Here is a 144,179-nt window from a genome sequence, read left to right on the forward strand (position 1 = left end):
ACCTCCATCTCCCTAGTTCAAGCCATTCTCCTGCCTCAGTCTCCTGAGTAACTGAGATTACAGGCATGTGCCACCATACCCAGCCAATTTTTGTATTTTTAGTAGAGATGAGGTTTCACCATGTTGGCCAGGATGGTCTCGATCTCCTGACCTTGTGATCTGCCTGCCTTGGCCTCCCAAAGTACTGTGATTACACACATCAGCCACTGCGCCTGGCCCTTATCACTCTTGTTTCTAGCCATCACAATAAAGCAAAAGAGGAAACAAAAGAAAACAGATTGTGAAGGGAGAAGTAAAATTGTCCCTATTTACATGTGAAATAATGATGTACGTAGGAAATATCAAGAGATATACAAAAAACTTATTAGAACTAATATGGGAACTCATCAAGGTCACAGGACACAACAACACACAAAAATCATTTGCATTTTTATATAGTAATAATGACCATGTGGAAATCAAAATTTAAAACACAATATAATGTACAATCACTCAAAGAAAATATTTAGTTATACATACAAGAAAACATGTATAGTTCTGTAGGCTAAAAATTACCAATGCTAATGAGAGAAAACAATGAAGATCTGAATAAATAGAAAGCCATTTGTATTAGTCCACACTCGCATTGCTATAAAGAACTACCTGAGACTGGATAATTTATTTTAAAAAAGAGGTTTAATTGGCTCATGATTCCACAGACTGTACAGGAAGCATATCTGAGGAGGCCTCAGGAAATTGACAATCATGGCAAAAGGTGAAGAGGAAGGAAGCACATCTTACAAGGCCAAAGAAGGATGAAGAAAGGGTGAAGGGGGAGGTGCTACACACTTTTAAACAACTAGATCTTGTGAGAACTCACTCACTATGACAAGAACAGCAAGGGGGAAGTTTTCCCCCAGGATCCAATCACCCCCTACAAGGCCCCTTATCTAACATTAGGGATTACAATTTGACATGAGATTTGGGTGGGGACATAAATTCAAACTGTATCATTCTGCCCTGGATCCTCTCAAATCTCATATACTTCTCACATTGTAAAATACAATAATCCCTTCTCAACAGTCCCCCAAGTCTTAACTCATTTCAAGATTAACTCAAAAGTCCATAGTGCAAAGTCTCATTTGAGACAAGGCAAATCCCTTTCACCTACGTGAAAGTCTGTAAAATCAAAAACAAGTTAGTTATTTCCAAGATACAGTCAGGTACAGGCATTGGGTAAATACAATTATTCTAAAAGGGAGAAATCAGGCAAAACAAAGAGACTACAGGCCCCATGCAAGTCCACAACCCAGCAGGGCAGTCATTAAATCTTAAAACTCCAAAATAACCTCTTTTGACTCCATGTCTCAAATCCAGGCCACACTGATGCAAGGGTTGGGCTCCCAAGGCTCAGAGCACACATTCCCCTGTGGCTCTGCAGGGTACAGCTCCCTCAGCTGCTTTCATGGGCTGGCATTGAGTCCCTGTAGCTTTTTAAGGTGCATGGTGGAAGCTGTCAGTGGATCTACCATTCTGGGGTCTGGAGGATGGTGGCTGTCTTCTCACAGCTCCACTATGCAGTGCCCCAGTGGAGACTTTGTGTAGGGGATCCACCCCACATTTCCCCTCCTCACTGCCCTACTAGAGGTTCTCCATGAGGTCTCTGCTCCTGCAGCAGACTTCTGAATGGACATCTAGGTGTTTCCATACATCCTCCAAAATCTAGGTGGAGACTCCCAAGCCTCAACTCTGTCCTTATGTGCACCTGGAGGCCTAACACCATGTTGAAACTGTCAAGACTTACAGCTTGCACTCTGTGGAGCAGTGGTCTGAGACATGTCTCGGGCCACTTTTAGTCATAACTGGAGCTGGAGTGACTAAGATGCAGGGTGCAGTGTCCCAAGGTTGAGCAGGGCAGCGGGCTCTGAGCCTGGCCATGAAACTATTCTTCCCTTCTAGGCCAGGCCTGTGATGAGAGGGGTTGCCACAATGGTCTCTGAAATGCCTTCAAGGCATTTTCCCCATTGTCTTAGCTATTAACATTCAGCTCCTCTTAATTTATGCAAATTTCTGCAGCTGGCTTGAATTTCTCCCAAGAAAATCAAATTTTTTTTCTACCACATGGTCAGGCTGAACATTTTCTAAACTTTTATGTTCTGCTTCCCTTTCAAATATAAGTTCCAGTTTCAGATCATCTCTTTGCTCATGCATATGACCATACGGTGTTAGAAGCAGTCTGGCGACATTCTGAACACTTTGCTGCTTAGAAATTTCTTCCATCAGATACCCTAAATCATCACTGTCAAGTTCAAAGTTCCACAGATCCCTAGAGCAGGGGCACAATATTGTCAGTCTCTTTGCTAAAGCATAGCAAGAATGACCTTTTTTCTAGTCCTCAATAAGTTCCTCATCTCCATCTGAAACATCCTGAGCCTGGGCTTTATTGTCTATATCACTATCAGTATTTTGGTCACAACCATTCAACAAATCTCTAAGAAGTTCCAAACTTTCCCTCAACTTGCTGTCTTCTATTGAGCTCTACAAACTGTTCCAACCTCTGCCCATTGCCCAGTTCTAAAGTTACTTACAGATTTTCAGGTATCTTTATAGCAATGCCCCACTCCTAGGTACCAATTTTCTGTATTAGTCTATTCTCTCATTGTTATAAAGAAATACCTGAGACTGGGTAATTTGCAAAGAAAGGAAGTTTAATTGGCTCATGGTTCTTCAGACTGTACAGGAAGCATGGCTGGGGAGGCCTCAGGAAATTTACAATGATGGTGGAAGGCAAAGAAAAAGGAAGCATGTTTTACAAGGCTAGAGCAGGAGGAAAAGAGGGTGAAGTGGGAGATGTTACATACTTTTAAACAACCAGATCTCATGAAAACTCACTCACTATCATGATAACAGCAAGGGGGAAATGCACTCCTATGATCCACTCACCTCTCACCAGGCCCCTCCTCGAACACTGGGGATTACAATTCAACATGAGATTTGGGCGAGGACACAAATCCAAACCATATCAGCATTCTACGTCCATAGATTGGAAGACTAAACATTCTTAATATGGCAATACTATTCAAATTGAGCTAGAAATTCAACACAATTCCTAACAGAACCCCAGCTAAGTTATTTGTAGAAATTGACAAGCTGATCCTAAAATTCATATGTAAATTCAAAGAAACCAAAATAACCAAAACAATTTTTAAAAAGAAGAGCAATAATGGAATACTAGTACTTCTTAATTTCGAATTTTACTACACAGCTACTGTAGTCAATGCAGTGTGCTACCTGCATAAGGACAGACATATAAAATTTTTAGTTCTGAAATAAACCTTCATATTTACAGTCAATGATTTTCAACAAAAATGCCAAGACAGTTCAATTGGGAAAGAATAATCTTTAAAAAACAGTGCTAGGACAATTGGATAAACACACATAAAAAATAAAGTTGAACCCCCTACTTCGCACTATATATAATGATTAACTCAAAATTGGTAAAATGTAAGAGCTGAAACTATAGCACTCTTAGAATAAAATATTAGGAGTAAATCTTTGTAACCTTCTATGAAGCAATGATTTCTTAGATATGACACTATAGGCAAAAGGAACAAAAGAAAAAATAGGTAAACCGGACATCATCAAAGTTAAAACCTTTGTGCTTCAAAGGATGCTATCAAGAAAGTAGAAAGGCAACACATAGAATGTAAAAATACATTTGTAAAACATACATCTAATAGGGGACTTAAATCTAAAATATATAAAGAAAATTTTAACATCAACAATAAAAAACAACATAAGTAGGTAAAGGATCTATATAGACATTTCTCCAAAGAAAATATTTAAATAGCCAATAAACATATGGAAAGTTTCCCAACATTATTTTTTATTAGGGTAGCGAAAATTAAAACCACAGTGAGATAACACTTTACACCCACTGGAATAGTATCTTAGTTAATTTTGTGTTGCTATGAAAGAATACCTGAGACTGGGTAATTTATGAAGAAAAGAGATTTATTTTGCTCACAGTTCTACAGGCTGAGAAGTTCAAGGGCACAGCCCTGGTTTCTGATGAGGGCTTTTTTGCTGCATCACAACATGGCAAAGAGGGTCAAAGGGGAAGCAGGCACTTGTGAAGACAGGAAAATCTGAGGGACATCCTGACTTTATAATAATCTACTCTCACGGTAACTAATCCATTCCTACAAGAACTAATCCAGTCTTGCAAGAGTAAGAACCCACTGCTACGAGAATATCACCAAGCCATCCATGAGGAATCAGTTTCAATTACCCAAATACTACTTACCAGGCCCCACCTCCCAACATCACCACACTGGGAATCAAATTTCAGCATGAACTTTCCTAGGGACAAACAAACTATATCCAAACAATAGCAGATGGCTACAATTTTAAAATGATAAAAATAAATGTTAGCAAGAATGTATACAAATTGAAATTCTAAAACATTGCATCCAAGATTGTAAAATGGTGCAGCTGCTTTTGAAGACTGACAGTTTCTCAAAACATTAAACAGAGTTATCATACAGATCATATAGATATAGATAGTTCTATTTCTAAGTATTTACTCAAGGTAATTTTGAATGTATGTTTACACAAAAACTTCTTCATGAAAAATACAGTAGCATTGCTCATACAGCCAAAAAGAGAAACAGATATTTACCAATTGATGAATAGGTAAATAAAATGTAGTATATCCATACAATGGAATATTATTCAGCTTTAAAAACAACAAAATACTGACACGTGTTACAATATGGATGAAACTTGAAAATACTATGCTAAGTGAAAGAAGCCAGACAAAAATCATTAAATATTGCATGATTCCATTTATATGAAATGTCTAGAAAAGGCAAATTTATAGAGGAAGAGAGTAGATTAGTGGTTTTCTTGGGGTGAAGTGATATGGAGGAGTAGGATTGGCAGTGGTTTCTCACACAAATGATTCATAGTTTGTTTTGGGAATAATAAAAATATTCTAAAATTGATTTTGGTTATGGATGCATAATAGGTACCAAAAGCTATTAAATTGTACATGTCAGGCCGGGCGCTGTGATTCATGCCTGTAATCCTAGCTCTTTGGGAGGCCAAGGTGGGTGGATCACCTGAGGTCAAGAGTTCTCGACTAGCCTGGCCAACATGGCAAAACTTCATCTCTACTAAAAGTACAAAAATTAGCCAGGCATGGTGGCATGCTCCTGTAATCCCAGCTATTCAGGAGACTGAGGCAGGAGAATCGCTTGAACCCAGGAGGCAGAGGTTGCAGTGAGCTGGGATCATGCCACTGCACTCCATCCTGGGCGATAAGAGCAAAACTGTGTCTCAAAAAAAAAAAAAAAATTGTACATGTCAAATGGGTGATTGTGTAAAACAAATTATATTTCAATAAAATTGTTTTAAAGAAACTAAACATGGTACTACCATAGACACAGCAATTGCACTCTTGGGCATTTATTTAGAGAAATGAAACATGTTCACACACACAAAAAAATGAACACATTAATTAGACACAAATGTGAATAGCAGCTTTCTTTGTAATATCCAAGAATCGGACTCAACCCAGGTCCTTCAATGGGTGAATGGTTAAACAAACTGTGGTACATCCATACCATGTAATACTACTCAGCAATAAAAATGAACAAATGACTGATACATGAATTGCCTATCCTGGACATTTTATTTAACTAGAAACATGCAATATGCAATCCTTTTTGTCTGGCTTCTTTCACTTAGCATATTTTCAAGGCTCATCCGTATTGTAACATATATCAGCACTTTGTTCTGTTTATGGCTAAATAATATTCCATTGTATATATATATAACACATTTTGCTTATCCATTCATTAATTTATTTACACTTGTTTTTACTTTTGGCTGTATGAATAATGCTTCTGTACTATTTGTTAATAACATATCTCCAGGTAATTATACTGAATTTAAAAATTAAAACCAAAATGTTACATATTGTATAATTCCATTTATTTAATATTTTTAAAACAAATATTTAGAATGAGAACAGATTAATAGTTGCCAGTTGTTTGGGACAGAGACCAGAGGGAGGTGGGTGTGGTTATTAAAGAGTAACGTGAGTAATTCTTCTTATAGAACTGTTCTGTATCTTGACTGTGGGGGTGCACACACAAACTTACATATGTGGTAAAATTTTATAACACTAAGTACACACATACAAATAAGGCTAAATAAAATGGTGAAGTCTGAATAAGATCTGCGGATTGTATCAATGTCAATATTTTGGTATCAGCAATGGGTCTGATTTCTTGAGAGATAGCACTGTCATGTCTAGTCCTGGCCCTCTGATTGAATCTCCTTAATTTATGGGACTTTATGCTTCCTTAAAGGGCCAGTGTGGAGGGGGTGAGGGCAGGTCAAAAGAGTGTCTCTGGTCAGCATCAAATAGCTTTCCTGTGCTTTGTTATTTGTTTGTTTGCTATGGAAGATGCATTGTTTTGAACATTGTACCTGTCTGGCATCAATGGGCTCTGCTGACTGACCCTTTTGGCTTTGAATCCTTGGGTGAAAGTAAACACAGCCTTTAGCTCTGGGATGAAGCTGGAGGCTTTGAGGGATGAGTTGCCTTATGTTTGTAATTACTCAACCAGACAGCTTTTCCTGCCCTCTTCTACAAGTAATCAGTAGGGAGCATAATTTTCCAAATCTTTTTCATGGCTCTGCATACACTACCTGGTACGTGCTCCTCTACTGCCGCCTGTGTTCTTGGAAGGAATTCCATTTAGAGAAGAGTTAGCCAAAGTGGATCCACAATGCCCTACCTTCAGGTACATCGAGTTGTGTCAGCCACCTCACTTTACCCTTCTGAGTCCCCAAGGGGAATTTACTTATCCAAGTCTACTTCTTCTCTTCCTCCTCTTCCTCTTCAGTGATAGTCAGAATGGTTCTTGGATCGCAACAAGGCCATGTGTGTTGACACAGGCCAAGGCAGACCACATGAATGCCAACAACCTCAAAAACATTTAGATGGCTGGATACATTTTGTATCTCAATACTCAACCCTCAACTACCTCAATAGGAATGGAAAGAAAGTATATACAATAAGTCACATTCAGGGTAAGGTCATCTGAAAAACATGTCCTTTGACTAATTCCACTGCATTCTTCAAATCTGTCAAAAGACTGATTTAATTTTAATGAAACATGTGCTGGGCCCCTGCTATTTGCAAAGTCCTGCCATAGACACCGTGGAGGATAAGAAAAAAAACTAGTTTGTATTCTTAAGGCACAAGCAGTTGCAAAAGCTAAAATTAAACTCAAATTAAGGAAGAAATCAAATATATGACTAAAAGAAAATATTCTGAATGCTTAAACCCATGCATCTGTGTGCATACACATACACCATAAACAAAGTTGACAAATGGGAGGAAGGGTATATTTAAATTATCTTTAACAAAGGATATATTTCATGAATTATATAAATAATTATTTTAAATCATAAAGAAAAATCAATTCCTCAATTTAAAAAAAGGCAAAGAACATGGAAAGGCAATTCAAATGAGAACAAACACGAGTAATCAGTACCCATGAGAAAAAGTCATTTATATTTAAAAAAATTTTTTTAATTTAAATATTTAACCTGTTAATTCAGCACCTAATAACATAAAAGAAGATTGTTAGAATTAACCACATGGAAATACAAATTAATACAACTTTTTGATGTATAAATTAACACAACAGTTTGGCCATACACATTAAAACTTTAGGTAGGTTGCAAGCAAGATGGCCAAATAGGAACATCTCCAGTCTGCAGCTCCCAGCAAGGTCAATGCAGAAGGTGGGTGACATCTGCATTTCCAACTAAGGTACTCAGCTCATCCATAGGGAATGGTTAGACAATGGTTGCAGACATGGAGGGTGAGCTGAAGCAGAGTGGGGCATTACCTCACCCGAGAAGCACAAGGGGTTAGTGAACTCCTTCCCTAGACAAGGAAAGCCTTGAAAGACTGTGACTTGAGGAACGATGCTCTCTGACCCAGATACTACGTTTTTCCCATGGTCATCGCAACTGGCAGACCAGGAGATTCCCCCTGGTGCCTATGCACCAGGGTACTGATTTTCAAGCACAAAACTGGGTGGCCATTTGGGCAGACATTGAGCTAGCTGCAGGAGTTTTTTTTCATACCCCAGTGGTGTCTGGAATGCCAGTGAGACAGAACCATTCACTCCCCTGGAAAGGAGGCTGAGGCCAGGAAGCCAAGTGATCCAGCTTAGTGGATCCTACCCCCATGGAGCCCAGCAAGCTAAGATCCACTGGCTTGTAATTCTTGCTGCCAGCACAGCAGTCTGAAGTCAACCTGGGAGGCTCAAGCTTGGTGGGAGGAGGGGAATCTGCTGTTACTGAGGCTTGTGTCAGTGGTTTTCCCCTCACAGTGTAAACAAAGCCACAGAGAAGTTCCAACTGGCACAGCCCTCCACAGCTCAGAAAACCCTCTGAAGCCAGATTGCCTCTCTAGATTCCTCTTCTCTGGGCAGGGCATCTCTGAAAAATAAGACAACAGCCCCAGTCAGGACTTATAGATAAAACACCCAACTCCCTAGGACAGAGCACCTGGGGGAAGGGGCAGCTGTGGGCGCAGCTTCAGCACACTTAAACATTTCTGTATGCCAGCACTGAAGAGAGCAGCGGATCTCCCAGCACAGTGCTCCAGCTCTGCTAAGGGACAGACTGGCTCCTCAAGTGGATCCCTGACCTCTGTGCCTCCTGACTGGGAGACACCTCCAAGCAGGTGTTGACAGACACCACATACAGGAGAGCTCCAGCTGGTATCTGGCAGGTGCCCCTCTGGGGCGAAGCTTCCAGAAGAAGGAACAGGCAGCAATCTTTGCTGTTCTGCAGCCTCCACTTGTGATACCCAGGCAAACAGGGTCTGGAGTGGACCGCCAGCAAACTCCAGCAGACCTGCAGCAGAGGAGCCTAACTATTACAAAGAAAACTAACAAACAGAAAGGAATAGCATCAACATCAACAAAAAGGACATCCACACAGAAACCCCATCCAAAAGTCACCAACATCAAAGACCAAAGGTAGATAAATCCACGAAGATGGGGAGGAATCCACGCAAAAAGGCTGAAAATTCCAAAAATGCCTTTTCTCCTCCAAAGGATTACAACTTCTCACCAGCAAGGAGACAAAACTGGATGGAGAATGAGTTTGATGAATTGACAGAAGTAGACTTCAGAAGGTGGGTAACAACAAACTCTTCAAAGCTAAAGGAGCATGGCCTAACCCAGTGCAAGGAAGCTAAGATCGTTGAAAAAATGTTAGATGAATTGCTAACTGGAATAACCAATTTAAAGAAGAACATAAATAACCAGATGGACCTGAAAAACACAGCACAAGAACTTTGTGAGCATACACAAGTATCAATAGCTGAATTGATCCAGCAGAAAAAAAAGATATCAGATATTGAAATCAGCTTAATGAAATAAAGCGTGAAGACAAGATTAGAGAAAAAAAATAATGAAAAGGCATGAACAAAGCATCCAAGAAATATGGGACTATGTGAAAAGACCAAACCTACGTTTGATTGGTGTACATGAAAATGATGAGGAGAATGGAAACAAGTTGGAAAACGCTCTTCAGGATATTATCCAGAAGAACTTCTGCATGCTATCAAGACAGGCCAACATTCAAATTCGGGAAATACAGAGAGCACCACAGTGATACTCATCGAGAGAGCAACCCCAAGACACATAATCATCAGATTCACCAAGGTTGAAATGAAGTAAAAAATGTTAAGGGCAGCCAGAGAGAAAGGTTGGGTTACCCACAAAGGGAAGCTCATCAGACTAACAGTGGATCTCTCTGCAGAAACTCTACAAGCCAGAAGAGAGTGGGGGTCAATATTCAACATTCTTAAAGAAAATAATTTTCAACCCAGAGTTTCATATCCAGCTTCATAAGCTGGAGAAATAAAACCCTTGACAGACAAGCAAATGCTGAGATATTTTGTCACCACCAGGCCTGCCTTACAAGAACTCCTGAAGGTAGCACTAAACATGGAAAGGAAAAGCCCTTACCAGCCACCACAAAAACATGCCAAATTGTAAAGACCATCGACACTATGAAGAAACTGCATAACTAATAGCCAAAATAACCAGCCAGCATCATAATGACAGGATCAACTTCACACATAACAATATTAACCTTAAATGTAAATAGGCAAAATGTCCCAGTTGAAAGACACAGACTGGCAAATTGGATAAAGAGATGAGACCCATCGATGTGTTGTATTCAGGAGACTCATCTCACTTGCAAAGACACATATAGGCTGAAAATAAAGAGATGGAGGAATATTTCCAAAGCAAATGGAAAGCAAAAGATAGCAGGGGTTGCAATCCTGGTCTCTGATAAAAACAGACTTGAAACCAACAAAGATAAAAAGAGACAAAGAAGGGCATTAACATTAGGTAAAGGGATCAATGCAAGAAGAGCTAACTATCCTAAGTATATATGTACCCAATACAGGAGCATGCAGATTCATACAGCAAGTTCTTGGAGACCTACAAAGAGACTTAGACTTCCACATAATGATAGTGGGAGACTGTAATACACCGTTGTCAATATTAGACAGATCAACAAGACAGAAAATTAACAAGGATATCCAGGACTTGAACTCAGCTTTGAACCAAGCAGAACTAATACACATTTACAGAACTCTCTATCCCCAATCAACAGAATATACATCCTTCACAGCCCCACATCACACTTATTCTAAAATTGACCATATAATTGGCAATAAAGCACTCCTTAGCAAATGAAAAAACACGGAAATCATAATGGTCTCTCAGATCACAGTGCAATCAAATTAGAACTCAGGATTAAGAAACTCACTCAAAACCACACAACAACTACATGGAAACTGAACAACCTGCTCCTGAATGACTACAGGGGAAATAACGAAATTAAGGCAGTTATAAATAAGTTCTTTGAAATACATGAGAACAAAGACACAGTGTACCAGAATCTCTGGGACACAATTAAAGCAGTGTCTAGAGGGAAATTTATAGCACTAAATGCCCACAAGAGAAAGCAGGAAATATCTAAAATTGACACCCTAACATCACAATTAAAAGAACTAGAGAAGCAAGAGTAAACAAATTCAAAAGCTAGCAGAAGGCAAGAAATAACTAAAATCAGAGCAGAACTGAAGGAGATAGAGACACGAAAAACCCTTCAAAAAAAAATCAATGAATCCAGGAGCTGGATTTTTTAAAAGATCAACAAAATAGACCACTATCCAGACTAATAAATAAGAAAGGAGAGAAGAATCATAGATGCAATAAAAAATGATAAAAGGAATATGACCACTGATCCCACAGAAATACAAACTACTATCAGAGTTTGTATTCAACTCTGCGTATAAACACCCTTACGCAGATGAACTAGAAAATCTAGAAGAAATGGATAAATTCCTGGACACATACACTCTCCCAAAACTAAACCAGGAAGAAGTCAAATCCTTGAATAGACCCATAACACCTTCTGAAATTGAGGCAGTAATTAATAGCCTATCAACCAGAAAAAGTCCAGGACCAGACAGATTGACAGCCAAATTCTACCAGAGGTACAAAGAGGAGCTGGTATCATTCCTTCTGAAACTATTCCAAACAATAGAAAAAGAGGGACTGCTCCCTAACTTATTTTATGAGACCAGCATTGTCCTGATACCAAAACTTAGCAGACACACACACACACACACACACACAAAGAAAATTTCAGGCCAAGATCCCAGAGGAACATCGATGCGAAAATCCTCAGTAAAATACTGGAAAAGTGAATCCAGCAGCACATTAAAAAGCTTATCCACCATGATCAAGTTGGTTTCATCCCTGGGATGCAAGGCTGGCTCAACATATGCAAATCAATAAACGTAATCCATCACATAAACAAACCAATGACAAACTCCACATGATTATCTCAATAGATACAGAAAAGGCTTTTGATAAAATTCAACACACATTCATGCTAAAAACTCTCAATAAACTAGCTATTGATGGAATGCATCTCAAAATAGTAAGAGCTATTTCTGACAAACCCACAGCCAATATCATACTGAATGAGCAAAACTAAAAGCATTCCCTTTGAAAACCAGCACGAGACAAAGATGCCCTCTCTCACCACTCTTATTCAAAATAGTATTGGAAATTCTCTCCAAGGCAATCAGGCAAGAAAAAGAAATAAAGGGTATTCATTTAGGAAATGAGGAAGTCAAATTGTCCCTGTTTGCAGATGACATGATTGTATTTTTAGAAAACCTTGTTGTCTCAGCCCAAAATCTCCTTAAGCTGATAAGCAACTTCAGCAAAATCTCAGGATAGAAAATCAATGTGCAAAAATCACAAGCATTCCTATACACCAATAATAGACAGAGAGCAAAATCATGAGTGAACTCCCATTCACAATTGCTACAAAGAGAATAAAATACCTAGGAATCTAACTTACAAGGAATGTGAAGGACCTCTTCAAGGAGAACTACAAACCACTGCTCAAGGAAATAAGAGGGGACACAAACAGGTGGAAAGACTGGCTCATGAATAGGAAGAGTCGATATTGTGAAAATGGCCATACTGTCCAAAGTAATTCATAGATTCAATGCTGTACCCATCAAGCCACCACTGACTTTCTTCACAGAATTAGAAATACTACCTTAAATTTCATATGGACCAAAAAAGTGCCCACAGAGCCAAGACAATCCTCAGCAAAAAGGACAAAGCTGGAGGCTCATGCTACCTGACTTCAAACAATATTACAAGCCTACAGTAACCAAAACAGCATGATACTGGTACCAATACAAATATATAGACCAATGGAACAGAACAGAGGCTTTAGAAATAATGCCACACATCTACAACCATCTGATCTTTGACAAACCTGACAAAAACAAGCAATGGGGAAAGAATTTTCTATTTAATAAATCATGTTGGGAAAACTGGCTAGCCATATACAGAAAACTAAAACTGGACCCCTTCCTTACACCTTATACAAAAATTAATTCATGATAAATTAAAGATGTAAACGTAAGACCTAAACCATAAAAACCCTAGAGAAAAACCTAGGCAAAACCATTCAGGACATAGGCATGGGCAAGGACTTCATGACTGAAACACAAAAAGCAATGGCAACAAAAGCCAAAATTGACAAATGAGATCTAATTGAACTAAAGAGTTTCTGCACAGCAAACTATCATCAGATTGAAAAAAAAAAAAAAAAAAACCTCTCATCAGAGTGAACCAGCAACCTACAGAATGGAAGAAAGTTTTTGCAATCTATCCATCTGGCAAAGGGCTAATATCCAGAATCTACAAAGAACTTAAATTTACAAGAAAAAAATCAAACAACCTCATCAAAAAGTGGGCAAAGGATATGAACAGACACTTCTCAAAAGAAGACATTTGTGCAGCCAAGAAACATATGAAAAAAAGCTCATCATCATTGGTCTTTAGTGAAATGCAAACCAAAACTACAATGAGATACCATTTCACAGCAGTTAGAATGGCGATTATTAAAAAGTCAGGAAACAACAGATGCTGGAGAGGATGTGGAGAAATAGGAATGCTTTTACATTGTTGGTGGGAGTGTAAATTAGCTCAATCATTGTGGAAGACAGTGTGGCGATTCCTCAGAGATCCAGAACCAGAAATACCATTTGACCCAGCAATCCTATTACTGGGTATATATCCAAAGGATTATAAATCATTCTACTACAAAGACACATGTACACGTATGTTTATTGCAGCACTATTCACAAGAGCAAAGACTTGGAACCAACCCAAATGCCCATCAATGATAGACTGGATAAAGAAAATGTGGCACATATACACCATGAAATACTATGCAGCCATAAAAAAGGATGAGTTCGTGTCCTTTGCAGGGACATGGATGAAGCTGGAAACCATCATTCTCAGTAAACTAACACGGGAACAGCAAAGCAAACACCACATGTTCTCACTTATAAGTGGGAGTGGAACAATAAGAACATATGGACACAGGGATGGGAATATCACACACTGGGGCCTGTCAAGAGATGGGGGGCTAGGGGAGGGATAGCATTAGGAGAAAAACCTAATGTAGATGACGGGTTGATGGGTGCAGCAAACCACCATGGCAAGTGCATACCTATGTAACAAATCTGCACCTTCTGCACATATATCCCAGAACTTAAAGTATAATTTAAAAAAAAGAGTCCATAGTAGTCCCATTCTACCCAGAGAAATCATTCTTCCAGCCAATCTGCTTAACAAAAGTAATAAAAGAAATGCACGAGCCCCAAATCGTCCAGCTTGTCAGTGGCTTGCTTCATAATAATAATAATGATAATTTTATTTAGTATGTATCTTCCTGCTCCCATGCTGTCAGATGTCCCTTCTCTCCTTTGGTGGTTCAGTGCCACTAAATACATTTTGAACACTTATTTGTTTAGACCTGCTGGGGATCATGTTTTGTTTTGTTGAGCAGATCTTTCCCTGTGCTGCTTTTCCTGAGTTGAGAACCAGCCAACAAATTTGAAACCCCCTCACCATCTGTTCCAATTTTTACATCTGTGTTGTTGGGCATAAATGAAAAGGCGAAAGTGCTACTGTGTCCCCAGGGACCGGAAAACAGTGGAATCACCTGGATGCTGCCAGATCTTATACCAGACAACAGAAAGCACTTAGGCCATGTAGTTTTCACCCCAAATAAGAGCTTCAATTCAGAAGCATTGAACATGGAAGGGTTCTGACGTTGTCTGTAGAGAATAAAGTAGTATTAGAGATTGTTGGGGTTGGGGACTGACTGGATAACTGGAGACTTTGGAGATTCTAGGCCTTTGGGTCTGTTTCATGTATGTCTGGTGTCAGCTTCTGCTACCTTTCTTTTTGAGTCACCGATGCCCATCCACCTTCCCAACCTGCTGTCTCATTCTTTCAAAATTATCCTAACCACTGAACCACCATGGACAATTCTTTTTTTAACAAAGCATGTTTTTTATTGTGGTAAATTATACATAGCATAAAATTTACCATTTTAAATGTACAATTCAGTGACAGTAACTGCATTCACAATGTTGTGGAACCATCACCACTCTATTTCCAGAACTTTTTCATCATCTCAAACAGAAATTCTAATCATTAAGCAAAAACTCTCCATCCACATTCCCCATCCTCTGATAACATTTTTTCCACTTTTTATCTCTATTAATTAACCTATTCTAGTTATTTCATATAAGTGGACTCATACAATGTTTTCATTTGTGTCTTGTATACTGTATTTTTAAGGCTCATCCATGTTATAGCATGTATCAGAACTTCATTCATTCTTAAGGTTGAATAATATTCCATTATACGTATGTACCACATTTTGTTTATCTATTCAATTGTTGATGGACTCATGGGTTGTTTTCACCTTTTAGTGATTGTAAGTAATGCTGCCATGAACATTGGTGTACATGTCCCATTCTTGAACAAATCCCAACCTTGCCTTAAGGTAGGTCAGTGACGTCATACAGTAGGACTGTGACTTAGTTTAGACATGTTATTGGGGTGAGTTCTGAGCAACTTAGAAGCATGTGAGTAACAACTACCTACTCTCCTTCGGCATATACTAAACTTCTGCCTCAGTGTCCTTGCTTAGTATGTCTTCAGGGGGGATTTTTTTTTTTTTTTTTTTTTGAAACGGAGTCTCATTCTGTCACCCAAGCTGGAGTACAGTGGTGTGATATCTGCTCACTGCAACTTCCGCCTCTTGGGTTCAAGCAATCCTCACACCTCAGCCTCTGGAGTAGCTAGGATTAAAGGCATGTGTCACCAAGCCTGGCTAATTTTTTTGTATTTTTAGTAGAGACAGGGTTTCACCATGTTGACCAGGCTGGTCTCGAACTCCTGACCTCAAGAGATCTGCCTGCCTCAGCCTCCCAAAGTGCTGGGATTACAAACGTGAGCCACCTTGCCCAGCCTTCAGGAGGGATTTTATAAATAACCAGCAATAGTAAAGGCACAGGGCACCAACCTATCTTAAAGCAAGCTGGCCATAGAGCTGGAGCAGAGTCTCAGAAACCCTCAGTTAAGGCAGATGCTTGATTGTAGGAAAATCTAGGGAGTCCTAGAAAGGGGTCTATAGTGGACAGGGCAATGTTGAGAAGGAAGACTAACGACCATGGAATCAAAGTGCTTTAATATTTAAAAAAACAGCTGGTTTGGACATACTAGTGTGTTGTGCCTGATACCAGTCCTGGGCATGTCCATCCTGGAGCCCCAGCTTCCCAACTTGCCCAATCTTCCTTATGATTTCTGGATAGCCACTAACTGGCCTCTGCACCTCAGGAAGGCCATTCTTGTGAACTGACAGATTATCTGACAGCTGGCTTGGCTAATTACTCACTCCCCCATCTGGAACTGCTTTCAATGGTGGTTTCATACTTCCTGGTCCATTCCTACAGAGAGATCTGTCATCAGTTTCAGTTTCCTGGAATTTAACAAATTCTGGGCCTGACTTGTGCCTTTTGCCTCCACCCTCAGGTAGTTCTGCTCTTTGGATATTTTGTGCAACTCCATAGGAGCTCAAACTCTGAAGCCCAATTCTCTTCCCGTGCCCCATCTCAGGTTGTCTCTGCCCTGCCAAATATGAATACTTAGTACCTTGGCCTCAGCTGTCCACACAACTGAATCTTACCCTTTGTGAGCTCTCTTGTCTGGTCTTGTCAGGACACATAGTTTAATAGGCAATTTTTCTCCAAAGTGTATTTTTCTAATGTTACCAGCTTTCAATACTTTTTACACAGCAATTAAGACAGTGTGATATTAGTGCAAAGATAGACAAATGGACAATGGAACAAAACACAGAGTCTTGAATTAGACTCCTACATATACAGTCACTTGATTTATGACATTGCACTTGAAGGTTCATGGGTGTGGAAGGATAGTTTTTTCAATAAATCTTGCTGAAGTAAATTGATATCTATAGGAAAAAAAGAGCCTTGACACCTACCACCATACATGAAAATTTATTCAAGATGATGCAACATAAAAGCTAAAACAAAAAATCTGCTAGATAAAAATGCACTTTGTGAACTTGGGGTAGACAAAGATTTAAAAACGGAGCATAATAAAAAGCATAGACTATAAAAATTAATAGGCCGGGCATGGTGGCTCACGCCTGTAATCCCAGCACTTTGGGAGGCCGAGGCGGGCAGATCACGTGGTCAGGAGAGCAAGACCATCTTGGCTAATACGGTGAAACCCTGTTTCTACTAAAAATACAAAAAATGAGCCGGGCATGGTGGTGTGCGCCTGTAGTCCCAGCTACTCGGGAGGCTGAGGTAGGAGAATTGTTTGAACCCAGGAGGTGGAGATTGCAGTGAGTTGAGATCATGTCACTGCACTCCAGCCTGGGCAACAGAGCAACATTCCGTCTCAAAAACAAACAAACAAACAACAACAACAACAACAAATTGGTCTTCATTAAAATTACTTCATCCAAAAACATCATAAAGAAAGTGAATAGACCAGCCACAGCTGGGAGCAAATATTTATTATATATATGACAAAATAGTCATTCCAGAATATATTTAATAAACGTCTACAAATTAGTAAGAAAAAGACAACACAATTAAAAATAGAACTTCACAATGTAGCATTTCACAAAAGGTGATATCCAAATATCAACAAATATACTAAGATGTGTTCAACGTCAGTAGTCATCAGGGAAATGCATATTAAAACCACAATAAGATACCACTTATGGTATCCTATTGGCTAAAAATGACTAGAATTGACTAGAATGGCTAAAATTAAAACACCAACATAAATTGGCGAAGATGTAGAGCAACTGAAAATTTCACATATTGCTGATAGGAATGTAGATTGGCTTAACCATTTTGAAAACTGTTTGGCACTACTGGTTAAAACTAAAATAATTACCTTACAATTCAGAATTCCACTCTTAGAAATATACCCAAAAAAATAAGTGTACAGGACCATTAAAAGACTTCTATCAGAATATTCATAGTAGCTTTATCCATAATAGGCAAAAACTGGAGCCATCCCAAACATCCATCAAAAGGAGACTATTCCAGGTCACTGGAATACAACTTGGCATACTGTAATATGGATGAATCTCACACATTATGTTGAGGAAAAGAAGCCAAACACAAAAGATGACATACTGCATATAAAGTTTATACAAAGTTTATATACAAACATACTATATATAAACTTTATACAACCTCTTTATAGTTTAACATATTATATATAAACATTATATAAACTTTTTATATAAAGTTTATATACAAATGTACTGTATGTAAACTTTATATAACCTTTATATGAAGTTCAAAAAAGGCAAAACAAATCTGTGATGACAGAGGTCATCAATCGCTACCTCTTGGGGGAAGGCATTGATGGGAGAATCATGGAGAAGTTAGGCAGTTTTTTACAAAACTAAACATACTCTTACCATATAATTCAGGAATCATACTTCTTGGTATTTATCCAAATGAGTAAAAACTTATGTCCGTGCAAGAAAAGGTACACAGATGTTTATAGCAGCTTTATTCATAATTGCCAAAACTTAGAAGCAACCAAGATATCCCTTCAGCAGGTAAATGAATAAATAAACTGTGGTACAGCCACATAATAGAATACTATTCAGTGGCAAAAAGAAATGAACTATCAAGCAATGAAAAGAAATGGAGGGACCTTAAATGCATATTACTAAGTGAAAGAAATCAGCCTATAGAAAAAACAAAACTACAGAAACAGTAAAAAGATCAGTGGGTGTTGGGGGTTAGGGAGAGGGAAGGATGAATAGGTAAAGTACAAATGATTTTAGGGCAGTGAAAATACTCTGTGTAATTCTATGATGGTGGATACATGTTATACATTTTTCAAAGCCCACAGAATGCACAACACCAAGAGTGAACCCTAATGTAAACTATGGACTTTTAGTGATAATGAGATGTCAAGGTAGGTTCATCAGTTGTAACAGATATACCACTCTGTTGTGAGATGTTGATAAAGTAGGAGGTTAGGCATGTGTGGGGGCAGAGTATATAGAAACTCTATATTTTCACTCAATGTTGCTGTGAACATAAAATTGCGCACAAATAAAGTACATTAAAAAATAATGTGCAAAGAACTAAAGGAAATCATTCTTAAAGAAAAAAAGGAAGGAGTAAAAATGAAGGAGTAAGAACATCTATATATTCTATCCTCCATAAATACACTAAGACAACTGGTTTTAAAACTGTCAGAATCAAACCTGCTAGACATTAACTAAAGTCTCACACGTCCGGGGATCCATTCATTTAATATATATATATATATATATATATATATATATATATATATATATATATATATATATATATATATATGGCTGAATCTTACTAAGAACAGCAAGCCACAAGTCTTACGGCATTTTTATCTTTAGTGTTCCCACCTCCTCTTTCCCAGTTCCATGGTAGTTTTGAAAACCAACAGCCCACTATCATGATGAAAATTAGCAACATGGTAACAACTACATAGGGCAAAACAGGGTTGAGAGCTTCAAAGCCTCATTCAGAGAGAATTTGCTATTATATGACCTCTTTGGTTGTTCCCTTGAAGACCTGACTGAGTACAAAAAGACCTCTCCCAGGGGGTTTATCAGAAACAGAGGCAACTGTTTTACCAATACACTACCTGAGGTGTGGATAAGAGTTGGTGCAAACACTAAACCAAAAAGTTTAAAATAAAATTTTTTAAAAACCTGAAAAATGGGACACTCATAGGGGCTTTGATAATCTCCTACATATTCCTGGGAATGTAGAGGGCCATTCACATGTTTAGGGTTGTATCCATGGTCAGGGCTGGGCACATGCTCATAAAAGACTTGAGAAAACCATAAGCTCTCACCTCTGGCTGTCATTAAGGCGCTGCACAAGCAGGAAGTAAAGGTTAAAGTGAAGTTGTAAACTGCCTGGCTGAGGGTTGAAATCGTGTTTCAACATGTACACAAAGCCCTTCAGTGAAGACTGTTAGACTTATTGGCTCTAGGCATTCAAGTTAATATTTGTCGAATTTTTAGCTGGCCACTAAGATAAGCAAGCAGAGGTTTCAATAGCTACACATGAGAAAAAAAAAAAAAAAAGGCTTTGCAGAATTAGTAGTGAAAATTCATGAAATAAACAAATAGAGACAAGAACAAACCCTGGGGAGGAGGAATACCTCATTCCAGCATACTATATATCTATATCTATTTATCTACATTTTAAAAGAAAAACAAAGAAATTAAAAGGATTAAAACCACACAAAATATGTTCTCTGAAAACAATGGAATAAAATTAGAAATCAATAAAAATAAAATTCTGAAAATATATACAAATATGTTAAACAACACATTCCTTAACAACAGGAGATCAAAGAAGAAATTACAAGAAAAATTAGAAAATAATTTGAGATGAGTGAAAACAAAAACCTAACTTAGACAAACTTATGGGAAGCAGCTAAAGCACTGCTTAGAGGGAAGTTTATAGCTGTAAATGCCTACATTAAAAAGAAGAATGATCTTAAATTAATAACCTAGTGTTCCACCTTAAGAAACTAGAAAAAAAGAAAAACACAAGGCAAACAGAAAGAATGAAAGGGTAATTATTAAAGCAGAAATAAATTTTAAAAACTCTACAAACAATAAAGAAAATCAACAAAACCAAAGTTGGATCTTTGAAAAGATCAACAAAATTGACAAAGCTTTAGCTAATCTGACCAAGAATAAAAGGGAAAATTCTGATGACTAAAATCAGCATTGAAAGGGAATATGTTAACCTGAAGCTTACAGAAATAAGGATTATAAGAGGATATGATGAAAATTTGTATGCCAACAAATTAAATAACCTAGATGAAGTGGACAAATTCCTAGAAAAATACATATTACTGAAAGTGACTCGAAAAGAAATAGAAATTTGAATGGACTTATAAGTAAAGAGATTGGATTTGTCTTCAGAAAGCTGCTCACAAAGAAATCAGAACAAGATGGTTTTACTGGTGAATTGTACCAAACACTTAAACAATTGAAACCAATTGTTCACAAACCTTTCCAAAAAATTGAAGAAGATACATTCTCCAACTCAAACAAATGGTAGTTTGACTTTTAGTTTTCTGAGGAAACTTCATACTGTTTTCCACAATGGTTATACTAGTTTACATTCCCACCAGCAGTGTAAAAGTAGTCCCTTTTCACATCCATGCCAACATCTATTTTTTTTTTTTTTTAACTTTTAATTATGGCCATTCTTGCAGGAGTAGGATGGTATTGCATTGTGATTTTAATTTGCATTTCCCTGACAGTGATATTGAACTTTTTTTATATATTCGTTGGCCATTTGTATATCTTCTTTTGAGAATTGTCTATTCATATACTTTGCCCACTTTTTGATGGGATTGTTTGTTTCTTTCTCACTGATTTGTTTGAGTTTCTTATGGATTCTGGATATTACTGCTTTGTCGGATGCATAGTTTGTGAAGATTTTCTCCTACTTGGTGAGTTGTGTGTTTACTCTGCTGATTATTTTGGTGAGCAGATGCTTTTTAGTTTAATTAAATTCCATCAATTTATCTCTGTTTTTGTTGCATTTGCTTTTGGGTTCTTGGTCATGAAGTCTTTGCCTAAGTCAATGTCTAAAAGAGTTTTTCCAATGTTATCTTCTAGTATTTTGATGGTTTCAAGTCTTAGATTTAAGTCTTTGATCCATCTTGAGTTTATTTTTGTATAAGGTAAAAGACGAGGATCCAGTTTCATTCTTCTACATGTGGCTTGCCAATTATCCCAACACCATTTGTCGAATAGTGTGCCATTTCCCCACTTTATGGTTTTGTGTGCGTTTTCAAAGATCACTTGACTATAAGTATATGGCTTTATTTCTGGGTTCTCTATTTTATTCCATTGGTCTATGTACCCATTTTTATACAAGCGTCATGCTGTTTTGGTAACTATAGCCTTGTAGTATAGTTTGAAATCAGGTAATGTGATGCCTCCAGATTTGTTCTTTTTGCTTAATCTTGATTTGGCTATGCAGGCTCTTTTTAAATTCCATATGAATTTTAGGATTTTTTTTCTAGTTCTGTGAAGAATGATGATGGTATTTTGATGAGAATTGCATTGAATATATAGATTGCAGCTGGGCACAGTGATTCATGCCTGTAATCCCAGCACTCTGGGAGGTTGAGGCAGGCAGATGACTTGAGGTCAGAAGTTCGAAACCAGCCTGGCCAACATGGTGAAACCTCGTCTCTGCTAAAAATACAAAAATTAGCTGGGCATGGTGGCACACCCTTGTAATCCCAGCTACTCAGGAGGCTGAGGCAGGAGAATTGCTTGAACTCAAGAGGCAGAGGTTGCAGTGAGCCAAGATTGTGCCACTGCATTCCAGCTTGGGTGACAGAAAGAGACTCTGTCTCAAAAAAAAAGAAAGAAAGAAAGAAAAAGAATATGTAGATTGCTTTTGGGAGTGACATACTTGTTGGACTATCTAACTTGTACTGGACATCCTCTTTTCTTAAGCAACCAGTTATTTTACTTTAGGACAAGAATTTCCCATACAAGATTCTTTCTTTGTAACATTTCTTACCAAAAATACCTCTTCACCTTTATAATCTTTTAACTAGACAAGGTACTTTTATTCTGTTAGGAAGTTATGGTTTGTATTACATGCTGTTGTGTGAGTCCTGAGAAGAGAGAGCAGATAAGGAGGTTATCTACATGATGTAGAAGTTATCCCCCATCAAGTGATTGCTCAGTTAGATTTCTTGCTTGTTTGAATAAGTGTGGGCTATTTTTAAAACCCCTGAGGTAGGAATATTTAGTTTGAAGTTATTGGTTATAGATCTGGGTAGCTTTTCTGGGAGAAACAGGGCTAATTATTAGAGGGAAAGAGGAATTTAGAGGTTGGGTAAATATGAAGCAGACACCCATCATAGAAAGTATATTTTTGTCCCAAAGAGGGGTGGGGTATTTAGATATTACCAGAAACTCTTGGGAGAATAGTAATTTATCCTTTAAGTAGAATAAAGTGGTGTGAATTTTTCTACTGAAGGAAGGGGTGCCATTTGGCCCTATTACCCAACAGGATTTGGAGGAGAGTTGCTTAGAGAAGATTAGTACAGAGTAGGCAGTTCTTGAACTTAAAAAAGAAATTTATTTTATTTGCCACTTCCAGAGTTGCCCTTGACTTTGTCTTGTTGATGGTGACTCTGATTTGGAAGCCAGTCAGAGAAGAGAGTACCTGTAGCTCAAAGCCATCAGGGGTTGGGATTCTGTTCCGGGGAACATTTTGACCCTTAGGGCAGTTCCATTTTCGGTAGCCAAGCTTGTGGCAGAGGGGGTAAGCCATGCAGGGCCTTTTCACATTTATCCTGTTAGGGCAGTTTGCCTTTCAGTGGCCTGGTCTTTTGCACGATGGCAGTTACCTGTAGGAGTGTCCTTAGGGCTACCTGGAGGGGGCTGGGGGCTTGTAAAATAGCCAACAGTTGAGACTGCCTAATGTTCCTGTGTTTTTCTTTTTTATTAGCTTTGTTCACCTGAGGCCGCTTGAGATCATCTGATTTGGCAACATCCAGAGCAGGTTTGACTGTCTTTACAGGAAAATTTAGAATGAGAAAGAGGGGGTCTGAGTTCCCCAAAACATGTGTAGCTTAGCTATAGTCAAGCTTTAGCTGCCAATCGTGCTACGTGTAGGGATTGGGGACTTTGGAGAGAGAGTTTTCCTCTCTTCCAAGCAAGGTAGACAAACCTATTCAGCCCCTAACCTTCAAGGCCACACCAGAGAGTGGCCCTGGTCAGTGAACATCAATTGCCAGAAGGATACTGGAATTTTTTCACAGGAAGACTGGAAAGAAAAGCAAAACTCTAAACTTCCATCCAACTGGGCAGTGGTCAGACGTGTTATCAGGATCTTCTGGTTTTCTGGGGACCATCTTCTGGCCTCGACTGGGACCATCAATTGTCTCCAGGCTTGGACACTGTCCACCAAGAGGTTGAAGTTGGGGAAGAGAAAAGGGAGAAACAAGGAGAGACATTCTTAAGCAGTTCCTGAGCACTCCCTGAGCAGTTCCCAAGCATTCTTCGAGCAGTCTCGGAGTCTCCCTGATCAGTCCCACACACTCCCCATATGGGCCACCAAAATGTTGTGGGTGTGACTAGCTGGGGCCGATGTTGTGGGCAGTAAAGGAATTTACCAAGACAGTTGTGGGTAAAAGAAAAGGAATTTATTAGAGAAGATACAAAGACATGTTGCAAGAAAGCAATGGGCAGCACAGCAGAGAAGAGGCTGCCTGCAAAGAAGCAGGGGATGGACAAAAGTTTTATAAGATCATGCTGGTGGGAGCTATGTGCAAGTGAATTTGTGCTGTATGCTAAGAATATGTTGGGGTAATTTTTAACTGCCAGGTCTTTCCTATGCAGGTGCCCAGGGGAAACACTATGCTACTTTTAGCTGTCTTGCAACGCACATGCTTTCCGTTTCTGGTGTTGCAAGATACTGACTGTGGTTTTTCACACAAAGAGGTAAGCCCTGCAAACCGAGTTAGGTCCCTGTTCTGCCAGCCTGGCTCCTCCCTGGTTCCTGTTAACTTATTGATTTATTAGGGCCACAAAGTTACCAGGGGCTTGTGGTAAGGAGAGGAGGGTAGTAGAAAGTGACTGATAATGAATATGAAGTTTCTTTTAGGGATGATAAAAATGCCCTGAAAATAGATACTGGTGGTATTTGTATAACTTTGTTTTTTTTTCTGTTGCTGTTGTTGTTGTTGTTGTTGTTATTGTTTGACATAGTTTCACTCTTGTCACCCAGGCTGGAGTGCAATGGTGCAATCTTGGCTCACTGCTACCTCTGCCTCCCAGGTTCAAGCAATCTTGTCTCAGCCTCCCGAGTAGCTAGGATTACAGGTGCCTGCCACCATGTCCAGCTAATTTTTGCATTTTTAGTACAGATGAGGTTTCACTATGTTGGCCAGGCTGGTCTCGAACTCCTGACCTCAGGTGATCCGCCCATCTTGACCTCCCAAAGTGTTGGGATTACAGGTGTGAGCCACCAGGCCCGGCCTATAACTTTGTGAATAGACTAAAATTCACTGAATTATACACTTTGAAAGTGTGGAATTTGTAAATGTGAATTTCATCTTAATGTTAAAAAATTACAATTAAAAAAGAAAGTAAAAGATGACATGAGATTTATCAAATAGAGAATATTAATAAAGAGATGTAAATTGTTTTTTTAAAATAACCAAATGGAAATTCTAGGATTAAGAAAAGTTCTTCATGCTGAAAGAAAGTGATTCTAGACAGCAATTCGAATCCACATATAGAAACAAAGAGCAGTAGTAAAGTTATTTACGGAATAAAAGACAGTATAAATTCATGTTTTTCTCTGTTCTCCTTAACTGATTTAAAAGACAATTGTATAAAGCAATATGTATACTGTTGGGTCTATACCATATAGAAATGTCATATATTTGACAGTGATAGCTCAAAGGAGGTAGATGAGAGCAAATTTATATTAAAGAAACAAAATATAATGAAATCCACGAATATATACTTGCTTTCTTCTTTTTCTTCATTTCTTTAATAGACTTGAAATTGTATAAAGTAATAATTATAACAATATATTACTGCATTTGTGACATATATGTTTTATATATATGTGTGTGTGTATATATCTCCCAGTGTGTGTGTGTATATATATATATATATATATATATATATATATATATATATATGTGTGTGTATATACATACACACACACACACATAACAATAATAGTGCAAAAAGGGGAGATAATAGAGCCATGTGTTTCTTTATCTCACCAGAATTAAGTTTGTATAAGTTGAAGGTGATTTTCACAAGTTAAGATGTATATGGTAAGCCCTAGAGCAACCATAAACAAAATAACAACAATAACAACAACAAAAAAGCAGAAAACACTAAATAAATTAAAGTGTTGCATTAGGAAATACTTACTGCAAAAGAAAGCAATAAAGGAGGAACAGAGGAACAAAACATGGGCTCCAAGATCAGAAGAAATAATTCAGAAGAAGAAATAATTCTGAATTTTCAATTTTCAAGAGTGGATTTTAGCAAAGACCCTTTGGGCCTGCATTGATTGCAAAAAAACACACACACACACACACACACTCACACACAGCTCAGCAAATTCCTAACAGACAATACTTGGGCAGGGTTTTACTTTGCAAAGATATTGCATTTGTAAGGAGCAGTTTATGGAGCTGTCTTTATTTTGGATATTTTGCCACAAGCCCATTTCTATTTGGGTGAGACTAAATTTTGCCACTGGTAATAAGACCCTTACCTTACCTTCTCAGAAATGTAGACCATTGAACAGTTTTTCACTTATCCAGAAAAGTGGCATCTGAACTACCCTGCTGCCAAGTTGTTCTATTTACGTAGACCCAAAACTCACTAAAAATACCCCTAACCAGGATGAGGAAGAAAGTTGTACTGACAGAGAAAGACAAGACAAGGGACTCAAGCTAAACTAGAAGTTTTTCTGGAGAGGTCAATGGATATGTAAAAACAGTGGGTGGAACTGACACTTCCTAAACCCCTCTGACAAGATCCAAACCAAGGGCTGTGAGAAAAATTAAGTTATTCTGGGATTGGAAGACTTTCAGCTATGGGTGGGCAAGCTGGCTGGGACACAGAAAACAAGAGGTTAAAATAACAATGTCTTTTGACAGCAAATTCTACCACAGGACAGGTCTGCAATTTCACATGGTTATAAATGATCTGAAGAGCCAGGTAATGCATTTAGTGAAATTGAGTTTCCAATTCATACAGCAAGTATTCATGTGGAACCTATGTACTAAGCTTGGTCTGGCAGTGGAAGATTTTGTGATGAAAAAGACATTGTCCCTCTTCGGAGGGATTATATAATCAGGTTGAGATGACATAATGTAGATTCACACATGAAGAGTGCCACTCAGTGTCATTTCATTCATGAGCTGAAGCCAAGGGAGGAGCAGACAATATGGTACATTAGTGAGAAGGGGAGGCTGGACAGGAGGTTTCTGAGGGAAAGCAAGACTAAAGCTGGTCCTAAAAGATTAGATGTTGGGACTTTGGGGACTCAGGGGGAAAGAATGGGAAGGGGGTGAGGGATAAAGGACCACAAATTGGGTTCAGTATATACTGTGCTCGGGAGATGAGTGCACCAAAATCTCACAAATCACCACTAAGGAACTTACTCATGTAACCAAACACCACCTGTTCCCCAAAAACCTATGGAAATAAGAATTTAAAAACATTTACAAAATAAATTTTAAAAAAGATTATATGTTGGAATTCAGAAAGAAAGAGGAAGATCATCCCAACTAGAGAAAGCCGCGCATTCCTAGGGAGGAGCCATTAACTCATTCAACAAACATTGAGTACTTACTGTGTCCAGGTAATGTTGGAGAATACAGCTATGCGCAAGAAAGTCCCTGCCTTTGTGAAGGTTATATTCTAGATGGACAGATGGGTAATAAACAATAAGAAATAGATAAATTAGATCATTTCAGTTAGTGAGAAATATTATGAAAAAATAAAACAGGATAATGGAATAGAGAATGAATTCAAATCATGGTTTGCCCTTTTATTAGCTGTGTAACTTTAGGAATGCTGTTTAACTTTTTTGTGTCTTAGTGTCCTTCCTCATCTATAATATGGTGCAATAACAGTATTTATCTTGTAGGAGCATAGCAAGGGTGATTTAATTTATGCAAAAGGGCTTAGAACAGTATCTGGCACATTGTAAGCCATATACGTTAGCTATTATAGGTGTGTATGTGAGTTGGGAAGTGGGGACTAATTTAGATAGGGTGACAAAGGACTACCTCTGTGAGCTGGGACCTGAATGATGAGGAGCCGGTAATGGGAAATTCTCTGGCAAGAACATTCCAGACAATGGGGCAGTTAAAGGCCTGATACTTGGATGAGCTTAAGATCTTACTGGAAAAGAAATAAGGACAATGTGGCTGAAGCATAGTAAGACAGAGAAGGGTGCTAAGAGGTGAAACGAAATCAGAGGTGAGCAAGGGCCAGATTACCTAGAGCCTGGAAGGTAATAGCACAGATTCGAATTTCATTCTGAGTGTGATTAAAGAAAAAAACCCACGGGAGGTTTAAAGTAAGGGAGTGATGTAACCTAATTTACACTTGTAAAAGGTCTCTCTGGCTACTGTGTGAAGAATGGACTGTAGGAGAGCAAAAGTGGAGGCAGAGAGACCTGTTGGGAAGTCATTTCAATTGTCCTGACCAGAGGTAATAATGGCTCAGATTAGGTGATTTATTGGAGGAAGTAAAAAGTAGTTGTGTTTGGAGTCACATATGAAAGTAGACTGGATAGACTGGGCTCAGTGGCTCACACCTGTAATCCCAGCACTTTGGGAGGACAAGGTGGGCGCATCACTTGATGTCAGGAGTTGAAAACCAGGCTGGTCAATATGTCAAAACCCCGTCTCTACTAAAAATACAAAAATTAACCAGGAGTGATGGTGCATGCCTGTAGTCCCGGCTACTTGGGAGGCTGAGGCGGAAAAATCACTTGAGGACAGGAGGTGGAGTTTGCAGTGAGCCGAGATCATGCTGCTGCACACCAGCCTGGGCAACAGAGTGAAAGTCCGTATGGAAAAAATTAAAAATAAAATAAAGAAAGAAAGTAGATTGGACAGGTCTTACTACCGATGGACTGGTTCTAGGAGTGAGAAAAGAGGAATGATGGTGCCTGATTTGGGGGCCTGAGCAACTGGGTAAATGGTGGTATCATTTACTGAGGTGAGGAAGATTGAGGGAGGAAAGGATTTGGGAAGAAAATCAAGAGTTCTGCTTCGACTGAGTAAACTTTAAGAATTGTATTAGATATGCAGGTGGTGGTTTCAAGAGAGCAGTTAGTTGTCCAAATTGAACTTGGAGAGAGTTAGGGACTAGAGAGATAAACATGGGAGTCATGAGTACATAGGCCATAATTTGTCACTGAACTGGTGAAATCACTTGTGCCTTGCAGAGAATGTGAGACCAACTCACGTAGGAATGGAGAAGCTGAGCAAAGAAGGTGAGAGAAGAGTAGAAGTTTCTTACAAGTTACTGGCAGCAGAGGATAGAAAGTTGACTGGAGATCTAGTGAGGAGGCCACTCACTGGAGGCAACGGTCCCAGCAGCAGAAGAGAAGTAGATGTGGCATTAAAAAGCTATTTGCAGGATGAAAGGCAGGAGATTGGGCACAGGGACTGAGCTAGGGAAAGAAAATTGTCAAGAAAAAATATCCAAGTTCTTATTCTGGAAAAAGGTGTGGATAGTGGCGCCACCAAGTGAGAGAGAGACATAAGAAGATGAGCCGAGTGGAATAAGAATAAAAATAATATATTTGTTATTCTGAATTTGAAGCTCCAGGAAACATTTAAATCTTGCCTCTGTCACTCCAAGCTATGTGACTTTGGGCAAGTACTTATCGTTTCTGTGCCTTAGTTTCCTTATCTGTAAAAATCGCCCTTGCCTCAGAGATACTGTGAAGATATGTGGTAATAACTGTAAAGCATGCTGAACAGTGTCTAGCATAGAGTAAGTATTTAATAAATGCTAATTACAATTATTATTATAAGGAACGTCGTTATGAGAAAGTCTGGAATTTTGAGGGATGCCAGGTCTAGTATGCCTGGAATGCAAAGTGCTGTGGGGAGATAGATGATGACGGATAGTGGAAGATAAGACAAGTCAAATAGTGAAGAGCCTAGGCTAAGGAATTTTGGCTTCTTCTTCAAGGAGGATCCAGAGTGAGGGTTTTTGTTGTTGTTGTTGTTGTTGTTGTTGTTGTTTTCTTTAAAGACAGAGTCTTGCACTGTCACTCACGCTGGAGTGCAGTGGAGCCATCTCCACTCACTGCAAACTTTACTTCCTGTGTTCAAGTGATTCTCGTGCCTCAGCCATTCGAACGAACAGTAGCTGGGACTACAGGCATGCGCCACCACACCTTTTGCCATTACTTTTAATGGCAAAAACAGCAATAACTTTTGCACCAACTTAATAGATTTTTATGGAGACTTCATTATGTAGACATCATTGATTAAACTATTGGTCATTGGCTATCAACTTGACCTTAAGCCCCTCTTCCCTCCCTGGAGGTTAAAGTCCCAACCTTCTTTTCATGCTTTGTCTTTCTGGTGACCAGCCCCACATTGAAGTTATTAGTCAATCATTAGCATACAAAAAGACAGCAGTTTGGAGATCCCAAGGACTTTAGGAGTGGTATGCCAGGAAATGGGAGGAAGACCAAATATATATATTTCACAATATCACAGTAGTCCATTTATTTTTATTGCTGAGCAATACCCCATTTATGAATATACAATTGTTTTGTTCATTCTCCTGTTGATGAAAGTCTGGCTAGTTTCCAGATTGGGCACTATTGCAAATATTATTGCTATGTCTTTTGGTGGACATAAGCACTCATTGCTCTTGGATATACACCCAGCACCTTTACCCCTTAGTTTTTAAATTAATTTTTTTGAAGTCTTTGTAGATTCACATACAGTTGTAAGAAATAATACAGAGAGATCCCATGTACAATTTACTCATGTTCTCCCAGTGGTATCATCTTGTAAATTAGCCTTCAATATCACAACCAAAATTTTAACATTGATATAGTCAAGACACTCGGTATCACAAGGACCCCTCCTGTTTCTCTCTCATAGCCATATCCATTTCTCACATGCTCTCCATCCCCTGCCTTGTTCTTTAACTGCAGCAACCAATAATTTGTTCCCTTCTCCATTTCTATAATATTGTCATTTCAAGAATAAGGATTTTCAAGAAATAGGGAAATGGAGAATAATGCTATAGTGGCTTAAAACAGAACAAATTGATTACTTTGTAGTTCTGGAGGTCAGATTGTCAGAGGCGTTTGAGCCAGAGCTACTTCATCTAGAATAGGGGCTGGATTAAAAAAAGGCTGAGACCTACTGGGCTGCATTCCCAGGAGGTTAGGCATTTTTAGTCACAGGATGAGATAGGAAGTCAACAGAAGATACAGGTCACAAAGACCCTGCTGATAAAACAGGATGCGGTAAAGAAGCCAGCAAAAACCCACCAAAACCAAAATGGCAATGAAAGTGACCTCTAGTTGTCCTCACTGCTTATCATACACTAATTATAATGCATTAGCATGCTAAAAGACACTCCTACCAGCACTATGACAGTTTACAAATGCCATGGCAACGTTTGGAAGTCACTCCATATAGTCTAAAAAGGGGAGAGACCCTAAGTTCTGGGGAAATATCTCCCCTTTCCTAGAAAAATCATGAATAATCCACTGCTTGTTTAGCATATAATCAAGAAATAACTACAAGTATACTCAATCGAGCAGCCCATACTGCTGTTCTGCCTATGGAGTAACCATTCTTTTACTTTCCTGATAAACTTGCTTTCACTTTACTCTATGGACTCACCTCAAATTCTTTTTTGTGCGAGGTCCAAGAACTCTCTCTTGGGGTCTGGATCGAACATCTTTCCAGTAACAAGATGAAAGTCGAAAATGGGCTAAAACTGAGCTAAAACTAAGGTGTCCACAAAGCTGCATTTCTTCTGGAAGCTCTAGGGGAGAATCAATTTCCTTGACTCTCCCATTTTATAGAAGGCACCTGCATTCATTGGTTCATGACCCCTTCCTCCATCTTTAATATCAGCAACACAGCATATTCAAATCTCTCTGAATCTGACACTCTTCCATCTTAATGACTCTTGTGATTATATTGGGCCCACCTGGATAATACAGCACCCTTTCCCTATCTTAAAACCCTTAACCCAATGACATCCCAAGTCCCTTTTGCCATGTAAGGTAACATATTTATAGGTCCCATGGATTAGAACATGGATGTCTTTAGAGGGCCATTATCTTGCCTGCCACATCCATCTTTCTGGAAGAAGTCTACCTGTTTTCCATTTAAAATAAATAAATAATTACCACACATACAACCCAATATCCAAAAACAGACATCCTCTGGTTGTGGTTGGAAGGGATCTAAAACTCCTTCACTTCCCAAGGCAACAACAGTTGGGATAATCATTAGCAGAGATTCCTAAGGCCTCCTCCTACACTGATGTTCCAGGGACTTAGAACTATATCTGTTACCTTAGAATTGAAGCTGTGCAAATGTCTCCTCTTCCTAGTATACGTCTGCCCACTCCCAGGAGGACACACTGGAATCATCGAATACACTGGTGCCTGGATCCCAATACTAGAGATTATAATTTGATTTGAGGATATGGTCTGGGCTTTGGAATCTTTAAAGGGTTCTAATGTGCAGACAAGTTTTTGAGCCACTGCCTCAAAGGGTTGTTGTAAGGATTTAAAGCTCACAAAACATACGATAACTGGGACAGGCCTCATGGCCTCCCACCTGTAATCTCAGCACTTTGGGAGGCTGAGGCAGGCAGATCACTTGAGGCCAGGAGTTCAAGACCAGCCTGGCCAACATGGTGAAACCCCATCTCTACTAAAAATACGAAAATTAGCCAGGCATGATGGTGTGTGCCTGTAGTGTCCCACCTCCTAGGGAGGCTGAGGCAGGAGGAGAACCACTTGAAGGTTGCAATGAGCCAGGATTGCACCACTCCACTCCAGACTGGGCAACAGAGTGAGATGAAGGGAAGGGGAGGGGAGGGGAGAAAGAAGGAAAGAAAGAGAAAGAAAGAAAGAAAGAAAGAAAGAAAGAAAGAAAGAAAGAAAGAAAGAAAGAAAGAAAGAAAGAAAGAAAGAAAGAAAGAAAGGAAAGAAAGAAACAAAGAAAGGAGGGAGGGAGGGAGGGAGGGAGGAAGGAAAGGAAGGAAGGAAGGAAGAGAAAGTAAAGGAAAAGAAAAGAAAAGAAAGGAAAGAAAGAAAGAAAGGAAAAGAAAGAAAAGAAAAAGAAAAGAAAGAAAAAAGAGAACATATGATAACTTACTTTTCCTTGCAAGTGTTGGCTTACCAGGAAGGAAACTGGTGAGAGTGCCAGGTCCAGGACAGTTTAGAAGGTTTGTCTGGCCTCAGTTTCCTCATATGCATAATGAGGATAACCATATCTAGGCTACGAAATATTTTATACATGTTTTATAAACTATAAAGTACTCCCCAATAGCTTTTGTACATACACACACTCTCCACCCTCACTTCACACTCCATTCCCCACTGCCTTCAGAAACAGGACCCAAGGTAGTTTTCCTGACCTTTATTGGCACTACAATATGTGAGAGTAGTAGGAGGTGGGAAAAGCCTGAAGGCCTTCCTGACAAGGAGGCAGGACAAGGCCTGACCACCCCAAGAGAAATCAAGAAATACAAATAAGTATCTCTTAGGTCCCAATGCCAGGCAAGTCCAGGAGCATCACATGGTCAATGCAGGATCCACACCCACAGTAGAAAAGTTGGCCTGGAACTACAGAAAGGGCACAAACTATTAAGTTAGACAGTCCTGTGACCTTGGGAAGTTATTATACTTCTTTGAGTCCATTCTCTCCTGTATAAAATGGGGATAGTCATATCACTCCTCTCCATAGAACTAAGGTATAGATGAAATGAGACCAAAGATAAGACAGTAATATATAGAGTAAATAGAAATTGCAGTGAAATATCTTAGAGCTACCCACTCATACTACAAAGAAAGACTGAGTCACTGTGAAGTCTTCCTAAATTTTATTGGCACTGAAATAGAACATGGATTGAGCATAAACCCCTCCAAAAACAATTTTTAAAAAACCCAAAAAGTACACAAAAAACCCCTGAATACAAAATCTAACCTTTCTCCCCAGCCTCCCTAAGGGTAAGTTACTGACTCTAAGGCAGCTATTAATAGATTGCCCTACAATTCCAGGTTTGAATTTAGCCAATATAGGACATATCACCAAGTGAGTGTCAATAATTCACAGCAATGCACACAAGACTCCTCAAGGTCAGGCACAGAGTCGGGGGTGGTGGACAGGGGAATTGAAGGAGGCTCTAAGCTAGGGGCATTGCATGGTGGGACAGGATGGCCCCTTGAGGACTGAACCCTGGGGAGAAGACAAACAGGAATAATAAAAACAAATAACAAGTACTTTAAGAATGAATTGTATGACCTATAGTGACAGATGACATCACTAATACTGAAAGCTTCTTATATTAATATTTTTGGCAAAATGTCATTTTGTAATATAGTATATGCTTTCCAAGTGTGGGGGTGGTAAAGGAATGAGGCCAAAATGATCCTGCCCCAAGACTAATATCTTCTAATGGTGCATTAGCAAGGAAGGCAGAAATCAGTATTTAGATATCAGTAAAATACATAATACTATAGAAAGAAGAAGAGCACACATGAGACAGAGAAGGAGGTGGATGCTCCTGGGTTGAGAGCAATGGGTGAGGGTGTGGAAGGAACTAGGCCAGAATACCCAGCAGCTCTCTGGTTTACAGCTCCAAGGGACAGAACAGCTGGTGTCAAGACCTGGGTTAGAGGTTTGTCAAAGAGAGGCAGGGCCCAGTCACCACTTTGGAGGGGAGTGACGAGAAGGGGATTTTGGTCACGTGAGAGGGTTGAGTAAACTGGGATCAGGGCACAGACTTCTCTCACCATATTCAGCTTCTTGCACTCACTCCCTAGTTGAGCCTACTGGCATCAAGCTCTAGATGCCAAGCCCAGGATGGCTGTGGAGCAGGAGCTGTGGCCCAAGTAGCTCTGAGAGGGGAAGAGACCTAAAACCCCTGGCAGGGAAAATACTGAAGCTAGGTGTGAACATATCCTCTCTTTTCACAAGAGTCCTGATGGGGCTGACTGAGCTTTTGGGTACTCATCCCTACTGTTATAGCTGGAGAGGATTTGGGGATTGAAGAAGGAAGGGGCAGATCCCACGAAGTGACCGCAGATCTGGAATAATAAGTAAGGGGTAGCTCTGCCCACAGAGCTCACTTTAGACAGGCCTATACTCCTATAAGGAATTGGGGTAGGATCTTCTACTCAGCCTTGCCAGAACAGAATGGCCTTCTAGTACGTTTGGTGAAGCCTCTTGAAGGCACTGTTTCCCCCATCCACCCTGGGGAGAAATTGAGTCCCTAAAGTCAATGACAAGGCTTATTGAGGCTGAGTTTATAACAGGTCCAATCTGGGAGGTAGAAACAAAAATGGCTGAACATCTTTTTATCCCTCAGTCATTACAAAGCCTAAATAACTCTAAACGGGATGGGCACTGGGAGGACAAATTTTAGGTCAGTTGACATCCTGGAGCAGATATCCAAGGTCCTGTCTCATTCCCTAAACCGCGTAATACTCTAACCCTGTAAATCTCAGGACCCTGAAGAAGAAGGCAGTGGTAGGGGAGGGGAGGGGAGCTAGCTTCCAACCTACTCCACACTTGACTCCCATAGGACAACAGTAAGTGTAAGGGTATTTGCAAAATCAAGTGGAAAGTACCTCTGGGCTGGGCAAGTAGGATATTCTAGCAATACAGATTAAATGGAACAGAGAAGAGAAAGGAGGTTCCATTGGCACCATAATGAGCCATTCATTTGCCCAGGGAAGTGGGTGGGGGCTAAGGGGCTAGGTTTGGTCCCATGGCTACACTAAATGCTTGGCATGACTCCAGGGCTGCTCTAGTTAGTGGCTCCAGCACAGTATGAGTTAGGTGAGTTAGGTGTAGGAGTGTGGGGACAAGGAAAAAGGGAGGAGGGGTCCCTAGAGGCTGGGTGCCCATTACATGGACTCAAATTCGTCAATGCGCTGCTTGGTGTTGCCCTGCCGGATCTGGCGCAGGGTCTTGTATTTGTCTCGGCCCAGTCGCATGTTCTCAGCATGGATCATGTCATTGGCAGTCTTCTTGGACTCATCTCGCGCATTGGCCAGCTCCGAAGTGAGGGCCTGTGAGGGTGCACAGGAACACAGAGGTCAATGGCTTTCTCTCATTTTACCTCCTGTTATTTGACCAGACTTCTCTTCTCTTCTGTTTCCTTCTTTCTTCCCCACCCTTTCTCTCTATATATAAATATTGAGTCATTTCCAACTCTGTTAGAACTGCAGTGGGGCAAGAATATTTTTAAAAAATAAAATAAAACAGACTTAGGGGACCAGCTGATAATGGGTATTCTCTGAGAGTAGAACAACATACCAAAGATTCAGGTGGGAATTTTGTCAGCTAGATATTTTCTTAATGTAAGAGGTGAATGTAGTGAGTGGGAGGTGGGGCAGAGAGAAAATCTCAAAAAGGGAAGAGATAGCCCAAGGCCTGATTAATAAGGGAGAGGTACCTATCCTTAAAGCTGTCACTTAAGAAAGGCTTGGGCTCCCACACAGCACTGGGACAGGATCTTATACCTATCTCCCATGATGGTTAGAGAATACCATGGGCTACTAAATCAATGCATATAGTCTCCTTGACCCTTGGCCCTACTCGGATACCTTCAGGTGCTTCTGCACACGCTCATTCTTCTCCGCCTCAGTGGTACGTTCCTCCTCACTGCGGTCCTTGGCCATAGCATCAGCCCGTAGGTCAGCACTAGCTTCTGCCCCATTCTCATCCTGCTCATCCTGCTCATTCTCAGCAGGCTCAGCCACATGAGGTGTACTCATGGCAGTCTTCAGCTCAGCACGGGTCTTCTCCAAGTCTTCCTGTACCATCTGGGCCTGTCCAGCGACAGAAGGAGAGAAAGACTTTCAGTGAGACCAGTTAAACTGTGGCATCCTGTATATGCCTAGAATGGTCTGGCAAGAGGCAGGCACCAGGTAGGACAAGACACTTCATCTGCCTGATCCTTAGTTTCTTCAGCCATAAAACAAGAGCAATTGTACCAACTTCCTAAAGGTATTGAAGAACTCCAGTAAGTATTTGAGGAAACCATGAGTACCTTCTCCCATGATGCCTGCTGTAGGAAGTATGAAAGAGGGAGGGAGCCAAAACATAAGGAATCTAAGGAGCTGTAACCTATGCATATGGTACCCATTCCCTCAATGCTTTGTTTTACGCCCTGTGTCTTACCTTCTGCTGCCACTCCACAGCCTCACTCTCCTTCTTCTGTCGGGCCATCTCCAGCTGGGAGATTCGAGCTGTCAGCTCTGCCATTTCCAAGGCCTACGAAAAAATTGGAAGCCTGTAAGAGCTGGGCCTTCTGGTCCTCAGGACCCAGGTGTCTTCAACCCAAGTTCCCCTGGGGGACTAGTAAGGGACCTACTGCTCCACTTGCTTGCTGCCTCAGAGACTCTTTTACCACACCACTTCATTCCAGTCCCATCTTTCCTGACCACCACTTCAAGTCAGAGTTCCCCCACCTAGACTGTAGGCCTCCTGAAGACAAACAATATGCCACCTCTGTCCCTTCCTCATTATCTCTCCCCATGCCCCTCTTGGCAAGTATGCAGCTGGGGCCTCAGTAAAGCTTTGGCCATCACTGGGTCACTTCCTGAAGTGGCAGATCCTTTCCTGATATCCTAGAATGCTCAGGATTCCACTAAGACTCTTCCCAGGACAAGTACAGGAAAGACACTCAAGTGTCACAAGGTGATCTGAACAAGGAAAAAAGCTTATGCACACCTTGGATAAATCTCCCATGACAGCTTCCTCATGAGAGACAGGTCTTGGTTCCCTATATTCCCACCTCCAACAGTAGAGGGGAAGAGTATATGTCAAGGAGTTTGGACCACAGGTTCTTCACTTCTGTGTCACAGAACCCTTGGAAACTGTGATGAAAGTATTGATGCCAAATGCCCCCAAAATGCATAGACACAGTTGCATGTGATTTCAGGGAGCAAAGCTTTCAAACAGAGGCAGAAATGGGTTCTAATCCTTATTTAGCCACAACTGTGTGACCTTTGGTGAATCTCTTCTCTGAGCTCTAATTTCCTTATCTGGGCATATTATCTCATATGAGGTTAATCCCATAGGGTTACTGGGAAGAAGAAATAAGTAAGGAAAAGGGAAATATTTCCAACACAGCAACATACAGCAGGAACTCAAGTATGAGTTCCTTTTGTTCCTTTCTCCTTCCCTTTTCTTTGCCAGGCCAATCAGCTCAGATACCCAAGGGTAAAGAAAGTGAACAGAAACTAAGGGTTAGGGAAGATTGCAAAAATTCCTGGGCCACACTAGTGACTTCTCAGCTTGCTTCTGAACTAGTTATTTGCTGGAGGCCCATGGAGTGGTAGCCTGCTCTAAACAGCCAGCATGTAAGCAAAAGTATCTATAAGTAAGTAGGCAGACAAGGAAGAAAGCTCAGTTCCCAAAACCCCAGTCCATCCTACAGCTTTACCAGCTGTTCCTGAGTCTTTTTCTGGTCTCGGGAGGCCTGCAGCAAGGCCTCCTTGGCCTCTTCAGCTTCTTGACGCTCCTTGGCAAGCTTTTCAGCCTCGCTCTGGGCACGCTTCCGTTCCTGCTCAAGTTCCAGAGCCCTACGGGTCTGTTCTTCCAGTTCTGGGCAGAAAAGGAGGGGAGAAGGCAGTGAAGAGCACAGAGATAAAGATGACACACTAGCTTCCTTCCTGGAAATGATCCACCCCAGGACAAAGCTGGCAGAAAGTTCTGAGTTCTCTTCTTGCCCATTCTTTTTCTAGTCTGTAGCCACACTTGAACTATATTGTCTGTGTCTACAGCTCAGGAAGAAGGTTCTCCAGCTCAGAGTCAGGTCTGGAAAAACCCAATCTCCAAGGTGACTCCAAGCCTCACCTTGCTGAGCCTTCTTAGTCTGTTCCTCAATCTGCTTCAGCCTCTCCATCAGCTCCTCCTTCTCCCGTTCAATCTTCTCTTTCTCTTTTTCTGCCATTTCACGCTTCTTCTTCTCATTTTCCAGCATAGCACTAGGGAAGGAGATAAAATGGATAGAACAGGATAGTAAAGCTCCATAAAAGCCTGGGGAGGCCAGGCATGGTGGCTCACGCCTATAATCCCAGCACTTTGGGAGGCCGAGGCGGGCAGATCATGAGGTCAGGAAATTGAGACCATCCTGGCAAACACGATGAAACCCTGTCTTTACTAAAAATACAAAAAATTAGCTGGGCGTAGTGGCATGCGCCTGTAGCCCTAGCTATTCGGGAGGCTGAGGCAGGAGAATCGCTTGAACCTGGGAGGCGGAGGTTGCAGTGAGCTGAGATTGCGCCACTGCACTCCAGCGTGGACAACAGAACAAGACTCCATTTTCAAAAAAAAAAAAAAAAAAAAAAAAAAGGCCTGGGGAATTGCAAGGCTTGCTGCCTCTGGGTCTCTCAACCCAACCTTCTCAACACACTCAGGGATTGTGAGTTTGGGCCACCCTCCCTTACCTCTATACCTTTGTCCTCATATCACAGCCCCACATAGGCCAGTGTACACGGGGCCCTGTCAATGTGCCCCTGAGTCAGGAATCCTAGCTCTCCCACCAACCCACTGGGTGACCTTAGCTATGTCACTGCTTTGCTCTTGTTCCCCTATCTTGAAAATGGTCCAATAAGACCTGCCCTATATACCTTGTAGGGAGACAAGTTTTGGCTCTCTGCTGGGATGAAGTGCTTCAAGTCCAGTAATCTCTATGGCTAGTGCATCAGTCCTCAGGTCCAAATCTGTCTGCCCTAAAGCCCAGCTCTAGGCTTCTTTTTCCCAGAGTTTGTTACAAATCTGGAATAGGTATTTGCTTTTTCTTGCCCTAGCACCTCTTCTAGGAACCTTCTTATCTCCCTTGGCTAGGTATTCTCCATCTGAGCCCTCAGAATACTTGGCTTACCCTTCTCCCCACCCCTCTTCTATGTTTTTTTCTCCATAGCAATTCTTAACCATCTTATGTACCGCATAATTTGCTTATTTATTATGTTTGTCTCCTCCCCACTAGAATGCCAGCTTCACAAAAGCAGAGATTTTTGGTCTTTTCTTATTCATTGCTCAATAAATATTTATTAAGTGAATGAATGGCATGGCGTTTGTACCTTGAGTTATGTATATATTGTTTTCCCTCTCTCTGCTACTAGACTGTCCTACAGGGCAGGTTCCTGCTAGATCCAGCTCTGTAAAAACTGCCCCTCAAACTTGGTAAATGTTTTCTGAATAAATGTGAACATTGGTGTCTAACCTCTTATCTATGAAGTCCTAGGTTGGCCTCATGTCCTGACTTAGCAGGCTGGGTACCTTTGAGAAGCTTCCTTGCCCCAGCCCTGGCCCCCCACATCAGTGTACAGCACCTACCGCTCCATCTGCTTCTGGTGCTTCTCCTCCCGGGCCTGTGCCTTCATCTGCTGCACCTCAATGGTGTCAGGCTTGCGACGGCGCATGTATAGTTCATGGTTCCCCATGCACAAGGCCAAGATACGCTTGTTAATCCGCAGCCGGGGAGCATAGAAGACGAAGTCCTGGTGGGAAATCAGCAATCAGAAAGAATTCGGAGGGCCAGGTGAAGGTGATCTTCTGCCTTCTGAAAAGCTAAATCCAAAAGCACTGAAAAGAATGTTTAATCTAACCTCCTGCACTACAGATGGGAAGACTAATTATCAGAGTGGTAAAGTGACTTGCCCAGGGTCAGACAGCAGGCAGACCAAAGACTAGAAACCCAGGTTTCTTGACTCTGAAACCCGTGTTCTTCCCACAATTTCTTTCAATCTTTGCTTCTGAAAGCATCCTAAATTACTCTTAATCAAGTTGAAGGATTCAAACTTTCTCTGCTAATTAGGGAACATGCTAGGTCTCAGGTGACCTCTTTTGGAAGCCAAATGACCCCTGACAATACGCTGGTGGGTGCAGTATGGGTGACTGGACTGTTTCTACAATCTCCTGAAAGCAAATCCTAGAGCCAGCCCCTTAAATCCTTTTTGGAACAAGGCAGGCTGTAAATACATATATAAATACATAAATCTCCTGATCACTGCTTGTCCTGGTTGTTGTTTTTAAAATGAGCCCTTGATCTCAGCTGGCTTTGTTACTCAACTTTTTCTGATAAAAGTTGAGCACAGTAGCAATAAAAGAAAACACACAAGAAAATCCAGTGAGTTTGAGTTTGCTACTACAAATACCACTGGACCAAAGTCACCAGCTGACGGGCTAACCGCCATCTCCTCTGCCACTGACCACACACTGCTACTGTCTCATATAGCTTGGGGTGCAGTGGAGGGAGCACAGGCTCTCAAAGTCAAATCACCTAGGTACAAATCCCAGTTCTACCATTTTTAGCTGTGTTATCTTGAACAAATCACTCCATCTCTCTAACCTCAGTTTTGTCAACCATAAAATTAGTATGCTACTTACTACCTACCTGACCATGTTGCTGAGGGTTTAAGGAGACAACGTGTAAAGTCCCTAGCAGGAAAAGTTCAGACACCTCAGGGCTGGAGAAGAATGGTTGAGCCTTCATGAAAAGGGTCAGGCGCAGTATTGTCACTGGGCTTTGTTGAACATGAGGTATCCCAGAAAAGGAGATACTCAGCTCAGTTTCCTACCCTACCACAATCACCAGCTATCTGGTCTTGTTAGCTGCAGGCTACTGAGTGGGTAAGAAGTGTGGCGAGTGTGTTAGAGAAATGAGTGAAGTTAAAGCACTTTTTTGGTCTTGGAATGCTCTGGAGAAAAGTCTGAGAGGGCAGCAGTCAAGTTCTACCAAGAAGTTTGTAGGATCATCTTGGGATTTGTACTTCTCTGGTCACAGCCATTTCTCCATAATAAAAAAAAGAAATCAAGGGCTGGGCATGGTGACTCACACCTGTAATCCCAGCACTTTGGGAGGCCAAGGCAGGCAAATCACCTGAGGTCAGGAGTTCAAGACCAGCCTGGCCAACATGGCGAAGCCTTGTCTCTACTAAAACTACAAAAATTAGCCGGGCATGGTGCCATGCACCTGTAATCCCAGCTACTCGGGAGGCTGAGGTTGTAGTAAGCCAAGATTGTGCCACTGCACTCCAGCCTGGGTGACAGAGCGAGACTCTGTCAAAAAAGGAAGGAAGGGAAGGGAAGGGGAAGGGAGGGAGAGGAGGGGAGGGGAGGGGAAAAGAAAAGAGAAGAGAAGAGAAGAGAAAAGAAGAGAAGAGAAGAGAAGAGAAGAGAAGAGAAAAGAAAAAAGAAAAGAAAAGAAAGGAATCAAATATGTGAACAGTGTCCACTTTTCGGGACCCCAGGGGCTTGGAAATACGAGATGCATTTGGTTTCCACCCCAGAATCTCAGGGCGGCAGAGACAACGGCTAAGAAGCAGTACTTAACACTGCCTGTGGCTCTCCCTCATCCACAGTGAGGGAGACAGGTAGCAGAGTAGAATCAGGTACAGGATGTCTGCTGGCCATTTTTGGCATCAACATCTCCCTCCATTCCCAATCTCTATCTGTGCTTCCTGTTCGTGCATGTGTGCACACACATGCACGCGCACACACACACGCACACATACACACACACACAAACCAGCAAAGGAAGAGAAAAATAGAATAGCATGATTGCTCATTATAGAAGGCCTTGGCAAGTACCCGTCTTGGTCAGAGGGAGGAATCACTCACCGGGGCTTTTTTGTCAATGGGCTTGATGACAAATTTCTTATCATTGAAAGAGATGTTCCTGATTTCACTCCAGGGGAAGCCTATCTTGGGAGTTAGTCTGTAGAAATGGAAACCAATAATATCAGGACAAGGGCAAGACAAGAAGGGCATAGAGAACTGGTGGCTTGCCCTCACATCACCCCCAAGCTTCTATGTCTCTCTCTCTCTCTTTTCTTTTTTTTTTTTTTTAAATAAATAGAGACGAGGTCTCACTATGTTACCCAGTCTGGTCTTGAACTCTTGGGCTCGAGCGATCCTCCCTCCTCAGCCTCCCAAAGTGCTGGGATTACAGGCATGAGCCACCAAGCTTGGCCAAACAAACACTTCTCTCTGGAGGAGGTAGACTCAGTGCCAGCTCAGCCAGTGTCATCACATGCCACCAGGTCAGTTGCCAGCATTGAGTTCACTAAAGGATCTCCTGATACTACAACTAACATATGATTCCTTGTCTCGAGTTTGTTTTGTTATGTTTTTGTTTGAGGCATGGAACTTGTAACAATTCCTCAAGGGAATCCCCAGCCCTATTTAACTGAGTTTCTTCTATCCAAGCTTACAAAAGTTAGAGAAAAAGTAAATAATGAACTCCAAGATTCAGCAGTTATATGGAACAATAATCTATTGATCTCCATTCTCACCAAGAGCACACCAAGTGAAAAATATAAGCAAGTGAGATAAGGCTACAGTGAGAAGATTATAGGCCAAAAGCCATTTAATTATCACAGGAGACTAATCATAATATATCCCGATAAGACAGTCTAGGCCTGCACAAACCAATAAAAACATAATGACTGTCACATATATAATTTTAAGTTTTCTAGTAGCTACATGAAAATAAGTAAAAAGAAATGGATGTAATAAAATTTTAATAAGTTTAATTAGCCCAATATATCTAAAATATTATCATTTGAACATGTAAATAAATATTTTTAAAAATATTAAGACATTTTTGCATTGTTTTTCACACTAATCTTCAAAGTCCAGTGTGTAGTTTACACTTACAGCACATCTCAATTCAAAGTAGCCACATTTCAAGTGTTCAATAGCCCCATGTGGCTGGTGGCTACCACAGTTGACAGTGTGAGTCTAGTCAATACAGGATTTAGAGGCCTAAGGAAAGTTGTGAAATCATCTGGGCTGGACTAAATTAGGTAGAAAAAGAACTGAGGTGGGACCCAAGAGCTATGGCCTTGCTCCTTGGTGAAAAGTGAGCCCTAGATGTTAACATAACCTAAATAAACTAAAAGAGATCTGAGATATACCTATCATTCTGCTCATAGATGTTGAGACCCAGTGCATCCACCCCCAGCCACAGCTCTGAGCCTTTCTTGTTCTTGATGCTGAAGTAGTTCACACCATACATCTCCAGATCTTGAGCAATCTTCAGATATTCCAGGACAGCATCCTCCCTAAATGACACAGTTGGGGGTCACAAAGTGGGGCTTGTGAGTCAGACCCAAGGAGAGAGAAAGCCTGCTTACTCTGTACTTCTGACAAGTATCTTGCTATCAGGAGTGGGAAAGGGGACAAAAGGCAACCAGATGATGGAGAACAGAGCATAGCATGACTTTTGCAAAGCAAAATCTCCTAACAAAAACCTAGGGTCTATGCTCCCAAAGGGAATAAAGATGGGCTGACCCTTGCTGGCCTCTGGCATGTTGGCTGCCACAGAAGCAATTTTCTTTCTCTCATTCATTGTGACAGCCTCTTACACATTCTTAGCAGGGCTCAGAATGTGGTTATGGCAAAATGATGATATTTGTCCTTCAACTAGACAACCCTCAAAAATGCTTTGCCATGTTTAAGAGCTCCTTCCTTATTTCCTTCTGGTAGGGGGCGGGGAGTCCTTGGTGGCCCAGTAGCTCCCTGGACATCCTGAGGTCCCCTCCATTTCTTGATAGTCAAAACTGTTTGTGCTATCAGTTACCACCATTCAGCAAAACAAACAAACAAAAAACAACCTTATAATGGTCCTAGTTTGCCTTCTATCGTCCCTGTTCCCTCTTTCTCCAACATCTACCAATGTCCCTTGTCATCTGTCTCTTCTCCCCAGAACGCATTCTCATTCACCCTATAAGGGAAGTGGGGCCCACCACTGCTTGGGCAAGCTTACCTGAGCATGCCACGGTGTTCCTCATGCCACACCTGGATCCGCTCCTCCCACTGGTCCTTGTTGAGTTTGTGCTGTTCCAGGACTCTGGAAAGACAATGGGTGATGAGTAGTTTAAAGTGCAAAAGTCCCTGTGCAGGAGAGAAGGGAAGCCCATTTAGCTTTCTAAGGGGCTGATGCAAAGAGGATGTAGAGTCAGCCAACTGAGGTCACACTGGAAGCAGACTGAAATTATAGCTAAAAAGGTATTAAATTAGACACAAGGAATTGCCTGAAAGGTAAGAGAGCTACAAGAATGGATGATCAAAAACAACAAGGGGAACACCTTCCTTTGTACCTTTATCCACAAATCAAATGATGTGCTGTGGTCCCTAAGCATAGCAATAAAGCATCATGAGTTTGTGCTGACTTGAGGGGCTAAAAGTAGGGATGGACCTCATAGAGCCAGGTATACTCTCTCCTAGATCCTCTTGGGACCAACAGTCTATGTTTATAAGAATACTGCTCAGAAATGAAAGAATGGCCTTTGGCTACAGAGCAATGAACTGAGTCCTAATGGCTTTGAGAAAAACCAACAGGCCCAACCTCCAAGACCTACTAGATTATAAACAAGGTTAGCTTTAAACATGCCATCTCAGATATCATGGCAATGACTCAGGGAGAGTCCCCAGGGTACAAGCACTATCCCTAATATCTTATGAGTGTGTTGTACATATATGCCATAACTCCAGTGGGACTGAGGCTCCCAGAATGAAGCAAAGCTTTTCCTTCTAATCCAAAAGACTATGGAAATGGCCATTGTGTATAGTTGGAAAAAATTTAGTGTTAAAATATTAAGGTGCTAAGCTTCCAGGTCTGGCTCTGGCTCTGCCTCAGATGAGCTGCAGCAGAGGGGGAAAGTCAGTGTGAGTACCCCTGCACCTCTATTTCCTCGGCCAGGAAATAAGGATAATGCCTGCTTTGTTCATTTTGTGTGTTATTGTGATGCAAAAACAAAAATAATGAGGGTTTTAGAGCTTTTGACTTTGAAGTTTACAAAAGGAGAAAGCTCTGTACACTAGCTGTCAATATTAAAAGACTATTTGAGTTCTCCATGTCCCTGGTTTGCTTATTTCTCTCTCTCCCCTGTGAACTTCTGATATAAGAGATCTAAATCAGTAAAAAGAACTGAGAAAATGGAACCAGGGAGGGGTGAAAGAAATTACTCAATCTCTGGTTCTACATAAGCACCTGCCTCCCGGGTAATAAAGTTCTGTAATCAGGCAGACAGAGGGGAAAAAAGGCTTTTTATTTGGAAAGCCAGAAAAATAACAACAGAGTATGACACTATATGCAAATGTCTCTTGAGCAGCATAACACAGTCTTCAGACAGATCCCAATGGAGAGGAACAGATCTGGCATCCCCTGTGGGGCAGGGATTGGTCAGCTGTGGGCTGCAGCCCCTTATGGCCAAGGCAAAGGAGGGCAGGGAATCACCTCACCTCTGTGGGAGCAACTTGTCTCCGGCCAGGTAGCCAGACTTATGCACCTCCTTATTGAAGTCGCCATACTTAGACTGGACAGCATACGAGGCCAGCAGCACAGCAGTCTCAGGCGGGCAGTAAATATCATCATTGAGAATACCCTCTTTCACTTGCAGAAAGAACAGGCGCTGAGTGATGTCCTGAATCAATTCCTCGGACACATCCTCAGGATAGAACTTGGCACGGAACTTAAAGAGCAGGGGGCTTTCCTTCCGCACGTCCTGGGCAGTCACCTGGGAGCAGTAAGGGTTATGGACTCTCAAAAAATAGGTTTTAAGGGTGACAGAGTGGCTGTGGGGTAGGGGAAACACACTGAAAGATCATCAATTTGCATAATCTTAGAGAGCTGGGTGGCAACCCCCTGGTAATTAAGAAAAACAATACATTACTTTCACTGGGGACTGAATCCCATGTCTGTAATCACTTTCTGTTGGGAATTTCTTCCTGAAATTACCTTAATACCGACTGATGATCAGAAGTCTTCAAACCACTTTTGTCTGACTATATCCAACTATCCCCAAATTCTGAGAGTAGGCATAAGCTCTTCTTTTCAGCTTGTCTTATAAGTCTCCTCCAATTTCATAAATTAGCAAAGTAAGGACTAGGATATATGACTAAGGATTGAGAATTGGCTAGACAAGAGCACAAATTAGACCATTTTTTAAAGCCTGAAATGAAATACTAGTGGCTCCACACTTGTCCAGCAAAAGATTCAACTTTTTAGGAAAACAAGACTTTACCAGCAGAAGGTGGGGTACCTACTCCTAGACACAATCAGAGAAGCAAACTGCAGGACAGTATGGAGACTTCTAAGGACAAGACCAGCCAGTCTGAGGATACGAAGATGGAAGGCTACCAGGTTCTCGTGGAGATGCTGCTTGGGGTGGAGAGCTTGCATGGATTCAAACCATTCCATTTGGGGTCCAACTGAGGTAAAAGGTCAAGAAAGAGGGAAACATCTATATGGGGTTCAGATATCAGTTGACTGCTGGAGAAGGTGCAGCATAAGACTGTGAGATCTTTCAGATTTTTTTTTTTCTAGTTCAAGAATCTGTGGCTCTTTTTGACAAATCCCCGGCTGAGCACAGTGGCTCACGCTTGTAATCCCAGTACTTTGGGAGACCGAGGCAGGCGGATCACAAGGTCAGGAGATCGAGACCATCCTGGCTAACATGGTGAAACCCTGTCTCTACTAAAAATACAAAAAATTAGTCGGGCGTGGTGGCAGGTGCCCGTAATCCCAGCTACTCAGGAGGCTGAGGCAGGAGAATGGCGTGAACCTGGGAGGCAGAATTTGCAATGAGCTGAGATGGCACCACTGCACTCCAGCCTGGGCGAGAGTGCGAGACTCCTTCTCAAAAAAAAAAAAAAAAAAAAAAAAATCCCCTAAAGCCATTGACTTTGGAGAGATGAAGGGGATACCAATCCTCTCTTGAAGAGCCACTAACGGATTTGATCCAAAACAAGTCAAAGTTCAAGCTAGTGTTCCCAGTAGAAAGAGTCTCTTCTTTGAAAGCTGGCCATTGTTGCTGTTAGAAGTCAAAGTGGAGACAGAGCAAGAGCTTTTACTTGCCTGAGTCCTCTGTCCTTATTCTGATCCAGGTGGTCAACAGACCACCCAGTCACAAACACAGCCCTAGGTATCCAGGATTTGCCAATTAGCACATGGTACCCTCCCAGGAATGTTCTGGAAAAGAAAAGAATTCTAAACCCAACCGAGGAATAAGCAGTTACCTTCTTATTGAGTTTCAGCCAGGTGGAGAAACCTTTAGTGTCCTGGTACTGCAGACCAAAGAACCAAACTTCCCTCAAGCCAATAGTTTTCACCACCTAGAAGAGAAAACCAAAACAACAAACCATTGATTGAATACCTCCTCTATGTGACACAAAGTTTGACACAAAGTTTGAAGTCAATATGATATCTGCCCTTAAAGGTTTTAAGGTGCTCAGGGTCTGGCAAGAAAATACACTTGGGCAGCAATCAAGAACTGATGTCGGCATCTCTCTGCACAAAGTACTGCTGGGGTAGGAAAGGGATCTATTACTTATGAGCACTGACACATACCAAGAACCTTACATCCATCAACTCCTTTAATTTTCCTAATATCCCTATGCTACACTTATATTTAGGCCCATTTTATAGATATCAAAAACAAGGTTCGAAGAAATGCCCAAGGTTCAGGTCATGAGTGACAAAATTAGGGTTCAAACCATGTCTGTTTGACTCCAAATCCATGCATATCCAGTGATTTCTGCCACCTTCTCCCTCCCTCTACAATGTCATGCCACTTTCCACTTCCATGATGGATTAAAGACTGAATGTGGAGATTGTTGGATTAACTCCTGCATCTTGTTCTCTTGGGTTGCTCCCATATATCGTCCTTTATCCTTAGCAACTGAGGGTAGTACCCACACCCTTAAGACTGAGTTCCATTTACAATACCCCAAATAAAGAATGTTTGAGAAGATAAAACAGGGACTGTGAAGGACTCTGAAGCCATGCTGTGCCTGGATTCTGAGAGGATTTTTTCCAACCCTGATCAGAGCCCAGTCATGATTCCTCTTACACAGGTTTAGGGTGGACCTGAGGGTAGAAATAGGGTAAGTACCTCAGTGTAGTAGCTGAGGTACTCCCTGTTGTCCTGAGCCTCCTGGCTGAACAGTGGGCAGGAAAGGGAGGCTTGCCAAGAGAACACAGATGAGCTCTGTTCTCTAGTCCCTGACATTAGCATGTTAATAGTCTGGCTGTCAGCTCAACCCCAGCATACCCACCCCTGTCCCTGTCGATGGCAGCAGTGAAGCTGAGCTACATCCTAATGAGGTCAGGCTGGCCTTAGGCAGTCTTCTTTATTTTGTTTTTTTGGGGGAAGGATGCAAGTGGAGGGTAAGGGTAAGGTGAGAAAGAATCACAGAAATATACCTAGAGATGGAAGCAGGGAACAAGGACCCAGTGCTGCTGATGTCCTTCCCTTATGAACGAATTAGTATCTCCCTTCAAAATACACACACACACACTCACAAAGACACACATATACACACCAACACTGTATCCACAAAGTTTCTTTTATGGATCCAAAGTCAGGCCCCACGGTCACACCCTGAGTTTACAATCTAGAGCTTCAGAGGCCCCAAGGAAAAAAGTAGCTCATATATATTAAGCACCAATCATGTGTCAGGCACTGAACAGTAAACAACCCTGTGAGATAGCAACATATTATAATGAGGAACTAAGGCTTAAAGAGGTAATGCATCTAAAATTACAGAGCCATACAGAACCATGATGTGTCTGACTAAATAAAGCTTGTACCTTTTCTTCTCTAGCATGCTATCTCCTAATGCCAAGTACTCATACGAGCTTAGGACTCCTGAGCTTCTCAAGTAATTGTCTTGTCTCTCTTTTAACCTAAATATCCCATCCAGATAATAAACTTTGATTACTTCTGCATCGAGATATGCTTCCTGGCAAGCATACAGACCCAAGCAACAACCACTTTGGGGAGAAGCTATGTCCCCCTAGTCATCAACCTCCATTGCTTACCAGGTCACCCTTCCCTTTCATAGCTTGGATCAAGTATCAGGAAACCTGAGCAAAATGTTCATGTCTGTCTCCAACTGGCTGTATGATATTAAGATGGCACCTTTCCTCTCTGGGCCTCACCTTCCTTATCCATCCAAATTGGGGAGTATGGCTTCAATGATCTCTTTCTTCTCTTAAGTTCTATCATTGTACTAATTACATTACAAGGTTATTTTGCAGATGGTTAATAAAAACAATCCCATTTCCCAACTACCTCTTGCTGATGTGGATAATTAAAAACATGTTTAGAAAAGATCAATGGGGTTGGGAGGTAATGAGGAAAGTTCAAAAGGCTTCCAGAATTCAATGGCCAGGTGAGTCCCCGACTCTAAGTCAATAGGCAGCTGGAACTGCCAGAAAGTTTCAGATGGAGAAATGTGAATGCTTATGTTGAAATGTAATATTGGCTTTTTGCAGAGGATGAAGGTAGTGGGTGGGCATGAACAGAAAAGAAATTTTTAAAGCACCTCTTATATCATCCTAGATCTAAACAGGGCCCAAGGCCCAATGAACATTTCTAATTATTTTCCACAGGGTTGCAGAAGAATAGTGTGTCCAGATGCAGTTGGTGGGAAGAGGCAAGATCCAAGAAACAATCCAGCTGAGAGAGAGACAAAAAAAAAGAGAGAGGGAGAGAGAGAGAGAGAAGACCCACTAAAGATGCTGAAGAGAAGATGGACCATGAGGGCCAGGATATTAGGTCATGGGGAGAGAACAGACTTGGAACAGAAGTAGTAGAGCAGTGCCATGGTTTGGATGTGGTTTGTCCCCACCAAAACTCATGTTGATGCTTCATTGCCAGTGTGGCAGTGCTGGGAGGTAGAATCATTAAGAGGTAGTATGTAATGAGAGGTGTTTCAGTCATGGGGACCCCTGTTCCTGTGAATTACTTGACCTTTTGTCACATTATGAAGCAGCACAAAGGCCCTCACCAGAGGCTGAGCAGGTGCTGGTGCCATGCTCTTGGACTTTCCAGCCACTACAATTACAAGACAAATAAACCTCTTTTCTTTATAAAGTACCTAGCCCCAGGTATTTTATTATAAGAACATAAAATGGGCCAGGAGTGTTGGCTCATGCCTGTAATATCAGCACTTTGGGAGGCCAAGATGGGCGGATCACAGGGTCAGGAGATTGAGACCATCCTGACTAACACAGTGAAACCCGGTCTCTACTAAAAATACAAAAAATTAGCCGGGCATGGTGGTGCGTGCCTATAGTACCAGCTACTTGGGAGGTTGAAGCAGGAGAATCGCTTGAACCCAGGAGGTAGAGGTTGCTGTGAGCTGAGATTGCACCACTGCACTCCAGTGTGGGTGACAGAATGAGATACCATCAAAAAAAAAAAACAACACATAAAATGGACTCAGACAAGCAGCAACTGATCTTTGCCTGTACTAACGTGTAGTTAGTACAGTTTTGTACTAATTGTACAGGCTCAGAGACTCCACGACTGAAAGGAAGTGAGGTAGGCACAGACTATGCAGCCAGTCCCAGAAATCCCAGGAGTGAGCCCCTTAGCCTCTTTTTGCACCACATTGTCTGTTTCACTATTGGGTGGGAGTAGGGGTGTGATAAGAGAAGGTGGATTGGCCAGGCATGGTGGCTTATGTCTGTAATCCCAGCACTTTGGGAGGCCAAGACAGGTGGATCACCTGAGGTCAGGAGTTCAAGACCAGCCTGACCAACATGGAGAAACCTTGTCCCTACTGAAAAATAGAAAAGTAGCTGGGTGTGGTGGCACATGCCTGTAATCCCAGGTACTTGGGAGGCTGAGATAGGAGAATCGCTTGAACCCAGGAGGTGGAGGTTGCCGTGAGCCGAGATCATGCCATTGCATTCCAGCCTGGGCAACAAGAATGAAACTCTGTCTCAAAAAAAAAGAAAAAAAAAGAGAGAGAGAAGGAGGATCATGGTGACTAAAGTAGTTCTGAGATCCATAGTAACTGAGGAGAAGTTGGACAAAGTAATACCTAAAGCGTTATTAAAAAAAAAAAAGAGAGAGAATTCAGGCTCAGTGGTGGGGGGAGGGGGAGTGATCTCTCTGAGCACTGCCTCTTCCTTTGTGAACATAAAGAAATCAGAAACACAAATTTTCCACTTCCTTAGGCTCTAGGGCTTAAAGAGATGAGTAATATCTCTCAGCCTGCACTGAAGTCCCAAAGTGAGAAATTGAGGACGTGGCGGGAAGGAAATATGGTCTGAAATCAGAATTGAAACTGAAAAAGAACAAAGAACAAAAATGGATGACTCCTGACCCCAGGCTACAAGGAAATCTCTAAGGTCCCTGCGGGTGCTATGAACCATTTTATCAGGCAACTCTAAACCCCTTTTCCAAGCCAAGTTTTTCTTGCTTCCAGCTTTGCTTCCAGTTGAGACCTCCATTCCAGAAGAAAGAGAAACATTATTTTCAAGTGAGAGCTTAGCATATAGCTTCCAGTTCCAGGAATAACCTCTGTGGCTCCAATGACTAGGGTCCTTATCATTTCACTCTGAGAAATGGTTCTATCCCTGAGGAAAAAGAAAATTCTTTATTGGCTCCCTTTGACCCGACAGCCAGCTTATCTGATCTGAGCCAGTATTTCTCAAAGCTCCCATGGAAAAAGTCCTTAAGCAACAGAAAATAATGAATGCATATACCAAGGGACACAGTGGGTGTGGTAGGATGGGGTAGGGGGAGATAATAGGTAGATGGCTGTAAGCCAGCTATAATTTCTTTGAAGCCTCAGGTTTAGTTTTAATTATTTGTGCAAATTTTATATTCTACTCCATAAAGGATGAATTTTAAAAATTATTGCAAGTAAAATTAATGCTCTAGAATACTAAATCACATTCATCTCATAGCTTTGTGTACCTCTTGGAACCTGCCACATACACCTAAAGAAACTAGGACTTCAGTTAAGACACTAGCTTAAGAAACTGGAGGCTGTGTATTCTACTCAGCTCCATGACTGTGGAGAGTTACAGTGTTCAAGCAACAAAAACTGGAAAACTGATGTCCAGTGAAAAGAAAAGATCTGCCTCGGAATAAATCCTCATTAATTATCAGGAGCTTCTGGAAGTAAGAAAAAAAAAAACAAAAACTTTTATCTCCTTTTGTCATGTGGAGGCAACCTACATCTGAGGTCTGTAAAGGGGAGGGGAGATCAGGTCAGCTTAGGAGCCCAGAGATTCTCTTCTTGAATCCCCCATGCATTTATCTGAGTAAACAAACTAGTGATGACATCAGCCACTTCAAAAGCCCAGAGCATGGCCGGGCACAGTGGCTCATGCCTGCAATCCCAGCATTTTGGGAGGCTGAGGCAGGCAGATTGTTTGAGCTCAGGAGTTCGAGACCAGCCTAGGCAACATGGTGAGACCCCATCTCTACTAAAAATACAAAAAGATAGCTGATGTGGGCACCTGTGGTCCCAGCTACTTGGGAGGCTGAAGTGGGAGGATCAGTTGAGACTGTGGGGTGCGAAGGTTGCAGTGAAATCACACCACTGCGCTCCAACCTGGGTGACAGAGCGAGGGAGTAATGCTGGAGCCACAAGAGAAGAACTGTGCGAGAACAATGTGCAAAATTGCATCAATGCCCAAACACCTGAGACCCTCAAGATACCATTACAGATCTGGCAGCATCTACATCAGCCACCCACCTGAAAGCAAATTATTGCACCACTGGAAAGTACCAAGATGGGCTACCACTAGTGCTGTTTCTGTTATTACACGTTGCCTGTGGCCAAGTGGTCACCTGCTCTATAACACAGAATATACTCAGCTGAGGTTCTAAGTTTATTTCTTTTATTGTTTTTTTTTTTGTTTGGAGATAGGGTCTTGCTGTTACCCAAGCTGGAGTGCAGTGGTGCAATCATAGCTCACTGTAACCTTGAACTCGTGGACTCAAGTGATTCTCCAGCCTCAACCACCCAAGTAGCTAGGACTACAGGCATACACCACCATGCCCAGCTAATTTTTAAGTTTTTGTAGAGATGGGGTCTTGCTATGTTGCCCAGGCTGGTCTGAAACTCCTAGCCTCAAGTGATCCTCTCACCTTGGACTCCCAAAGCACTAGGAATACAGGCATGAGCCACCATGCCCAACCTAGCTAGGGTTCTAAGTTTTGGAAGCAGGTAAAGTGGAAGAAGGTTCCAGAGGACAGTTGACCAAAAGCATAAGAAAAACTGGAAATGCTATGTGCCCTGGTTTAAGCCCCAGCTATACCACTTCCTAGCTATATGACCTTAAACAGATAATTTCACCTCTGTAAGCCTCAGTTCCTCATCTGTAAGATGGAGATCCTCCTACTACAATAATAGATGTTAGTTATTTTATAAAATGAAAGATAAAAAGGTTTATTGTCCTTATTGCAGAGTATTCAAGTACTAAGTACTTTACTGAGCCAGAAGAACTTCCTGATTTCCTAGCTCCCTCATCTGAACTCTCAGAGCAAAGCCACCTACTTTAGTCCTTAATAAGAACCACCAATATTAGAATGCTTGGTATGCGCCGGGCATTTTACTTATTTGAGGATTAAATCACAAAATCTCTGAGATTAGAGTGATTATCATTTTACTAAGGAAAGTTAAGTACTGAGAGGCTAAATGAGCCATCCAAGGTCACACAGCGAAGTAACAGGACAGAATTCGAACTCAGGGCTGGTTCTAAATCCTATGCTTTATATACCACCTCATGAACCTGAGCCTCAAGGGTGTTTATTTCATTCTTTGTGGGTAGAGAGTTGCATGTTCCTTTCTATGCCTTTATAGGTAAGGAACTCAAAGTTCCTGAAGAACAGAGATGGTGTTTGACAGTGTAGACCTTCAGTCAATATTGAATGAATCAGTAAATAGATGAATGAATCGATGCTGTGAGATTTCACCTCTGTCTTTGAGCACTGCCCTTTAGTGGCACCTAGGTAATCCAAGATCAAAAGCTTTAGAAGTTGAAGCAAGTGACAGAATCACTATAGCAAAACATGTTCTCTCTCCCCTCTAGCTGTAAGCACACTCACAAGAAGAGAGGTAAATGAGAGAAACTATGAGCCCTACTTCCCTTTCCCACCAGGCCCTAGACCTCCTTAAGCTATGGCATCCCATTGTTGCCTATTATTTATTGCTAGTGCCAAGGAGTACTTCCTCTTTGGTTGGCTTCCTCTCTGGTCATCGGTCAGATGACTGCTGCATTCCAGGATGGCCGTAGAGCTTTTGCCAATTCCTGCCAAGGAGTCTAGCTCCTTCCTCCCAGGCCCAGGCTCCACCAGGAGGGCCTCCTTGAATGATGGGTCCCAAAGGTCAGAGAGAACGGACTTCCTCCGTTATGCCTCATCAAGTTAGAGAGAGAAGAGCTCACATCCTCCAACTGCCTATGAACACATACCTCTACTGATTCCTGACCTGACCTGCCTTGGCCTCAAGAGGGCCAAATGCTCAATTCCTTGAGTTCAAATCTTTTTCCCTGTATTTTTTCACCTGTGGGGTTCACCTCTGTCCCTCTGACTTACAGAATGTGACTGCCCCTCTCCTTCTTATGGCAGTCCTTCAGAGGTCTGAATACAGAAAGCATATATTCCTTGAGTCTTCTCTAAGTTAAATACTCTCAATCACCCCAAACAGAGTAGTGCAGTGCAGGAAAAGTATAGTTTTGTGATCAGAGTTGTATTCAAAATTCATATCACAACTTACTAACTACATGACCTAGGGTATGTTCTTTCACCTCGCAGAGGCAGGATCATTGTGAGGATTAAAGCGCCTAGCCAGGGATAGTCCATAGTATGTGTTGAATAAATACTTCTCAAGATAACAATGATGGGAAGTCATGGACTTCTTGGTTTCCAAGTCTCTCAAAGGCTTTGTTTTGGAAGCAGTAGCATTCAGAACTAGCATACCGATCTGGCCAGGGTTCCCTACTACCTGGGCTTCCCTCAAATCCACACCCACAGCACACAAACCAAACCAACACTAACAAAAACTACCAGGCACTGAGGTTTTTTGAAGTTAATAAACCTCTTTGTTCAAGAATTTTTCTGCCCCCCACAGGCTCCAAATCATGCCTTCCTCACCCTCCACAGCCATCCCCCTGCAATGCACATACACAAAGCCCCCAGTGTTGAGGGTAGGGGATGGCATCATCTGGTTTGGGAGGGGGAATTAGAATCAGGGCTCTTGGAAGGAGTATAGGTAAATGTCAAAGGAGCCTCTGGCTCCCAGCTGGTCTGTAAAATCTGCACTGACTAACCTCCTCCCTCTCTAATAGCTGCTACCCAGAATGATAGCAAAACATCTATCTAAAACAAAGGGCCCAAAAGCATATGTATTCTATGGACACCTCCTCCCTTTTGTCTTAGAGATAGTAAGAAGCCTGTCAAGGAAGAGATGATCCCTTGCCAGCTAGCCCTACCTCCTCACATATACCAGCAGCTGATCATACTCAGGTGACGCATTTCCCTCCTTTTTACAGAAAAGGATTGTCTGAAATCCCAATACTAGGAACAGAAATGGGAGAGAAAGGGAGATGGAATGCACAAATAAATGCCAGATAAATTTTTTGAGAGATAACCAGATTTGAGAAACAAGTTAGGCATTGTACAGATGAGAAACTGAGGCCCAAAGAAGGGAAATGTTTGTATCACAGGGAGTTAGTGACAGGGCCAGCCCTAGAGCCCAAGATTCATGGCTGTCTATCCAGGCCCTTTTGACTTCACTAGGCTGTCCCTTTAAAAGTTCTCCAATATAACCTCCTTGCGAAGGGAGAATGAAAAGCACAATTATAATTCGAATGCATTTAGTCATTCCAGACTAGCACCGTAATCACTTGTGAGCTATGTGAATGTAAGCACGTTACTTGAATTGTAGTAAACTTATATTTAAATATTCCTCAGACTAATTTGTATTTTCACAAATTAAGTATCAATGATTACACTTTGCCATTCAAAGTAAAACAAACACAAAACAAACTCCAGAGAAGTAAATTCCACCTAAATCTAAAGTTAGATATTTTGAGGATCATTAAGCCCATCTCCCAACTTTCCCAATTCTAGATTATTTTTCTTCACTTTTTTTTTTTTTTTTTGAGACAGAGTCTTGCTCTGTCACCTAGGCTGGAGTACAGTGGCATGATCATAGCTCACTGTAACCTTGAACTCCTGGGCTTGAGCAACCCTCCCGGCACAATCTCCTGAGTAGCTGGGACTATAGGTGTGCACCACCATGCCAGGCTAATTTTTAAATTTTTTGTAGAGACAGGGTCTCACTATGTTACCCAGGCTGGTCTCGAACCCCTGGGCTCAAGCAATTCTCCCATCTCAGTGTTAGGATTACAGACATGAGCCACCACATCACGTCAACTCCAGCTCAATTAATAATACAAGAAGCACAATGGTATTGGAAAGGGAACCATCATTTATTACTTCTCTACTATATGCTGGATGCTTTCTTCCAGCTAACACTTTCTTTCCTATTTGTGTTTTCTTATCTTTCTCACCGATTTCTAATTTATCTTTTTGGATTAGATATCCTTATATGCCACTATAATCAGTTTTTTGAGTAACAGGTAAGATACAAAACATAATATACTCACAAAAATCCTGTGAGGTAAGTATTAGATTTTTTTTTTTTTGGTGGGCAGTGGTTGGGGGGATGAGGATACCAACCCAGAGAGTTCAATAATTTTCCCAGGGTCTAACTAGGAAAATGAGGATTTTGCATCCTTATCTGCAAAATGTGCCAGTACTAATTCATGCACTCACAGAGCTTTGTTATAGTCAAATGCTTATCATAATACTTAGCATACACTGAGTCCTGGATAAATGTTAACTCTCATCTGTATTAGCCACAGAAAATAATTTTCCCACTCTATGTAATAAGAACTCAGAAGGCGTACATAAGCTGTTCTCAAATTTCTAGCCCTCTCCTACCCCTGTCTCCATTCTACTCTTGTCTTTTCTCTCACCAGTCAGGAGTATTCACAGGAATAGAATTAGCTTATTTGAACACAACCTCCTTCTTTCTTTCTTCCTCTCCCCAACCCTGGGGAAGTTCTCATATGGTAGAAGGATACAGAGAGCAAGGAAGAAAGGGAAGCAAGAGGGCCTGGAGAATCCATCAGGGTGATATGCAGCCTAACATCCCAGACAATAACTCAGACCTCTACCTCATTGGAGGCTGGTGGAGAAATGGGATAATGGCCTGTCTGGTGAGGTCCCAGCCTCTGGAAATGGGAGCCTCATTTTTGCTCCTAGAAGCCTGGCCACAGATGGCACATTCCCTTGAATGCAAAAAATGTCTGTAGCTCCCATCTGTTTATTATAGTATACAGTACATCCTTTCTGACAATAATGATTCACAACAAAGGGACATCCCTTGGGTTGGAGATGGGAATGACCACTTCACTATGGCGAGTAAGCAATTATCTTCATGGCATGCCTGCAGGAGATGAAGCAGCCTCCTACTGCATCTATCACCTCCCATGTTGTCCTAAGTCCCAACATTCTTTTGAGAGAAATGTATATAGAGCTTACTACTTCGAGGAGAGTAAGTTAGTTTCCTTCTACTAGGAAGTAAAAACATGAGACAGAGGCAGTGTGGTGCAGTGGCAAGAATATGGGGTGCAAATCCCAGTCAAATATCATTTGGGTGCAATTAATTTATTTAACTTCTGAGCCTCATCATTAAAATGGAGAAGACATCACTTACATGTTTCAGAGTTGAAAGGAAGGCTCCATATGCTAAGATTTTTAAAGCATCTAGCATAGAATATACACCCTTTTCTTTTCTCCCTTATTCAGGACCAAAGATAAAATTAATCAGGACCATAGGGTACAGGTTGCCAAAGTTAAACTTTGCCTCCTTTTATATTAAGGCTGGAATCAGCCTTCATTTTGACCTATCTTGGAGTGAACAGGAAGAGAGATTCTTTGACAAGAGGCAAAAGGCATGGATTGTTGGCATTGTGGTGGAAGCTATTGGGAGAAGGAGAGGAGGCTAAGGAATCTCCACCTTACCTGGTCAAATAGCTGCTTCCCAGTGGTGTTGGGCTGGATGGCAAACTCCAGCTCTGCATCCATGGTGGTCACACGCACACTGATCTAGGATGAGATCAAAGGAAGCAGGTTAGTCATCTGGCTCTGTGTTCAACAGAGCCTGAGACAAGTGTCTTTGCTCAACCACAAAGGAGAGAGCTAGGATGCTAAGAGCCTGAGCAACTTGGATATTGACAGGGATGAAGGGAGAATATTGACCCGAACACAACCCCTGCTCCCAAGCAGCTTACTGAAGACAAACAACACAGTCACAGAGCAATACTTACCAAAGAACAGACAAGAATGTAGGCTGGGTGCAGTGCCTCATGCCTGTAATCCCAGCACTTTGGGAGGCTGAGGTGGGTAGATTGCTTGAGGCCAGGAGTTTGAGATCAGCCTGGGCAACATGGCAAAACCCCATCTCTACTAAAAATACAAAAATTAGCCAGGCATGGTGGTGCACACCTGTAGTTAAAGCTACTTGGGAGGCTGGGGTATGAGAATTGCTGGAACCCAGGAGGTAGAAGTTGCAGTGAGCTGAGATCACACCACTGCACTCCAACCTGGGCAACAGAGTGAGACTTTCTCTAAAAAAAAATTTTATAAAAGAATGCAAATCATCCTACAACTAAGAGCAGGCAAATGATAACTGTACTTCTTCCAGGAAGGCCTTTCCATCTATACTAGCCAGCTTCAGCTCACAGGGTTCTCTTCTCACCTCTGATCTACCTGGATTATCTACAGCACTGGTAAACAATTGCAGAGGCAAATTAATAGCAGGATAAGGAGAACTGGGTTCCACATGATAATCTAAAGGGCAGAAAAAGCTTTCAGTAATATCCAACACCCCTTCGTGTTAAAAGTTCTCAATAAACTAGGTATTGAAGGAGCATACCTCCTTATTATCAAAATAATAAGAGCCATCTGACAAACCCACAACCAACATCATACTGAATGGGCCAAAGCTGGAAGCATTCCTTTTTAAAACCGACACAAGACAAGAATGCCCTCTCTCACCCACTCATATTCAACATAGTATTAGAAGTCCTGGCCAGAACAATCAGACCAGAGAAATAAATAGAGGGCATCCAAGCAAGAGGAGAGGAAGTCAAACTATCCTTGTTTGCAGATGGCATGATCCTATATCTAGAAACTCCAATAGTCTCAGCCAAAAAGCTCCTTAATCTGATAAACAACTTCGGCAAAGTCTCAGTATACAAAAATCAACATACAAAAGTCACTAGCATTCATATACACCAACAACAGTCAAGCCAAGAGCCAAATCAGGAAGGCAATCCCATTCAGAACTGCCACAAAGGAATAAATGCCTAGGAATACAGCTAACTAGGGAAGTGAAAGATCTCTACAAGGAGAACTACAAACCACTGCTCAAAGAAATCAGAGATGACACAAACAAATGGAGACACAGTCCATGCTCATGAATAGGAAGAATCAATATCATTAAAATGGTGATACTGCCCAAAGCAATTTATAGAATAGTCTCAATGCTATTCCTATCAAACTACCAATGACATTCTTCACAGAACAAGGAAAAACTGTTTTAAAATTCATATGGAAACAAAAAAAAGCAGCTTGAATAACCATGGCAAAAAGAACAAAGCTGGAGGCATCATGCTACCCAACTTCAAATGATACTAGAGGGCTACAGTAACCAAAACAACATTGTCCTGGTACAAAAACAGACAGAGACCAATGGAGTAGAATAGCCCAGAAATAAGGCCACGCACCTACAACCATCTGATATTTGACGAAGTCCACAAAAACAAGCAATGGAAAAAGGACTCCCAATTCAATAAACGGTGCTGGGATAACTGGTTAGCTACATGCAGAAGATTGAAACTGGACCCCATCCTTATGCCATATTTAAAAATCAACTCTAGATGTATTAAAGACTTAAATGTAAAAGTAATGTAAAACTCAAACATTAAAAAAATCCTGAAAGAAAACCTAGGCAATACCGTTCTGGACATAGGAATGGATAAAGATTTCATAACGAAGATGCCAAAAGCAATTGAAGCAAAAGCAAAAATTGACAAATGGGATCTAACTAAACTAAAGAGCTTCTGCACAGCAAAAGAAACCATCAGCAGAGTAAATAGGCAACTTATGGAACCAGATAAAATATTTGCAAACTATGCAACTTACAAAGGTCTAATATCCAGCATCTATAGGGAACTTCAACAAATTTACAAGAAAAAAAACAAACACCCCATTAAAGTGTGGGCAAAGGATATGAAGAGATACTTTTCAAAAGAAGACATACATGTGGCCAAGCAGCATATATAACAAACTAACATCATTAGAGAAATGCAAATCAAAACCACAATGAGATACCATCTCACACAAGTCAGAATGGCTATTATTAAATAATAATAATAAAAAAAAAAACAGGTGCTGGTGAGATTGCAAAGAAAAGGGAACCCTTATACACTGTTGGTGGGAGTGTAAATTAGTTCAACCATGGTAGAAAACAGTGTGGCAATTTCTCAAAGACCTGAAAACAAAACTACCATTCAACCCAGCAATCTCATTGCTGGGTATATACCCAAAGGAATATAAATCATTCTATCATAAAGATGCATGCACGCACATGTGCATTGAAGCACTATTCACAATAGCAATGACATGGAATCAACCTAAATGCCAATCAATGGTAGACTGGATAAAGGAAATGTATGATACTATGCAGCCATAAAAAACAACAAGATCATGTCCTTTGCAGGAACATGAATAGAGTAGAAGTCATTATCCTTAGCAAACTAATGCAGGAACAGAAAATCAAATGCCAGGCTGGGCATGGTGGCTCACACCTGTAATCCCAGCACTTTAGGAGGCCAAGGTGGACACATCCCTTGAGGCCAGGAGTTCTAGACCAACCTGGACAATATAGCAAAACCCCACCTCTACTAAAAATACAAAAATTAGCCAGGCAAGGTGGTACACACCTGTAATCCCAGCTACTTTGGTGGTTAAGGCATGAGAATCGCTTTAACCCGAGAGGCAGAGGTTGCAGAATACCACATGTTCTCACTTATAAGTGGGAGTTAAATGATGAGAACACATGGACACACAGAAGGTGGAGGGTGGGAGAAGGGAGATGATCAGGAAAAAATATTAATAACTAATGGGTACTAGGCTTAATACCTGGGTGATAAAATGATCTGTACAATGAATCCCCATGACACGAGTTTACCTATATGACAAACCTGCACATGTACCCTTGAACTTAAAATAAAAATTAAAAACAAAGAAGAACACTGGATTCCAAGCCTAGCATGTAACTGGTCAAATCTACAACCGTAGATAACTCCTGTCCTTTTTTTGGGCCTTAGTTTCCCTCACCTGTGCAAAGGCAGGAATGAGATGAAGGGCAGCCAATTAAACAAGATAAATGGTCCAAAGACCATTTCAGTGCTGATGTCTGTGGTTCTATATACTGCCTTGCATTGTTAATGCTTCCTATATTTATGTCTCATTGGCTTTCTTAGGCTCAAGAGGGGAAGGGGGCCTCAGTAGGGGTGGGTATGGGCAGCATAGAGGTGCTACCAAAGCCAAGTCAGTAGGGAGACAAAGGTCCAGAAACAGGCCCAGACCAAAATAAGAGACAGCCACACACATATGACTTCACGGTCACTAGAAAAAATATTCACCACCTTTACAAATAGATCCCCAAACCTAGGTCAATGATAGCTGAAATTTCATAATTAGAGATTTATTCCTTTGGCTGAAAACTCAGTAGTAATGGTAGCAGTAGTAATAGTAACAGGCAGCAGCTTTCCTGTATCAAGACTTGCTACTCACCAGGCACTTCATATGTACTACCCCATTTAATATCAATAATCACCCTGTGAAGTAGAGCATTATCTCCACATTGGAGATAAAGAAATAGGTATTTGTCTAAAGTCACATTGCTATTAAGCAGGGGAGACAGGGTTTGAATCCAGGTCTAAATCCAAACCTCACAATGTAAACCAATATACTAAATTCCTCTTACAGAGTGCAAAAGTCTACCATTAAAAGAAATAAAAGATTGATTTTTAGTTGTTAGACATTTTGCTTAAATAATGTATATAGTACAGCCACAAGATGGCTTGTTATATGGTCATATAAAACCTTTATGAAGACAATTTCATGCTTAGGGAAGACACTTTAGTAATATTGAATGAGGAAGTGTAAACAGTATTTCATAGAGTCCATGAGCTCAACTTTGTAAAATGTATACATAGAGGGATGATTGGAATCTTGTCCAAGTAATAGTCAGGCTTGGTTTTGGGGTGGTGATCTTATGGATGCTTTCTCCCTTCTTTAAACTAAAAAAAAAAAAAAAAAAAAATTCTACATTTTCTAAGGTGGTCACATACTACTAATAGTATTGAGGGAAAGTACTAGATATAGTATTGCCAAAGATGCAAATTTCCATGGAGTGAGTAAGACATTAAGCCTTACCAGTCTTTGAACCCCTAGGACTTTCCTGGACACACGGGTCAGGAGCAGGGAAGAGGGGGCCAGGCAGCCATTTTGCCAGATAAACAATTACTATGAGGATCAGGCCCAGAAAACAACTTTGTAAATAAATCTCACTAGGGAGCCAAGGAGGAAATCTATTTTAGGATTGACAATGGGACAGGAAAGGCCCTGAAGGCAGGAACAAGTAAGGCAAGTACCCCAGTGGGAGTAAGGCAAGGTTAGCCACTTTGATTTGGTACTACCCTAGGCTTCCTGCCAAGTCAGTGACCCCTATAGAATGGGCCCTCATAAAGTAGGATGGGGCCATTGGACTGGAATTTGAAGGGCACCATGCTATATCCAGCCGCAAATCACCCTTGAGCCGGGTCAGAGGTGACCTCAAAACACCAATGACTGAAGGGACAGGAGAGAACAGAAAGGGGGCAGTGGGCTTTTAGAACAATAGGCTTCTTTCTCACCTCAAAGTTTACATCTTACTTAGAATTACCTTTCCAGTACTCAAGATTCAATGGGTACTCACACAAGATGTTGGCTAAATGAATGGGTACCAAACAAGGGGATATTGGAGATAGATACAGCATAATATACACACACAGAGATGGGGATATTTGACATCTTGACTTTTTTGTGCCATGAATCATTCTTGCCTGTCTAGTGAAGCCTATGGACCCCTTCTCAGAATATTTGTAAATGCATGAAATAAAGTAGACACAATAAAACAAAATTATATTGAAACAGTTGAAATGTAAATCAAAATCTAATAATATGTGCTTATTACCACATTAAGTAATTACCTAGCACTAGGTCTTATTAGTTAGTTATTGCCACTGTAATTTCAAACATGTATTGAGCACAAATAGTATTTTGACAAATATACAATAACTAATTGTGATATAAAAATATGTTCATTAGGGGCCAGGTGTGGTGTCTCACGCCTGTAACCCCAGGACTTTGGGAGGCCAAGACAGGTGAATTACTTGAGGTCAGGAGTTCGAAACCAGCGTGGCCAACATGGTGAAACCCCATCTCTACTAAAAATACAAAAATTAGGCCAGGCACGGTGGCTCACGCCTATAATCCCAGCACTTTGGGAGGCCGAGGCAGGTGGATCACCTGATGTCTGGAGTTCAAGACCAGCTGACAAACATGGTGAAACCCCACCTCTACTAAAAATACAAAAAATTAGCTGGGCATAGTAGGACATGACTATAATCCCACCTACTTGGGAGGCTGAGGTAGGAGAATCGCTTGAACCTGGGAGGCAGAGGTTGCAGTGAGCTGAGATCATGCCATTGCACTCCAGCCTGGGCAAAAAGAGCAAAACTCCACCTCAAAATAAAAATAATAATACAAAAATTAGCCGGGCATGGTGGTGCATGCCTGCAGTCCCAGCTACTCCAGAAGCTGAGGCAGAAAAATCGCTTGAACCCAGGAGGCAGAGGCTGCAGTGAGCCGAGATCACATCAATGCACTCCAGCCTCAGTGACAGAGCAAGACTTCATCTAAAAAAAAAAAAGAAGTATATTAGATAGTTTCTATATAAACTTCTATTATTAAGCAAACTAAAAAAAAAAAAAAATGGTAGAATCCAGGAAAACACTCCACAACCTAAGAGTTGGTAACAAGGTCATGGGTACTGCCATTACTGCTGCCTTTATTTTATTTTTATTTTTATTTTTATTTTTATTTGCCTACATTCATAATTGAACAAATGGCTAAATTACAAAGGAGAGGTTGGTAAAAAAACAAATAAGTTATTTTCCTCCATCCAAGTTCATATATCCTTCCCACTTCAAATTCTATCCATGGACCCCATAGAGGTCTGAAGACTCCAGGTTAAGGAGCTTCCTATAAATTCATTTCAATTCACCCAATATTAATGGAACACAATGTTTAAGGAACTATGGTTGGAACAGAGCAGTAGAACCAGTCCCTGATCTCAAGGCACTTACTGAAAAACACAAAAACTAAAATGTACAAGGGAGACCCTGAGAAGTGCCATAACAGAAGAACAGAGGAAACCTTTCATGGAAATTAGGAACCACAGTTCAAAGTGGTGTTTGCACTGATTCCAAAGAATAAGTTGGATTGTGGAAAAGAAAGACTGTGTGGGTAGGGACAAGAGCACTCAAATGTCCCAGATAGAGAAAACAACATGTATGATGGCCCAGAGGAAGGCAAGGATGCAGATGGCCCCTTTAGAAGTCAGTATGTACACCTACTCCAGGGTGAATGAGGCCTGCAAAGTGAAGAGAGGGCAGAGTCTAGGAAGGTAGGTAGAGGGCATTGAAGGCTATGCTAGAAGGCTGGGCCTTAATCCTGTTGGCAGTGGCCAGCCAGTCTAGAAGTTCCAGGCAGAGTGGGGCACAATCAGAGCTGGGCTTTTTGGAAGAAAACACCCAGGAAGGAAATTAAGGAAAGGGGAAGGGGTGGGATTCCAGGGACATATTCCAAAACCCACAAGTTCCCTTTAATTCTCAATATTGGAAATAATTTTCAAAGGAAGCAAGCCAGTGTCTCGTACAGATCATGTCAATTGTAGATCATGCCAATCCAGCATCTTCAGGGCACCAATCAAGGGTGGAGCCCAGTGCTGGCCCAAAGTATGTAATCAAATATTCGTTAAACAAATATTTCTTAAATAAATCAGTTGGTAAAGAAGGGCCCATCCTGAATGATGAATAAGCATGTCAGAGAGGCTAGGGTTGCCCATGCTTCCTCCCTCCTAGTGGATCACCCTAGTACAAGGGCTCTACCAAAATCTGAAAGTGTGAGCTGAAACCCAACCAGAACTTATTTTTTTCTGAATCCCTACTCAGGGTTTCTGCCATTCCACTGTGTCTTCTTCCCCAGGGACAGCAGCCTGAGGTTTCCTGAACTTCATTGTGGAGATAAATAACTTTAGGTTTTTAAAAAATTGGAAAGAAAAACAAACACAAAAGAATTCCCATTCCTGTCTCCACTTAACTCAGAAGCAAATGTGAGTCCCGTTAGCAGGAATGTAAACCAGTATAACCACTATGGACAACAGTATGGCGGTTTCTCAGAAAACTAAAAATAGGACTACCATATGATCCAGCAATCCCACAACTAGGCATTTATCCAAAGGGAAAAAAAAATCAGTATATTGAAGAGATATCTGCACCCTCATGTTTACTGCATCACCACATCACAATAGCCAAGATATGGAATCAACCCAAGTGTGCAAAACCAGATGAATGGATAAAGAAAATGTGGCAAATTAGCCGGGCGTGGTGGCATATGCTTGTAATCCCAGCTACTCAGGAGGCTGAGGCAGGAGAATCACTTGAGCCCGGGAGGCAGAGGTTGCAGTGAGCCCAGATTGTGCCACTGCACTCCAGCCTGGCCAAGAGAGTGAGACTCTGTCTCAAAAAAAAAAAAGAAAGAAAGAAAGAAAAGAAAAGAAAATGTGGCATATATACATAATGGAATATTATTCAGCCATAAAAAATGAAATCCTGGCCAAGCACAGTGGCTCATGCCTGTAATCCCAGCACTTTGGGTGGCCGAGATGGGTGGATCACCTGAAGTCAGGAGTTCAAGACCAGCCTAGCCAACACAGTGAAACCCCGTCTCTACTAAAAACACAAAAATTAGCCAGGTGTGATGGCGTGTGCCTATAATCCCAGCTACTCAGGAGCCTGAGGCAGGAGAATTGCTTGAACCTGAGAGGCAGAAGTTGCAGTGTGCCAAGATCATGCCACTGCACTCCAGCCTGGGCAACAGAGCAAGACTCCGTCTCAAAATAAATAAATAAATTAATAAATAAATTAAATAAATAAATAACTAAAATCCTGTCATTTGCAGCAACAGGGATAAGCCTGAAGGACATTATGTTAAGTGAAATAAGCCAGGCACAGAAAGTTAAACACCCGGCCAAGCATGGTGTCTCACACCTGTAATCCTCGCACTTTGAGAGGCCAAGGTGGGCGGATCACTTGAGGCCAGGAGTCCAAGACCATCCTGGCCAACATGGCAAAACCCCACCTGTACTAAAAATACAAAAATTAGCTGGGCATGGTGGCACACACCTATAATCCCAGCTACTCAGGAGGCTGAGGCAGGAGAATCGCTTAAATCTGGGAGGCAGAGGTTGCAGTGAGCCAAGATCATACCACTGCACTCCAGCCTGGGCGACAGAGTGAAATCCTGTCTCAAAAAAAGAAATGATAAATGTTTGAGATGATGGTATGCTAATTACCCTGATCTGATCACTATATATTGTATATATCGAAACACTGCTATGTACCCCATAAATATGTACAATTTATGTACGCATTTATTAATATGTTTCAGGTTAAAAAAATCAAAATTAAGCTGGGTACGGCAGCTCACATCTGTAAATCTCAACACTTTGGGAGACCAAGGTGGGAGGACAGCTTGAAGCCAGGAGCTAGAGATCAGCCTGGGCAATATAGCAAGACCATCTCTATTTAAAAAAAAAAAAAAAAAAAAAAAAGGTTAAAAAATAATAAAAAAAATGTTAAGTCATGAGGACAAGGCCATGGGTCTATGCTCTCCTGTTTTCTGTGTACATGTCAGAGGTAGCAAGGAGTAAGGGTAGTAACAGCTGGGGCCTGAAGGTGATCGATAGAAGTCCTGATCAAAAATATCCCTTTGTTCTCTCTTAGATTCATCTGGGATCCAAGAGTGCAAGATGGGCTGCAGACCCAGACCCACTGCCACAGAGGGCCCACCGGATGCTCACCCTTAGTGGGCACCCACGGTCTTCTTTTCGGGCCTAGATGCTGCTCTCTCCCCAAAGAGAAGACAGTGGTCTTGTTTGGGAGGAAAGAACCTAAAAATGAAGTTTCCAAAGTTGGCAGAAAATTCCCAGTCAGCCCTTCAGTTTGACAGGAATAAAGGAGCTGACCTGGGTGGGGTAGCATTTCAAGATGTAGTCCCCAGCAGAGAACTGTTTATAAGGCTAGATCCCTGCCTAAGCCAGGCCCTGAGGATCTAGGCACAGCATGAGGTCAAAGACTGTGTCTCAGGAGAACATTAAGGGTTGAAGGAACAATAACAAAATGTCTGCATGTGTGTCTGGGGAAGGGGGAGTGTCATCCTCTCACATGCCCTGGCCCTCCCACCCGTTGCCCAAGAACAATAAGCCCACTGTTATTTACTGAGCAATTCAACATAGACACTTCCCACACCAAGCACTTCGCTAAGCACAAACAAATTCATCTCGGTGGTCCACTGTCCAAAGCCTTCAACAAACTGGGATCTCTCTCATGTCCCCAGTTAGCTGGGCTGAGACACAGAAGTAACCAGGCCAGATACTACCTCTGTCTTGGCACCAGCAGCTGAGGTACTTTGGTCTCCGGGCCTGCCAGTTTCAAATAAGCAACTCTCTCTTTGCCTATTGTCAGGAGCACCCAGGTGAGCAGTAGCCCAGCTACAGCAAAAGGGATTGTCAATGGTTTCCCCTCACCTACCCCATGTCACTGAACTATAAGATGGCTCTTTCCTGGAGAGAAGTTTGGAAGAGTCAGAGAGAAAAGCAGAAAGTAAGTCAAATAATTACAAGTAACTTGCCTGGAGCATGGACCTCCGAGCCGAGGGGATGAACATTACCATCCCCACTTCATAGATGAGAAAACTGAAGTGCATAGAGGCAGGTGACAGAAGGTTGGAAATGAACACTTACTGAATGCCAACAATGTGTCGGCCTCATCACACACAGTCTCACTTAACATCACTGAGGTCACATTTATTAAGCCAACAAGTAGTGGAGGCGGGTCTTCTGGACATTCCTGGAGCTCCTTCCACAACTCCACCCACCTCTCCTGTCATGTTGTCTTCAGACACTGCCTTGGCAACTATTTTGGCTAAGACTCAAACATTCTGGCATAGGAAGCCTGGGCACATCTGGGAAGCACTGCTTGGGAAGGTCCCCTTGTCTCACTGGGGCAGAGCTTGTGAGTCAGCCCAATTGGGTCTGAGCTCAATGACCTCATTTCCCACCTGCCACCTCCCCCAGGGGCCACCCCCGCTGGGCTTTCAGTGGGGCTGCTGGTATAGAAAAGAAGGCAAGTATAAGTGGGGCAGGGAAGTCAGAGGAAGGATGAGCCCTACTAACGCAATCCCAGAGTTCTAGTATCTTCCCTGGCCAAAGAATAGTCATCACAGCGTCACTTACACTGCCTTCATCAGGTCAGAGGCTAAACTCTATTGTTTAGGCTCCAGTTCCCACCATTTCCTGCTACTAAGAGTGGGGACAAGGCATGGCAAGGCAGGTCCTGGTCTGTTTTGCCTCTCTGGATGACAGCACTGTCTCAAGCAGCTATTTTCCATAAGGGGGAAAACAAGGTTTGCTTTGAATCTTTAGCCTAGGGGCCATTCTGCTCCTCCTCCTCCTCCTTCACTGACTCACTCACTTCCCAGCAAGCCAGCCTCTTCCCTGTTGACTTGGAAGTGGTAACTGGTACAGTTATCTACTAGGACCTCTTCCAGACTCTCAATACGGCCCATAAGACCTGCCTAGGGTTAACCTTTTGTATGCCCATGCCTTTTCCCAGTAGCTTCTAGAAAGAAGAACAACACCCAACCTCACTCACAGCTTAATGGGTTAGCAGTAGTTCTTCAACCACTCCAACAGCTCCAGAGGGCATGGGAGACAAGGGTCCGCTTTCATTTGTTTTGACCCAGCCCTGTCATCCAAAGCTCCTCAAGAAGCATTTCAACTGGAAGACAAGGGCATACTGGAGACTGGGAGTTACTCCTCCAATTACCATATGTGTGATGGTTAGCAATGGAAATATAACCACCTCGTCCCTGTGGGAGCAGAGCTCAGGTCAAAGGTGAAAATTGAAGGAAAAAAAATCAGAGATAGTGATGTCACTTTAGCAAGTTAGTTTCTTTGTTAATCCAGCCTTAATTGCATGGCCTTTTGTTCAACCTCAGGCCCAGGTAGAGCCCTCTTGTTCTTCTCTCCACACATGAAAGTCAGGAAGAAAACCATCTCCTTAGTGTCTGAACCTAACTTCAGTTCTTACTTTCAAAATCATCTTAGCCAAACCATATCCCCAGGGCAAATACTCTCCAGCCCCAACTCATCTTTCCTTCTTAGGCACATGGGTTGTCCCACCAGCTCCTTAGCATGGCCATTCCTTTTTACATTTTCTCATTATTTCAACCCAGGCATCCTAGAATCTCATATGTCTTCTCCCTTCTGAACTTCAACTTGTCCTCTAAGAAAATAAACAGTCCAGAATTCCAAATTGTCAGACCTGAAAAAGACCTCAGAGATCACTCGATTCGAACCTTGCAACATACAGCTGGGGAAACTGAGGTCCAAAGAAATGGAGGCACTGGCCCAGAGCCACACAGCTGCTAGGCAGTGTGGGAGGAGGGGTTAAAAACCTGGCTTTTGAGGCTGGGCGCGGTGGCTCACGCTTGTAATCCCAGCACTTTGGGAGGCCCAGGTGGGTGGATCACCTGAGGTTAGGAGTTCGAGACCAGTCTGACCAATACAGTGAAATCCTGTCTCTACTAAAAATACAAAAAATTAGCCAGGCATGGTGGCGTGTGCCTGTAGTCCCAGCTACTAGGGAGGCTGAGACAGGAGAATTGCTTGAACCCGGGAGGCGGAGATTGCAGTGAACCGAGATTGTGCCACTGCACTCCAGCCTGGGTGACAGCACAAGACTCCGTTTCAAAAACAAAAAACAAAAAAACTGGCTTTTGATCCACTAGCCTATTTAGTAAGCCATAGTGCCAGCCTGGCATTTAGAAAACAGTAGATACTTCAAGCATACTATTATTGATCTAAAAAAACTACGTGGAGGAGGCTGGATCAATTTGTTTCTGTGAAAAACTCCAAGCTGGCACTGCTTGGAAGTTTAGCTTTCAACAGAGGGCAGGCCTAACTTTCAGGCTGTGAGACAATCACCACCACCCATTCTAGGGAGACTAAATGTTTTATAACACCATGGAAGGAAAACTCAGACAGCCTTGTTTCCAGAACTGTTTCCTTTGGAAAAACTTAAATAGCAACTGGTTGGGAAGGCCCCCAGTAACAGGCATAGCCAAGACACAAGCTGGGGATTGAGGAGGGCACAGAGCAGAGAAAGAGGAAGGGAATTTGAGTAATGGGTTCATATCTAGGCAGCCAAGAACAACAGATTCGTTCAACTCCCATAAAACTTCAAAGCTGCTGAAATAAAAGGAGTGCAGGTCCATCATTAATAAAGTCAATCTCCAAATGGGCAAAGCCCCTATCCGGGGCCACACCTAGCTGAGCTTCACTCTTTAGCGTCAGTTTCCTGCTTGACCCAGCTTCCTGCCAGCAAGTTTCACAGGAAGTATTTGTAGACTGGAAACTGACCATTTTTGGCTGCCTTAATATGCCAGCTCTGCCCCGGGTGCCAGAAGAGGGCTCTATTCCCTCTGCTTAGGAACAGACTCCAGCAACCTCCAGTATCATACTTCTGAAGCACACTGGAGCTGATCCAAACCCAAACTTGGGTTCCATCTATTGCTCATGGGAATATTAAAACTGCTGAAGCCAGGATTAGTCAAATATGCAGTTGCAGGGGGACGCTTCTGGCCCTAATCAAAAAGCTCTGTTTCCAGCTGAGTGTGGTGGCTCATGCCTATAATCCCAGCACTTTGGGAGGGTGAGGTGAGCAGACCGCTTGAGCCCAGTTGAAGACCAGCCTGGGCAAAATGGAGAAATTCTGTCTCTACAAAAAGTATAAAAATTAGCTGGGCATGGTAGCGCACGCCTGTAGTCCCAGCTACTAATACTCAGGAGGCTGAGGCATGAGAATCGCTTGCTTGAAAACAGGAGGCAGAGGTTGTAGTGAGCCAAAATCTCGCCACTGCCCTCTATCCTGTGCAACAGAGAGAGATCCTATTGAAAAAAAAAAAAAAAAAAAAAAAAAAAAAAAAAAAAAAAAAAAAAAAGCAAAGCAAAGCAAAGCTCTAGTTTCAACCCCAGGGGTAGGCTAAGGTTGGCTTCCTAACTACCTTGCTGGTAAGCTAAGAACCAAACCTAGTATCTGTGGAACCCACAAAACTGGAGCCCTTGTTCTGGAAATAATGGTATCAGCATTTTGAGCTTTGGAGCCTTTTTGACCTTCGTCTTTCTAAAATTCAGTTTCCTAATCTATAAAACGGGTCTAATAATATCGACCTCACTACAGGGTTATTGGGAGATTTAAGTTAAAATAATAGAACATGTTTGACACTGGAGGAAGAAAATAATTTAATAGTAATAAAAACATAAAATAATAATAATAACTGACATGAAAGTACTTGACACATCATAAGTAGAATGTGATGATTACTAACCACTCCCCTTTTAGCCATATTATGACGAATATCCTACCTGTCAGGAATAATTTAAAACAAAAACCTGTTCCACTACAGAGGGCTAGGGGCTGCCCAAGAAGACCCCTAAAGAGCCCTTCTAGCATAAAGGACTCTCACTTTCAGGGAAAACTAAAAGGTGATTACACTTCGAGTTGGCAAGACAATGTGAAACCGTGCACAACAGTTAAATACACACATATTCCAGCATTATTTTAAATATTTTATCTCTTGAGAGGGATGGGGATTTCCTCCCCAAGAAGCAGAATCCTATGGAGAGGCAGAGCATAACACAGCACCTATGCTACCTTATTATTTTCAAAGGCTGCCTGATCTTCCCTCCTTATTCTGGATTCTGCCTTGTCATTTTCTCCAGTTATGTCCCAGTAACACATACAAGTCTGCAACCCTCAACACAACCTACTGGGACCTCCAAACTCCCTCAGATGGTATCCAGAAGATCACAAACTGGGTTTGCAAACTAGCTTATCAGAATCACCTGAGGTCAATTTTTAAAATATAGATTTCCCAACCTTGTCCACAGAGATTCTGATTTACTAGGTCAGAAGTAGGGACCATGCATCAGAAGTTAAGCAACTCAGGTAATTCCAAGACCTAGCCAGATTTGGGAGCCCGTGGCATAGATTATACCCCCCGAGCCAACCAGCCTCTCATGGAATGGTGTTTTATGGGGTTTTTTGTTTTTGTTTTTTTTTGTTTTTTTTTTGTTTGTTTGTTTTGTTTTGTTTTGTTTTGTTTTGTTTTGTTTTAGATAGAGTCTCGCTCTGTCGCCCAGGCTGGAGTGCAATGGCGTGATCGTGGCTCACTGCAACCTCTATCTCCCAGGTTCAAGCAATTCCCCTGCCCCAGCCTCCTAAGTAGCTGGGATTACAGGCACCCACCACTATGTCTGGCTAAGTTTTGTATTTTTAGTAGAGAAGGGGTTTCACCATGTTGTCCAGGCTGGTCTTGAACTCCTGGCCTTAAGTGATCCGCCCACCTTTGCCTCTCAAAGTGCTGGAATTACCGGCATGAGCCACCATGCCTGGCCTGGGATGGTGTTAATAGGACTAGAGGGATGTCTGATAGAAGGGAAACACAACAAGTAAAGAACAACTGAAAGACCGGGTGCGGTGGATCACGCCTGTAATCCCAGCACTTTGGGAAGCCAAGGCGGGCGGATCACTTGAGGCCAGGAGTTCAAGACCAGCCTGGCCAACATGGTGAAACTCCACCTCTACTAAAAATACAAAAATTAGCCGAGTGTAGCAGCGCATTCCTGTAGTCCCAGCTACTTGGGAGGCTGAGGCAGGAGAATCGCTTGAACCCAGGAGGCGGAGGTTGCAGTGAGCCAAGATCACATCACTGTCCTGCAGCATGAGCGACAGAGCAAGACTCTGTCAAAAAAAAAAAAAAAAAAAAAAAGCCAACTATAGAGACATCTGGGCTGCTGGACCTGGTAAATGGCTCTCCAGGGTTGAATACAGTCCACATCCACAAAAGATAAAGGATGCAAGGATGTGATCAGTTCTGCTACTGCCCTCAAATCCCTCTGTACCTTGGCCTCCCTATTTGTAAAGTAGTGCAGGGATTATCCCTGCTCCTCCCTACCTAGAATAATCACTACACACCACCACATACACCACTGTGCACTAAAGTAATGTCTCTGTAGTAAGAGCAACATAGCTTTGTGTTCTGAAAACCTGATCTCAAGATCCAGGTCTACCAATAATAAGCCATGAACTCTTAAATTTCAACTTGTTACATGGGTATAATGATGCCACCATGGCAGGAGTGTTGTGCAGTGCTTAATGAGGTATATCCCAAACTTAGCTTACTACTATAAGAATTTGGCACTGGTCAAAAAGTCCAGACTTCTAGACACCACCCTAAGCTTACTGAATTGGACTCTCCAGAGGAGACGCTGGGGAATTAGCATTTTTAACAAATGCCTCAGGTGATTCTTTCCATCTGAAAAGTTCAAAGAAACAACATATGGCCCTGATGCTGTTGAAATGAGAGAACAGGACCAGGCGTCTGGTCATCCAAACTGCTTTCTGGCCCAGAGATCCCCATGACTGGGACCTTGAGGTTAGCATCCAGCAAAGTATGGTCAGATGGCAGGAAGAGGAGGAGACTTTGAAATCACAATCAGAACGCTAAGTGCACCACACCCTCAGGCCATTGTCCAGGATCTTCAACCATTGTCCCATCTAGCTAAGAATCAAACAGTGGGAGAAAACAGACAGTTCAGATACTTCAGCATTCAAAACATGATGCTATAATTAGGGCCCCACTCAAAGCCCTCTTGAGTTCTCTGCCTCTTAAACACTCCACATTCACTCTTTCTGGAAGAACTTTCGGGCAAGGAGCAGACCTTAAATGAAGCTCTTCCTTTCCTTGATGTTCTTGGAACTTGAGGAAAAGAAGAGGCATGGTTGAGAGGATGCTGCATTTGCATACAGATGTGAGTAGGTTGGTGGGTGAGGGTAGGAGTCTAAAATAGGTGTGACTAGCAATGGTGCACTAGAACCAGCTTGCAGTAGAGCTGATCATGCACATCTCTTCCCAACTCCTCCACCAAGGACTGCGTATTGGTAGCCTGAAATCAGCCATGGTGGGAGTATTTATACCATGGGAATTGGTAAACGGTAAAAATCATGGATTTGCCAAAGAGTTGATTGTTAAACATTTACCAGCACATTGGACAAGAGACACATGCAAGTTAAGCATTATTAAACCCATTTTATGAATGAGGAAACTGAGTCTCAAAGAAAGGAACCAACTGCTATTTTCTAGCTGCATGACCTTGACCAAGAGCCAAGTCTGTCTGACTAGCTACAAATCCCTGGCTCTCCTTACCAGTACCCCAGGGTAGCAGGACGTCCTTACTATCAGGCAAAAGGTGGCTGACCCAAAGGGCTCCCCATCAGCTAAAGGTCAAACAAGGGCACCTAATTGTGCCCAGTGCACCACCAAGGAAATCTGAGGATAAAGAGTTCAGGACTAAGACATGAAGCCAACAAGAGACAGTCTCATCCCCACCAGAGGAGACAGGCTGGAGTGAGGCAGGGAGTGGGCTAGAGAGCCCCAGTAGAAACCACAGGACATGATTAAGCATTCTTAAGGTCTCTTCACAAATACCTGATAGAAACCCTGGGCTGTAGAGGTAGTCTGTGGAACATTACAAGTCCCTAGACCTCTTAAAGCCTCAGTTTTCCTACAGGTAAAATGGGAGTAATAATGCCTACCTCATCAGAGTGTTGCAAGGATGACATTTTATCCTTTACAAATAGAAAAGCACCTGGCCTTGGTACCTGGCATGTAGTAGATGTTTCATAAATTTTAGTTCCTTTCTCCTGCAATCCCATTATACAACCCAGATTCTTCCAGAGCCTCTGGCTCACTTGTATACAACAATAATCCTAGCCCCATGTGTGCAGTGCTCTACAATTTAAAAGATACTTGCCCATATGCATTTTCTCACTGAATTAAACCCTGTAAGAAAAAGACAGGACTGAGACAAGTACCATTTTAAAGAAGGGAGAAATGGAGGTTCAGTGAGGTAAAGAACAACATGCTCAAGTGTGAAAGAAACAGAACTAGAACCCTGATCTCCCTAACTACTAGTATTCTGTTCTTTACCTTTCCAAGCTTCTCTTATTTAAGGCTACACAAAGGTCCTTCCAAAGGCTTGTCTATTACCATTTGTTTCACCCAAGAAACTGAGCAGCCTCTGGACTTCAGGTCTGTCTTAGGATGCTACAAAAGAGGCTGTCTTTGGGACAGGAGAAGAGCATTGGTAACACAGGGTAGGAACAGTCCTTGTGGTAGAAGGAGTCACATCATTAGCTCAGAGCAACCAGCAACGAATGATGGTTCAGAGATTGGGTCTGAATCCAATCCCAGTAAACTTGGGATACTCCCTTCCCACTGTAGGTCTGAGTGTTCCCAACTGTAATGTCTGGGTTTTACTCAGTGGTTTTGACTTTATTACATTTTTAACAGCTTCCTGCCTCCTCAATCTCCCAAACTGAAAATCACACAAAACTTCAAAATATGAAGTATGTAAAAGTAGAGCTGTTCTGGTTGAAGGGAGGCTGTAACTCACCAGGTAGCCCAGCCAAACAGTTTGTAACCCACTGGATTAACAGCTTGAGGGGAGGGAGAGAGCTCTAGGTCTGACCTTCTAGAATTCTACTCATCCCTAGCTTTGCCACTGATTCCTTATAGCACTTATATGACTTTCTGGGCTTCAGTTTCCCCATCTGTAATGTGAAGTGGTTGGACTAGTTGGCCTCTAAAGGCCCTTTCAGCTTTGCAATTTCAGGAAAAAAGTGTTCAGCTATTCCCACAGTAGAAAACTGTGGAGAGAGACCAAGACCAGCATGAGCAAAGGTCAATCTCCACTCTGAAGAAAGCCCTTCAGCCTCTGGTGACTCTGAACTGAACTCTTCAGGCAATTCCTCAAGCACTGGGTGGGTGGGCAGACAGGCAGGAAGGCCGGCGCCCCACCCTCTTTTGCACAGGAAGCTAGCTACATCCTCTTTTCCCCACCCCAGGCAGCACATCACCAAAGGTCCCCAGCAGAAACAGTGGGGGGCAGGGAGAAGAGAAGGATGGGGCCTGAAAGGAAGCTGAACATGCAAATCACCTCAGCTAAGGAGCCATTTGTGGGGAGGGAAACAACTGGGGCCCTGAGAAAGAGCAGCAAAGCTTCCCATTATCTACTGGGGCCCAGCTCCCCAACAAAGCTTAGCCAAAGTGGCCTGAAGCCACAGGCTGTCATAAAGAATCACAAGGCATGGGTTGGTACAGTGAGCAGCCTGGACCCACTCACTCCGCCTCACTCAGTTTCTGCAGGCCAAAGATCTGGGGCTCTTACACAAAGTGTTTCTCAGGTACAGTCTTTCTTAGGGTAAGAACACAGACATGCCATGTGCGAGGGTGAGGTGTACACATGAGTGAACAATCAAGAATACAGAAGCTCTTCATGCCTCTCAAAGCCAAGGAGGCAGGCACTAATCCTCACTGCCTTACCACCAGCCCATTTTCCGGTGCCCACCCCCATACCCTGTGACTGGGGCCCAGCCCTCCCCACATCCTGTTCTCAGAGAACACGTGGCTGCCTAAGGAAAGATAATGTCATTACCATACTTCCCCTCCATAGAGGTGGCTTTCGTTGACTGGGGAGGGAGCTGCAGTTCTCTATCTGACCAGACTGAATAATCTACAGTAAATCTCCCAGTTTCACAGAATGGAACAGGAAGGGTAACTAGGTAACACTAGGAGCACCTTCTAAATTGGAGGATCCATGCCTACAGATAGATGATGATGATTCAAAGCACTTCTGGAAAAATTAATTTTCTGGAAAAACCCAAATTGACAATTTAACTTACATTTGGAGACTGGAAGATGACATGCCAGTGTTCTTCCTTGATTAACAAACCAGGAAATGCAAAAACACAAGAAAATTATATTTTTAAAAAGGTCCCAAGTGTCACTCAAGTCTCATTACACATGTGTTTTAGATGCCAGCATTGGTATTTCTGTTAAAGCACCCTGATTTAAATGTGCCTACAGTGGCTTTGGCCCATTTGAAAAAGAAAATGATCTCACGCTATAGGAAGGTCCCCTGACAAACTCAAAGAGGAAGACGCAGCCAGGGTGTACCACAGCCTGAACCTACTCATTGTTGAAACTTCCTTCTCTCCTCTCTAAACAGCTCGGACTCCCTGGCTCCCCCATGTCTTCCCTTCCCACCCTATAAATATAGCAAATAATGTGGCTGAACATCCATCTGAATATTCAGGGAGGGCCTCCTTACTCACATGAGAAGTTGGAAGGCAGATGCCTCACTACTAAGTGCAGACCTTCAATGTGGCATGATCCTTGGTTGGGCTTGTATGGGGGACTTTGGCTGGCTACCACTAAGCAGGATGTCCCCAAACCCCCACCCAGCCTGCTGTTCCCCTACACCTAATCTTACAGCCTAATCCAATTCTCATCCCCATTAGGGAACAAGGTTTACCATGTAGACCTTAAGAAAATACCTACTCTCAAAAATACCTACCTCCAGTGGATGTAATGAAGGTTGAAAGGTGGCCTCATAACCTGCTGCAGGTGTATTTGTTTACAGCCAATAGCTCACAGCCTTCATTTCTGTCATGACCACCTTCCTGGAAGCAGAGGTATAGAGAGCCCAAAGAATGCTCTTGGGCTCTATGGATCTATGATTGTTTTGGAAAAGTCCCTTGGTGGCAAGGATAAGATAAGAGACCACATGGCATCCAGCTTATTAGTTTTGGTCCCTATGTAGCTTGAGATAACTTCTCCAAAAGCTGGCTTTGTTTTTTCGAGTTGATAAAGCCACATCTTTCCCTCCAAACCACAAATTCAGCTAACAATTTACTGAGACTAGTAAAAGCTATTTAACCTATCCTGCAATAATAAAAGGGTTTTTAGCACCCCTACCACCACAAACATATAACCTTCACACCCCTCAATGCTGAGGTGAGCAAGCATGAACCCACCTAGCCCCCCCCACACACATATTCATATCAGTTCTTTGGAGAGAATAAGAATCCTACCCTCAGCCCCGAATGTTTGGTCTAGTTTTTTCAGACAACAGTAAAGAGGCCAGCCAGAATCTCTACGGAAATTACCCAGAAGCCTCCCTAATGGTCAAGGCAACATACATTGTTCCATAATCCAAAGCAAACCCTAAAAATCTACAATTCTAGTAAGATCTGGAAAAACAAGTAAGACTACCTCTTACCTACCTCAGGTGTTTCAGAAAGAACCCACATTATCAACACAGACATATGTAAACACATACAGGTGCCACATACCACCACTTTATCAGACACCCAATATGGATCAGATTAGGCTTTGAAATAATTCGTGTGTGTGTGTGAATGAGCAAGCACGTGAGGGCATTTTTTGTCAGATGGAGGAAATATGCAGATAAATGGATGAGAAATTATCATTCTCTACAGCAAGGGCAGAGATCGAGGTAATTAAAGTGGACTGTGGAAACACAAGCAAGAGGCATCCAGGCCATAATGGGGAAGGTGAGGAGACAAGGGGAGGTGAGAAGGCAGAAGGTTTCTTGAGATAGAGTTGACCTCTCCTGAAGGATAAAGGAGACTATCACAGGAAAAAGATTAAAGGGAAAAGGAGCCTCATGGTGTTCTGGGTAGAGAGACAGCATGTACAGGGATACAGAGGTAAGAAACACAAAGTATTCCTTTCAAATGACACAGAGAAATATACAAGCAAAAACTCTCTCAAAGGCATGAAGTTAAATATCAATGTCTCCTTTCCCAGCTTCCTGACCCTCTTCCCAGAATTTATCAGAAGAAAATGAATTAAAGATCTTCCCACCACTTTGGCATTAGGTGCCAGGTCATAAGATTTGGGGGAGATAGGCCACAATCAGAGACAGAAATCCCTGAAGACAAAGCCAGGCAAGGTGGACTAATGTATAAAATAAAGGTAAGAAGCTAATTATGTTCCCACAGCCCCACTGAGGCACCAGCTTAGCTTAATGAGCACTCCGCGTCCTAGCTCACACAGACCTCAGGAGAATCACTCTTCAGGACTTGAGGGAGCCCATGACAACATACTTTCTTTTTTCTTTTTTTTTTTTTTTTTTTTTTTGAGACGGAGTTTTGTCTTGCAGCCCAGCCTGGAGTGCAATGGCACCACGATCTCATGATCTCGGCTAACTGCAACCTCCACCTCCCAGGTTCAAGCAATTCTCATGCCTCAGCAACCCAAGTAGCTGGGATCACAGGCATGTGCTACCACGTATGGCTAATTTTGTATTTTTAGTAGAGACGGGGTTTCACCATGTTGATCAGGTTATCCTGATCAACAGTTATCCACACACCTCAGCCTCCCAAAGTGCTGGGATTACAGGTGTGAGCCAACACGCCCAGCTGAACAACATACTTTCAATACACATGGATAACCTGCCCACCTACAGATAGACCTGGAAAGGCAACCAAACTAAGATCCCTCTGCATCTACACTCCACCACACACACACACACACACACACACACACACACACACACACAAAGAGGAAGTGAAAGCTACCAGCATAACAAGGGTCTGAGGTGGGCCTCAGCCAAGGCTGCCTGGCTTCTGCAAAGGGGCGGAGATCCACTGATTTTACAAACTGTTTTGCCTTCTTAAGTAAGAATTCCTCTAATCATTTTCTCCTCCATACATCCTCCATTCTTCCCACCCCATAACCATCCTTTCTACCCTGGGTCTCATGTGCCTCTTCTCCTTTTCTACTACTCCCTCATCCTGGGACTTTTAAGGCCCCCCAGAGCTGGAGTTCCTCTTTACAAAGCGATGGACACACCCACAATGGATTCTCAGACAACCGTTCCCTCCAACAGATTGCTGCAGAAGGCTCAGTGGGTTTCACCACAAACTAGGCCAGTCATTGGTATCACCGTTTGAAGTATCGGTTTCCTCATCTATTAAAACAAAATCATAAAGAGTGCCGGGCGTGGTGGCTCATGCCTGTAATCCCAGCACTTTGGGATTTTTGGAAAATCCCAGCACTTTCATGATTTTTGGAAAAAAATCATAAAGAGATAGTGCAGTACAGGAGGCACACTCACAAATTAAAAGCAGACTTTAGGGTTCTAAAATTATTCAATCTCAAATCCTTAAAGAGGGCAAAATATGATGGAAAAGATTTAGGGAATCCAGCCATTTATCGAGCACTTTCAATATGCCAGGTACTCTCCTACTCTCCTAGATATATTCATACTCTTGAGTTCTTTTAACTCTCATAAATCTCAGTGAAGTAGGTATCATTACTATCCTGCATTTGGGGTTTGGTTTTTTTTTTTTTTTTTTTTTGAGATGGAGTCTCACTCTGTCACCCAGGTTATAGTGCAGTGGTGAGATCTCGGCTCACTGCAACCTCCGCCTCCCGGGTTCAAGCAATTCTCCTGCCTCAGCTTCCCGGATAGCTGGGACTACAGGCACATGCCACCACGTCCAGCTAATTTTTTATATTTTTAGTAGAGATGGGGTTTCACCGTGTTAGCCAGGATGGTCTGGATCTCCTGACCCCATGATCTGCCCGCCTCGGCCTCCCAAAGTGCTGGGATTACAGGTGTGAGCCACCGCACCCAGCCCACTATCCTCCATTTTAAAAATGGGGAAACTAAGGTTCAGAGACATTAAATACATTACCCAAAGTCATGCAGCAATAAATAATGGTTAAAATGATTCTAATATTTGGTTTCTCATTTATCTTATAACTACCACCCTCCTTTCTCTTGAATCAACTTGAGCAATGTTGATCAGACTCTAGGCCCTCCAAAAAAAAATCACAGGAAGACCTGAGGCAACTCTACTTAGGATGCTCACCATTAATTATCACCTGAAAACTATTTAAGCCAACCTCACTCATTGACTACTCATAAATATTCTTTAGTCCTTAAAGGGCAGAAGCATCATTTCATATTCCTGATATCCATTATGCTACTGTGGGTAGAGGTGCAGGGTTTGGGGAGCAGTAGAAAAGGGGAGAAAAGGAGCAGCCCTGGTAAGTGCTGCTCAACTCTTTGAGCCCAGCGGTCAGTAAGCCCAGTGGTTGAGTCTCCCTGGCCTAGTAGCCTAGAGCTGGGTGGATATCTACAATCCTAGGTGTGTTTGAGGAAGGCAGGCACAGCAGCAGGGAGAAGAAAATGCATTCCAGAGCAGACATGAGGCACCTCCTATTAGAATCCTGACCTTTCCAGGAGAGTGACTTAGCCTTGGCACCATACTCCTTCCACTCCAGGATTCCCAAAGACCTGACACAAATGGGTATGGGTGCTCAAATAGGTATGAACCCCCATAAATACGCAAAAGCTAACATAGTATAAAGGGCATAAGGGCTACAGATGAAGCCAGGAATGCCTCCCTGGCTGGATAAGCCTATCACTAGAACTACACTAGTATCACCCTCACAACTCCAAACAGTTTCAGTGTCTTGCTTCAAAGTAGCCAAGATTCTCTGTCCAGGTGTGGTCCCACAAGAACACAAAGCACATTCTCAAAAAGCCAGATTTGATTTGGTTTTGTAGGAGGCTCAACAAAACCAGGAATTAAGTGTGAGGGAAGTAACAGAAAGAGCTGGCCCCAGCTCTGGAATCTTCTGTTGAGTACAGCTTTGGACTTTTGTGTTTGTGTTTTCAAATCTCCCTAATTACTATCAACAGGAGCTGTGTACTTTCTAGATTTGGGGCTATCTGCGATGAAAAGCAAAGTTTTACAAAGGAACACTGAGCTGGAGGAAAGCATCATCTACCAAGTTATTTCCATTCTAAGGATACAATTTTAATTCTAACCCTAGGTGACCACAGACCCCATGTATACATGGAAGGAGACACAGTGGTTTGGTTAGTTAGTAACCAACATGAAAGGTATTTATGATTGGCTACAAGAAGCAGGATTCGAAGGCCTGCAGTGTGTCTGGCTCAGGAAAGAGGTGACTATTAAGAAGTCATGAGTATATAAGAAATAGGTATACAATAAATTGGCAGTCTAAAACATACAGTAGCAGAGATTGGCAAACTGTCTCTGTAAGCCACATATGGTCTCTGTTGCATATTCTTTTCTCTTTTTAAAAAAAAACAATGCTGGCCGAGGCAGAAGGATCACCTGAGGCCAAGAGTTTGAGACCAGCCTGGCCAACATAGCGAAACCTTGTATCTACTAAAACTACAAAAATTAGCTGGGAGTGGTGATGGGCGCCTATAATCCCAGCTACTCAGGAGGCTGAGGCAGGAGAATCGCTTGAACCCAAGGGGCAGAAGTTGCAGTGAGCGAAGATCATGCCACTGCACTCCAGCCTGGGCAACAAGAGCAAAACTGCGTCTCAAAGCAAAACAAAACAAAACAAAACAAAAAAATTAAAACAAAAAAACAAAAAATGCTTTTAAAATTGTAAAACTTAGTCTTACGATACATACAAAAACTGGTCCAACAGGCAAGTTCACCAGTTCCTAGACTAAACCAAATATTAGTAGTCTGATAACTCCACTGACTATCTGCAAGGCCTCAAACCTGAATAAATATCTCTTTTCACATTCTACTTTCCAAAAAAGATGGAGAGCAAAGGTTTTATCTGAAAGTTAGCCAAAGATAACTGGCTCACATACCAATTAATCATACATAGCAGCCTATTCCCTTCCTATGCAAAGGCACTGGCAGAAAAAATAGATAATAAGCTTAGACCACTAACCATCTTCCCCAAAAGCTCATTCTCATAATAGGAAGACCCTGGGCCAAGCTGATCCCCACGATAGGAGGCCCCAGGCCAGAAGCTGAGCCATAAAATACCTGACTCCCAGGCCTCTGGCTCCGCATGCATGAAGCAGAAAGAAGCAAGAAGGGGATCCCTCTCAGTTGGCCAATTAAGGGCTCAAGAAGCAAAGGAACATGTGTGCCTTGCTTCTCTCCCTATTCCCTCATAAAAGGATTGGAGAATAAAAAGAAATCAACCTAAGGATGCCAAACTCAATGGAAGTGAGAGGCTAAGAATGAAAGAAGGCCACCACAGAGATCCATGGCCAATGACCTCCATTAGTGGCCAACACTACACTAAGGTCTTTCTCCTCTGGACTAAGTATAGGATGTTCATGATCTGCTTGGCCCTTCTCTCAAAAGTGGTGGGAAGAAACAACCATTCAGGAGTGCCTACCTTCTAACCTCCCACCCTGGCTCTTCACACTTGTTCCTCCTATAGAAAAAGAAAAGAGCCAGGAACAGTGGCTCATGCCCGTAATCCCAGCACTTTGGGAGGCCGAGGTGGGTAGATAACCTAAAGCCAGGCGTTCAAGACCAGCCTGGCCAACATGGTGAAACTCCATCTCTACCAAAAAATACAAAAAATTAACCAGGCATGGTGGCAGGCACCTGTAATCCCAGCTACTCGAGAGGCTGAGGCAGGAGAATCACTTGAACCTGGGAGGCGAAGGTTGCAGTGAGTCAAGATTGCACCATTGCACTCCAGCCTGGGCAACAAGAGCAAAACTCCATCTCAAAAAAAAAAAAAAAAAAAGGAAAAGAAAAGAAATAAAAAACATCTACATGTGAAAGTATATACACCTGAAAAGTTAACTACTGCTAAGAATTATAGGTGGATTTCTGGATATAAGAGGTGCCATAGACAGCCAACCGTGGATACAGCCCTTCTTTTCCTCCCCTGTTAGCTTCCATAGTCTTTAGCCAGGAGATAGGGGGCTTCTAGGGAATCTAATCTGACTCAAGGGAGAGGGTAAGACAAAAAATGTCCTTAAACCAATTCAGCAGCTATTGAATCCCTGCAAAATGTGGGGTATTTTACTCTGCACTGGGAATACAGACACTATGACAAGTACTACTTCAAGGGGTTCCCCATCTAGTAGGAAAAAGACATAATTCTTGGACCCCACAGAATGAAGTGTGTACTATATCCACCCTAAAGCTCCAAGTCACCTTTCTCTCCTAAGAAAAGTTCCTTTTGATACTGATGAGAGAAAAGAAACCCAAAGTGTCCTACTCAAACTACTTGCTTCTCTCCATTAAGCACCTTCCCATACCCCCAGGAAGGATTTGGAACAAAGACCCCTTTCCTACCGCAGAAGGAACTTATTCTCTAATCGGGATACTACATGTAAAACAGTGGAAAAATAATCAAAGACCACACTATGGTATGGTGTGCCCCAACATGTGGGAGAGCTTGATGCACTCTGAAAGGATAGTAGCAGTAGGGGCTGGGGCCAAGGAGAGGCTGCTCTATGGCTGGGCTCACTCCCTAATCAAGTGTAAAGGCCATCCAGCTGAAGCAGGAAGCAGAGAACAAGCAGTCCTCAGTTCCCAAGCACAAGACACAAGTCTTGGACACTGAGACAGGGTCCCAGCCCTGCAAGTCCACATGGATCTGAGGAGTGAAGTCACCAGGTCCTTGGAGCTCACCAGCTCCCTATAAAGTTCTCACTAACTGAATGTCTTGATGCTCACAGCATTACTCACCTCCTACCCTATTCTATCCTTCCCCTTTCCCCCAACCACTGGTCTGCTCATGCCTAGACAGTGAACTCACTCTCTAAAAAGGGCTGCTCACCTCCCTTGGGTGCAATTAGTTAACCCCACCCCTTCCTCCAGCACTTGTGGGTTGGGCGCCATAACTACTATCTCCTCCTGGACCTCTGACCAAGTTTAGAGGATGCCCAGTTGAACTGTTAGAAGAGTCCAAAGAGCCCGGGAAAAAGCATTAGCTCAGAGCTCAGATCAGTTGTATCCTTGCCATGTTGGCATGGGCACAGGCCTCCCTCCCCTTTCTCTGGTTCAGTTTTGTCACATGTAGCAAGGAGAGGCTTCTACTAGAGATGTAGTATCAACCTTTGCCCAATGTTAGAAGTCCCTGTGGGAGTGCTTAGAAAATATTGATTCCCAAAGCCTTAACCCAAACCAATTAATCAGAGTCTACATGTGCTCCTACCAACTGATCAAGATCAATTACACAGGCAAGCTGGACTTCCCCAGGTACACCCTGGCCAAGGTAGATGAGAAGTCAGGGAGCCTAGATGGCTCCATGCAAAACTCAGCCCCCTATTATAAGAAGGGCAGCTCTAGCAGTCAACATTCAGCTTCATTCTGGTCTCGTAGGGTCATGAGTTCAAATTTCCCCCTTTTTCCAAACCTTGCTTCAAGTCCACAAGAAAAAAAAATTAAAATGTATTGGAACTAGCAAATCCAACCCCACATGCTTTGACATCAAGCAAGCATTACAACTTTTCCTTTCTCTAAAGGACCAGTCCTATCTGCCATTACGAATTGTTTTTTTCATTTGCCATATATGGTCTCTATGGCCCAATTTTAAGAACCTCCCACCCTACACAGAGGGAATGGTGACAAGAGAGAGCTGCTCTTCCTGCATCCACAGCCTTTTGGCTGCTCTAGTGACACATTCCCATGTGATGGTATCACATTCCTGAGGGAGTACCAACTGCCTGTGACTAGGAACTACCTGGCCACGGACTGGGATAAACCATCTACCTTATGATGTCAGTTTATCACCTGTTTCTGGTGGGTTATCTATGAACTACCTCTCCGGGGCACCTCTTCCCTCTTCATCCACATCCGGCCTCTAATGATGCCTACCACCCTTGCCTGCCCACCCCTCGGCCCAGTTATGCTCCCTTACAAAATTCAGACACAGCTGACCACTTCCAACTTTTCAGAGCTGGTAGAGTTGTCCATTTGGCTCAGTTCCCCACAGAACAAAACCATTTCTGAGATGTGTGCCACCATTCCCGTACCCATGGTGGGGCAGACCAGCCTCCATTGTTAGGGGAATATAACATTTCTGAATAAATCAGAGCTTCAGAGCAGGAAATAGCCCTCAGAGATTAGCCAAACCAACCTCCTGTGGAACAGGCCATGGCCCAAAAAGGAGCAAGGACTTTGTCAAGATTGCTCTGGAAAGCTAACAGCAGGGCCCAGAATAAACAACAGCTCTTCAACTGAAAAAGAGTGCCCTTTGCATGATTCTCCAATACCTCTTCCTCTCAACAAAAAGTTGGATCAATGCTCTTGCTCCCACCAAGGTACAAACAAGACCCTACATTAGCTAAGTCTAAGCAGCTCCCAAACAATTTTCACTTACTAACAAGCAACTCCTATACGTCCAGGAGCATGGCAAAACAAAATAAGTTATTGGCTCAACCAGGTAGAAAGCACAACTAGCCTTGAAGGTAGTGGTCTGACACTACCAAGAATGCGTTACACAGGAAGCCAGCTGCAAAACCAGAGTCAGGCCAGGCCCCAAGCAGGCAGAACACAAACATAACAGGTGGCCATCCCCACACAGCCCCCAAGTGCTCTCTCTCTAAACATTAGTCTTGACTTACGATCTTTTAGAAGAGAGACTGAAAAGAGGTTGGGCAACCACTGGAACGGGGGAAGGGCCAAATGTTTAAAGCTGAAACTTCCTTTCTAGCTTCAGAACTCTGACCTAATCATGACCAGAGCTTAAGTCCAGGCCTTTATGAAACAACACTGCCTTCCCTTCCCACACTCCACCCTGTGAATAGTCGAAAACCAAAGTCTTCTGTCTCCCAATCAAGCCTTGTCTCCATTACTCATTAGCTGAGTAATTTTTGCAGCCACTTAAAGTCTTTGAGCCCCAGTTTTACCTTATGTTTAAGTAAAGATAATAATTCCTGGCTGGGTGTGGTGACTCACACCTGTAATCCCAGCACTTTGAGAGGCTGAAGTGGGCAGATCTCTTGAGCCCAGGAGTTCGAGACTAGGCTGGCCAACACAGTGCAATCCCGTCTCTATTTTAAAAAATAAAAAAAAAAAAGATAATAATTCCTAACCTATGGATAACTATAATAATCCATAACTGTAGAGAGTTGATGAATATCAAATGACACAGTAATAACAATAAAAAAGAGTTTTACAACTATGAAACTTATTACAAATATAGAGAATTATCATTACATGGACACTGGAAGAAAATTACAGGGCAATGCCAGCCAACCTATCAAGAGATTCCTTCAATTCGCATCTGACTTGGCTATTTTAAACAGAAAACTATTTGTAAAATGGGCAGCTATACCCTAAAATTATAAATCCTTTCCGGCTTCCTAACCCTAGAATTTCCTTTTCTGGGTTGTTAAACAGCTAGAGGTTCCAGAAGAACTTGCCCCAAGAGGTTCCTAATGGCTCTTTTAAGATTTTCTTTAAGCTTGGTTCTTCTTGCCAAAGGACAATCTCAGCAGAGTGTGGTGAAGGGAGAACTACTCGACTCTCCCTGGAATAAAAGTCTATGCAGGGCACACTCAAACATGTCTTCTCAACCTCCAATCTTTGAAGGATTGCCTCCTTTCCAATCCGATTCTCATAAATGTGCTGCCTCTACCTGAGTTCACAGCTGGAGGGATGGTCAGTGAGGGCACAAATGATCTGAGAAGTAGAAGCCTATCACTTTCCTTGCTCCAGAGTGCAAAGTTCACCATTTTCCTTATAGTTAAGATCAGTTACCCATATCAACATAAGAGTAATACTCCATGGATTACTCAGCAATAGCAACCTAACCACTTCACCCTGGAAACTTTTGGGACATGTTTGCATAACTAATTATGTGTTATTTGTACTATCAGAAGAGCTTAAATTCCCTGAGCTCACATTATTTAGAACAGGCAGTCCACAGGTAGCTGAGAAGAGAGGGGATTTGTTTGTTTGTTTGTTTTTTGAGACAGAGTCTCGCTCTGTCACCCAGGCTGGAGTGCAGTGGCTCAATCTGAGCTCACTGCACCCTCTGCCTCCTGAATTCAAGTGATTCTCCTGCCTCAGCCTCCTGAGTAACTGGGATTATAGGCACTCGCCACCACACCCAGCTAATTTTTTTGTATTTTTAGTAGAGACGGGGTTTCACCATTTTGGTCAGGCTGGTCTCAAACTCCTGACCTCATGATTTGCCCGCCTCAGCCTCCCAAAGTGCTGGGATTACAGGCATGAGCTACCATGCTCGGCCGAGAAGAGAGTTTTATTATGGATGGTTGAGAGATGATTATATGGCAATGCCTCATTGGTCCTAAATGGTCTATAAATGAGCTGTACCACAGAACTGAACATTTTCTGGTAACTGAGGCTCACCCTTTTAAGGATCATAACTATTCTTAGTGGTGAGCTGAAAGTCTTTCATCTACTGACATACTCTACTACTTTTGTCAACAGAGACTATTAAAACATGATTTAAACTTCTCTGAGCACCTGAATCTTGTACACTTGATTTTCTACAGAGCTAACATTTCAGAGCCTTCCACTGTTAACTTATCCAAATTTCCCACCAATTCTGAGGTTAACACATAATCCTTCCCACTTTACCAATGGGAGAAGGGGAGGCTCAGGGAGGTTAATGAACTTCCCCAAGGTCAAACAGCAAGTAAGTATGGAAACACAGATATTCCTACAAGCCTGGCCTACAATAAATGCCTGGAGATACTCTGGATCCACACCTTCTCAAGTAGCCCAAAAAATTATTTAAAATGTCATTTCCTTTTCCTTTTGCAGCCTCATCTCAAATGCCCTGCCCCACAAAGCTTCCGAAAGTGTCAGTCACTCAGAGTTTGCAGGCAGCTTCCTGTTTGTCTGAAGGGGAAGGGAATAATGCCTGCAGTGGCCTGTGAGCCTAGCCCAGTCAGGGTCAACCTCTGGTAGCAGAGGTTCCAGGCTGGGCAAGCAGAACTCCGCCCCACCCACTGTGGAAGTATGGGAATAAAAAGGCAAGAGAAAGGTGGGGCCTGCCATGAGTGGGCAGAATAGAGCCAGCATTTCTGGTAATTCTGCTTCTCCTCTACTGGCCTGGTTCCTTCAACATAATCAATACCCTCAAGCTAGAAAGCTTCTAAGACCAGGACCAGCAACCACTAGGCTAGAATTTTTCTTTCAAAATATTTGTATTTCACAAATCACTATCTTCCTCAATTATTCAACTAGTGGCTCAGTTACAGCTGAGTACCCTGCAAAATTCCACTTTCCTACCACCTGGACAAGATTCCTGATGTGTATGTTGTTAGGAAGGGGATTCTAATCCAGCTTCTCTGATAATTGACAGGCCCTTCCAAAGCTCTTCTTTGTTTGTTTTTTTTTTAAGCCAGTCAAATTTAGCAGTGGGGGGTTGTATACCAACTTTGGTGGCTGAGGCATGGTGGCTCACACCTGCAATCCCAACACTTTGGAAGGCCAAGGCAGGCAGATTGCTTGAAGCCAGGAGTTCGAGACCAGCCTGACCAACATGGCAAAACCCTGTCTCTACTAAAAATATTAAAATTGGCCAGGCACAGTGGTGCATGCCTATACTTGGGAGGCTGAGGCATGAGAACTGCTTGAACCTGGAAGGTGGAGGCTGTTGTGAGCCAAGATCATGCCACTGCACTCCAACCTGAGTGACAGAGCAAGACTCTGTCTCAAAAAAACAGAAAAACAAAAACAAAAACTTTGGTGACGCTAATGTTAATAAGTTCTGATAACCCAGTACCATCAGAAACTCACTACCATCGGACCAGTCTCCACTGCCCTTCTTTGGAGAACATTGGAATAGCATGTGCCTACCACAAACACACACATATGTACACTCACAAAGTTTCTTTCCTTCACCTCAGACAGCTCCAACAGCCAGAGGTCTTCTGAGGTGCAGGATTCTCAGTCAGGTACTGTCTGAAATCAAACCACCCCAAGTTGGCAGAACCACAGAACAGGAAGGGGACCATGCTAAGCACAGAAAATAAGTTTATCCTACCACTAATCACTCCACTGAGATCATTTAGACACAGGATCTAAAGCAATCTCTATAGATGGGGCCTACTGAGCTTGGAAAGGGGAGCAGCTACCATCATCTTTCATCCCAGCAGAAGGATTCACATATCACATCTTCAGAAAGCCTTCCCTCTCAAACAGACAAATCCTCACTACATCTTCTTTATTTTCCACTTAATGAAGAGTATGGCCTCTATATTTGTGTAGATTTTAAGTGTTCCGCCAATTTATCCGGGCATTGGTGGTTCACACCTTTAATCCCAACACTTTGGGAGGCTGAGGTGACAGGATTGCTTGAGCCCAGAAGCTCAAGACTAGCCTGGGCAACATAGCTAGTACCCTGTCCACACAAAAAAATAAAAAAAAAAATGGGCATGGTAGAATGCACCTATAGTCTTAGCCACTCAGGGGGCTGAGACAGGAGGATTGCTTAAGCCCAGGAGTTGGAGGTTACAGTGTGCTACGACCACACCACTGCACTCCAGCCTGGGTAACAGAGTGAGACCCTGTCTCTATACAAAAAAAATTTTGGCCAAGCACAGTGGCTTACGCTTGTAATCCCAGCACTTTGGGAGACCGAGGCGGGTGGATTAGTGGAGGTCAGGAGTTCGAGACCAGCCTGACTAACATGGTGAAACCCCGTCTCTACTAAAAATACAAAATTAGTCTGCTGTGGTGGCATGCGCCTGTAATCCCAGCTACTCGGGAGGCTGAGGCAGGAAAATAGCTTGAATCCAGGAGGCGGAGGTTGCAGTGAGCCAAGATCACACCATTGCACCCCAGCCTGGGCAAAATGAGCAAAACTCCGTCTCAAAAAAATAAAAAAATAAAAATAATGTTTAAAAAGTGTTCTACCTATTTGTTAATTTGCTTATTAATGAGCCCCTGTAGACTTTAAAATCAGATTTGACATTAGAAGATGGCCAGCACATACTAAGTTAAAAAAGCCAAACAATATGGATTTGTACTATCTGTGTGTTTAAAGGCATATATGTACAAATGCATGAAAAAAAAGTCTATGGGCTGGCACAGTGGCTCATGCCTATAATCCCAGCACTTTGGGAGGCCAAGGCGGGTGGATCATCTGAGGTCAGGAGTTCAGGACCAGGCTGGCCAACATGGCGAGACCACATTTCTACTAAAAATAGAAAAAATTAGCCAGACATGGTGGCAGGCGCCTGTAATCCCAGCTACTCAGGAAGCTGAGGCATGAGAATCACTTGAACCTGGGAGGCAGAGATTGCAGTGAGCCAAGATCGTACCACTGCACTCCAGGCTGGGCAACAGAGCAAGACTCCATCTCAAAAAAGAAAGAAAGAAGGAAAAAAAACAGAAAAAAAGAGTCTATGTTCACATAACTAACTGGTTAATGATGGTTGTCTCTGGAGAATACAGCCGGGGCAGAAGACAGGAGGTTTTATATTTTTCAATGCTGTTTCACTTCTTACAACAAATATGTTTAGTTTCATAATGAAAAATTAATCCAAAATTGTAAAACAAAGCCTGTCTTTATTTAAATCTGTCCTACCACACAGCAGAAATTGTGTCTATTAACTTTCCTTATATGCCGTCTAGCTCAGGACTTAAAAAACAGATGGGAAAAGTCCTTTAAAGACGAAGTGACTTTCAGAAGCTCTCTCTATTTTAGGACAGCCAACCTTACCTAGTAAGCATAAACCTACACCTCTCAAATGCTGGCCCTACCCCTCTCTCAGGAGTGGATGGTAGGAAAATACCTCCTACTACCCCCAAAATTAGCCTACCTTGGACAAAACATACCAAGTCTGCAAAGATATGCAGCTCTGGGCCCTAAAGCAGCCTGGGTGGTGGTGGTGGTGGTGATGGTGGTGGTGGAAACAGTAGCAATAGCAAGAGTGGATATCCACTGGATGCCCCAACATTATGATCTCCAGGACTTCCTTGCTATCCTCCCTGATCTGTGCCTGTCTCTTCCTAGGCCTCAGCACAGGGGCCAACGGAATCCCTAAACCTCAGGTGCACAAACCTCTCAGGATTAAATTACACAATGCAGCCCTGCCTGCTGGCCATGCCATAATGAGTAGCACAAATACAAAAAATAAAAAATTCAGTAATGTCTCAAATATGTACTCTACAGCCAAACTTTGGGCTACTTCACAAAGGTGGACAGAAATGTTTGCATGGCTGCCTGTTAGAATCCACAAAAAGCTTTGATTTCAATATTCTCACTTGACATGAACACTACAGTACTGTGTGAAGATATGGGAAAAGGGAGCAGAAATGGCTATGAACATGCTGGCCACTCACAGATAAACAGTCTCTCCAAGATGCACAAGAGAGACAATGCCTTCCCATTCCCTGGTGCTACCCTGCTCCATTCTGCCAGGGCCCAGCTGGGTCCACATTAGGTAGTTTCCAGTGGATCAATGGAATTGTCGTTTGGCTGTCTGGTAGATCTAGCTAAAGGAATCTAAAGAATACAGTTCCAACATGAAAATAGTAGCTATTAACATATCTATTCAATATATATTTGTTGAGAATCTACTTTATGCCAGGCATCATTGTGTTAGGTACCGGGGATACAATGGGTGGTAGGAAACCATCTCTGTTCTCATGAAGCTTACATACTAGTGGGCTGGACTGATACAATGGAAAGACCACACTCCTGAGAGTCTTGCCTTCAATACCAGTTTCTGCTTCTGCCTCAATTCGTGACCTTGAGCAAGTCCCTTCTTCATGTTGATTTATAGTATACGAGTAGATCTTCCACTGGCTTAGGTAATTTGCTTCCTTACAAAACATAAAATCCTGGGGTGGACTGGGGGTATGCAAATGGCCAAGGCAGCAGCAAGAAGCCAAGGGTCCCAACAACAACAACAAAAACCACAAAAGTAGCCATGGGTAGTATGTGGTGAAAACAAAAAGCAATTAATTGGGATTCTCCACTCAAAGACATTGAATTTGGCTTAGATGGTTCTTCATGAACTGTTTTCCTAAGACAGATGAGATGGGCAGGCCTCTGAAGAGTATACAGTTAGTGACAGACATGAAGATCTGTTCTTCCCACAGTGCATGGCAGGCTTCAGACCAGAAGACCTGAAAGCTGCTCAGTTTCACTGCAGCTTCTATGCTTCTATCTACAGCTAAAAGGATGTTAGGAAACCCTCTACTCTAAACCACTTATTTTATACTAAAGAGCTAAGGTGAAGGTGGCACCTCCCTCCCCAGGCACTTGTGGTTATTCTTGAGTAGGGTTGTGCTAGGGTCAGTTGGAGTCATGTTGCTCAAATCAGAGAGGAGATGGTACTTTCCTGCATACCTCCTACTTTAAAAAAAAAAAAAAAAAAAAACAGCTGTAGGGGCACCTATATGGGGTTCAGAGAAACTGTAGCATCTAGCCTTCTGGGTTCAGAGGCTTGATTGGAATCATACATAGGACAGAACTTTAAAAGGCCAACTGGAACAAACATACTGGAATGTCCTGGGCCTACCTTCCTTCCTTTGTGCCTCACACCTCACAGAGCACTTGCAGATGCATTAGTGCACTGAATGAATCCTCAGCATAACCCTAAAAAGTAGGGTGCTATTACTCTCTCCATTCCACAGATGGGGAACTAAAATCTGGAATGGTTTCAGAATTTGCACTAGTGACTCAAGGCCAGCTAGGCTTTCTCTGTACTTACCCTCAGGTCTCTCTTCCCTATAGGTGCTAATATACCTGTCCCTTCTCCAAGGTGTATTTTTTCTATTACTAGTGGTTAGTATGCCCTACCAGGTGCTCATCCAACACTGTCGGATCCCCTGCATTCATTGCTACTGCTTCTCCCTCACCATGTATATTACTGACCAAATGCTCCTCAAAGGTTTGTCCATTCCTAACCACCTCCACCTGGAGAATGGCTCCTTCTTGAGGCAGGAAGAGCTAGAAATTTCCAAATGCATGAGTTTAATGAAAGAGCAACCCTAGGAGCCCAGATGGCTGCAATTCCGCATGGTAAATAACATAACAGAAGTTCTTACAAAGTACAATGGACACACAAAAGATAGTACAATACTATCTGGGAGTAATAAAGAAAATTTCCAGTGGAAGTGACATGGAGTGGTGGGGGGAGGTGAAGAAGAGGCACCTGAAATTTCAAGCTGAAGGAAAGAACATAGTCTAAAGCAGAAAGAAGAAGTATGCCATTGCTTTCCACAGTTAAAAAAAAAAAATCATGGCCAGGCACTGTGGCTCTTGCTTGTAATCCCAGCACTTTGGGAGGCTGAGGTGGGTGGATCACTTTAGGCCAGGAGTTCAAGACCAGCCTGGCCAACATGGTAAAACCCTGACTCTACTAAAAAAATACAAAAATTAGCCAGGTGTGGTGACACATGCCTGTAATTCCAGCTACTGGGGAGGCTGAGGCACAAGAATCACTTGAACCCAGGAGGTGGAGGTTGCAGTGAGCCAAGTTTGAACAACTGCACTCCAGCCTGGGTAACAGAGTGAGACTCTGTCTCAAAAAAACAAAACAACAAAACAACAACAAAAATTCAACCTGAGAAAGCTGGATGAAAAGAAGAAAAAGGATGGGTATGGCTTACCTGGACTTGGGAAACCTTGGGCCCACAAAGCTACCACATAGCATACATGTGGGAATAAATGGGATCTGAGTTGGGAGAGGAAGCTAGAATGGGGTGAGGTACCAAAGGGATCTCCCTACATGCCATGCTAAGAGGTTTCAATTTTCTCTTTTCACATTCATGGGAATGTTATCTATACTAGCAAATGCTGGGAGTAATCTAAATGCTCCCCCAAAGGAGAATGATTTTAAATTATGGCATAGCCATTGAATAGAATTTTACATGGCCATTAGAATGTTCATTTCTTAAAATTAAATAGCATTTATCTAAGTTTTTAGTGATGTGTTAAGTAGGGGGAAAGAAGTAGAACTTTTTTATGTACACAATGATTGCACCATCGAAAACTAAGGTACATATATGAGATATGACAAGAAATACAAATAATTATTGCCATGTTAAAATGATGAATTTATACACAATTTCTCTATTTGCTAAACTTTGTCATATGTCATGCTGAGTTTTACAAAAAGGGGAAATATAAAAATAAAGAACCACTCTTTTTCCATTTGACTCTACATTCCTTCCTCCTCCACCTGCTTGCCTACCTTCCCAAACCAACGGTCATTTTGATCCACCACCTACAACTGGCATGGCTAACAACCCACGTGAGGCACCTAGGAAGAATGAGAAGCTTCCAGCAAGGCAGCTGCTTCCAGCAGCAAGCTCCTGCATAGCCCAAAGGCCATTCCAGCTCAATGCTGGAGAAGAATCTTCCCCCTAATAGCACTGCCCAGCACTACCCAACTAAGGCTTCTCTGGTTAAACTGCCCAAGGATGCCCAAGGAACTTGTTTCTCAAGGAAGGAAAACAGATGCCAAGACTTCTTCTTGCGCTTTCTCCAGTGGCCTCAGAGCAGTTAAGTTTTATGTTCATGGCCAACTCTTAGGTGGCTAGAGATCCAATGTGGGATCCTTGTTTCACAAGCAAGCACTGGATAAAATGTCAGTGAGAAGGAAGAAAAGGAGGAAGAAGTAGAGGATGGGCAAAAACAGATCCAGTGAAGGGTACACCTCTCCCAGAAACTTGCTTATTCTCTATCAGCCTTGTAGGCCCTCACAGAAAATTCAGAAGTCCCTCTCCTTTGATCTCCAGGACTAATACCAAAGGAAATCATATTTACAAAATACAAGATCAGTTGAAAGCCCACTACTAGGTGTGTGGCAATCTTCCTGACTAGAAATTCTCCCTTTTGCTCCACCCAAGCCCACATCACCAACTCTCCCCGTCCAAGGGCAACATAGTCAACAATGACTCAGATAGAGGAAGGGGAAAGGGAGCTTAGCAATTTAAGACTCAGTCAAAAGCAATTTCATAGCCCTACAAAGAGGGATGTTGTGGGGGAGGGAGTAAAGGAAGTCAAATCTCATATGCGCTCAGTTTTAGTTTGTTTCTTTGTCTTCCCTTTCCCTGATGGAACAATGACCAATCCAAGGGTCTTCTATTCTTCCTGAGTCACAGATAACCAAAAATAGCCAGCAACTGTAGTCTGCAGGCTGGACTCCAAGACCCCACCCAAGGCATGTAGTCAACAGTTGTGTCTCCAAGCCAGGATCTCCACAGTGAGCTCTCTGGTAGGTAAATCCAGTATATCCAGAGCAGAGCTCACTGAAATAGAGGGGGCTGCTCATATATTGATAGCCGGAGGAGAAAATGACACACTCAATGCCATTCTAAATGGGAAAAGGAAGCTTCTCAAAAGGTATTTTGAAAAAGACACCTAGACAACTGTCCCAAGCTGTAAGTGTCAAAAGCTCAGCTCTTCTAACCTAAAGTTAGATAGCTCAGGACTGGGAAGGGGAGGTAGAGGGAACTTAGACTCAGCCCACCCTGGAAAGCCAAGTGAGAAGCCTGGGCATACAACAGGCATACTTAAAGAACTAGACTTACCAACTGGAAGGCTTTACCTGCTCCAAAGAAATAGTTTCAAATGCTGAAAGCCCTAGCCCCATCCCACCCCTACACTCTGAACCTCTTTAGGCCAATCGAGACCACTCCTAGGCTGTCAAAGATCTAGGTAAGAAGCTGGAGAGGAGTGACCAGGCAGTGCCAAGAGGATAAAGGGAGATAAGAAAGCAGGGTGGAGAAATCACAGTCATTCCAGAGCTCTCTCATCTTCCCCACTCCTCCCCCATATTAGGACTCTAAACAAGAAGAAAAGAAGTTTGCAGGTGGTATTGTATAAACTTGAAGAAGGCAATCCCTGTACTAAAGGGGAACAGAGGACTAGTTGAGGTGGGGTGGCAAGGAGAGGGAGTAACTTGAGGGGGGAGAAAATAGCCAAATAAGGCAGACTTGACTGGTAGGAATCATCAGGAAAGGTTCCAGAAGTTGACGTCGCAGGGAGGAAGCCTTTAGTCATCGGTTTCCTCTGGCAACTGGCCTAAGGCCAGAAGGAAAAAAAATCCCAACCTTAGGAAAATGCCCAGGCTATGGCAGACAGAAAGGCAACTAGGCTAGATTTTCACCAGGCCAACAATAGGCCCTGCTGGAGCAGCTCTTCAAGCACTCAAAGTAGAAAGCTGTAGTGTAACCCTAAAGCAAATGGTAGATGTTCCCACCAGGCATATGCTAGATCTACAATGGCCCAGGCACCAAGGGAAATAAGGAACCTGGGAGGGGGTTTTGTTCTTTTCCATTTACATATTTCTTTTTTCTTTCTTTCTTTCTTTTTTTTTTTTTTAAGACAGAGTCTTGCTTTGTCACCCAGGCTGGAGTGCAACGGCGTGATCTCAGCTCACTCCAACCTCCATCTCCCAGGTTCAAGTGATTATCCTGCCTCAGCCTCCCCAGTAGCTGGGATTACAGGCGCCCACCAACACGCCTGGCTATTTTGTCTATTTTTAGTAGAGACGAGGTTTCACCATATTGGCCAGGCTGGTCTCAAATTCCTGACCTCAAATGATTCACCTGCCTCGGCCTCTCAAAATGCTGGGATTACAGGTATGAGCCACCACGCTCAAATTCCATTTGCCTATTTCTAATATTGCTGATATTTTCATGTTGGAGAAAAGGAAAATTAGAAGGCAAAGAAGTTACGTGACTTTTCTTCTTTGTAAAGGAATTAGTCAGTCTCCCACAAGTATCTACAAGGATGTTTGGAGAGGAGTTTAGCCCACTTAAAACCCTTGAAAATAGCAAAGATTTGTACGACTTAACTAATGATACCCAGATTGACTGTTACCTTGACCCTCACCCTCCAACTCCATACCATAGATTAGTCAACCTCAGTTAAAAATTACAACAGATAAAAAAGAGGCTCTTGGTGAGCTTCATCAAACATCCAGGTTGAGATTCTGAAAAACTAAATGGATCAGCCAGGTGCAATGCCTCACACCTGTAATCCCAGCACTTTGGGAGGCTGAAGTAGGTGGATCACCTGAGGTCAGGAGTTCAAGATCAGCCTGGCCAACATGGTGAAACCTCGTCTCTACTAAAAAAATACAAAAATTAGCTGGGCTTGGTGGCACACGCCTGTAGTCCCAGCTACTTGGGTGGCTGAGGCAGGAGAATCTCTCGAACCCAGGAGACGGAGGTTGCAGTGAGCCGAAATCGTGCCACTGCACTCCAACCTGGGCAACAGAGCAAGACTCTGTCTCAAAAAAAAAAAAAAAAAAAAAAGAAAAGAAAGAAAAAAAAGAAATGGATCATGGGTGGAGGGAGGGCAGATTTGATCAAGAAAGTGAGATCAGGAACCTTATCTAAACACACAACTTGAGAAAAATAAGACTTGATCCTTCTCAGGTATTTAATGGAGGCCAAGGCTAAAGAAAGGGAAAGAAATACTGACCAAGCCTGATAGGTATGCCTTGTTCCCCCTCCCAGGCCTTGGCCCCAGTCACTTCCCAAATATATACCCAGGAAAAGTTCAGGATTGTATCTTGTTTTGTACAACCAAATTGTCACATCTCAACTCTTCTCTCATTAGGCCCAGACCAATACCCCGGATGTACAATGTATCTGTCAAATTCCCACAAGGTAGAAGGGTTGCCAGGAATGGGAAGAAACTTCAAAGTTACCAATCACAGAAGATAACTGGCAAAAAAGTTCTATTAAGCAAGCACAGAGCCATTTGCCATCCTAGTGGCCTAGGAGATATATCAACACTTACCTTATGCCATAACAAGCCAATTGAAAGAAGCATCAGATCTGGTATCTGTGGCACAAACAAAGGGCTATGCTTTGAAAGTTGCCCAAAAGGCCTTTTCTCCAAATTCAAGACACGGATGCTGCAGCTGTGCCCTGGCCAGAAAACGTCATATTCCTCCACCTCCAACAACCACACACTGAGAAATCCTCCCTGTATCTCCACCCTTTCCCAAATACCTGATTTTCTAGCACAGTCAATGGGAGAATTAAAGGCTGTTTCTAGGCTGCTGACATAAAAAGTTATTGCCAAGCTCTATTCTTTGGTTTAGTTCATTTGTAAGCATGAAGAAAAGACCCTCTCACATACCTACTTAGGCAACAAAAGCAACATTTTAAAAACATTAATTTGCCCAGGCGGGGCGTGGTGGCTCACACCTCTAATCCCACCACTTTAGGAGGCCGAGGCGGGTGGATCACTTGAGGTCAGGAGTTCAAGACCAGCCTGGCCAACATGGTGAAACCCCGTCTCTACTAAATATACAAAAATTAGCTGGGCATGGTGGCTCATACCTGTAATCCCAGTTATTTGGGAGGCTGAGGCACAAGAATCGCTTGAACCCAGGAGGCGGAGGTTACAGTGAACCAAGATTACGTCATTGCACTCCAGCCTGGGCAACAGAGCAAGACTCCATCTCAAAAAAAAAAAATTAATTTGCCCAATTCTGGAAAACCAAAGGTAGAGTCTCCCCCACAGACCCTTGTTTGCCAATTAAGAAAGGACTGTTGGATCCATATGACCCTAGAAAGAGCAGCTTCGTCTATGCTTATATCTGTGGCTCCCCTTGAATCAGTCAGCACCTCAAGCCTCCCTTCACTTCAGAAAAAGTCACTGTCAAGAGAGCATCGGCCTAGGGCCACCTGGTTTACACCCACATACCCAAAACACATCACTTTCCCACCCAGAACGGCCACTGCTCCCAAGTGTACACACCCTTTAAGGCCCTGTTCATGTCCCAGTAAACCCTTTCTCCTCAAAAAGTTGTAGAAAATGCCATGCAAAGTATATATTTTTCTCAAGTCATTTTTAAGTGAGTTAACCCTAAATCCCCAATTAAATAGGAGATAGGAGATCTTTGAAGGCAGCAATTACATCATCCCTTCATTTATTTCTATCCCTTATGGTAAATAGTACATAGTAACCACTCATTAAATGGTGAGAATTCAACTACCTGTCTTCTTTCTTGTCCATCCCATCTAGCACAAAGTTAGGCATATACTAATTCAACAAATAATCATAACATCTGTATATCACTTGTCAGATTCTAGGCACAGTTCTAAGCCCTTTACATAAATTACCTCATGTAATCCTCACAACAACCCTGTAAGTACTATTATTATTTATGATTGAGGAAAATGAGGTGTAGAAGTTAAATAACTTGTCCAAGGCTATATAACTAGTTGGTCGCAGAGCTCAGATGTGACTCCAAGCAGTCTAGTTTCAGAGTCTGTTTTGCAACACTATGCTTCCTTTCCATGGAGGCTTGAAAGGTCTTTTTTTAGCTTCCTGCCCCAGACTTGGCCTATAAGCACCTAGAGGTGAGTGGTGAAGTTTGAGGCCAGGAGATTCCAGTCTGCATTCAAACAATTTGCTACAGCAGCAAATATTGTCACTAAATTGAAAAAGTGCCATACTGTTCTCCTAACTCAAGGGACAGATCAAGCTGGAGCACTGAGTCAGAATTCAGAATTCAAAGAGGTCAGAGCTCAGAATTAAACAGGGCAAAGAGAAAGCAGGGAACTGGGGTGAGGGGTGGGCAGGAAGAGAAGACAGTCATCGGAGATCCCAGAAAAACCTGCTATAGCAAAAGCATTTTAGGGGAACTCCATTGTAGCCATATTTTTAATGTAATCACCACAGAGCCAATTCTCTGGAAGTCTGTGCTCTGGATGGAGTCATCCTTCTAAGACAGCCAAGTCCAGTGGGAGACCACTAACTTGGGAATTAGGAAATCTAAGTTCTCCTTTCAATACCATTACCAACTTTGTGACCTCGAACAAGCTGCCTAACCCCTCTGGCTATGAATACGATGAAGAAATTACTCCCTAAAGTTTCTTAGGACAGCAAGGCCTAGTCTCAAGCAGGAAAATGTAACTAGTGTCCTCTCTCTACTTCCTTTCAGCCTATACATATGCCTTCCACCACCCTTCACAAGCCAAAGCAAAACACTTACCTTCCTGGGAAGTGCTACAAAGAGTTCCTGAGACAAGGTCAGAGCCTGAACCATTTCCAAATAAAGAAACCCATGAGGTCAGCTCTACATTCTCAGAAGAACTTGCTCTTTCCATGACCATAACTCCACAGTCATGTCACCACCAGCACAGAGGGAGAAGACACTGAGCACCTCGCAGTGAGTGCCATTTAGAAGGTAGGCATTCAACGTCCCTCCCCTACACTGGAGCCAAGCAAGTTAGGTTTTATTCCTGGCACTATAACCAGTTCACTCAAATCCTTTCCCTTTTCTGGACTTTAGTGCCCCCATCAAGAAGATAAAGGCTGAGGCAGAAGATTTAAGGCCAACTCAGTTGTTCCATGGTTCAAAACACTCCTGTGAGAAACCCTGCCCATCCAGAACAACCAGCTAATGGAAAGCTTAAGGCTAGGGAAGCTCTGGGTTGCCCTAGATGCAAATGCCTTTGAAATGCTGTACCCCATGCAAAATTAGCCGGGCGTGGTGGCGCATGCCTGTAATCCCAGCTACTGGGGAGCCTGAGGCAGAAGAATCGCTTGAACCCAGGAGGCAGAGGTTGCGGTAAGTCGAGATCGCGCCATTGCACTCCAGTCTGAGCAACAAAAGCAAAACTCCGTATCAAAAAATAAAATAAAATAAAATAAAATAAAATAAAATAAAATAAAATAAAATAAAAGCTGTACCCCACAATAGCCAGTCCTCAGCTCACTGGTGGTAGATACTTTAGGAGGCTTGTTTCGGAGCCCTTAGGAAGGCCTCAATATCTACCAATATATCTAACTACCACACTAACCATGTTAGAAGAAAATCTGAAACATAATCTAGTAGCTTCCAGGCCTTCCTTTCAGCAGAAATAAAAGGGACTATTCTACTATCAGGCAGGCAGTCATTGAAAAATGTGGGAAGAATGGCAGGAAAATCTATGAAGCTTCTGGTGTTTGTCCAAAGCTTTTCAGTCAACCCACAGCCTTCATAATATACTCTCACTTGGTTTATTTCTTTCCACAGTAAGGAAAGACACAGCCCTTTCTCTCCCATAGACTCAGGAAGAAATGGCCAAGAGTACTCAAGACAGTATTCTTCTTGGATCTACTAATGAAACAAACTAACTCCCATGTGAGAAACAGTCCATTCTGAACTCAGCACTCAAGAAGAAACAGCACTCCAGAAGTATAATGGGACAAGAGGAAACATTTTAATAAGCACTGTTCAATTTTGTATTTCCAATACTGCCTGGCACATAGGTGCCCAAACGTTGACGAAAGAATGTCTGAAGAAATGAACATACAAATAAGAGACTTAATGCTATACCATCAAGATTCTCAAAAGCATCAGTACTGGAGGGATTCCTAGAGTTTACCCATCACTGGTACAGCTCCCTCATGACAAGCTGGAGAGACAGAGGGCCTTAAAAAAGGACTTGCCTAAAGTCCCACTTCATTTGGCTCACTTTACTGAGGACAGGAGAGAAGTTCTTCTTACATGGAAAGAGAAGAAAATTTCTCAGTTCAGTGTTGCTTTCCATTTCCCAACACCCACCTTCCAAATTCATGGAATCCTGAGCTAACCCTCCAAAGTGACAACTTCTACACCACAAATTAGAACCTGGAATTGAAAAGTTTTTCAGCTCTAAGCATGAAATGGAAGGAGGGATGGACAGCAAAGCCAGTCAATCGTGAAAATACCACCCCCTTCACTTGAACCAACAGACTACCCCAAAGGAGACCATATTTGTACCTGTTTTTTCCCCTTTGCAAGCAAAGTAATAGAGCAGGTGGCAGGGAAAGAAGATTGTGAGTTAGGAAAGAGGCATATGATAAATTCAATTCTATCCTTGAAAGATTGGAGACAGACTGTTTGCAATCTGTAACAATGCCAAACTTCCAGCAGCTATGGTTATGAAACGCCTAACTCTGGTAGTGTTGGTAGCCAGATCTTCTCCCCTCTGGGGACCCTGAGTTTAGAAATTCCAGTGGGGGAAACTCCCAGAAAGATACAAAGGGACCTAAGACAGGCTGTTGCCATGCAACACTAGAACAGAGTTCAGAATAATTGTAGCTGTCATATTATCTCATCCAGAGAGAATTAGATTTGGAGGCAGGGGAATAGACTAGATGACTTCCAAATGTCCTTTCCAGCTCCATCATTCGGTAAAGCAGTTTCATGGGAGCAGGAGGTAAGAGAAAAGTAAGAACAACACCCTAAAACAAGCTACTGTTGCAGGCAGCTAGAGAATGGAAAGTTAGAAGATTAGTGGTCAATACTACTTCTATCACTGACTCACAGAGCAACCTTTCCCTCTCCAAGCCTAACACGAGAGTATAGATTAGTTAGTGTGGGTCCCACAAAGGCCTTCCTGCCCCACCAGCCCCCTCCCTACCCAGAGGGCTGTTAAAAGAAATGTGTAAAGGAAATTCCCAAGATGGTTCCTGCTCTGTCTCTATCATCTACACTTTCACAAAGGGCCAAGTGAACTGAAGAACCAAAGTCGAGAGATGCAGGATCCTCTCTCATACAACCTCTCTTCCTGATCCTTTTCCCCACACTTAAGTCTGCAGGCAGGGCTGGTTCAAGGGTTAAAAGACTGAGATTCTGGCTCTTATTTACCAAGTACCACTTTAGTGCCACTCGAGTGGCTCAAGTAATGCTAGGAATGGCAGGAGAATAAACAGTTCACATAGCCTCTGTTAAAGTTTAGCTGAATGCTGACCCACACACCTTCAAATACTTCAAGGATCTAGGCTCTATGTCTGCTCACATTGATGGTCCCATCAAATGACCACTTGATTGCCTTTCCCCTGATCTGTTGATCTATGGCTAAAACCCCAGCAGATCAAAGAGGTGTTTCACCAAGACTAACCCTCTAACTAAGACCTGGATTCAAGTCCTAGCTTTGCAACTGGCATACTGCATCACTCTAGGTTAGTCTCCCCCTAACATGGTTTCAGTTTCATCATCTATACAATGAGAGGAATTGGACTTTGTAGTTGTAGAGAGCCTTTTCAATACTAGCATTTAATAAATCCCAGAAACTCAAGAACATCTCAAAAATTCAAAACACTCTTTTTTTAGGAAATCCAAGAAAGCCTCAAGTCCTTTGTGATCTTAAAAGAAAAAAATTAAAGAAGGTAGGGAGGGGGAAAGGCCTTTTCAAAAATATATATATAACTGTCATCATCACCAAAAAATGTAGATGGCAATTAATAAGCTTTTCCATTCTGGCTAATAAAGCAGACTCAGGAAACTGGCAACCAGAAGCAGAGTCCAAGGAATGGCAAGAAGGCAAGGGTGGCGGTGGATAGTGAGGCATGTTTTTTTTGTTTTTTTGCTTTTTTGTTTTTGAGACGGAGTCTCACTGTGTCGCCCAGGCTGGAGTGCAGTGATGCGATCTCGGCCCACTGCAACCTCCGCCTCCCGGGTTCAAGCGATTCTTCTGCCTCAGCCTCCCGAATAGCTGGGATTACAGGTGCACACCACCACACCTGGTTAATTTTTGTAATTTTAGTAGAGACGGGGTTTCACCATGTTGGTCAGGCTGGTCTCGAACTCCTGACCTCGTGATCCACCCGCCTTGCCCTCCCAAAGTGCTGGGATTAAAGGCTTGAGCCACTGCGCTCGGCCGGCATGTTTTAACAGATATAGGGGTGGTTGGGCTGACTAGGAGGGACAATTAGCTATAAAAGTGAAACCAACCCTAGATAGGCTGTAGACATGCTGCATATGAATGAAGGAGTTTGATTTTCCACTACCTTTCTCTATCTGTCATATGCTAGAAATAGCCTAAAGCACATAAATGAAAATGGAGCAGAAAAAGGGAAATTTTTTCCCCTTTTAATTAACATTACTGGTTGGTATTCAGTGAACTAGGGTGTGCCCCTGAACACCTCGGCCTTGGTATGAGGAATAAGAAAGGTAACAGGAGGCACGTGGTGACACTACTGAACCTTACCAGGAGACCACACAAATGCCAACCTTGGCCACTTTGCTCAAATTACTCATTTCCTTTTATCTGAGGCCCATAAAGGTCTGAGAACAGGGGCAATTTGTTTGGAGCAAGAAAGGGAACTCAAATGTCAAGAACTCAATCATTGGGTCAGAATAGAGGGTCAATGAGATGAGCATCAGAAAGCCTGGACCCCAATCTTGGCTCAGTCACCATGTGCCCTTAGGTAGGTCTTTCCCTGTAGATCTCAATATCCTCATTAGTTTTATGTTTTTGTTTTTGTTTTTAAGAGAGTTTTACTAAATAGATAGTCTCCAAAGTCCCTTTCAGGTTAAGATTCTACGGTCTTAACAGACATAATATAGTTGCTTTTCCTAAAAGTTGACCATTCCTTGAGTCGAAGCATAGAAAATTCTCTAATGCTTCCAGTCTATCAAAACTCAGCCCTCTCCCTCCAATTTGATTCAGGTTTCAGTCAATCTGCATAAAAATGCCTTCAGTATTTAGGTACCTTCATTACTCCAGGACTGACTACAAACAGCTTATACTTCAATCTCTCTCCGTTCCCAGGAAAACAAGAAACACACTGTCTTGTCTTCTTTTCCACTTTGACTCAGATGAGACATTAATGCAAGTTTGAGGCAACTTCCAGGCCCATGAAGTTGTGTTTCAAAGTGGGCTATCTCAGAATTGAGGATGAGATATGCCACTACAGAAGAAAGGCCATGGAGCAATGTCTATTCCCAGGGATCCACCCAACTGTTCAGGCAAAGCCGCACCTTAAGAGGAGTCAGGACTCAACCGCAGAAAGAGACCCAAAGAGCCGCTCCTGACAGGATCTTTATAATCCTGTTTTGGCAGACAATGGGGTATTTTCCCCTCTCTCCAAAACCATTACTCACTCTCTCTTTGGGGGCAGGGGTTAGGGAAGAAAGTGTGTAAAAGTCGCATGTCCTAAAACCACAAGCAATTTAAAGGAGACAGACAGTGAAGCACATACTTTTTGAAAACTTGGTGTTTCTGAAGGACAACGTTCTGGAAAGGCAAGAACGACTTGGCAGTGAGGCTGGTATACAGTAACGTGGCAACCAAAGCTCATCACAAACCCAAAAGGCTGGTCCCTCAACTTGCCTCCTCTCATCCCAGGGGCCTTCAGCCCTTTTCAAGGCTACTAGTCACTATCTCACCTCTACAAGTCTCAAGCAGTCCTGGGGAGACATATCTGGGAGCACTGCATTGCCTAGGCCAGCCCAACAAGCTGTTTGGCCTAAGGGACTCAAGCCAGGGTGGTCACCAGGCCTTTCTGAGCAAGGGAAGGGCCTCAGCAGCCATTTGGCATGACTTGCACAAAAGCAAGCAGAGCTCATTAGTCAGGCACACCCCTCCTCCCCTCTCCCTCCTGGGCATCCGGCCCCCCTATCCCCACTCCCAGGAGGCTTCTGTTCCTCTCATAACAGCCAGTGGGGTGGAGACGCATCCCCAAATCAACCACCACTCTAGAAAGGTGTGGCCCCACGAGAGAACCCACACCACACGAAACAGTCCGGAGGGGATAGGAGGAGATAGAGAGGCATTAAGCAACAGGAGGGGCAGGGATTTGGGGGTGGAGGGGAGGGAGAAACCGGTCCTCTCTCCCAGGAGATGAGGTAGGCCTCTCCTCAGACTGGTGCCTAAATAAGTGTTGGTGCTCTCGGGTGCATCCTCGATGACGATTTCCTCACATCTCTCTCCTCACCTCCTAGTGGAAAACAGCTGGAGCCACCCGGTGAGGCTGTGGGAAAGATGAGTGGGGGTGCCAGATCCGCCCCGAGCGGCTCCCTCCTTCCTCCCTGCTTCTCTGTGCCCATGGCCCCTCTTGGACATTGGCAGCCTTGCCCCAGAAATGTGTCAATTACTGAGTTGGGGAAAGTGTTGTCTTCTGGACCAGAATCCTCTCCTCTGTGCCCATGGCCCGTCAGAGAAAAGGGGAAACCCCAGGCCCCAACGAAGCCGTCCTCACTGTTGCATCTCAGACACAGGGAACTGGAACCTGAGAAAGAGGCAGGCCTCGCCCTGTCCAAACTTCCAGCCTGGACACCCCCTCAACCCCTGAGGGCGCACCAGACCAGGATCCTACTCCGGTCCCCTCCCTACCCTTGGCTATGGCGGAGGGAGCGGCGTCCCAGGCGGGCCGGTGGCTGGCCAAGCCCTCAGCCATCAGCAAAGGGCTATGAGGCTCAGCCAGAGCCACTGGGGTCGACAGCGCCCACCCCCGGCACTCACCGTTTTGGGCATGGTGGCGGCAAAGGCAGCAGAGTTGGCGAAGTTTAGCTAGGACTGTCGGGCAGTGCTGAGCACGCAGTACACACGGCTCGGATTCGGTTGGCCGGGGACTCAGATTGGGTCCCTCACTAGCGTCGGGGCGACTGTTAGGCTTCCTGCTAACGGGCCACGACTTCACAAACCCCACCCAGGAAAGAGACGCCCCTGTCGCGCCGCCCGCTCCTTTATGTGGCCCGGCTTCCGCGCCGCTCCCCGCCCTCGCGCCCGCCTCCCAGCCGACCGCTGGCCTTGCCCCGCCCAGCCCCGCCTGGCCCGGCCGGGCGCAGCCAGACCACAGCGCCCACGTGGGAGGCCCCGGCTGGGCCCAGGCGGACCTAAGGTAGCTACCACTCCCGACCTAGACCCACCCCGCTCCTCTCCCACCCCCATCACAGCCCCCAGCCTTGCACGTCCTGGCCTTCCAGCCCCACCCCCACTCAGGCCCCAGACCCTGGGCCCTGACAGATGCTTACTCAGCCCCTGACTGCAACTTTCCACTGATGGGGAGCTCACTACCTATCACAGCTATCTTTTCCTTCTCTAGACAACTCTGGCTCTTAGAAAGTTCTTGCCGTGTCTGAACTCCTTTTCTCTATGGCTTCCATCCATGGATCTCAGTTCTGCTCCCTGAGGCCACACAAATCCCCTGTTGTCCCTAACAGCTCCTCAAAGGCCTGAAGATCTCAGGTCCACAGGAAACTTCTCTTCTTTTGACTAAATGCCTCACCTCTTCCAATACTTCATCCATTCTCTTCTGTAGGACTCTCCCCATTATATTTCCTACCCATCCTTGCTCAGTCCTCATTTATCTTTCCTTCCTCTAAATGCCAGTCTTCACCTTCCTCAAATCAGTGCCCTGATCCTTTAGCCCCTCCCCCAGTACATTCACTTTCTGATGTCCTGATGAGGCTGGCTATAATTCCCTCAGGTTGGATGTGACCTCCCTAGTCCACACCCTTGGGGTTTGTCTGCGAGCTCCCTTTCTGCTTCTTGTCAAGGTCACAGAATCCCAGGATGGCAGTGTTCTAGACTGTTGAAGTCGTCTGGTCAAGTCTGAGTTTTAGGCTGAGTGTGGTGGCTCATGACTGTAATCTTAACACTTTGAGAGGCTGATGCAGGAGGATTGCTTGAGCCTAGGAATTTGAGACCAGCCTGGGGGAACATATCAAGACCCCTTCCCATATCTATATAAAAAATAAGTGAGGGCCAGGCACGGTGGCTCACTCCTGTAATCCCAGCACTTTGGGAGGCTGAGGCAGGCGGATCACCTGAGGTCAGGAGTTCAAGACCAGCCTGGCCAACATGGTGAAACCCCGTCTCTACTAAAATTACAAAAATTAGACGGGCATGGGCCTGTAATCCGAGCTATTCAGGAGGCTGAGGCGGGAGAATCGCTTGAACCCAGGAGGCAGAGGTTACAGTGAGCCAAGACTGTGCCAGTGCACTCCAGCCAGGGTGACACAGAGAGACTCTGTCTCAAAAATAATAATAATAATAAATAAGTGAGACCATACGCAGTGGCTTACACTTGTAATCCCACCACTTTGGAAGGCCGAGGTCTGCAGATCACTTGAGGTCAAGAGTTCGAGACCAGCCTGCTCAACATGGCAAAACCCCATCTCTACTAAAAATACAAAACAAAACAAAAAAATTAGCCGGGCTTGATGGCATGCGCCTGTAGTTCCAGGCACTTGGGAGGATGAGGCAGGAGAATCACTTCCGGGAGGCCGAGGCTGCAGTGAGCCAAGACTGGGCCACTGTACTCCAGCTTGGGCAATAGCTCGAGACTCAATCTCCAAAAAAAGTAAAATAAAATAAGTCTGAGTTTTAGTTTGAAAGTGGCTGGCAATAGTCCTTTATTCCTCCTCTCCGCTGGCAACCGTGTGAAGGCATGGTCTGAGTATCCCTTGTGAGGTAAGGCACCACAGATGGTAAGCCAGTTTGAGACAATGGAAAGGATATTTGAGAGGTCAGGACACCTGGCTTCTACTCATAGCTCTGCCATTAACTCATCCTGTGACCACTATGTGGCCTTGGGTAATTCCCTTCCCCTCTCTGGGCTTGTGTTTCCATTTCTGTAGCAAGAAAGGACTGGACTCCTGGACTTCCAAGGTCTTTTCCCACTCTGACATTATAAAGGGATGAGAAAGGAAATATACTCCCTAGGACAATAGATGAGCCTAAGAGGATTGCATATGGGCTGGTCTTGCATTTGCATTCAGGAACCAGTAGTCTTATTCCATCCTCCTCTGCCTTCCCAGCCCAACAGTGTCCACGATTCAATGTGCCTCGGTTTCTCTCACTGCTGACAAGATTGATTGATGTGTGCTAGGATAAACAAAGTTCCCTGCCAAGATCATTTCCTTGAGCTAAGCATTTGTTCAAAGAGCAGCACTCATCGGAAAGTCCAAACAGTCTTCATGAGCAGTCGTCCCCAAGGAAGAGCAGCACTCACCAGAAAGCCTCAGCAGCAGGAGTAGCAATGGCAGCTCATCACACTCCTTAATACTGCCATAGGCCCTTTTTCACCAGAAGTTCAAGGAACTCAACTGATTTCTTCACTCATGTTCACCTAGAACCCACAGGGGCCTGGCATGAAGCTAAATGCCTAAAGACAAAGAATTTACTTGGAGCTCCAACTTTCTGGAAAGTGGAAACTCCCTCTGTGTCATTCCCCACCTCCCATGCCAACCACTCCCGACAACACACATGCACAGGGGAGAGTTGGGTAGAGAGTGTCAAGCAGCTGAACACACTACTAAAAGGGAAACAGGGACCAGGTGTGGTGGATCACACCTGTAATTCCAGCACTTTTGGAGGCTGAGGCAGGCAGATCACTTGAGGTCAAGAGTTCAAGACCAGCCTGGCCAACATAGCAAAACTCCATCTCTACTAAAAATACAAAAATTAGCTGGGTGTGGTGGCATGTGCTTATAATCCCAGCTACTCGGGAGGCTGAGGCAGGAGAATTGCTTGAACCCAGGAGGCAGAGGCTGCAGTGAGCAAAGATCACGCCACTATACTCCAGCCAGAGTGACAGAGTGAGACTCCGTCTTAAAAAAAAAAAAAAAAAAAAGAAAGGGGGCATAGAAGTCCAAGCAGGGGCAGGGGGTGTCAGAGGCTGGGGGAGCTAAGAAATAGGAGGAAAGAGGGGCTGAGGGAGAAAGATGAGGTTGGACCTCTGGAGAGAAGAGGATGGGAAATAGAGGGAGAGCATAAACTATCAGAGACTAGTTAGTCCAGTCTCACTCCAGGTCAGGAGAACTGGGGATCAGAAAGAGGAAAGGACTTACTCAAGGCCAGACAGCTAATGTACAGAAGACAAAGAGCTCAGTTAAGAAGCTCTGGCGATAGTACAAGCAAGAAATTTTTTAAATATTATTTCCTCATGTTTTATTTTAGATACAAGGGGTACATGTGCATGTTTGTTACATGGATATATTGCACTCAGGCAGTGAGCATAGTACTCATTAGGAAGCTTTTCAACCCATGTCCTCCTCCTTCCCACCTCTAGTAGTTTTCAATGTCTGTTGTGCCCATGTTTATGTCTGTAGGTGCTCAATGTTAAGCTCCCACTTATAAGTGAGAACATGCGGTATTTGGCTTTCTGTTCCTGCACTAACTCACTTAGGATTATGGCCTCCTGTTCCATCCATGTTGCTACTAAGGACAATTTTATTCTTTTCTATGGCTGCACAGTATTCCATGGTGTATATGTACCATATTTTCTTTGTCCAGTCAACCATTTCTTTATCCAGTCAACCATTTTCTTTATCCAATTGACCACTGATCATGGGCACCTACATTGATTCCATGTCTTCGTTATTGTGAATAATGCCACGATGAACGTGCAAGTCCATGTGTCTTTTTGGTGTAATGATCTATTTTCCTTTGGGTATATACCTAGCAATAAGAATGCTAGAACAAATGTAGCTGTGTTTTAAGTTCTTTAACAAATCTTCAAACTGCTTTCCACTGTGGCTGAAGTAATTCACATTTCTACCAATAGTGTATAAGCGTTCCCTTTTCTCCACAGCCTTGCCAGCATTTGTTGTTTTTTTTTTTGACTTTTTAATATTAGTCATTCTGACTGATGTGAGGTGGTATTTCATTGTGGGTTAGATTTGCATTTCTCTGATGATGTGTGATGACAGGCGTTTTTTGTTTTTTTTTTTTTTCATATATTTGTTGGCCACTTGTATGTCTTTTTCTGAGAAGTGTCTGTTCATGTCCTTTGCTCATTAGTTTTTTTTGTTTTGTTTTGTTTTGTTTTGTTTTTTGAGACAAAGTTTCACTCTTGTTGCCCAGGCTGGAGTGCAATGGCATAATCTCAGCTCACTGCAACCTCCACCTCCTGGGTTCAAGTGATTCTCCTGCCTCAGCCTCCCGAGTAGCTGGAATTATAGGTGCGTGTCACCACACCTGGCTAATTTTTGTATTTTTAGTAGAGACAGGGTTTCCCCATGTTGCCCAGGCTGGTCTCAAACTCCTGGCCTCAGGTGATCCACCCACCTCAGCCTCCCAAAGTGCTGGGATTACAGGCATGAGTCACCACACCCAGCCTTTTGCTCATTTTTTAATGGGGTTATTTATTTTTAGATTATTGATTTAAGTGCCGTATAGATTCTAGATGTTAAACCTTTGTCAGTTGAATAGTTTAGAAATGTCTTCCTCATTCTGTAGGTTGTCTGTTTACTCTGTTGATAGTTTCTTTTTGCTGTGCAGAAGCTCTTTAGTTTAATTAGGTCTCACTTGCCAATTTTTGCTTTTGTTGTAATTCTTTTTGAGACTTAGACAAAAATTCTTCACCAAGGCCTATGTCAAGAAGGGTGTTTCCTAGGTTTTCTTCTGTGATTTTTATAGTTTGAGATCTTAAATTTAAATATTTAATCCATATTGAGTTAATTTCTGTATACGGTGAAAGGTAAGGGTCTAGTTTCATGCTTCCACATATAACTAGCCAAGTATCTCAGCACCTTTTATTACATAGGGAGTTCTTTCCTGTTGTTTGTTTTTGTCGACCTCATTGAAGATCAGATGGTTATAAGTGTGAGGCCTGATTTCTGAGTTTTCTGTATATTCTGTTTCATTGGTCTATGTGTCTGTTTTTATACCAGTACCATGCTGTTTTGGTTATGATGGCCTTATAGTATAGTTTGAAGTTGGGTAGTGTGATGCCTCCAGCTTTGTTCTTTTTGCTTAAGATTGTTTTGGCTATTTGGGCTCTTTTTTGGTTCCCTGTGAATTTTAGAACGGTTTTTTCTAATTCTGTAAAGAATGACATTGGTAGTTTGATGGGAATAATGTTGAATCTGTAAATTGCTTTGGGCAGTATGGCCATTTTAACGATATTGCTTCTTCCGATCCATGAGCACGGGATATTTTTTCATTTATTTGTGTCATCTCTGATTTCTTTGAGCAGTGATTTTTACTTCTCCTTGGAGAGATCTTTCACCTCCTTGGTTAGCTACTATACTCCTAGATATTTCATTTTCTTTGTGGCTGTTGTTTTGTTTGGTTTTGAGACGGAGTATTGCTCTGTCACACAGGCTATAGTGCAATGGCACAATCTCGGCTCATTGCAACCTCCGCTTCCTGAGTTCAAGCAATTCTCCTGCCTTGGCCTCCAAGTAGTGGGGACTACAGGCATATATCACCTTGCCTGGCTAATTTTTGTATTTTTACTAGAGACAGGGCGTCACCATGTTGGCCAGGCTGGCCTCAAACTCCTGACCTAAGGTGATCTGCCCACCTCAACCTTCCAAAGTGCTGGGATTACAGGTGTGAGCCACAGCGCCAAGTCTCTTTGTGGCTATTGTAAATGGGGATGTGTTCTTGAGAAGAACTGGTACCAGTCCTACTGAAACTATTCTAAAAATAAATTGAGGAGGTGGGGCTCCTCACTAACTCATTCTGTGAAGTCAGCATCAGCCTAATACCAAAATCTGGCAGAGACGAAATGAAAAAAGAAAACTTCAGGCCAATATCCCTAATGAGCATAGATGCAAAAGTCCTTAACAAAATACTAGCAAATGAATCCAGCAGCACGTCAAAAAGTTAATATGCCATGATCAATAGGCTTCATTCCTGGAGTGCAAACCTGGTTCAACGTATACAAATCAATAAATGTGATTTGCCACATACACACAATTAAAAACAAAAATCATATCATTTCAATAGTACAGAAAAAGGTTCCAATACAATTGAACATCCCTTTATGATAAAAACCCTCAGCTGGGCATGGTGGGTCATGCCTGTAATCCCAGCACTTTGGGAGGCCAAGGTGGGTGGATCACGAGGTCAGGGATCAAGACCATCCTGGCTAATACAGTGAAATCCTATCTCTACTAAAAATAAAATTTAAAAAATTGCCAGGTGTGGTGGCGGGCACCTGTAGTCCCAGCTACTCGGGAGGCTGAGGCAGGAGAATGGCATGAACCCAGGAGGTGGAGCTTGCAGTGAGTCGAGATTGCGCCGCTGCACTCTCCAGCCTGGGTGACAGAGCGAGACTCAGCCTAAAAAAAAACCAAAAAAAACCCTCAACAAACTAGGCATCAAAAGAACATACCACAAAATAATAAGAGCCATCTATAGGTGACTCACGCCTGTAATCCCAACAGTCTGAGAGACCGAGGTGGTCAGATCACTTGAGGTCAGAGTTCGGCACCAGCCTGGTCAACATGGTGAAACCTTGTCTCTACTAAAAATATAAAAATTAACCAGGCATTATGGCAGACACCTGTAATCCCAGCTACTTGGAAGGCTAAGGCAGGAGAATCACTTGAACTCGGGAGGCGGAGGTTGCAGTGAGCTGAGATCACGCCACTGCACTCCAGCCTGGGTGACAGAGGAAGACTCCATCTCAAAAAAAAAAACAAAACAAACAAATAAAAGAGACATCTATCACAAACCCACAGCCAACGTCATACTGAATGGGGAAAAGCTGAAAGCCTTTCCCCTAAAGAACTGGAATAAGACTTGGCTGGGCACAGTGGCTCACGCCTGTAATCCCAACCCTTTGGGAGGCCAAGGCAGGCAGATCACAAGGTCAGGAGTTCAAGACCAGCCTGGCCAATATGGTGAAACTCCATCTCTACTAAAAATACAAAAATTAGCCAGGCGTGGTGGCGCGTGCCTCTAATCCCAGCTACTTGGGAGGCTTAGGCAGGAGAATTGCTTGAACCCAGGAGGAGGAGGTTGCAGTGAGCCGAGACTACACCTCTGCACTCCAGCCTGGCAACAGAGTGAGACTCCGTCTCAAAAAAAAGAAAAAAAAAAAAAAGAACTGGACTGGAACAAGACAAGGATGCCCGTTCTCACCACTCCTATTCAACATAATACTGGAAGTCCTGGCCAGAGCAATCAGGCAAGTGAAAGAAATAAAAGGTGTCCAAATAGGAAAAGAAGAAGTCAAACTATCTCTCTTTGCAGATGATATGATTCTATACCTAGAAAACCACATAATCTCTGCCCAAAGGCTCCTAGATTTGATAAACAACTTCAGCAAAGTTGTAGAATACAAACTCAATGTACAAAAATCAGTAGCATTTCTATACACCAATAATGTTCAGGCTGAGAGTCAAATAAATAAAGCAATATATTTTGAGGGCTAGAACTAGAGAAGTAGTGCCTTCCTCCCCACTTCACCAAACAGAAGCTGGTTGTGGTGATTATGGTCAATAGCTAGACATTGTTTAGGGGCTAGACATTAAACACTTTGGCTAGGAGGTACTCATCTCAGTTATGCCCCTGTCTCCAGAGCAGAGCAGAGGCAGCTGAGGTACTATCTTGTTCTTCAAGATGGCAGTGAAACAGCTTTGTTTCCTATCTCCTTGTGAACCACTTCACGCCTATATTGCCCAAACTTCTGATAGTCTCCCCACCTTACCCCCTACTGTGATCCTATTTGAACTGAGAGTTAGATCAATCATCCTGGGGCCAGAGTAATACCCATGAGTAGGTTTAGATCTGATGAGGGTTGTCAGTGTTTCTAGAGAGAAGACATAGAAATAGGAGCCATACATCTACACATAGGTTGGTTACTCTGTGAGAGGAACGTAAGGAGTATGAAGAGATTTGCATTTTTAGACAACATAAATTCAGAAAGTTCTAAGGGAGACAGGCAAGTCTTTTTCAAGCAGTACAGCTAATGAGGGCCAATATGAGCAGAAGTGGTACAGGGACACTCTGGAGCTGGAGTCCAAGGAAGCTAGGGTCATCTGAGTCAGTGGGCAGGAGATGCAAAGGAATATTTGATCAGGGCTTTAGGGCCAGAGTTGGGGTCCAGTTGGAAAGGCTCAGGATTCCTTGGGGCCTGGGAAGATTCTGGAGCTACAGCCAGTCTGGGCATCAAAGTCAAGGGAACAGCAAGCAAGAACTGCATGAAGCTGATTTATGTGATGCTGGGTGCGATGGCACATGCCTGTAATCCCAACACTTTGGGAGGCCAAGGCTGGTGGATCACTTGAGGCCAGTAGTTTGAGACCAGCCTGGCCAAAATGGTGAACCCTATCTCTACTAAAAATACAAAAAATTAGCCGGACATGGTGGTGCGTACCTATGGTCCCAGCTACTTGGGAGGCTGAAGTAGGAGGATCACTTGAACACGGGAGGCAGAGGTTGCAGTAAGCCAAGATCACGCCACTGTACTCCAGCCTGGGCAACAAAATGAGACTCCATCTCAAAAAGAAAAAAAGAAAAAAGGTGGCCAGCCACGGTGGCTCACGCCTGTAATCCCAGCACTTTGGGAGGCTGGAGGCAGGATCACCCGAGGCCTGCAAAGTCCAAGATCATTTGCTCAACATGGTGAAACCATGTCTCTACTAAAAATACAAAATTAGAAGAAGTAACGTGTGGCACATGCCTGTAATCCCGGCTACTCGGGAGGCTGAGGCAGGAGAATCGCTTGAGCCCGGGAGGTGTAGGTTGCAGTGAGCCGAGGTTGTTACTTTAATCTGCTCAAGCGACAGAGCAAGACTTCATCTAAAAAAAAAAAAAGAAAAGAAAGAAAGAAAGAAAAAAGAAAAAATCAAGCTGGATTTATATGAAAGTCTATGTCCAAGCTCAGCCAGGTGCGGTGGCTCACGCCTGTAATCCCAGCACTTTGGGAGGCCAAGGTGGGCAGATCATGAGGTCAGGAGATCGAGACATCCTGGCTAACACAGTGAAACCCCGCCTCTCACTAAAAATACAAAAAAATTAGTCAGTGTGGTGGCGGCTTCAGGTCGAAGCTACTCAGAAGGCTGAGGCAGGAGAATGGCGGAACCCGGAGGCGGATGGCAGTGAGCCCAGATCGCCCACCGCACTTGGGCCTGGGGACAAAGTTTGTGACTCTGTCTCTGCTAAAAAAAAAAAAGAAAGAAAGAAAGAAAAAGGAAAAGAAAGCCTATGTCCAAGCTCAACAGAGAAATGAAATTGGACTTTTAATTATCTGCGCATATATTGTTCCCATCCTAGATCTAAGTTCACTGCAATCAAGAAGCTTCTGCATTTCAAGTGGCATTCCTCCTTCAGGGTATTCAGTGCAGTGCAGAAGAGGCAATATCAGAGACAGACTGGTTGGGGAACAGTCTTGAATCCTAGGGATACATTGCAAAAAGAATCCCTCCACCCGAACAATTCACTGAATGGTAGCAATTGAAAGTTCCCCATCACTCAAAACTTTCTGAGGGCTGTTTTTCATTTTCATCATTGTTGGAAAGTCCTTCTGCTTCACTCAGCACATTTGCTCTTGGGTTTTTCCTGCAGGAAGAATTAACTAAGCCCCTGAGATTGCTGTTCTAGCTTCATTCATAGAAGAGAAATGTGTCAGAGACAGATGAGAAAAAATATCAGCTTGGGGCCCCACACACTCTCTCTCTCTCTTTTCTTCCCCTGGGTCAGTAGTGCAAACACTTGACTCTTTGTGCCCCTTACACAAAAAAGAGAATAAACTAAAGTATTCTTTAGCTTATTATTTAGATACTGTTGTCTCCCCTAAGGAAAAAGACCCTCTCAACAGCATAATGTGGCTGAGAGTATAAACTGCAGTAGTAGGAAAATCATGCTTTTAACCATCCTCAGTCCTGTAGCTACTTCTTAAGAAAAAAAGCTTATTTGGGTAAAAGGAGAAAAGATAATATTAAACAAGGCACTTACTATGTGCTGAGCATTAGGGAGGCCATTTCAATATCTAACCCCAATGTAACCCTCACGAGAAATGACAGTTACATTGGTAGAAATGAGGATATTGAGGATCTGAGGAGTGATGTGACTTATCCAAAAGTCACATGTTTGTTGATTTCTGGATAGTGGCACAGGGATCTGGGCCCAGGTAGTGTCAGCCCAAAGTCCACCTTCATTCCATCAGCCTGAATCTGTGACCTTCTCAGTCCTGAGCTATGACCAGACATACTCGAGGAAGGGGGTGTATTTTAAGATTCACATCACCCCTACACCTTAGTGGTCAGACTAATGGCTCAAAATAGCAGGTGGATAATCATAAGCAGTCTGATGAGGCATTTTGCCAGTATCAAGTGTCTGGGAATATTTATTATTAATCACACTAATGGACCACCATGAGAGGACAAAGTTTCTCTCTGGCTTTTCATCTGATAGGGCTGGAAGCTTTTCAAGCACTTTCCCCAGCCAGCCAATATAAATTTAATTTGAACTACTGTCCCCTTGGAATATGAAATTGGCTCCATAGACAGGATCTCCCAGTCAAGTCATCAGCCCCCCAGCCCTGCCCCCACTGACCAGTCACTCTGCATATGTGACCAGTCTGCATGTGCCCAGAGAGAAAACAGCCTGCTGAGCTCATGGCCCGCCTGCAAACCATCTACAGCCATCTGTGACCGAGTGCCCATTAAGTGTCAGGTTCTATGAGAGGCTCTGTGAGGGGTGCTCACACTCTTCTCCCCTCAAGCTCCCCTTCCCAGCAGCTCTGTATCTGTTGGTGGTTTTGCTGTTGGCGCCGTCTTTTGTGTGCACAGTGTCATCATCTTTAACTCTGCCTGACCCCTGCCATCAGTCACCAAGCCCTGCTCTCTGTCTGTCTGTGTATCCTTCACAGCTTCACTCCATCCCATCTCCACTGCCAGTGCCCCAGGTCAGCCCTCCCCGACTCTGGCCTCAACTGTTGGAACAGGCTCCTCCTTGGTCTCCCCTGCTCCTGCTGCCTGTCCAGGCCAGCTTTCCTCCACATGGTCACCATGGTGATCTTTCACAGAACATGGCCTCATGTGTACCTTCAGAATTGGGAGGTGACCCCTCACACACACACCAATGCACACATAATCTCCCAGCCCCTCTCTTCCTCCCATGGCTCCTCAGCACAGGTCATGCTCCTCTAGCTGGCTGCTCACTGCACGCAGCACCATGTGCTTGTTCTTGTTCCTGGGTTTCCTGGGTCTCTACTCCTCTTGCACCTAAGACCTCCCTTGTCTTTCTGCTCTCCTCGGGTGTTTCCTGTCTCCCTCAGCCCCACAGTGCCTGCAGTAGGTTCTAAGTAGAGCTCATCTGGTCTCCCTCCCACATCCTGCTTTGTCTCCTGGTCAGTCAGCTGCTTTTTATTTTAATTTTCCATTCCAGGCTGGGCTGTAGCTGTTCCCATAGTAAGATCACAGTTTGTGTTCCTAATGCAAGAGTCTCAGAACACTTTTTTTTTTTTTTTGAGACTGAGTCTGCCTGTCAGCCCAGGCTGGAGTGCGGTGGTCGGATCTCAGCTCACTGCAAGCTCTGGCCTCCCTGGTTCACTCCTCCTGCCTCTGCTAGCCTCCCTATAGGCACTATACCACCGGCTAGTTTTTTGTATTTTTTAGTAGAGACGGGTTTCACCTTGTTAGCCAGGATGGTCTCTTCATCTCCTGACTCCTCGATCCGGCCACCTCGGCTCCCAAAGTGCTGGGATTACAGGCTTGGAGCTTGTCAAGGCCTCGCCAAGAGTCCAGAACACTTCTAGGCATATCCTTGGTGCTCATGACAGGTTGCTCAGCTAGGCCACAGAAGAGAGGGATCTGCTCATTTCCAGCCTTCTAGGCCTATCAACTTGTATTATGTTCCATTTCTCTAAGGGCACATATTCCCCTTCACATTGCCTCAAGTTATCCTGTTACGAGACAAGACTAATGGAACAGAGTATCCTATGTCATCACTTCCTCTCTCCCAACTCACAACAACAAAAACCACACACACACACACACACACACACACACACACACACACACAGGTATAAATCATTTCAGCTCTGTTCCCAATCTGCCTTAGATAAACACTCTACTGTGTACAGAGAGGCATTTACAAAGACATTCACTGCAATGCTATAATAATCAAGGGAAACAACATAAATGTCCATCACTAGAGTACTAATTAAATACATTATGGTATATCCATACAGTAATTCAATCTTTTGAAAACACAAGCTATCAACCAGGCGTGGTGGCTCACGCCTGTAAATCCCTGCACTTTGGGAGGCTGAGGCGGGTGGATCACCTGAGGTCAGGAGTTCGAGACCAGCCTGGACAATATGGTGACACCCTGTCTCTACTAAAAATACAAAAATTAGCCAGGCATGATGGCGGGCACTTGTAGTCCCAGCTGCTTGGGAGGTTAAGGCAGGAGAACAACTTGAACCTGGGAAGTGGAGGTTGCAGTGAGCCGAGGTCGTGCCACTGCACTCCAGCCTGGATGACAAGAGCAAGACTCTGTCTCAAAAAACAAAACAAAACAAAACAAAAAACCACAAGCTATCATGAAAAAATGGTTTTGATCTATTAGATCTATTACTAAGAGTCACAGAACAATATCAATATGTATAGTATGACCCCATTTATGAATTAAAATATCCATACTTTTACACACATGTTTTTATAGGTCCCTAGAAAAGGGGAAAGGTACACAGCAAACTGATGACAGTGTTTATCTCTGAAGAGAAGATCGGGATCGGAGAAAAGAGTAAAGAGATAATTTTTACGTAATGTAAATATTTTTGTGTATTTTTGTATTCTTTGATTTTTTAATGAGCATGAATTACTTTTGTAATTATATAAAACACTAAAAAAAGAAAGAGGAGGAGGAGGAAAGAGAAGAGGAAGAAAAGGAAGAAGAAGAGAAGAAAAGAGAAAAATAAGACGGATCTCAAAGAGAATGTAAATCGTTTGGGCAACAGAATCTGCACCCAAATTTATGACAAGCCCAAATAATAGTAAAGCTTAAAAGTAGAACAAATGGAAGAATTGTACTTGAGTCCAAATAGCCAGCCTCATGGAGGAAAAGATAAGAAAGATGCGGCTTAGTAGTAGCATAGCTAAAAAGATCTCTGAAGTTTTACTTGATAATAAACCCCATAAAAGTTAGCAGGAAGTTGTGGCTGCCAGGAGAGTTCATTCAAACCCAGAAGTCTAGGGTCCAGGAGGAAGGGAACAGTGCTACCTTCTTCTTCCCTAGTGACACCTCATTTGAAGAACTGTATCCTGCTGTGGCCCCCACTTTAAGTAGGACACATACACACTAGGGTCTCTCCATGGGGGAGTAAGCTGGCTGGAGAGGGGGCTGGCACCCAGGACACATGAGGAACAGTTGAAGCATCTGAGCTTGTTCGACTTTGAGATTCAGGGAGATGTCTATGTCTTCTTCTAAATCAGACTTCTGAATGCCAAGAGGCAGAGCTGGAACCAGTGGGAGAAAGCCACGGGGCGACAGGAGGGAGAAGGTTTGTATAGTCACAGCTGTCCAAAACTGGAGAGAGTCATTCAAAAAGTACTGAGGTCCTCATAATTGAAAGTTGGTTAACAAAGGTTAGATGACCCCATACTCTGGGAGGTTAAAGAGAAAATTTCTATGCTCTAAGGGTCTATAAAATCAATATATTAGAAGCCCTCAAATAAAAACAGAGTCATTTTCAAATCATTATGTCATTCACTACCAAGAACATCTTAGGTAATCAGAGTGTCAATACATATTTGACAGATAAGGTAACTGAGGCTCAAGGAAGTAAGGTCACTTGGCCATGATCTCACTATAAGTAGGGTCTTGAAACAAGCCTATCTGACTTTATTATTCATCCATTCATTCATTCATTCAACAATTTTTTGTGTGTATGCTTACTATACAAAAGGCACTGTGCTAGGCTCTGTGTATACAGACATGAAAAAAACAAAAGTTTCTACCCTTACAGGGCTCACAACCTAGTGAGGGAGACAGACAAAGAAACAGGAATATAATATATTTTTTCACCACTCCCCACATCCTAAGTGTTGAGGTAGGGGGATCAAAGACTTCATCTCAGCAGGGCCAATAAAAACTATTACCCCAGCATAAAAAGCTCCCACCTACAATGCTCTGAAAAAACAGTCATAGGTGACTGGACAAGGAACAGAAAGGAGGATGGCTCAGGGCTTTGAGCAGACCCTTCTCTTCTTACTAAGGCCTCCATGAGAGCACAACCCAAAAACTCCTGCTGGCCACTGGTGGTATATATGCTTTTTTCGTACGTATATGCCTTTATGTATATATAGCAAGATACCGACACATTTTTTTTTTCTTTCGTATATGTATGAGGGAAAGAGAGAGAGAGAAAGTGCCACCTTGAAAGCAGTAAATTTTGGAAACAGAAGACCTGGTTTTAGTCTGCTTTTCCAATAAATAGTTCAGTAACTTTTAGGTAACCAATTGATTAACTCTGCTTCCTAGTTTCTAAAATCTGAGGTAATAATAATGCAGCTTTTATCTCCCAAGATTATTTTATCAGGAGGATATATAAGGGGTTGGCTTAAGTAAGAAGGCTGGCCCTTGCAGGCCAGGGCGTGTCTTATAATCTGTAATCCCAGCATCGCTGAGGCCGCAGGACGGGCTGGATCACGCTAGGGAGATCAAGGACTATCCTGGCCACACACGCGAAACCCCTGTCCTACTAAAAAAATAAGCAAAAAAATTAGCCGGCTATGCTGGAGTGAGACTCCCAGTCCCAGCTACTCGGGAGGCTGGGGCTAGTGGTGGAGAATGGCGGAGGCCCGGAGGCAGAGCTTGGTGAGCCGAGACGCACCACTGCACTGCACTCCAGCCTAAGTGACAGGAGACTTGTCTCTTGAAAAAAAAAAGGAAGGTCTTTATAAACTATAAAATGATTGGGTTTAGGGCCAGGTGATCTGATAGGTCTCTGAACCCCGAGGTCAGGAGTCTGGGCACAAGTCTGGCCAATGTGGTAAAACCCCGTCTCTACCAAAAAATACAAAAAATTAGCTGGGTGTGGTGGCAGGCGTCTGTAATCCCAGCTACTCGGGAGGCTGAGGCAGGAGAATCACTTGAATCTGGGAGGCGGAGGTTGCAGTCAGCCGAGGTCGTGCCACTGCACTCCAGCCTGGGCAACAAGAGCAAAACTCCGTCTCAAAAAAAACAAACAAAAAAATACTTGTACATAGAAAAAGGGTGATCATAGCTATGTGTATGTGGTATATAAATGTAGGTTCCAGAGTCTTCCTGGGCCCAGATGTCCCTTTGTTTGGCCATATGTATGTTATCCATACACACGGATAACATAAACATGGAGCAAACAGGCTCCCATGCTTGCCTGTTTATATGCCCATTTGCTTGTATGTGTGTTGTTGGGCCTAATCTCTATTTCCAAGTCAGTCTAATATATAGTAGCCCCTTCCTCCCACCACTTACCTTCCTAAAACACTTTTTCTCATTCTTTAGTCCCTAGTCTCAGACCAGAACACATTTTAACATTATTTTTTTCTGAGAAATACAGGCCTCAAAAATTCCTAACTATTTTTAAGAGACTTCCCCCTACTTCACACTGCACCAAAGACATTGGTTTATATTCAGCCTAGTCATGTGTTTACATGAAGATGTGAGCCCATATGTGGCTGTGTCTCAGTGGGGAAAATACAGGGCCCTCCTCTGGGTTTGAAGTGCCCCTTCAAACCAGCCACATGATGTGCCTCTCCAGTGGCTCCAGAGAATGTGGTGTTGGCAAAATAATGCCACAGGGGAAGAGGAGAAGCCATTCTCCAGTTTCCTGTCACACACACACCACTCCCAACTCCCCAGCCTCCACTTCTCTAAGACTTTGGGATTGGGGGCCAAGAGGTCTGGTTCTACTTTCTGCAGGCCAACAAAGTCCTAAATATACTGCCAGATGACTGGTTCCAAAGACATCCAGCTATTTATTCTGAGAATCAGAATGTTTGGGAGAAGAGAGAGCCCAGTGTTTAACTCATAGAACCTCTGAATCTTAGAGCATGGTCCTTCATCACTGCCTAAATCCATCTCTCCCACATCCTTATGAAAGAGTAAAAACAGAAATCAGAATCTTAAAATATTACACCTTTAACATCATCTAGGCTCCGTGTCCCAATTTTACAAGTGAGAAAACTAAGGCCAAGGGAAGTGAATGGACTGGGTCAGGGAAAAGACTAGTTTTCCTGACTCCCAGGCTAGGGTTCTTTCCACTGGGTCTCCAGACTCAAGAGCAATAAGAATCAAGCAAGTTAATACAAAAGATTAATGATCCCATGCTCCTGTTGCTTTGGGGACATCTGAAAATAGAAGCTGAGAAGTTTTTAGGGAGGGAGAAAAAATTACAGGGGCTTGCTGGTGGATCTCTCTGCTGAGAGCAGACCTGGACCAAGTACCTACCATGGCTCGGGGCCAGATCTGAGACTCAGGAGAAATGAGAGCTTCTCTTGTTTAGAAGCTGACCTGGAAACTGGAGAGGTCTTACTCTTCCTGTGACATGGGTTCTGGATCTCCAATAAAAGCTCCTGAAGGCAAGGATTGTGGCTTGCATTCTCTTTTCATCTCCCAAAAACTTGCCGAGCTCCAGCCTCCTGATTGATTGATGATGCTTGCCATAGAGATGAAATCATCCTGGCTCTGTGGGCAAAGGTCTCTATCTTGATTAACCCTCTGACTGCCTGCATCACTAAACTGCAAGTGCACCAGCCTTCCGGTGCTCCACATTCTAGTTGCCCCCATCTTCCAAGGGGCTGGATTACCACAGCACATCCCAAGGGTCATGGGCTTGCCTGCTGGCATAGGGAGGTTGCTTCCCATCCTTAGGGCTCTGACCTCATAGACAGCACAGGGGATGAAAGTAGAGGCTGGTCTTGAACTCCTGGCCTCAAGTGATCCACCCGCCTTTGCCTCCTCAAAGTGAGCCACCACGCCTGACCTGGGATGGTGTTAATATGACTAGAGGGATGTCTGATAGAAGGGAAAAACAGCAAGTAAAGAGTAACTGAAAGTCCAGGTGTGGTGACTCACGCCTGTAATCCCAGCACTTTGGGAGGCTGAGGTGGGTGGATCACCTGAGGTCAGGAGTTCGAGACCAGCCTGGCCAACGTGGCCAACGTGATGAAACCCCGTCTCTACTAAAAATACAAAAAATTAGCTGGGCGTGATGGCGGGTGCCTGTAATCCCAGCTACTCGGGAGGCTGAAGCAGGAGAATCGCTTGAACCCAGGAGGTGGAGGTTGCAGTGAGCCGAGATCGTGCCATTACACTCCAGCCTGGACAACAAGAGTGAAAGTCCATCACAAAATAATAATAGTAATAATAATAATAATAATAATTTCTTCTTTCCTTGCCTATTTTCACTAAAATAAAATCCATCCCCCCCCAAAAAAACACTATATTCTCAATCTCAGAGATTTGTTTCCTTCAAACTTATAGTTTGAAATAATGTACTTTACTTATGTATTTACTTGTTTAATATCTACCTCCCTGTAGTATTGAGGCGAGTGTGGCACCCTGAACATATCCACAACTTAATTTTCTTTTCTTTCTTTCTTTCTTTCTCTTTCTTTCTTTCCTTTCTTCTCTTCTTCTTCTTCTTGTCTCCTCCTCCTCCTCCCCTCCTCCTCCCCTCCTCCCTCCCTCCTCCTCCCCCTCCTCCTCCCCTCCTCCCCTCCTCCCCCCTCCCTCCCCTCCTCCTCCCCTCCCCCCTCCCCCTCCCCCCTCCCCCTCCCTCCTCCCTCCCCCTCCTCCTCCTCCTCCTCCTCCTCCTCCTCCTTCTTCTTCTTCTTCTTCTTCTTCTTCTTCTTCTTCTTCTTCTTCCTCTTCTTCTTCTTCTTTTTGAGGATAGAGTCTCACTCTGTTGCCCAGGCTGTGAATTAAGGTGTGATCTTATATTTTGGTGGAACAGAGTTCACCATGTGTAAAAGCTGGTCTCCAAACTCTCGAACTCAAGTGATCTGCCCACCTCAGCCTCCCAAAGTGCTGGAATTACAGCCATGAGCCACTGCACCCGGCCTCTAATTTTCAAAACCTATTACTATGTTATGCTACATTGCAAAGAGGAATTAAGGTTGCAGATGGAATTAAGGTAACTAATCAGCTGACCTTGAGATGGGAAGATTATCCTAGATTACCCACGTGGGCCCAGTGTAATCACAACGGTCTTTATAAGTGGAAGAGTGGAAGAGGGAGGCATGAGAGGATATAAGAGTGATGCAGTGTGCAGATTTGACCTGCTATTGCTGGCTTTGAAGAGAGAAGGGACCACAAGCCTAGGAGTGCAGGCAATCTCAATAAGCTGGAAAAGACAAGGAAATTTATTCTTCTCTAGAGCCTTCAGAAGGAACTCAGCCCTACTGACCCATTTTAAACTTCTGACCTCCAGAACTGTAAGAAAATTAATTATTGTTTTAAGCCACTCGTAATTTGTTACTGGACACATGGAAAACTATTACACTCCCCCATTAGATCATGATTTCGATGAGGGCAGGAAATAGGTCTGTTCTGCTCACCATCATAGCCCCAGCATACAGTGTAGCACCCAGCACGGAGTAGGACCTCAATTAACATTAGGTTAAATAAATGAGTGAAGCCTGGGCATGCCTTACAGATCCTGCCTCCATAATGCCCCTTAATGTGGGGTGTCATTTCATCCAAGGGGCTGAGTCCAAAGGAGGCTGACACCTCCCCAGCCAGAACCTGGTAGGAGAGAAGCTGGAAGCCTGAGAACACCTACATCTTTTATTTCTCAGAAAAGGAGCCCTGTTGGCTGGGAGCAGTGGCTCATGCCTGTAATCCCAGCACTTTGAGAGGCCAAGGCGGGTGGCTCACTTGAAGACAAGAGTTCAAGACCAGCCTGGCCAACATGGCAAAACCCTGTCTCTACTAAAAATAACAAAAATTAGCCAGGCATAGTGGCACGCACCTGTGGTCCCAGCTATCCGAGAGGCTGAGGTGCAAGAATCGCTTGAACCTAGGAGCAGGAGATTGCAGTGGACCAAGATCGCACCGCTGCACTCAAGCCTGGGTGACAGAGTCTCACTCTGCCTCAAAAAAAAAAAAAAAAAAAAAAAAAAGAGAAAAAAGGAGGCCTGTGGAGTCTATATTAACCACCTGTCTATCCACACAACAATGTGCACATGTTCTTTTTTTCATACCTATATATAGAGAGAAATGATGATTCTCATTCCAGAACCTTTTCTGGAGCACCTAGTGTGTGTCATATGCAGTGCCAGGCGCTTATGCATATGTTATTTGTGGATGGTGGTGGTAATGGTCTGTTTCACATGTTATTTTTTTGTTACCTCATTTGCTCCTTGCTTTGATGGGGTAGGGATTCCTAGTCCTACTATGAAAAGGCAAAGACAAAGTATGAGCCCAGCTCAAGGCCACACAGCCAGTGAGCTGGAACCCAGCTCTCCAGACAGACACTATACTCAATTTTATATACATATATATACACACACACACACACACACACATATGTATACATACAGACACATACACACACTATACCCAATTTTATATACATATATACACACACACATATACACACACACATATATGTATCCATACACATACATACACACACACACACACACACACATATATATATATATATATATATTTTTTTTTTTTTGAGATAGAATCTTGCTCTGTCACCTAGACTGGAGTGCAGTGGCATGATCTCAACTCACTCCAACCTCCACCTCCTGGGTTCAAGCGAATCTCCTGCCTCAGCCTCCCAAGTAGCTGGGACTACAGGAATCCGGCACCATGCCCGGCTTTTTTTTTTTTTTTTTTTTTTTTTTTAAGTAGAGATGGGGTTTCATCATATTGGCAGGCTGGTCTCAAACTCCTGACCTTGTGATCCGCCTGCCCCTGCCTCCTAAAGTGCTGGGATTACAGGCATGAGCCATGGCTCCCGGCCACATATGTGTGTATATATATATATATTTTCTTTTTCTTTTTTTTTAAGCTACCACCTACCAGCACTTCTCCCTTACACACAAGATTGTACACATTGGACCTATGTTGTCTCTTCCCTTAGGCCATATCTTGAGCATTCTACCTTCTCCCTGCTGAAGTAATACACTCTGCTTTTCGGCAACCATTTTTCCTCCCAGTAAAAAGAAGCCGTAAGTTGAGTAGAAAGGTCACAGGATTTGACATCCCAGCCTAGATTCAGGTGTTCACTTGGCCACTTATGGATAGTGTGATCTTTCACATTTTCTCCTCATCCATACCCAGGCCTCACTTCTCATTTCCAGCCACATATTTTCTTCTATTTATTTTTTATTTTTACTTTTATTTTTGAGACGAAGTCTCTCTCTGTCACCCAGGCTGGAGTGCCGTGGTGCGATCTTGGCTCAGTGCAACCTCTGCCTTCCGGGTTCAAGCAGTTCTCCTGCCTCAGCCTCCAAGTAGCTGAGATAACAGGCCCCCACGACCATGTGTGGCTAACTTTTGTATTTTTAGTAGAGATGGGGTTTCACCACGTTGGCCAGACTGGTCTTGAACTCCTGACCTCAGGTGATCTGCCTGCCTCGGCCTCCCAAAGTGCTGGGATTACAGGCGTGAGCCACTGCGTCCGGCCTTTTTTTACTTTTATTTTTATTTTTTGAGATGGAATCTCGCTCTGTCGCCCAGGCTGGAGGTGCAATGGCATGATCTTGGCTCACTGCAGCTGCTGCCTCCCAGGTTCAAGCAACTCTTTTGCCTCAGCATCCTAAATAGCTGGGACTACAGGTGCGCCCCACCACGCCTGGCTAATTTTTGTATTTTTAGTAGAGACAGGATTTTGCCATGTTGGCCAGGCTGATCTTGAACTCTTGACCTCAGGTGATCCACCCACCTTGGCCTCCCAAAGTGCTGGAATTATAGGTGTGAGCCACCATGCCTGGCCCACGTCTTTTCTTTTAAATGCAGCTGGATTTCTCTACTCAGACTAGTGTCTTCATTGCCCATGTCCACTCCACACACACACACGCACGCACACACACACACCCACCCAAACGCTCTGCAATAACTATGATCAATATTTATTGAGTGCTTATTTTGTGCCAGGCATCTTGCTGAGTACTTGATATGCATTACTAAGTAATTTAATCCTCATAACAACCTCAAATCATAGGTGTGATTATTATCCCCATGTTATTGATGAGGAAGCTGAAGCTGAGAGAATAACTTGCCCAAGGTCATTGATACCTAAGGATGGCAGACTATGAGCCAAGATGCTCTGATACAGGGCTTACACTTGTAACCACTCTGCTCCTTTGGCTATTCTGTTTTCACAAACACACACACTCACGCAGTGTACTCATTCACACCTTGGAGACTTTCCTCTAGCAATTCCTTTTGCTATGGTTTGAATGTGTGTGTCCCTTCCAAAATTTATGTTGAAACTTAATCCCCAATACAACAGTATTAAGTTGTAATTAGGCCATAAAGTCTCTGCCCTCATGAATGAGATTAGTAACTTTATAAAAGGGATGAAGGGAACTAACTAGGCCCTTTTTGCTTTTCTGTCTCTTCTGTCATGTGAGGACATAGTGTTCAAGGTGCCATCTTAGAAGGAGAAATCTGCCCCTCACCAGACACAGAACCTGCCAGAGCCTTGATCTTGAACTTCCTGGCCTCCAGAACTGTGAGGGGATAAATTTCTATTATTTATAAATTACTCAGTGTCACATATTTTGTTATAGCAGTAGAAATGGACTAAGACATCTTCTTCCTGGAAAGTGGAGTTGGAAGGTTGGGGGTAGAGAGAGTAATGAAGATAGTGCCTCAGGCAGAAAGAACAAGATCTATAAAGTCTAGGAAGCAAGAGAGATCCTGGAAACGTAGAGATCTGCAAATAGATCGATGAGGCTGGAGCAGTAGGTTTCTGCGACAAATAGGCACCAACTCACAGAAGCCTCCACCTCAACATTTCCAAAAACTCTCCCTTCCTTCCTTCCTCCTTCCCTCCCTCTCTCTCTCTTTCTTTCTTTTCTTTCTTTCTTTCTTTCTTTCTTTCTTTCTTTCTTTCTTTCTTTCTTTCTTTCTCTTTCTTTCTTTCTTTCTTTCTTTCTTTTTCTTTCTCTCTCTTTCTTTCTTCCTTTTTTCTTTTTCTTTCTTTCTTTCTTTTAGAAATGGGGGGCCGGACACGGTGGCTCACACCTGTACTCCCAGCACATTGGGAGGCCGAGGCAGGGGGATTATGAGGTCAGGAGTTTGAGACCAGCCTGGAACAATATGGTGAAATCCTGTCTCTACTACAAATACAAAAAGTCCCAGCTACTCGGGAGGCTGAGGCAGAAGAATCGCTTGAACCTGGGAGGCAGAGGTTGCAGCGAGCTGAGATCGTGCCACTGCACTTCAATCTGGGCAACAGAGTGCGACTCTATATCAAAAAAAAAAAAAAAATGGGGGAATCTCTTTGAGTCTGCTATGATTTAGGAGGCTGCCCAACAAAAAGAAAAAAAAAAAAAAGGGATAGAAACAGTTATGTCTGTCACCCAGGCTGGAGTATAGTGGTACAATCACAGCTCACTGTAGCCTTCAACTCCTGGGTTCAGCCTCCAGAATAGCTGGAACTACAGGTACGTATCACCACGCTTGGCTAATTTTATTTTTTGTAGAGATGGAGGTCTTTCTATGGTGCCCAGGCTTGTCTCAAACTCCTGAGCTCAAGAGATCTTCCTGCCTCAGCCTCCCAAAGTGTTGGGATTACATGCATGAGTGACCACTCCAGGCCTCAAAAACCCTTCTGATCATTCCTCTCCTCAAACTTGTCCCCTTCCAGAGATCTAAGAGTCATCTTTAAAATCTTCTTTTTCCTCACTCTGCCCCACCCCCGCCATTTCAACCCATTGCCAAGTTCTATCAATGAGCCATTCTAAAAACTTTCAAATCTGTCTGCTTCTCTCTATGTCCACTGCCACTACCCTGGTCCCAGCCCAGTCAATTGGATAACTGCAGCAGGTTCCTAACTGATTTCCCCACATCCTTTTTGGCTCTCCTCCATCCATTTGTCCACGAAGAAGTCAGAGAAATACTTTCAATATGCAAAATCATGTCATTCTCCAGCTTAAAAACCTTCAATGGCTTCTCCCCTGTGCTTTTATGATGAAATAATCTTTGTTGTGGCCTTTAAAAGGCATTTATGGTATGGCTCCTACCTATTTCTCTAGCCTCTCTCTACCAACTCTCCCTGTCACTGCTTGCATTCCAGCCACACTAGCCATTTTTCCATCTCTAAAATGTGTTATGCTTCCTCCAGTCCATCCTCCATGAAGGTCTTTGCATACTATTTATTCTGCAGGGGAGCACATATTTCCCCACCTTCACCATTTACCTAGTTAACACCAATTCAATCCTTCCTTTAGATCAAATATCACTACTTGTGGAACTCTCTAAAACCCACCATATGTCAGGATCCCTACCATATGTCCTTAAAGAACTAACCACCTGGCTGGGTGCAGTGGCTCACACCTGTAATCCCAGCCCTTTGGGAGGCCAAGGCAGGCAGATCATGAGGTAAGGAGTTTGAGACCAGCCTGGCCAACATGGTGAAACCCTGCCTCTACTAAAAATCCAAAAAAATTAGCTAGATGTGGTGGCAATCACCTGTAATCCCAACTGCTTGGGAGACTGAGGCAGGAGAATCACTTGAACCTGGAAGGTGGAGGTTGCAATGAGCCCAGATGACGCCACCTCACTCCAGCCTGGATGACAGTACAAGACTCCATCTCAAAAAAAAAAAAAAAAAGAGAGAGAGAGAGAGAGAGAGAACTAACCACCTTTCGTCCAGAGAACTTACTAACTTACTACAGTTTGCGAATATACAATTATTTGAGTCTTGAGTTGATTAATGTCTGTCTCCCCAAGCAAACCATAAGTTCCATGAAGGCAGGCAGGAACAGTGTTTGCTTTTTATCACTATTGAACACCAGTGTCTATAATAAGAGTGAATGAGAGGTGGTGAATTCACACAGGGCCTTGTACCTCATACTAGGGTTTTGTTTTTGTTTTGTTTTGTTTTGTTTTCTTTTGAGATGAAGCTTCACTCTTGTTGCCCAGGTTGGAGTGCAGTGTTGCGATCTTGGCTCACTGCAACCTCTGCCTCCCGGGTTCAAGTGATTCTCCTACCTCAGCCTCCCGAGTAGCTGGGATTACAGGCATGCACCACCACACCCAACTAATTTCTTGTATTTTTAGTAGAGATGGCATTTCTCCATGTTAGGTTGGTCTTGAACTCCCGACCTCAGGTGATCCTCCCGCCTCGACCTCCCAAAGTGCTGGGATTACAAGCATGAGCCACCGTGTCCGGCCATACTAGGGGTCTTGAATGTTATCCTCAGGATAATAAGAAACCGCTTATAGTTTTAAAGCAGGGAAGTGACTTGATCAGGTTTTCGTTTTTAGAAAAGATAATGTCACATGCCAAAGGAAGACAGAATTGAGGGGATGAGATGAGATGGGGGATATAGAACTCAGTTTGGAAGCCATTGTAATAGTTCAGGCAAAAAATAATGAGGATGTGAGCTATGTTATCTCCTGTGGGCCAGCCATCTCTCAACTCATTCATCTCTCAATTCATTCCACAAATGATTTGAGGTAATTCACCAAAAGGAAGCAATGAAATTATAAAATTAAATAAATACAACTTTAAAATCAGAATGAGAGAAGTGAAGATCAGGAAGTTAAAACTGAGGAACCCTGTTGAGTGGGGAAAGGAAAGAGGAGAAATTATTAACAATAGAGTACAGACATGGAAGCCACCACTTACATGCAACTGAGCTGTGAATTTGGTTCTGAGCATTCTAATTCATTAAGAATAGAGTACAGAATGGAAGCCACAGGTCACATGCAACTGAACTGTGAAAAGGGACACCCAGTTTTTATTGCAGAAAAGGAAAAGACATACTCATGCTTCAGTTATGGACTTCGATGGTAGTAGACGTTGAATATCCATTATCCAATATGCTTGGAACCAGAAGTGTTTTGAAACTATGATTTTTCCAAACTTTGGAATATTTGCATTATTCCAATTGAACATCTCTAATCCAAAAATCCAGAATTCAAAGTGCTCCAAAATCTGAAACTTTTTGAGTGCCAACTTTTTGGATTAGGGATACTAGATCTATATTAGAAATGGAGAGAAGAGGATAAATTTGAGGGATTAAAGAGGTATTACAGAACAGATAGGAATTAGTGATTAGAAGCCCTATAACAGTACCAACTTGCAGAGCAGAAGGAAGAGGATGAAGTTTTTGGACATGGTGAATTTGAGGTACCCATGAACCATCAAGGTGGAGGCAGCTGAGCAGTTTTATCTCAATGTTTCCTCTTCCATCCCAGGTCTTCATCACCTCACCAAGCATTTCCTCTGTGTTGGAGCCACACCTAAGCATTTCCACATAGGTTCAAAGTTCTGTGCCTTTGAGCCTTCTGCTCCTCAGTTTTATAATCTTTTTTCACCTGACCAACTCATACTCACCCTTCACAATACAAGTCAAATATCATTTTCTGTGAAAAGCTGTCCCCCTCACTCCCACCCCCCACAGAAACTCCCTTTCTTCTCTGTGTCCCCGCAATGCTTTGGACACTCAACTCCCTGACAAACATGCTTTAGGGAAAATCCATGGGGGCAGAAAGAAAGGAAACTCTGTGCTACTGAGACCTTGGAGTAGGAGGGGTCATTACACGAAGCCCAGAAGAGAGGTAGGAAAAACTCTACTGATACAGATGAGCCCAAGAATCAAAGCAGAGACCTTGAGGGCTTCATCGTCAGAGGCTAGCTATCAGCTATCAGAAGCCAGGAGGGTCCCGATAGCTCCAGGCTCAGAGCAGCCTGGGAAGCACACTTGGGGAAGGATGGCCTGAAGGCCTGCCAGCCTAGGCCTGGAGTCTACATGGCTCAGCCTAAACCAAGCCCAGACAGGGGAGGGTGGGGCTGGGCCTCCTCCCAGCCCAGTAGCCCAAGGATGACTCAGGGCTTGGCGTTAGCTCCAGTACTTGGCAGTTGGTGCTAGAAGAGTGAGTGTTAGCTCTGTTCTGAGATTGGGGGTAACTCTAACTTTTCCATTGTTTTTAAAATCCCCCTCTGTTTGTCCTGGAGTTATGATTGGCTATTTAAATCCCTTCACAGTGTTGTGACACCTACAGGGGAAAGTCCAAATTCCTTAGCAGGGCATATATGATCAGTCTCATCTCTTGTCCCATCACCCTGCTCTCCAGTCATCCCAAGCCCTGGATTGGACTGAAAAGCCATGTTGTCTGCCTCCTCTGGGTCATTGGACGTGTTTCCACTGCCTAGAATGTCATTCCCCTAAGGGCTTCCCCCACTTACCTGGAGAACTATTACTTTTATTCTAGTCTCAGCTCACCTCATCTAAGAAGTCCCTGACCATAGCTGCTTCCCCAGTCTGAATTTGATTCCCCCTGCCCTGAGCTGCCACAGTCCCTTGAGCTTCCTTTTCTCTTTGTACTCAAAGAGTATTTGTGGGAGAAATAAAACACAATGTCCTTTTTATGGGATTATGGGGGTCAGAGAGGTGGTTGGGCAGTGATATGCAGTTCTGAGATGAAGGAGCTGGACATAATGATGTGCTAAGTTTGAAACCCAGCTCTGCCACTAATGAGCTGTATGATCTTGAATCAGTTATTTTACCTCTCTAGGCCTCCGTCTTTCCATCTGTTTGATGGTGGAATAGGACTAAGAAGTGTCTATGGTCCCTTCCAGCTCTGATATCCTAGGATTTAGGGGAAAAGGTAAAGGAACTCATGGGAGAGAAGGAAAGAATATATGAAAGCCAGCCTACCACCACAATGGGTGTTACAGATTTAATTGGCGAGCATCCTGTGACCTTTTCAGCCTGGCAGGTACTGCTTATTATTTATACCATTCCATCCAGAAGTGTTATACAGATCACTGAGCCCTTTTGCTAATGTTATTCCATTTTGCAGCAGCCAGTGAGAGAGGCAGAACAAGCATTTAAAGGCTTGCCTTGTTTTACAGAAGAGAAAACTGAGGGAGAGAAAAAAGTGGTTGTCCCAATCAGTGCTCAAATAACTTAAGGTCTAAATACTTGCAGTCACCCTGTGTAAGGTGACAAACATTTCCAGTTTGCTGGGAATGCAGAACTTTCCATTTCAAAACCAGGAAAGTCCCAGGCAAACCAGAAAGTTGGGTCACCATACATAGGTAATCAGCTTTCCAGCCCTCAATCACCCTTGAGACAATGGGTTGTAGCCAGGGAGCAATAGAGTAGTACCATCATTCCCAGTGGATCCCACCTGACAGAGGACCAAGAAGCTAATCCAGTCCCTTTTTCTTCTTCCTCAAACTAGATTATATCTAACTAGGCTTCTCTTGGTTTAGTGATTCAAAGCCCTGGCTGCACATTGGAATCACTTCGGAAGTTTTATAAAAACAACTATGTCTGGACATCACCCCAGGCCAACTAAATTAGAACTTTCTAGCTTGAGTACAGTTGCTAGAATTTTCTTTTTTTTTCTTTTTCTTTTCTTTTTTTTTTTTTTTTTTTGAGACGGAGTATTTCTCTGTCGCCCAGGCTGGAGTGCAGTGGCCAGATCTCAGCTCACTGCAAGCTCCGCCTCCCGGGTTTACACCATTCTCCTGCCTCAGCCTCCCGAGTAGCTGGGACTACAGGCGCCCACCACCTCGCCCGGCTAGTTTTTTTTTTTGTATTTTTTTTTTTTTTAGTAGAGACGGGGTTTCACTGGGTTAGCCAGGATGGTCTCGATCTCCTGACCTCGTGATCCGCCCGTCTCGGCCTCCCAAAGTGCTGGGATTACAGGCTTGAGCCACCCAGTTGCTAGAACTTTCTAGCATCAATATTTTTAAAAGTTCTCTGGGTGATTCGAATGTGTGCTGGGCCTAGGAACTATGGAGCCTAGCTGGTTCTAAGCTTTAACCACAGAGTACTTGGGCCCTTGAATAGAAAAACCCCTCCCCAAACGTCTCCTCCTACTCTTGCCTTGCCCAGTCTCCCAGCATACAAAACTTCCTCTAGACACTCAGAAGCAGTCCTGTGCAGAATACAGAAGCCCTTCCCCACCCCTCCCCTTTCCTGGCAGCTTAAGGTGATCCTCTTCCCGGAATTATTGGCCTTTTTGCAAAGGAATTTTGGAAAGCATTCAAGATTTAAAGTACAAAGCACTAATGAAAAATCAGACATTGGGGAGGTATCCTGAAACAAGGGAATAGGTCTAGTGCCCTTGGGAATCACACCACCTAGGTAACCACCTACCTATTCAGCCTAGTAACGGAGCCAATTTAAGCTCTCTGACTCAGAAGAAGGGAAGAGGAGGGAGGAGTTCTAATCTAAGGGCTAGAAGACCTGCAGTTTCTACAGGTCAGATGCTCTGAGATAAGGGAGAAGCCCATGAGATGGGGTGGCTGGGGAGGGGACATCTCCCTGAGGGGATAGGGGTGGGAAGCTAAACTGACTGGCCTTTGCCCTAATTCACAGTAGGTCCCATTGGTCTTTTTTTCCCTGAGGCCCCTGCCCTTGCCTTTCCCATCAGCCTCAGGCAGGCCATGCACGTCCACATTTGTCAAGTCTGAGCATCTCAAAAACTAGAAAAAAAAGGACTCAGAGGTCATCTAACTCCCTGACCATCTCCTTACACCTTCAGTGATGAGAAGCTCACTCCCGGTCCCTAGCTAGACAGCCTACTCAATCACAAGAGAGCTAGGGATTCAAAGAGCTGCATTTATACAAGTCAAAATCAGTTTCCCTGAGATTTATATTCTCTCTGGCCCAGATCCTTCAACTGTTTCCCTGACTTCAGTTCCACTCCCTCTCAGCCTACTTGCTTCCCTCTGGACAGACTCCAGTTTGTCACTTGTTTGTATGCCTTGTCTATGACTTGTGTCGCTTTGTATGATATGCCATGTCCAAACCTGGGACCTGGAGGACTCTGCCCAATGTACAAATGAACTATTACCTCCTTTCTTCTAAAAATAATATATTTGTTAATATAATACAAGATACACACACACACACACACACACCATAATGTACACTCTACATTCTGGTTTATAACCTGCTTTTTTTCACTCAACAGTATTCTTGGGCATCTTTGCATGCCAACTAATATAGGTCTATTTCACCATTTTATGTGGCTTCATAGTGTTTAATTGCATGGATGTATTATAGTTTATTTAACCATTCTGCTGTCAAAGGACACTGAGTTGTTTTCTTCTTTCTTTCTTTCTTTTTTTTTTTTTGAGATGGAGTTTCGCTCTTGTTGCCCAGGCTGGTGTGCAATGGCACAATCTCAGCTCACTGCAACCTCCGCTTCCTGGGTTCAAGTGATTCTCCTGCCTCGGCCTCCTGAGTAGCTGGGATTACAGGCATGCACCACCACACCCAGCTAATTTTGTATTTTTAGTAGAGACGGGGTTTCTCCATGTTGGTCATGCTGGTCTCGAACTCCCGACCTCAGGTGATCCACCTGCCTCAGCCTCTCAAAGTGCTGGAATTACAGGCATGAGCCACTGTACCCAGCCGGCACAGCTGTTTTCAATTTTGCGCTATTAAACAATTTTGTGATAGATAACCTTAGGCATATATTTCTACACCTTAGCTACATTTATTCCTCAGTAAACAAATTTTAAATTTTTGATACATGTTTCAGTCTCCAGAGAGAGTTTTCTTTCTTTTTTTTTTTTTTTTTTGAGGCCGGGTCTTGCTCTGCCGCCCAGGCTGGAGTACAGTGGCGGATCTCAGCTCACTGCAAGCTCCGCCTCCCGGGTTCACGCCATTCTCCTGCCTCAGCCTCCCGAGTAGCTGGGACTACAGAGGGCGCCCTGTTCCCACCCTCGCCCGGCTAGTTTTTGTATTTTAGTAGAGCGGGGTTTCACCGTGTTAGCCAGGATGGTCGATCTCCTGACCTGGTGATCCGCCCATCTCGGCCTCCCAAAGTGCTGGGATTACAGGCTTGAGCCACGGCGGCTTGACGCCAGAGAGGATTTTCTAGCTTCCATTTCCATGAGCAATGGATACAAGAGCTATTATCCCCACATGCCCGTCAACACTTGGTATCATCAGTCATTTTAATCTTTGTCAATATGCTAATATATATAATATATATATTCTTCACTTTTGTTTTGTTTTGTTTTGTTTTTTGAGACCGAGTCTCACTCTGTCGCCCAGGCTGGAGTGCAGTGGCATGATCTCGACTCACTGCAACCTCTGCCTCCCAGGTTCAAGCGATTCTTCTGCCTCAGCCTCCCGAGTAGGTGGGATTACAGGCGCACACCACCATGCCTGGCTAATTTTTGTATTTTTAGTAGATACAGGGTTTCGCCATGTTTGCCAGGCTGGTCTCAAACTCCTGACCTCAAGTGATCTGCCTGCCTTGGCCTCCCAAAGTGCTGGAATTACAGGCGTGAGCAACCACACCCGGCCTATCATTTGTCTTTTGAATTTGCTTTAACTTTTGCAACACAAAATAATTTTTGTTTTACTTTTATGTAGTCAACTCTACCAATAAAATAATACTTATTTTATTATTTCTGTCTTATGCCAAGATTTATTTATTTATTTATTTGTTTGTTTGTTTTTAGACAGATTCTTGCTCTGTTGCCCAGACTGGAGTGCAATGGCGCGACCTTGGCTCACCACAACCTCCGCCTCCCGGGTTCAAGCAACTGTCGTTCCTTAACCTCCCAAGAAGCTGGAATTACAGGCATGAGCCACCAAGCCCAGCTAATTTTTGTATTCTTAGTAGGGACGGAGTTTTGCCATTTTGCCCAGGCTGATCTGGAACTCCTGGTCCCAAGCAATTTGCCCACCTCGACCTCTCAAAGTGCTGGGGTTACAGACATGAGCCACTGTGCCCGGCCCTGTGCTAAGATTATAAAATTATTAATCCATATTTCCTTCTAATACATTTAGGCTACCATACCTATCCTCCTCCTTTCTCTGCCCTCCATCAGAACCCACCATCTGCTACCCACTCCCTTCTGCTTCCTGCTAGGTGACTGATAAATTAAAGCTGATAAACTGAGATATGCTAATATCAGGCCACGGGGTGTGCTGTTCTGATATTTTAACAGTGAATTGTTGGAGAAGCTAGTGTTATCCCACAGGAGTATCTCTCTAATGGTGACAGTTTGTTTGTTTGTTTGAGACGGAGTCTCACTCTTGTTGCCCAGACTGGAGTGCAATGGCACTATCTTGGCTCACTGCAACCTCCGCCTCCTGGGTTCAAGCAATTCTCCTGCATCAGTCTCCCGAGTAGCTGGGATTATAGGCGCCCGCCACCATGCCCAGCTAATTCTTTTTTGGGGGGAGAGATTTTTATTAGGGACGGGTTTTCACTATGTTAGCCAAGCTGGTTTCGAACTCCTGACCTCATGATTCACCCACCTTGGCCTCCCAAAGTGCTGGGATTATAGGTGTGAGCCACCGCGCCGGGCCAATGGTGACATTTTGAGTGCTGAAACAGGAATGTGAGGGAAATGATTTGGAGGCAGCAGATTCAGGGAGGTGGGATGGTGTAATGGAAAGAGTATCAAGTTTAAAGATGAACAGATCTGCATTTTGAGTCCCGATACTAGCTGTGTGATGTTGACAATTTATGTCCTCTCCTAAGACCCACTTTCTTTATCCATAAAATAAGAAGACTACCATGTGTTAATTATGATTGTCACCTGTTTGCCATGTGTGTCCTTCCTTTCTGGTCTCATTCACTGGGGCACCCCTAGCATCTAGCAAAGCACCTGGCAGATAGTAGGTGCTCGGTAAATGTTTATAATCTGAATTAATGGACACGTGAGAAAGTAGCTGGCAAGCAGTAGGTACTATGTATAGTGGTTCCCGTGCTTACCTTCCCTCTCAGAATCCTCCCAGATCAGGCCTGACCTTCAGCTACCTTTTATGAAAGAAAGCTCTTAAGTTTCTACTCCCTCCAACATCAAATATGGAGGGACTGCCTTCTGCTTCCTGATTGAGATGTTGAGGTAGCCAAGAATCCCTGTACTAAGGTGGATCTGGAGGCAAAGGGGGGACTTCATTCTGTTTCCCTTGGTGGGGCAGGTCACGCTGTCTAGGAGGTGCCAGTCTTCTCTAAGAACAACACACAATACCCATATGCTGGCTTAGAAGCCAGGAACCCTGGAGTCCACACCCTCCCCACTTCCCTGGCAGACAGCAAACCTCCAATTTGGGAGATTCCGATTTGGTTCCTGGCTCTTTTGCTTATTTACCCTGCAACCTTAGAAAATGAACTTTCAGGCCAGGCATGGTGGCTCACGCCTGTAATCCCAGCACTTTGGAAGGCCGAGGCAGGTGGATTACCTGAGGTCAGGAGTTCGAGACCAGCTTGGGCAACATGGTGAAACCCTGTCTCTACTAAAAATACAAAAAATTAGCTGGGCATGGTGGCAGGTGCCTGTAGTCCCAGCTACTCAGAAGGCTGAGGCAGGAGGATTGCTTGAACCTGGGAAGCGGAGGTTGCAGTGAGCCAAGATCTGGGCAACTCCAGCCTGGGCAACAAGAGTAAAACGCCATCTCAGAAAAGAAAAAAAAGAAAATGAACTTTCTCTTTCTGGACCTTTATTGATTCTTCTGAAAAAAATGAAGCTTATAATACTTGCCCTATTTCCCTCAGGAGGAGCCAGGAGGAGCAAGTAAGATAACTAAAGGTTCACATATTTGTTCTAGCATGCAGAGTTATTTCATTGCATTTTTACCATAACACCTTGAAGTGAGTATCATGATACCTGTATTACAAGGCATGTAACTGAGACACAGGAAGTGAAGTAAACTTGCTGAAGATCACACTAGGAAATGGCAGAGCTGGATTCATATCCAGGTCTCTCTGGCAGGGTGTGGTGGCTCACACCTGTAATCCCAGCACTTTGGGAGGCTGAGGCGGGTGGACCACTTGAGGTCAGGAGTTTGAGACCAGCCTGGCCAATGTGGTGAAATGCTGTCTCTTCTAAAAATACAAAAAATTAGCCCAGCATGGGCGCACGCTTGTAATCCCACTACTTGGGAGGCTGAGGTGGGAGGATCACTTGAACCTAGGAGGTGGAGGTTGCAGTGAGCCGAGATCGTGCCACTGCACTCCAGTCTGGGTGAAAGAGTGAGACTTTGTCAAAAAAAAAAAAAAAAGACCAAAATCCAGGTCTTTCTGATTACAGCTGCTCCTACTAAATGCCAGGTACTATGCTAGACACCACGGATGCCACCATCAATAATTCCTAGTCCTTCAAGGTACTTACAGTTTAGTAGGGGAAGCAGATGTATAAATAGACTATCAAGGCACAGAGTGATAAATACAATGGCAGAAAGCAGAAATGCTATGGGAGAGTGGAAGGGAAGCACAAAAAGATGGAGATTAAGCAAATACTTAAAGAGTGAGCAGGAATTCTCCACATAGATCATGGAGAGAGAAACTCATGCAAGGCAGAGGGACCAGCATGTACAGAAGTGAGAAGTATGACAGCACACATCAAGTACAACACACTGTTCTACCAAAGAAAGGGCAAACAAATCAATGGATTAGAATACAATCTAGAAGAAATCTGAAATATGTAACAGAATTTATGGTTAACACCTGTTGAATTTTATGCAATGAATACTTTTATTGAAAATCCATGATCTAACAGGTACTCTATCATGTACTGGGGAGATAGCTATGCTGAAAAATCACTACCATCATGGACCTTACATTCTAGTGGGGAAGGCAGGCAATAAACAAGTAAATCAGTCTAATGTATAGTATGTTAGATGGTAATAAGTGTTAAATAAAGCAGGGAAGGAGGTGTGGGGGACGTTGCAAATGTAGAAAAGGAAGGTCAGTGAATGCCTCACTGAAAGGCAACAATTCAATATAGGTATGGTGGCTCACACCTGTAATCCTAGCACTTTAAGGAGGCCAAGGTGGGAGGATTGCTTGAGCCCAGGAGTCCAAGACCAGCCTGGGCAACATAGTGAGACCCCATCTCTATAAAAAAAAAAATAAAAAGAAATAAGTAAAGACATGAATGAACTGAGGGAAGAAGCAAGATATCTGGTAAAAGAGAATTCTAGACAGAGAAATTAACAAGGACAAAGGTCCTAAGGTGGGAGCTCATATGTTCTAGGAACAGCAAGGAGGCTCTTTATGATTGGATCACTGTGGGGTGGGGGTTGGGGACAGAGAATAGTAGGGGATTAAGTCAGAGAGGTGGAAGGTTTATCTTTGGACAGGAGTATGGTGTGAAAAGCTTAAAGAGTTTTTCTTTTCTTTTCTTTTCTTTTCTTTCTTTCTTTCTTTCTTTCTTTTTTTTTTTTTTTTTTCCGATGGAGTTTCACTCTTGTTGCCCAGGCTGGTATGCAATGGCACGATCTTGGCTCACCACAACCTCCGCTTCCTGGGTTCAAGCGATTCTCCTGCCTCAGCCTCCCGAGTAGCTGGGATTACAGGCATGCACCACCACACCCAGCTAATTTGTAGTTTTAGTAGAGATGGGGTTTCTCCATGTTGGTCGGGCTGGTCTCAAACTCCCGACCTCAGGTGATTCGCCTGCCTCGGCCTCCCAAAGTGCTGGGATTACAGGCTTGAGCCACTGCACCCAGCCCATTTCTTTTTTTTTTTTCTTTTTTTCTTCCTCCCTTCCTTCCCTTTTTTTTTTTTTTTTTTTTTTTTTTTTTTACGGAATCCTGCTCTGTCACCCAGGCTGGAGTGCAGAGGCGTGCTCTCTGCTCACTGCAAGCTCTGCCTCCTGGGTTCACACCATTCTCCTGACTCAGTCTCCCGAGTAGCTGGGACTACAGACGCCCACCACCATGCCCGGCTAATTTTTTTTTTTTTTTTTTTTCTTTTTTTATAGTAGAAATGGGGTTTCACTGTGTTAGCCAGGATGGTCTCGATCTCCGTGTCTGCCGCCTCCAGCCTCCCATTCAAATTCCATCCTTCCTTCCCTTCCCTTCCCTTCCCTTCCCTTCCCTTCCTTCCCTCCCTCCCCTCCCTCCCTCCCCCCTTCCCCTTCCCCTTCCTTCCTTTCCTCCCCTCCCCTCCCTCTCACTTTCCTTTCCCTTTCTTTCCTTTTCTTTTCTTTTTTGAGATGGAGTTTTGCTCTTGTCGCCCAGCCTGGAGTGCAATGGCGAGATCTCGGCTCACTACAGTCTCCACCGCCTCCTGGGTTCAAGCAATTATCCTGCTGCAGCCTCCCGAGTAGCTGGGATTACAAGTGCCCACCACCACGTCCGGCTAATTTTTTGTATTTTTAGTAGAGACAGGATTTCACCATGTTGCCCTGGCTGGTCTGGAGCTGCTGAACTCCTGACCTCAGACGTTCCATCTGCCTCGGCCTCCCAAGGTGGTGGGATTACAGGCGTGAGCCACCACACTCAGCCTGCTTTTCATTTCTCTAAGCTGTTCGAATTTCTACCTGCAGGCGTGTGAGAGAGGAAGAAACACAGAGAGGAAAGAATGTCAGTTTGGGAGAATGGTAGAGAATTTGGAAGGTTCTAAAGGGAAACACAGCAAGTAAGAAAGAAGTTTGAAAAGGTGAGTAGGGGCTAAATCACAAATAGGCTTATGTTTCAGGCTAAGGGGTTTTGGATTTTATCCAGTCGGTAGTGGTAAACTAGCGAAAACCTGAAGTAGAAGTGACACAGGCAGGGCTGCCTCTCCCCCGCACCCACCCCTCCCCCCAAAAAATATGGTAGGTCTATCTGTCCATTATAGAAGCTAGATTGCCCAGAGAGAAACTGGAGGCAGAGAAACCAAGCTGTTGCAACACTCCACGCTAGAGAGAGTAAACTAGGGTAGAGATCAAGGAAATGGATTTAAGAGATTCTTTTTTCTCCCTTCCTTCTTGAGAGATATTAATAGCGCCCTCTCTGATCTTCACGTATAAATATTGAAGGGGTGATATTAATAGCGCCTTCTCTGGCCTTCACATATAA

At 43.3% G+C, this 144,179-nt stretch overlaps 1 protein-coding gene across 3 annotated transcripts; it reads right to left on the minus strand.

Annotated features, from left to right (window-relative positions):
* Positions 1 to 33,676: 33,676 nt before the first annotated feature.
* Positions 33,677 to 108,257, minus strand: MSN (moesin). 3 transcript variants are annotated; one of them, XM_031660721.1, is made up of 14 exons: positions 108,001 to 108,218; positions 77,929 to 77,964; positions 58,688 to 58,771; positions 47,862 to 47,957; positions 46,086 to 46,360; positions 44,608 to 44,691; positions 43,757 to 43,903; positions 42,459 to 42,555; positions 40,173 to 40,336; positions 38,688 to 38,818; positions 38,275 to 38,435; positions 37,008 to 37,100; positions 36,431 to 36,655; positions 33,677 to 35,893 (listed from the first exon to the last, which is right to left on the minus strand). In XM_031660721.1, exons 1-14 carry the CDS (start codon positions 108,010 to 108,012, stop codon positions 35,729 to 35,731), a joined length of 1,770 nt encoding a protein of 589 aa, XP_031516581.1. In that variant the 5' UTR covers positions 108,013 to 108,218; the 3' UTR covers positions 33,677 to 35,728. The 3 variants fall into 3 exon arrangements, with proteins under 3 accessions (XP_031516581.1, XP_009195994.1, XP_003917859.1); XM_009197730.4 differs by lacking the exon at positions 77,929 to 77,964 and adding an exon at positions 107,474 to 107,509 and having other exon boundaries at positions 108,001 to 108,217; XM_003917810.3 differs by lacking the exon at positions 77,929 to 77,964 and having other exon boundaries at positions 33,683 to 35,893; positions 108,001 to 108,257.
* Between the last annotated feature and the right edge of the window lie 35,922 nt (positions 108,258 to 144,179).

Source organism: Papio anubis, chromosome X, assembly GCF_008728515.1.
Source record: "Papio anubis isolate 15944 chromosome X, Panubis1.0, whole genome shotgun sequence".
Taxonomy (NCBI): domain Eukaryota; kingdom Metazoa; phylum Chordata; class Mammalia; order Primates; family Cercopithecidae; genus Papio; species Papio anubis.

What these genes read in the sequence shown, in the direction of transcription:
- MSN (XM_031660721.1), bottom strand. An exon ending in GGAAGCAGCTATTTGACCAG is followed by an intron (nt 47,958 to 58,687) that starts GTAAGGTGGAGA and finishes TTTCTCTTCTAG; the next exon opens with GTGGTGAAAACTATTGGCTT. An exon ending in GTGTGCAGAAGCACCTGAAG is followed by an intron (nt 35,894 to 36,430) that starts GTATCCGAGTAG and finishes GCACCCTCACAG; the next exon opens with GCCCTCACTTCGGAGCTGGC.